The sequence below is a fragment of the Sturnira hondurensis genome, unplaced genomic scaffold, assembly GCF_014824575.4.
Source record: "Sturnira hondurensis isolate 20B ecotype Veracruz unplaced genomic scaffold, ASM1482457v3 Scaffold0001221, whole genome shotgun sequence".
Lineage (NCBI taxonomy): Eukaryota > Metazoa > Chordata > Mammalia > Chiroptera > Phyllostomidae > Sturnira > Sturnira hondurensis.
Window position 1 is genome coordinate 4405460 of NW_028073852.1, and position 105210 is coordinate 4510669.

A 105210-nucleotide genomic window follows, 5' to 3' on the forward strand; every position below is an offset into this window, starting at 1 on the left:
CTTGTTGGTCTTCATATTAACGTCGTTGCAGCCATTTCTGTAAGCGGTGTCCAGGGCACGGGATCCTTTTGTCCTCGTTGGCCCATCGGTTTGTGTACGAAGGCAGTCGCTGCCACCCCTTACCCCAAAACCTCCAAAAGCACGCGGGAAAACTGATGGAGCTGAAACTGTGAAATCCAGACCGCTGGACTTGGCTAATTAAATCGATAGCAGTAATTGGTTTGTTACCTCACCAACGAAAAGCAGGGGCCGGGAGGGGAGGGAGTCCTGGGTCGTGTTTACGGAAAACTTAAGTGTCCTAGTATCATAAAGGAGTTACTTATTTTGTCAGTGCAACATTTACAAATGCATATACAAAGAAGAGAGTAGTATGGGTTGTAAATTCCCGAATAAGCCACTTTTTTTTAACGTACCGAAAATAATTGAAAATGTAATAGTAAGCCTTAAACCCTGGCTGGTGTAGCTGAGTGGATTGAGCGCAGGCCTGCGAACTGAGGGATCGCAGTCTGATTGCCAGTGAGGGCACATGCCTGGGTTCCAGGCCAGTTCCCAGCAGGGGACGCAGGAGAGGCAGTCATATGTAGATATTTCTCTCCGCCCCTTCCCCTCTAAAGAGAAATGAATTAAATATTTTAAAAAAGAGTTAACAGAATTAGAAATCATGCTTGATTTCCTTCAACTGGGGAACAGAATGAGTAGAAGCAAATATAACAGGATAAAAGACCAAAAGGAGTCCTGGCCAGGTAGCTCATCTGGTAAGAGCTTGGACCCAATACGTGAAGGTTGCCGATTCAGTCCCCAGTCAGGGCACATAAAAGGGTCAACCAATGGATGCATGACGGATGGAACAACAATCCTGTCTCTCCCCCCTCCCTCTCTCGCTCTTAATAAAAAAGAAAAACCAAAAAGGAAAATCATCCTCAAGACATCTGAGAAAAAATAATTCGAATGAAAAAGGATCTTAGAAAATTTTAGTATTAGGGTTTCTTGATATTTTCAGATTCACAATGATATTTGAAGACAACAGATGTACTGAACCAGTCTGACCTAGATGTAGATAATATTGGAAAAAGTTTTGGCAATTTTCATTGCTCCAAGACCACTCTTTAACAGCAACTTGACATAGTTGTTTGCATGCATTACGAGTAGATAAAAGAGCAACAGCTAACACAGCTGTTATTAGTCTCTATAGAGATCTTTTACTTCCGGTTCATCTCAATAGACTTCCAAGAAGGGAGTTTCCATGAAATAGTTTATTTATCCTCTTTTTAAAAACAATCCAAAAGGAATAATTTCGAAAAACAAATTGCATAATCGGCCTACAAATCTTTCTCCCTTCCCTCTTCTCCACAATTCCCTCCCCTCCCCGACTCACCCCCTCCTCTCCTAGTTTGGTTGTTTAACTTGGGGTTCCTGTACCTACTCTGGAGAGCCTTCAATTATGCGGGAGACACTTCCACGTGAGATACATCAGAACACTAGGAAGGTTAAAAAATAAAATATTTCTGGAATCAAATAAAAATCACCTAAAACAAGACTTGCCTATTGCTCAACAGTCCAACCAAAAACCACTTCATCACTCCAAAGTCAAACTCACAGTCACTCTCAGACCAAGCCAGAGGAACTGTGCTGGCAATATGACTTCTGTAGGGGGCTGAGGGGATGCATTTAAGGCATCCTAGGAGTGCCCCCTAGCCTACAGAGGGATAAACACATAATCATTTCCAGAAATAATTTTGGAAAACAAGGTAGAAATCAATTATCAAGAGCCACACTGATATTTATGCACTTTGACCCAATAAATCCTCCCTTGAAATTTTATTTCAAATAATCAAAGCACAAAAGGTATGTGAATTTTGTTAAGTGATTTATATCTTAGCAAAATATATATATTATATGTACGTGACAATAACAAAAATTTCTCACCCTCACCCATGCTATTGAAATTTGGGGCCTGATAACTCTATATTGTGGGATCTGGCCTGTGCATTGAAAGATACTTAGCAGAATCCCTGGCCTTTATCCACTAGATGCCAGTCATACCCCTCAAAAACTGTGACAGCCAAAAACGTCTCAGCATATTTCCAATATCCCCTAGGGGGCAAAATCACCTCTGTTAAGAGCTAGTGGCATAGATGTTCAACCACAGAAGAATCGAGGAATGGACAAGTAAATAAACTATCAATGAGATGTTACCCATTTAGAAGAACTATGAAGACTGATGAGCACATAAAATAATCTTTGAAGAAGTTTGAAAATATCCACCTTTTGTACCCATGATTATACTTCCAGAAAATAATCAAAAGGGAAATTTTGAGTAATAACCAAAAAAAGGAAATAAGTGTCCCACAGCAAGAGAAACATATGTCATCATTAAAAGGGTGGCAAAATTTTGTAACATTCAGTAAAATTTTGCTAAAGGTGTCATCTATCAATATTTATGGAGAAAAAAAGACTGGCAGGAATAAGGAGAATTATTCTTCCAAAGATTTTTACTTACTTTTAGAGAGGAGGGAAGGGAGGGAGAGAAACATCAATTTGTGAGAGACACGTGGATTAGTTGTCTCTCACACACCCCCAACGGGGAACAGACCTGCAACCCAGGCCTGTGCCCTGACCAGGAACAGAACCTGTGACTCTTCAGTTCGCAGATTGGTGCTCAGTCCACTGAGCCACACCAGCCAGGGCAGAAGATACTCCTATAATTAGAAAAAGTTATCTTTTAGCATGTTTACTACATGATTTTCAATTGAAGAGTAAGCCAGCTGTATACCTGAGACTAATACAAAATAATGTTGAATGTAAACTGCAATTGAAAAAATTTTTTTATTTAAAGAGTCACCACGAATTATGTATTTCTACAATTATGTGAGGAAGTGTATAACCCTTACTGGTGGTGTTTGGTGGGTACGGCGGCATAGGGCAGACTGAGGGGTTGGTTGCCAATGGTTGCTTTTTGGGTTGGGTCCCCTGCTGGGGACATGCAAAAGGCAAGATCAATGTCTTTCTCTCTCTTCTGCCTTTCCCCTCTCTCTAACAATAAATAAATAACATCTTTTAAAAAAAGATTAGAAATTAAAATTGAGAGATAAGTGTTGTGTTATGGGACTATGAGTTAATTACATTTTAAAATTATTTTTAAATGTTTCGAACAACAAGACAAAACAAAAAATAACGCAAAGGGGGAAAATATTTCACTGATGTTTGAATACAAATATAGATACATACATATGTATGCAAACATGAATAAGATAATGTAGACATGTACACAAACATGGTGAAAACCTACTTTATAGTCCTAGTAATGTATATCTAGCTACATCAAATTTCAAGTTGAAAAGTATAATGTAACAAATTTCTTATTTTTAAAGATTTTATTTCTTTATTTTAGTTTTATTTGTCTTTAGAGAGGAAGGAAAGGAGAGAAGGAGAGAAATATCAATGTATGGTTGCTTCTTGTGAGTCCGCCGCCGGGCACTGGCCTGCAACCCAGGCATGAGGCCTGACTGGGAATTGAACCATGATCGTGTGGTTTGCAAGCCCTTGCTCAATCCACTGAGCCACACTAGCCAGGCCTTATTTCTTTATTTTAGAGAGGTGAAGGGTGGGAGGGAGAGAGGGAGAAAAACATCAATGTGTGTTTGCCTCTTGCATGCCCCGCACTGGGGCCCTGGCTCAAAACCCAAGCATGTGACCTGACTGGGAATCAAACTGGCGACCCTTTAGTTTGCAGGCTGGCACTCAATCCACTGAGCCACACCAGCTGGGGCACAAATTTCTCATTGGAGGGTATAAACTGCTCTAGCCCTGTGGTTCTCAAACTGTAGTGAACTTCAGCCAGGGGTGTCCAACTTGCGGTCTTCAGGCCACACGCAGCCCAGAATGGCTGTGAATGCGGCCTGACATGCAAGATCATAAATTTACATAATGAGATTTTTTTGTAGTTGCGCACCAGGATGGACTCACTATGTAGCCCAAGACAACTCTGTTCCAATGTGGTGCAGAGACAACGAAAGAGTAGGCACCCCCGAGAGTCTATTAAAGCATGGATTGCTCGGCTCCGTCCCCAGAGCTGCTGATTCAGTAGTAGTTTGGGGGTTGCACTGGGTCTTTGTACTTCTCACAAATTTTCAGCTGGACGTGGTATTGTTGCCCAGGGGACCGCCCTGTAAGAACCATCCTTCTAACTCTGTTTTCTCTACCTCAGGGTGAGAGTAATCAGTCACAAACAAGAGCATGAAGAGGACAGTGTCTGCATTTGGCCCAACTGCAAATGTAAACTTTGTTTGATTTGTTTGCATTCATTTAATGAAAAAGAGGGCCTCAATTCACTGGGCCCTACCTGAATCCAGTAATGAATGGAGGAGTAGGATTGAAGGACTAATGGAATTAAAGGAACTTGAAGTTGTCAGACCAATGCAGAGGCTGCATAACTGACAGACACTTGGGAGCCGTAGCTGAGGGGTTTTGTTATTCTCAAGACAACTGCTATGTTACTACTGTATCAGCAAGTCACTGGACTCTTACTGATCTGGCTCTGAGGACTTTGCCATTTGCTGAAACTAAGAGGATGAAAATTAGTAACATCTGCCCCCCAAAAGCTTACAGGACCACTCTCTAAATATGGTTGTGCAATATGTAGATTAATATCAGTGAATGCCTGGTATTGTGAAAAGGAACACTCACTGCCCTACTTACATGCCCAGATGACAATATAAAGTGCAATGTACCAGGTTCTTGGCTTTGGCTGCTGGCAAGATCTTGGGCCCCACCTTTTTTGCCATGACCCAGCGAAAGAAACTGGAAGGTTTCTATATCACCATTCCGCTTCCAGATTTCCTGCAGGATTCAGGAATTCAGCGTTCAGGGTTCCCGCAGTATTTACAGTGAGCTCAAGTATTCACTGATCTTAGGAAGAACTGAAGGAAATTGATGGCATAAATCATGTAGTTTGGTCGTCTGTGTTATAAAATCAGCTATGTGTCTCTCAGGGGTTTGGCAAGGATTTAAAGGTCTAAACAGAATCTATGACTTTCATTTTCCTGAACTTTTTAGGAATGATGTTTCTTTCTTTGGTATCTGACCCCAAGAAATATGTTCTACATAGCTTACCCTATTCTTATCCTCTACTTTGAACACTAGTTTTTTAAAAAAATATTTTATTTATTTATCTTTAGAGGGGAAGGGAAGGAGAGAAGGAGAGAAATATCAATGTATGATTGCCTCTCGTGAGTCCCCTGCTGGGAACTGGCCTGCAACCCAGGCATGTGCCCTGACTGGGAATCGAACCGCGATTGTATGGTTTGCAGGCCTGCACTCAATCCACTGAGCTACACCAGCCAGGGCTATAGTAGTTTTTTTTTTTTTTTAATTAAATTAATTAGTTTGATCTGACCAAAAATAGATATAATTTTGATTCATTCATACCAGATAACTATTGTTGTGTTGGCTGTTGTCATTTTTAATTTAATTTAAGCTTTTAAAGATTTTATTTATTTTTAGAGAGAGGGGAAGGGAAAGAGAAAGAGGGAGAGAAACATCGATGTGTGATTGCCTCTTGCATGCCCCCTACTGGGGACCTGGCCTACAACCTAGGCATGTATCCTGATGGGGAATCGAACCAGTGACCCTTTGCAGGCTGGTGCTCAGTCCACTGAGACACATCAGCCAAGGCTCGGCCATGTTTCTTTGTCTCATCGTTTTGGCAGCCTCCCTGCATTTGTTTCTATGTATTAGGTAGATCTGCTTTCACTCCATGTCTTGGTTGTGTGACCTAATGTAGCAGGTGTCCTATAGGGTCCAGGGGCACAGCCTCCCCTATCACCCAAGCTTGGGTACTCAAGGTGTGTCCTTTGCGTAAGCTGAGTACACCCTCCTCTTGTAGTTGAGCCTTGGTTGCTATTGGCAGATCAATGGGAGGGATTTACCCAGGCCAGTCAGCTGCAAGAACTGGGTGTGACCACTGACCACCAACCTCCACCCTCCTTGGTGGATCAGCTGTGCAGGGGCAGGGTGGTGGTGCTCTGACGTGGTCTGTAGCTGTCTACTGGGTGCGCTGGCCCTGGGGTTTACCAGGTAGTGCAGGCCAAGGTCAGCCCGATCCTCTTTTTTGCCCAGGACATCCTGCCTGAGTTATGAAGCAGTCTGAGGTGGCCACTACTTGTGCTGGCGTTGGAGATTCCTAGGAGAAACCAGGCCATGATTCTAGGCTGGCTGCTGCTGGTGCTGAGCCTGGGGTTCACTGATGCCACCTGTTGCTTGTTTGATAGGATTTAGAAAGTCGTGAAGCAAGAGTCAAGACCAGTCATTCATATGGAAAAACAACTTGGATGGGCCTGTAAATTGGGTGGGGCAGAGGCTCTGGGGATCGTCAAGGTGGATCAAGCAGTGTTAGCAAGGTTGATGGAGTCTCAGATATGGCACCAGTTCACCATATCTGAGTAATGGCTTACCATATCTCAGTGTGTGTAGAGTTTAGCAAAGGGGCAGTGGCCTCTGCTTAGCTTGATGCCACAACCCCTTGAGTGCCAGTGGTACACATCATTTCAAGATGCTACCCCAGTGCTGGAGCTCACAGGGACTGGCTGAGTAGGTGGGTCCTTGTGGATTCTTTAAGAGGAACTGCTTGGAGCTCCAGAAGTTTCTTCTACCAACTCAATCCCCACTGGTCTTTGTAGCCAGAAGTTGTGGAGGACTTATCTTCCTGGCATGGGAACCCTGGGCTGGGGGCCTGGTGTGGGGCCGGGACACCTCACTTCCCAGATACCCCTTCCAAATTTTTATCTACCATTCTTGGGTGAGAGACCAGCTCCTTCCATGTCTCCGCCCCTCCTACTAGTCTGGATGGATCTGGTTTCTTTAATTCTGTAGTTGTCAGACTTCCACTGACCTGGATTTCTAACGGTTCTGAGTGATGGTTGTTCTGTGTTTCTGTTGTAATTTTGATGTGGTTGTATAAGGAGGTGAGCCATGTCTGCTTATGCCACCATCTTGACCAGAAGTCTAGTTTTTATTTTTTATTTATTTTTATTTTTTTAAAAATTTTATTTATTTATTTTTAAAAGGGGGGAAAGCGAGGGAGAGAGGGAAAGAATCATCAATGTGTGGTTGCCTCTCGTGCGCCTGCTACTGGGGACCTGGCTCACAATCCCAGCCTGTGTCCTGACTGGGAATAAAACTGGCGGCCCTTTGCTTCACAGTCTTGCACTAATCCGCTGAGCCGCACCAGCCAGGCCAGAAGTCTAGTTGTTGTTGTTGTTTTTTAAAGATTTTATTTACTTATTTTCAGAGGGAAGGGAAGGGAGGGAAAAAGAGAGGGAGAGAAAACATTGATGTGAGAGAAAAATATCAACCAGTTGCCTCTCTCATGCCCCCAACTGGGGTCCAGGACCACAAACCAAGCATGTGCCCTGAACGGGAATCGAACCAGCAACCTTTTGATTTGTAGGGTGATGCCCAACCACTGAGCCATACCAGTCAGGGCCTAACACTAGTTATTGCTATTTAATTAGCGTTCTAGAAAAGTTAGGCCTTGCTTGCCCAAGTTCCTAGTTAAGCCCTCATGGTGGCAACTGCTCACTGCACACGTCCCTGCTCATTTATCCCTTCATAGGCCCATTAGGATCCAGGACATGATACAAAATGCTGGGAACAAAACTGGAAAAAAGACAAACGTGTCTCTGCTTTCGTGGAACTCCTTCCTGCTGAGCAAGTCAACCAAACGAAAATTCATGTCAAAGCAACTTGACTGGAGCTCCTGGCATCATTCTGGGATGTTTTTCTGCATGTGTTCTCTCGGCGGCCTTTCCACAGGGGCCTAGATGCAGCGCTGCAGTAACCACGCGCCGTGCTCAGAGTCAGCAGCCCTGAGTTCAGTATGATACTGCCTCTGTCGCCCTCAGCTGGGTGAGCAAATTGGCCAGCCTCTCTGTGTCTCATCTGTAGAATGGGATATTAGGAATACAGGCTTCGTGAGGGTTGAGGGCTTGGCACAGAGTCTCCACGTGGCAGTTACCGAATTACTCTCTGCCGCTACTCTTTTTCCCATATGGGAGTCTGTGCACTTTCTTTGTCCAAAGCACCCTTTTCCTGCCCCAGTGAAAATGATGGAGGGAGAATCTTTATGTCGGGAAATTTCTATCTTTTCACATCCCCCCCACCCCTGAAATTGGAAAGAGACTCTCTCGGTATACATACGATTTTGGTAGATCCCCTAGGCTCAGCTCACAGAATCCGTTTGCCATTGGAATACATATTGCTCACACGCCTAAATATGCTTGACTACTTTTTTTTAAAGATTTTATTTATTTATTTATCTTTAGAGGGGAAGGAGAGAGGGAGAGAAACATCAATGTATGGTTGCCTTTTGTGCATCCCCTGCTTGTAGTTAGCCTGCAAGGAACCGGCCGGCAACCCAAGCATGTGCCCTGANTGTGCACTTTCTTTGTCCAAAGCACCCTTTTCCTGCCCCAGTGAAAATGATGGAGGGAGAATCTTTATGTCGGGAAGTTTCTATCTTTTCACATCCCCCCCACCCCTGAAATTGGAAAGAGACTCTCGGTATACATACGATTTTGGTAGATCCCCTAGGCTCAGCTCATAGAATCCGTTTGCCATTGGAATACATATTGCTCACATGCCTAAATATGCTTGACTTTTTTTTAAGATTTTATTTATTTATTTATCTTTAGAGGGGAAGGAGAGAGGGAGAGAAACATCAATGTATGGTTGCCTTTTGTGCATCCCCTGCTTGTAGTTAGCCTGCAAGGAACCGGCCGGCAACCCAAGCATGTGCCCTGACTGGGAATCGAACCGCGATCGTCTGGTTCGCAGGCCCGCGCTCAATCCACTGAGCTACGCCAGCCAGGGCCTGCTTGACTACTTTTTATAGGAACTCTTCCACAATTGCCTGAAGGTAGTTTTGTAATTTAGCAGACATTGGGAGAAGGGGCACTGTAAAACACACTTGTCACTCAGAAGCTCAAGACTAAGTAAGCCTTTGATGACTGGATGTTCCCACGAATTAACGAGGGTAAGTTGGATGTGGCGTAGTCCTCGTTGATGGTTCTGCAGGGCTGGGAAGGTGTGTGACGGCGACAGAAGACCTGGGCTCAGGACAGCAAGGACAGCGTCTCTCCCTCTCTCTTTGGTACCTGGCACAGCGCCCCGCAGGTTCATCCCCTGGCATACAGTAGGAGCTCAATCAACATTACCTGCCAGCTGTGTAATACTTGGCAAGTTACTTCTTCAAGCTTCGGTTGCAAATAAATAGTACATGCGCTTAAAAGGACTTGTGTAAGAAGAAAATGAACTATTATTAACTGCCACTCAGTGCCCAAGGCACAGCAGTTGCTTCTCTTCCCCTTTCACTTCTTGTGCGTCTCCTACCTAACCCACCCCCAACCCCACCAGATTACATCTGAGTCAGGGAGTTCGCTCTTCTTTGTCTCCCCAATGGAGAGGACATTTGCATGTGACAGTTTCAATTTGTTGACACATTCAGTGAATCTCTGAGCACTTGTGATGGACAAAACCTTAGAGTTGAGGGAAAGCAGGCCCATTCAGGAACCCGAGAAACTGAATATGACTGAAGCAGCAGAGGCTTCCAGGACGAAATGATAAGAAAGACCTAGATGGTTAACCTGGATTAACTCTTAAAGGTCTTTATAGGTCTTAAAAATTTTTTTAAATTTGTTTTCAGAGAGAAGGCAGGGAGAAAGAGAGGGAGAGAGACATCAATGTGTGGTTGCCTCTAGGACACCCCCAAAGGGGACCCGGCCTGCAACCCAGGCATGCGCTCCAACTGGGAATTGAACCAGTGACCTTTTGGTTCATAGGCCAGCACTCAATCCACTGAGCCACACCAGCCAGGACAAGGGCTTTGAAGGTCTTATAAGAATTTTGGATTTACATGAGGCAGAGGATTGCTATTGAACACGGAGTGGCAGAAACTTATCTTGTTGTGATTTTACAGTGGTTCATGTCTCAGACTTTAGTGTGCTAAGAATCACCAGGGACGTACTCTCTTTGACAGCATATATACTAAAATTAGAACAATACAGAGAAGATTAGCATGGTCCCTAAGCAAGGATGGCATGCCAAAAAAAAAAAAATCACCAGGGAAGCTTGTTAAAAAGGAGGGAACCCTAGTTCAGTTGGCTAGAGCATCATCCTGATACACCAAAAAGGTTCTAGGTTCAATCCCCAGTCAGGGTACATACAAGAATCAACCAATGAATGATTTAATAAGTAGAGCAAATAGATGTTTCTCTATCTCTATCATCAATCAATAAAAAATTTTAAATGTCATTTAAAAAGGAGGGATCCCCTGGCTGGGTTGCTCAGTTGGTCAAAGCTTTATCCCAGTATGCCAAGATTGTGGGTTTGATTCCCGATCAGGGAGCATATAAGAATCAACCAGCCCTGACTGGTGTAGCTCAGTGGATTGAGTGCAGGCCTGCAAACCAAAGCATTGCTGGTTCGATTCCCAGTCAGGGCACATGCCTGGGTTGCAGGCCATATGCCCAAGTATGGGGTGCACTAGAGGCAACTATACACTGATGTTTCACTCCCTCTCTTTCTTCCTCCCTTCTCCATCACTCTAAAATAAATAAAATCTTTTAATAAAAAAAGAATCAACCAATGAGTACATTAATGAGTAGAACAACAGTTTGACGTTTCTCTCTTTCTCTAAAATCAATCAATGAAAATATTTTTTTAAAAAGGAGGGATACCAATACCCAAGAATATTCATTTATTTTTATTTTAATTTATTATTTATTGTCCATCGAGGCATTTTATTTGCACATATGTATTACATCTCTAAAAAGAATTTCAGGATTTCCCCTTCTGTGTGTTTTTGTCTTTCTTCTTCATGGTCCATGATCCTCGCTGCCAGGATGGAAGCAGGTTATTCTGCCATTTTTCTAGATTTTTGAGTTGCACATCAAACCTGGGGCTGAATACTCCACGCTTGTTCAACCTGTCTGTCAGGTTCACAATGATTTTCCTGGCTCTGTGGCCATTGATAATTTCAAACTCACCAGCATAACCATGCTTCGTCATCACAATCGAAAACCAGACAATAACTTGGGAATGCGGCCTAATAAAATCCCGGTGTTTGCTTCTCTTTTTGGCACTGCTGGTATTCTCGGAGAGCATCAGCCAGGACACTCACGAGTGCCATTATGGTGGCACAGAAAGATGGCGGAAAGAGGAAAAGGAGGGGTGAGCACATGAAGACTGTGCATTTAAATCAGCATCTTAGTTGATTCTTATTCACTTCAGCACAGCCCTGGCCTGGTAGCCCAGTGCTTCGGAGCATTGTCCTAGTACCCCAAGGTTTGGAGTTCAATTCCCCGGTCTGGGCTCATGCAAGAGACAACGAAGGGATTCATGGATGGGCGGAGCAACCGGTCAATGTTCTCTCTCTCTCTCTCTCTCTGTGTAAAGCCAATAAATGATTTTTAAAAAATACCCAGGGTCAAGTGGGACTTACCTTAAAACAAAAAGATCAGTTAGGAGGCAATTGCAGTTGCCTTGGGGAGAGCTGACTTGAACATAGGCTTCCCCTGCCCCCTGATGAATCTTCCTTCTTAACGTCTAAGGCGTTCTGCTGCCAACCCAGAGACTGGACAGAAGCTGAAGAGAAGTATCTGGTAGAAATACCTGGCAGGAGTAGACAAGACTTGGAGGTGGACTGTAGGGGAATGTGCGAAAGAGAGGAGGAGTCAAAGTCAAGGACGCCCCCTGCCGGGCTTGGAGCGATGTGGTAATGGTGTGCCTTCCCTGAATCAGAACGATGGCGGGGGCCGGCTGGAGAACTTTAGTCGAGGTTTGCTGAGTTTGAAGTGGCTTTGGGACACCCAAGTGGAGATGTTCAGAACTCAGTTGGATGTATAGGTTGGAAGCAAGCACGGAGAAGGGTCTGGGCTAGAAATACAGAGTTGAAAATCAGTAACAAAAAGATGGTCATGGAAGTGGGTGAAATCCTCCCAGGAGAGAGAATAGAATGATAAGAGAATGAATGGGTCTAGGAAAAATCCAAGGGACATTTAAGGGAAGGGGGGAGGAGGGGAAAGTGCAAAGGAATCCAAGACAGACCAGAGTCACACAGTCCAAAGTCGCAGGGAGGGAGGTCACGCGCAGCGACGCGCGGCAAGCACAGCGGATCCGCACCCTCTGCGGTGACCTTGCAGAGAGCAGCTTTTGTGGCCATGCAGGGACGGCGCCAGATTGCAGTGGGCTGAGGCGTGAGTGGGAGGTGAGGGAGTGGAGACAGCTGGCATGGACATTTTTTCAAGACGTTTGGCCAAGAATGGAGAGAGATACGGTGGTAACTTATGATGGAAATAGCATTGAGTCTTTTTCTATGCAGACGGAGTGGAAGAACATACAGGGACGGAGAAAATAATAACACCTATTGGGAGGAGCTGGGGGGAACCCACTGCACAGAGGCCAGGACCCGTTCGTAAAACGGCAGGGACCTGGCCGATGGATGGGAAGCTCGCAGCGGGCAGTTCTCTCGCATGGACTCTCTTTCCTCTTGGAGGTTGGGCGCCAGGCCACGAGTTTGTAGAACGCACATTTTTCCTCAGCCGGCCGGAGTACAGGACTACCTGGAGTGCCTTAGTAGCCATCACACTGAGGCAAGGCAGTGGTGGGGAGCGGGTTGAGGCTGAAGGTTTAAAATTCCGAAGACTAGAGGCTGGCTGAGAGGAAGTGTCATGTTCCTCCAACCATGGGGAAACTGCACTCTGCCCAATGGACGAGGGGAATTTTTTCCCCTAGAACCTCACGCTGGGGCTGTACTTTAGGTTCCCCAGGCCTCGTGCAGACAGTCGGCCTTCGCCGGCGTGTGGCTCACGTCCAGGCCTCAAGCCTCCTCGTCCTCAACGAGGACCAGCTGGAAGCCATTTTGATTAAGCTCCACCACAGAAGGACAATACAGCCCCGCCCAGAGCAGGCGCGCCCCCGCGGCGGGCAGGGTGCGCGTGTCCGCGCCTCTTCCCGCCGGCCTGGCGGGCGCCGGGCCCGGGCCCGGCAACGCGGGGCGAGGGGGGGGCGGGGTGGTTATGTAAGCGTTGCGCGCTCCCGCGAGACGGCAGCCAATGGGAAGGTCTGGCGGCTCGTGCTCGCGCACGCAGGGTGGGGGGAGGGAGCGCACAACGTGCGCGCGCCCTCTGCCTCCTCCACCGCTGCCGCCTCCTTCTTCTGCCTCTCCTGGTGCTGCTTGTGTGCTCCCTCGGTGCGGACCTGGTACCTCTTTTGTGAAGCGGCAGCTGAGGAGACTCCGGCGTTCGCCATGGCCGACGAAAAGCCCAAGGTGAGCTCGCCGCTGGCTTCCTCGCCTCGCCGCGCGGTGTGGTCAGGGCACGGGCCGGGGGCTGGCCCAAGCCGCCGAGGGCTCCCCGCGCCTCCCCGGGCCCCCCATGGGCCGGCCGCGGCTCAGGCCCGGGCGTTCCGCGCCATTTTCCTCCCTCCCCTCTTCCTCCCGCGCCGGAGGAGGCCCCGCGGCCCTCCCCCGCCCCCGACCGCCTCGCAGTGCGCGCCGGGCGCGAGTAGGGCGGGCGGGTCGTGGACGCTCGCAGGCCAACCGGCTGCGAGCGGGGCTTCTAGGGCCCGGCCCGGCGGGCGCGCGTGAGGAGGGGCGTTAAGGCGCGCAGCGTCCCCACCCTTCGCGGATCCCGCGCGGAGCTTCGGCGGGTTTTGCCGCCTCCTCGGTGGCGGGGAGTTCCCTCCCTCCAGAACTTCCCCACACGGGGATGAGAGCCGCGGGCATCCTGGGACCCCTGCCCCGGCCGGCGGTGGCCGGGTGAGGGTTCGGGACGAATCGATGGGCTGCAGAGGGGTTGGAAGCCGGATGCCTGTCGGGCGGTCGGAGGGGCCGGGGATTCCCGGGGAGTATTTCCTACTTTAAAGACCTCAGAGTCCCAAGGGGGGATGGGCAGGGGCTTTTCCTTTGGGATTAAAGAACCCCTGATCTGCGGAGACCATGTGGTTTCGAGAAGTTGCAGCAGATGTACAAGCAGAGGCTTAGTACATTTTAGAAACTAAAAAAGGCTTAACTTTTCAACGCGATCTTGTTGCAGCAGGAGGCTTTTTCCTTGCGGACCGGGTGCACGCTTCTACCTGGCACGCGGGACTTTTCTTTGGTTTCTTCTGTGACACCCTCTTCTTCCTTTCTGAAGTGACTTAAGGGCGACAGAACAGAATTCTTCCACCCTTGGTTGTGGTGAACTTCAGATTGGGTCGAAATCTGTAAGGAAGACTTGGAATTAACTGCATTTGACTCATGTCAACAAAGGGGAGGGGAGAATAGGAGCTCTTAACTAAAAATAAACAGAATGAAGCTGCTAGTAGAGACGAACATTAATAGTGGTTCCGACTTTTTGCCGCTGCTTCAGAGAGTACCAGGATATTCTAGGATTTGAGGGGGGGTTTTTCGTGTAGTTTGAGATTTAAGTCATAAAACTGAGTTTAGTGACTTTGACTAGAGAATTGTAATGAGTTTTGAATTTCAAGGTCTAGATCCTGCCCCCACCCCCGCACTGCATTCTGTACTTAAAGGACATTGAAAAGAGAAAGAACGCACGTTTTTAATCTTTTTAAGGAAAATATTTTGAAAGTGACATAAAATAGGCCATTTTGGACAATTCAAGAGAGCGTTGCAGTAAATTGAGTGGGACCCATCATTTAAAATCGATTGTTGCTTCTGAACTTACTGTGTGAGGTTTCTTTTCTGTTTGTGACAGCTATTTAATATTGTTGCTCGAGGATTTCTCATTTTTTCAGATTGATTTCAGCGGCTGAAAACATCTATATGCTCTTTTATCATACAGAATGAGAAACCTGTTGATTTCTGAAGCAACTTGGGCTGAGGCTGCTTTAAAAGGTGTTTGTTTTTCACATTTTCCAAATTACACTTTTATTTTTCTTTCAACAGGAAGGAGTCAAGACTGAGAACAACGATCATATTAATTTGAAGGTGGCGGGGCAGGATGGTTCTGTGGTGCAGTTTAAGATTAAGAGGCATACACCACTTAGTAAACTAATGAAAGCCTATTGTGAACGACAGGTGAGGAACTGACTGTGCACTTTCACTAAATAAAACTCTTTTAAATAAAAAACAAACCTTATTTTCATGAAATAGAACCTAGACTGGCATAATACAATAGACTGACTTTGGCAGAATGAACATGCACCTACGTCCTTTATCATGCATTTGGTGTGCTTATTCTTCATGAAAACCCCTGGGACCATTTGGTTAATGTGTGGTTCTAGTCCTGTGCCACGAGCGCATTATTTCATTCTCAAGATGTGGTTGGTTTCCAAGGGAGTATAAGAAATACGAATGAGTAAGGTAAATGTTCTTGTCAGGCTCTCTTTTGGTCAGGCACGCGCTCTCTCGCTCTCTCTATCTCTATTATCTCTCTGTCCCTCTCTCTCTCTATCCCTCCTGCCCTTACACCCCTCCCTCCATTTTTATTTATTTTTTAATTCACTTAAAATTTGACTTAGGTCACCCTGGCTGGTGTAGCTCAGTGGATTGAGCGCGGGCATGAGAACCACAGGATCGCGGTTCGATTCCCAGTCAGGGCACATGCCTGGGTTGCAGGAACCAGTTCCCAGCAGGGGACTAACGAGAGGCAACCATACATTGATATTTCTCTCCTTCCCTTCCCCTCTAAAGATAAATAAATAAAATCTTTAAAAAAAATTTGACTTAGGTCAAAACCATTTTGAAGCCCTGGCTGGTGTAGCTCAGTAGATTGAGTGCGGGCTGTAAACCAAAGAGTTGTGGTTGGATTCCCAGTCGGGCATATGCCTGGGTTGTGGGCCAGGTCCCCATTGGAGGCGATATGAGAGGCAACCGCACATTGATGTGTCTCCCTCTTTCTCCTTCCCTTCCCCCTCTCTGAAAATAAAAAAAAATATTTAAAGAAAAACCCATTTTGAGTATTTTAAGCAGTTTGGAAACAAATGTGCGCTTAAAGACATCGCCGTTTTCCTGAACCGTGTACAATTTTAATATTTCCTTTTTACACTAATAATAGAGGTCATGAAATTTAACCTGAGCCCCAAGCACATAAACATTTTTACATAGAGACATTTGCATTTTACTCAGACAATAGTAACTAGGCATCAAGAAGAGGAAGTAGTAGTGAACAGGTGCTGGGAGGTAAATGTAAACTTGAAGACAAAGCAGCTTTCCTTTGTGATGAGTCTGTAACAATGTAACTTTAAAAATGAATTTTCCAGCCCTGGCTGGTGTAGTTCAGTGGGTTGAACGTGGGCCTGCGAACCACACAATCGCAGTTTGATTCCCAGTCAGGGCACATGCCTGGGTTGCAGGCCAGTTCCCAGCAGGGGATGCATGAGACGCAACCATACATTGATGTTTCTCTCCTTCTCTCCTTCCCTTCCCCTCTAAAGATTAAAAGAAAAAAAATGGATTTTCCAAGTATAACAAGAACTCTGGTGCCTAGAAAAGTTATCTCAGTAATAACCTGGCAGACGTATTTTTCTTGCTAAACCCTCAATATATAATATACACAAATTGAGAAACTTTTAGACTAAAACAACTTTATATATTGCAAACTTTCCCCCAAATAGAATAAGGCATAAATCTGCAGAAGTTGGGAAGTTGAATTTAAGTTGAAACTTGAGCTTCCTCCGTAATACACAAAAGCACTTAAACTGAAGGTATAAATTCCTTTTTGAATTTGAAGCTTTATGACTCATTTATTTATAACATAATAAGGATACTGTGCTTATAATTCTTCCATCTTTATACGTCAATTTTTTTAAAGATTTTTTTTTTAGAGGGGATGGGAGGGAGAAAGGAGAGAAACATTAATGTGTGGTTGCCTCTCCCACACCCCCTACTAAGAAACTTGGCCTCCAATCCAGGCATGTGCCCTGACTGGGAATCAAACGGACGACCCTTCAGTTCACAGGCTGGCACTCGGTCCACTGAGCCACACTGGCCAGGGCTTCATAAGTAAACATTCTTACAAACCCTTACAAAGATGGGATCTTCAGTATACTCTTACTTTAATTTTGGTAAAATACCCATAATAATTAGTAAATATGTACTTGTTAATTGAGCTAAATTGTTTTCCATGGCATCTTTAATATTTGAACACGAACTCCGCTTCAGGTTACAAGAGAATTTTTTTTAAAATACTATTTATTTTTAGAGAGAGGAAGGGAAGGAGAAAGTGGGAGAGAAATATCAGTGTGTGGTTGCCTCTCATGTGTCCCCTATTGGGGACCTGGCCTGCAACCCAGGCATGGACCCTGACTGGGAATCGAACCTGCAACCCTTTGCTTCATAGGCCCGTGCTCAGTCCACTGAGCTATACCAGCCAGGGCTACATACAGGAGATACTCAAGAGCTAAGCATCTTGTAGAACTCTTAAGTAGGCAAACCTTATCCCAAATAGAAACTTAATCTTGATTGGTGGTTATCAACAAAATTCTTGGCATATCTTACTTGTTTTCTGTAATTCACTAAATTTTACCCTTTAAGTGGTACTTTTTTTCTTTTTTAAAGTATTTATTTATTTATTTTTAGAGGGGAAAGGAAGGGGGGAAAGAGAAATACCAATGTATGGTTGCCTCTGGTGTGTCCCCTGCCGGGAACTGGCCTGCAACCCAGGTATGTGCCCTGACTGGGAATTGAACCGCGATCGTGTGGTTCACAGGCCCGCACTCAATCCACTGAGCTACACCAGCCAGGGCTTTCATTTCTTTTCTTTTCTTTTTTTTTAAGGTTTTATTTATTTTTAGAGAGGGAGAGAAATATCAATGTGTAGTTGCCTCTCACTTGCCCCCTTGCTGGGGACCTGGCGTACCACCCAGGCATGTGCCCTGATTGGGAATCAAATCCGTGACCCCTTGGTTCACATGCCCGTGTTCAATTCACTAAGCTACACCAGCCGGCGCAAATGATCATTTTTTTTCTTTTTTTTTAAAGATTTTATTTATTTATTTATCTTTAGAGGGGAAGGAGAGAGGGAGAGAAACATCAATGTATGGTTGCCTTTTGTGCATCCCCTGCTGGGAGTTGGCCTGCAGGGAACTGGACTACAACCCAGGCATGTGCCCTGACTGGGAATCGAACCGCGATCCTCTGGTTCGCAGGCCTGCGCTCAGTCCACTGAGCTACACCAGCCAGGGCATATTTTTTCAATACTGATGAAAATAAAGACATCTTCCTGGCTGGTGTAGCTCAGTGGATTGAGTGTGGGCCTGTGAACCACACGATCACAGAGGATCGTGCTTCCAGGCCAGTTCCCATCAGGGGATTCACAAGAGGCAACCATTCATTGGTATTTTTCTCCTCCTCTCCTTTCCTCTAAAGATAAATAATTAAAAATTTAAAAAGAAAAGACATTTCTTATAGAGGTCCTAAAGGATCTTTTTTTTAATCTGATAATTACCAGATGCCTACCATGTACTAGGCATACATTATACTATGTGCCATGAAAACAAAAAACACATAGCACACCCTCTATTTCAGACTGTCCCTATGGGCAATCGTCCTATAAGATCATGTTGCTGGGACAGTCAAGAATTTACTGAAGTTTTTCTGCTATGTTAAGGTAAATTTGGTCAATTACCCAGGGCAAATACAATTTTGCTTGAATTTTTTCTGTTAGGATTATAGTTGAATAAACTTGTTTAGTTGCTCTTAATTTGCACTACAGGAAAAAGCACTGGTAATTCATAAAAAGTAATTCCAATGCATATCTGGGAATGCAAATATGATTTGAAGATACGGTTATTTCTCTTTTCCTCTTAAATTGGGAAATATCTTGGAGTTTTGAGTGAGACAAGATCAGTTTTCTGTTTCAAATGGTTCCTCACATTCTGAGGAAGTTGAAGTATATCCCAGTTCTTATTCCCCTCTTGTTAAGTGTACGTACAGGCTATCAAAATGCTAGAATATTTTTAAGATTTTCTTTATTTATCTTTAAAGGGGAAGGGGAGGGGGAGAGAAACATCAATGTGTGGTTGCCTCTTGTGCACCCCCTGCCAGGAACTGGCCCACAGCCCAGGCATGTGCCCTGACCAAGAAGCGAACTGTGATTCTTTGGTTCGTAGGCCTATGCTCAATCCACTGAGCCACAGCAGCCAGGGCAAAACACTAGAATATTTTAACTTAATTTGTATAGAGGTGTTTTGTTTTGTTTTTAAGATTACTGATTTATTATTCTTAGAGGAGAAGGGAGGGAGAAAGAGAGGGGAAGAAACATCAATGTGGTTGCCTCTTGCACACCCCTGTCTGGGGACCAGGCCCGTAACCCAGGCATGTGCCCTGACTGGGAATTGAACCAGCACCTCTTTGGTTTGCAGGCTGGCACTCAATGCACTGAGCCACACCAGCCAGGCCTATATAGCTAGAGTTTTTTTTTATCTCAAATTGAACATGTAACAGAGAACTGATTTTAATCCTAGAAATCTTTTTCTCTGGTGCCCTACCCTCTAGATAGCACCGTTCAGAATCTAGTGCAGTCACAGCCTTGGGGTCATCCTTGATAGTGCTTCCCACTCATAAGCCATCGGCACATTCTGCTCTCTACCTAAGCCTGTGCTGTCCAGTATAGTAGCCACAAAGCACGTGTGAATACTACTTGAAATGTGACTAGTTCAAATTGAGATGTGCTATGAAGTGTAACATGACAGATTTTGAAAATGTTGACTACATACTGGATTATTTTTTTAATTTTTATTTTTAGAGAGGGAGAGAAACATCCATCAGTTGCCTCTTGCACATGCCCAACTGGAGACCTGGCCTACTGCCCAGGCACAAGCCCTGACTGGGAATCTCACCAGCGATCTTTGGGTTCACAGATTGGTCCTCAGTCCGCTAAGCCACACCAGTCGGGGCTGAAATAGGTTTTAAATAGGCTGAATCAGAATATTTTACTAAAATTTTACCTATTTTTAACTTGTAATGTGGCAGGTAGAGAATTTACAATACATACGGCTCACATATTTCTGTTGGATATTATAGCTGAGCCTTCAGCCATTTTATCCCATTCTTGCTAAGTTTTTACCTTGGAGAGGTTTTTGATTAATTCGGAGAGCTCCTGTTCCCATCACACAATTCTCTCATTCTCATTTGTTTATTTTTTTAATTGCTCACTATATTTGTGTCTGCACAACAAAAGAAGCTCCATGGGCACAGGGCCCCGTTCACCGTTTCTCTAGAGCCTAGACCAGAACCTGGCCTATCGAACGTGCCCAGTAAGTGCTTGCAAAGGAATCGGGAACCAGTATCTCTAGATACTGGTTTGCAAATCAGTTTTTAATTCACGTGTAGAATTAGGGTTTGCCTACTTAATATCACCTGCATAGCCTTCAGCTGACTGATTCAGAGCATTTCTATTCTGGTGTGGATTTACTCTAACATTATTTCATGGAGTGTCAGGTGGTTTCAGAGAACACAGATGTATTGGTTGCGTCTGATTTTTGTGAAATGAGAAAATGGACCTAGAGAGACAAGCTCACCCAACTCTTCCAACAAAACTCAAAAGCTTAGGGATGAGATTTAATGAAAGGAGGAGCCCGAGCACTGGTTTAATGTAACTTCTCTGAATTTACATGGTTTATGCAATCTTAAAGACAAGATTTCTGAATTTTGGACGTTTGATCACTAGAAAAAACTTTACTGATGAGGAAAAGCATAAAAACAGGTGTGCTTATACATAAATACAATGTGCTTACATTCTGACACTGCCTCCCCCTCCCACACACTTTGAAAGGCCACGCCATTGGCCTTACAGCCTTACCACTGGTAGTGAAGGACGAACCCAGCATATAGGAGGTGCTTAGTCTTTTCTTGGAACAAGGAGTCTTCAGTGGAGTGCTTATAAATATGATGCATGATAATGAATACTTGGCATTGAACTCTTGGTTGTCTTGTGTAATTGCTAGTTAAAATTGAAAGTCATAGGAATTAAGGTGTGGGTGTCACCTACCTGGTGGGGGATTACTTGTGTTCCTCAAGTCAGGGCTTAGTCTGAAAGTGACGTCAGAGGCTAGAGTTGGCAGGAAAGTAGTATGAGCATGATACAGGTGGTTCTGAAGACAGGTTTAGCAAATCCTTGTTAAGGAAATACAGGTATTATACAAGCATTTGTTCAGCACTTTCAATGTTTTTAGTCCTAGGAACTCAGTTCAGTTTTCTCTTAAATATTCATTTAGGCGCAAGAGTTTGTGTAACAGTAATTATGATTCATAATTAGAGCATGATATAGGAGTAACTTTGTAAGATGCTTTCTAGAAAGCAGTCTTTTAAGGTAAATATTTACAACATACGTCCAAAGGCACTTTCATTTTCCTTATCTTGATTTGGCTGCAGTTACCAGCAGCTTCACGGCTGTGTTCCGTTCCCCTTTTCCCTACCTGTTAGGAAGCTAATGCTTGATAAGTAAAACGTTGGAATCCTCTTTTACAGAAGGTGTGTTTAGGCTCATTTATCTCCTTGATGCATTTAAAAATTCTCCCTCCTTTTATTTTTATTATTTAAAAAGATTTTATTGCCCTGGCTGGTGTAGCTCTGTGGATTGAGCATGGGCCTGCGAACCACAGGATCGCAGTTCGATTCCCAGTCAGGGCACATGCCTGGGTTGCAGGAACCAGTTCCCGGTTCCTGGCGGAGGATGCACAAGAGGCAACCATACATTGATATTTCTCTCTCTCTCCTTCCCTTCTCCTCTAAGATAAATAAATAAAATCTTTTTAAAAAATTTAAAAAAGATTTTATTTATTCATTTTTAGAGGGGGCAGTGAAGGAAAGGAGAGAGAGAGAGAAATATCAATGTATGGTTGCCTCGTGCATTCCATTCCCTGCTGGGAACTGGCCCACAACCCAGGCATGTGCCCTGACTGGGAATTGAACTGTGATCCGTTGGTTCGCAGGCCTGCGCTCAATCCACTGAGCTACACCAGCCAGGCTCCTTTTAAAAGATTTATTTCGTTTTTTGAGAGTGGGGAAAGGGAGGAAAAAAGGGAGAGGGACATCGATTGGTTGCTTCCCATGTGCACCCTGACTGGGGACTGAACCCATAGCCTCAGCATGTGCCCACACCAGGGATCGAACCAGCAACTGTTTGGCAGGATGATGCCCAACCAACTGAGCCACACTGGTCGGGGTTAAAATTCCCTGTTTATAATTTTTCCCACTTTAATGGCGTTAAATTAAGTTACTTTAAATTTTTTTAATTTAATTTTTTGACAGGGGAAGAGGAGAGAAACATCAGTGTGTGGTTGCCTCTCGTGTGCCACCAACTGGGGACCTGGCCTGCAACCCAGGCATGTGCCCTGACTGGGAAAAGAACTGGTGACTCTTTGGTTTGCAGTCAGTTGCTCAATCCACTGAGCCACATCAGCCAGGGATAGATTAATTTTTTAAATAAAAAATGAATGAAGGAGTGTTAGGCGGTTAATGCTTTTTTTCCATTTTACTCCATCAGTACTTACTCCTACTATGTGCAAGGAGTACAAGATGATCAAGACAGTCTGGGTTCCTAGTCATTAAGCTTATTTTCTTTTTTGAAGATGGTCACCTTTTTTTAAATTTCATTTTAGAGAAAGGGAGAGAAACATTGATATGTTGTTCTACTTATTTGTGTATTGATTGATTGCTTCTTATATGTGTCCTGACGGGACAGCAACCCCACAACCTTGGTATATCCGGATGATGCTCTAACCAACGGAGCTACCCGACCAGGCAGGGCCTGAAGTTTATTTTCTAGCCATAGGTTGGCGAGCAAGAAGTGAAGCTTTAGGTAAGCATTGGTACAAAAAAGGAAATTGAAAAGCAGCTGCTTTTGAGCTCATCTGGGAATGTTATGAGTGGATTGTGGTCTTACGGATGCTTTTGGGACAGTTACTAACTTGTGTTCCAGTGGAAATGTCCCGACTTCCCAAGGATAACTTATTAAATAACTCTTGGGCTGCTTAGCATTGTGCTGAGTTGGGGCATAGGTTACTTGTGTGTAGTGGTAGGAACTATTAGGATAAAAGTGAAGCTAAAGTGGCTTTTAGGCAAAATTTTGTTTTAATCATTACACCTTTGTAGCTGACTAGTTTTCGTTATTGTTAAGGGTATTTTATTTTTCTTTTGGAGAGTTTTTTAACATGCATTGAGAAATATTGCTGCATGCATCTTTTTAAATTTCCTTTTAGTATCTTAGATACACTGCTTGACTCAAGGTATGATCTGTTCAAGCTTGGAGTAGCTTTGGTCTCAAAAGCAGTATAGCTTTTTTTAAGAAGACCTTTATTTAAAAAACATCTTTCCAAGAAAAAAATCAAATATAGTTTAAAGATACAGTGGAAGGCACCCGAAATCTTTTTACCCACATTGTTGATCATTTATTTAGGTCTCTCTCAATACATTCATGGCTAAATATGCCTATAGTTTTATTTTTCAGTGTTTCTTTGCATTCTTAATGCTTTTAAACTCTCTCATCCAGGGTTTGTCAATGAGGCAGATCAGATTCCGATTTGATGGGCAGCCAATCAATGAAACAGACACGCCTGCACAGGTAAAAATCTTTATGTGCTAACCAGAAAAACCAATTTTTCCCATAATTTTCTTAACAGCTCTGTTTTATTTGTGAACCTTCAGGTGTTGGAATATAATTCTTTATCTCATTGCAGGCCTATGTAAAATATGGTCAAAGAGGAACAGAAAGAAAAAAATAGAAATAGATTGAGGAAATACCAGTAGTTTGAAAATATCTGGTTATCATTTAGTAAAACTAATAGGTCATTTAATTACTTTAAGCCATTTTTCCAATGTCTGTTTCTTTTGATTTTTTAATTTATTAAATATTTTATTTTTAGAGAGAAGAGAAGGGAAGGGAGGGAGAAGGGAGGGATGAAACATCAGTGTGTGGTTGCTTCTCAGATGCCTTGTACTGGGGACCTGGCCTGCCATGTAGGCATGTGCCCTACACTGGGGATCGAACTGTGACCCTTTGGTTTGCAGGCTGGAGCTCAGTCCACTGAGCCACACCAGCCAAGGTAGAAAAATGATTTTTAACAAGAAACTTAAATTGGAAGTTTGCATTAGAGCCCAAGTATTTTAAAAATTTTTTATCACCCCATAAAAACTAGACAGTGATAAATATGGGTTGAATAAGTAGAACAAGATTCTGGTTTTGCTGATAATCCTAAAAAATTTGAAATGTCTTGAGTTATATTTGATGGGAGAATATTTTGAAGAAATTTCCATTTCTGAGTGTCCGAGAAGCGGTTACAGTCCCTAGCCACAAGGAGGAGCTGAATTCTCTTGAAAGAAAAAGCAGCTTTATCCTTCGAAGGCATTTAAAGTTTCACTGTAAAATTTAACATTCTAGTAGTTTATTTCAGTAAATAGGCTGAAGACCTCTTTTAATTGCTTTAAATAAAAAGAATCCATTATGCTGACAATTAGTATGTATTTTCTTTCTCTTTTTAAACAAAGATTTTATTTTTAGAGCAAGGGGAAGCAGAAGGGAGGGAGAAAGAAAGAGGGAGAGAAACATCTGTATGAGAGAGAAACATGGATTGGTTGCCTCTTACATGCCCCGAACTGGGAACCTGGCCCACAACCAAGGCATGTGCCCTGACCAGGAATTGAACTGGCAACCTTGTGGTTGGCAGGCCAGCACTCAATCCACTGAACCACACTGACCAGGGCTCCTATTTATTTAATTCTTTTTTATTGATTTGAGAGAGAGAAACATAGATTTTTGTTGTTTCACTTATTTATGCATTCACTGGTTGATTTCTTGTATGTACCCTGACCAGGGATCAGACCCCCAACCTTGGTGTGTTGGGATGAAGTTCTAACCAACTGATCTACCCTGGCCAGGGCTAGAAATGTATTTTCTGTCTTACGAAGCCCTCACCCACCAGGATAAAATAATTCTTCAAATACTAAATTGAGTAGGATTTGTTCAGAACTTCACTATAAAATCTTCAAATGAATATGGAATTGAACTCATTTTAGTATTTACAATTTTGGAATGAAATTAATTTGTTAGAATTGTTCTCCCAATTTTACACTGAAGAGTTGTAATAAATTAGTAAATCTAATCAGCCAATTTTAATATCAGTGTAATTATTAGGTGCCCATGATTCTATTACATTCTTCTACTTATTTCTCATAGCTGAATGGTATTCCATTTTACAAAAGAGGGAATTAAGACTCAGTTATTAATATTTTAATGCCTTAGCTCTACTTCAAGTATATTTCAACTTCTTAGAAACAGTTATTTCTTCTTTTTAGGTGCCCAAATTACCTTTACCTACAAAATTAACCAGCTTTTAAAGAAATGCTGTGATTTTTTTTAATAAAGATTTTATTTATTTTAGAGAGAGGGGAAAGGAGGGAGAGAGAAAAAACATCGCTTGGTTGCCTCTCGCACACCCCCAACTGCGGTCCTGGCCAGCAACCCAGGCACGTGCCCTGACAGGGAATCAAACTGGAAACCTTTTGGTCTGGCCAGAGCTCAGTCCACTGAGTCACTATGGCCAGGGCTAGAAAGAAATATTCAAGGGTAATTGTCAGCAAAATAAACCATTACAAAGCTTATATATTTTATAGTGTTGCCATATGTACCAAAACCTTTCTACTGCCAACATGGTTCTATGTATAATGTGAGTAGTGAATCTTGCAAACATTTTGTGAATACCATTTTAAAATTTAAATTAGCTTTTTTAATTAAGTTTTTTAAGATTTTATTTATTTATTTTTAGAGGGGAGGGGAAAGGAAGGAGAGGAGAGAAATATCAATGTATGGTTGCCTCTCATGAGTCCCCTGCTGGGAACTGGCCTGCAACCCAGGCATGTGCCCTGACTGGGAATCGAACCATGATTGTGTGGTTCGCAGGCCCATGCTCAATCCACTGAGCTACGCCAGCCAGGGCTTAAGTTTTCTTTTTAATTTTTATTTTATTTTTAGACAGAGGGGACAGGAAAGAGAGAGAAATATCAATTTGTAGTTGCCTCTCATGCGCCCGCACTGGGGATCTGGCCAGCAACCCAGGCATGTGTCCTGACTAGGAATCTTAACTGGCAACCCTGTGGTTCACAGGCCATAGCTCCATCCAGGGCTAAATTAGGTGTTTTTTAAAAACCAGTGTTTTCTTCTCCACTCCCTTCCCTTACTGCATTTAGGTGACCACTGTGTTGTGCACAGGCAAGGATATACTCATGTCATAGACAGATATATTGAAAAACACAAATGTTGCCTGGTTTTTATATTTTGTCTTTAGCCTAATACTAGTATCCTAGGGATATTTATTTCTACTTGTGTAAATCTAATTTTTTTCCACTTTTCTTTAAAAGTGATACCTGAACATTATTGACAAGGCGTTTCTTTCTTTTTTTTTTTTAAAGATTTTATTTATTTATCTTTGAGGGAAAGTGGAGGGGAGAGAGAGAGAAAAATATCAATGTATGGTTGCCTCTTGTGCGTCCCCTGCCAGGAACTGGGAACTGGCCTGCAGCCCAGGCATGTGCCCTGACTGGGAATCGAACCACGATTGTGTGGTTCGAGAGCCCGGGCTCAATCCACTGAGCTACACCAGCCAGGGCTTCCACTTTTAATTATATTGATTATACTATTACAATTGTCCTGATTTTTTTCCCCTTTGCACCCAGTACTTCCATACCATTGTTCATGTCCATGGGTCATAGGAATTTTCTTTGGCTACTCCATTTCCTGTACTGTACTTAACAGCCCATGGTTATTCTGCAACTACCTATTTGTACCTCATAACCCCCTCACCTCTTCACCCAATCCCCCACACCCCCTCCCATCTGGCAACCATCAAAATGCTCTCCATATCCATGATTCCGTCTCTGTTCTTGTTTGCTTAGTTTGTGTTTTAGATTCAGCTGTTGATAGGTACGTATTTATTGTTCATAGGTTTGATCTTTTTCTTTAAAAAGTCCCTTTCACCTTTCATGTAATAATGGTTTAGTAGCGATGAACTCCTTTAGTTTTTCTGTCCCTTTAGTTTTTCTGTCTGGGAAGTTCTGTATCTGCCCTTTGATTCTAAGTGACAGCTTTGTTGGATAGAGCAATCTTGGCTGTAGGTCCAGGGTCCAGTTGCAGAGCCTCCCCTACCACCCAAGCTGGGTACTTGAGGTGTGCCCTTCATGTGGGCTGACTGCACCCTCCTCTTGTAGTTCTGAGCCTTGGTTGCTGTTGGCAGATCAATGGGAGGGAGTTACCCAGGCCAGTCAGCTGCAAGGACTGGCTGTGACCACTGACCACCAACCTCTGCCCTCTATGGGGGATCCATCTGTACAGGGGCACGATGGTGGTGCTCTGACATAGTCTGTAGCTGGTCCACTGGGTGTGCTGCCCTGGGGTTTCCCAGGTGGTGCAGGTCAAGGTCAGCGCCCACTGGTATTCTGTCTAGGGCCACCCTTCCTGAGCTATAAAGCAGTCAGAAATGGCTGCTACCTGGGCTGGTCTTGGAAATCCCCAGGCAAAGCCTGGCAAATTTAGGCTGGCAACTGCAAATACCGGGCCTGGGGTCACTTAGCAAGAGATATGGTGTGTGCCAGGGTCTCACTGACACTGGCTGTTGCTTGTTTGAGGAGATTTAGGAAATTGGGAAGTATGAGTGAAGACCAGCCATTCACATGGGAATGTGACTATAGCAGGTTATATATTGGGTGGGACTCAGTATCTCCAGGGTAGGGCAAACATTGTTAGCCAGGTTGATGGAGTCTGAGATACAATACCTGCAGGTTGGTTCTGTGGCTCTGGGGGCAAGGCTCAGAAAAGGGACAATAGTCTCTGCCCACCTTTCTGTCTGGGAGAAAAGTGTCCCCCAGGTCCCACCTTGATTCCAGACACTTCAGTTCCTCCCTGCATGCCACTGGTGCCTTTCAAGCTATTAACCTGGTACTGGAGCAGGGAGGGAGGGAGGGAGGGAGGGAGGGAGTCGTGTATACATTCTTTAAGGGGAACTGCTTGGGGCTCTAGGATTTTTTTCCACCAACTAAATCCTACTGGGGTTTGCAGCCAGGAGTTAAGGGAACTTAATCTTCCTGGCACTGGAACCCTGGGCTGGGGAGCCTTGTGCGGCTAGGACTCTTTGCTCCTGAGATACCCTTCCTGAATTTTTATCCACCATACATGGATGTGGGACCAATCCATTCCATGTCTCCTCCCTTTCTACCAGTCTGGTTAGATGTGGTTTCTTTAATTCTGCAGTTGTCAGACTCCATTCAGCTCAGTTTCTGGTGGTTCTATTTTTGTTGTAACTTTGATGTGGTTGTGCGACAAGGTGAGCCATGTTTACCTATGCCACCAACTTGACCCGAAGTCCCTCTGCATATTCAATAAAAGCTATGTGGTATTTCATGTATAATTGTATCACATTTCTTTGGGTTTCTATTGATACTTAGGTTATTTCCTGGTTTTTTGCCCATGTAAACAACATAGCAGTAAGATCCTTTACACGTATAACTCTTTCATTTTCAGTAACTGCAGGAGGTAGCTTAACTCAGACATACTCAGGTGTTTTCAAGATTTTATGTATTTTTTAGAGAGAAGGGAAGGGAGAAAGAGGTAGAGAAAAATCAGTTTGAGAAACAGATCTTCTGCCTCTTGTAAGTGCCTTACGGGGGGCCTTTCACTTTGTAGGATGATGCCCAACCAATTGAGCCGCACCGGTCAGGGCAGACATACTGTTTTTAACTTAAAAACTGAGTTTTCTATAATCTTCACAAAGAAGACCATGTAAAAAGTTACTTAATCCTAAGGCTGATTCTTAATTAGCCTTTGGGATGTCGAAACTAATGAACATTGGAATTGGGTGAAACTTGTACAGCTTTTCAGGATATTTAGGTCTGATAGTTATAAATTATTTAACAATTTTATTTATTTATTTGAGAGAGACATCAATTTGTTGTTCCACTTATTCATTGGTTGCTTTTTTAAAAACTATTTTATTTATTTTTAGACAGGAAGGGAGGGGTAAAGAGAGGGAAAGAAACATCAGTGTGCGGCTGCCTCCCACAAGCCCGAACTGGGGACCTGGCTTACAACCCAGGCATGTGCTCTGCTTGGGAATAGAACTGGCAATCCTTTGGTTTGCAGGCTGGAGCCCAGTCCACTTAGCCACACCAGCCAGGGCTCATTGGTTGCTTCTTGTATATACCTTGGTTGGGGATCAAACTCTCAGCCTTGGTGTATCAGGAAAATGTTCTAACCAGCTGAGCTACCTGGCCAGGTCGATAGTTATAACCTGTTTTTTAAAAAAAATATTTTATTTATTTTAGTTTTAGAGAAGGGAAGGGAGAAATAGTGGGAGAGAAACATCAGTGTGTGGTTGCCTCTCACATGCACCCCCCTGGGGACCTGGCCCTCCACCCAGGTATGTGCCCTGACTGGGAATCGAACTGGTGACTCCCTGGTTCACATGTTCAATCACTGAGCCACACACTAGCCAGGACTATAATGATAACTTTAAGAGCTGAATAATCAATGGTTTTTTATTTTTTTCCCTTTAATGTTAGTTGGAAATGGAGGATGAAGATACAATTGATGTGTTCCAGCAGCAGACAGGAGGTGTCTACTAAAAGGGAGCCTGCTACTTCAGAACTCTGTTCCTCCAGACCAAGAAGACATTCTCAATTAGAAGCCGCAATTTGGTTCCATCACATCCTGACTACTACAGTATAGTTTTCTCTATTCTTTCATTTCCCTTTCCCCATTCCTTTATTGTACATAAAGTAACTGATGTATGTGCACAAGCATTTGCATTTTTTTTAAAAAACTAAATGGCCAATGGTATGTTTCGATTGACATCACATGGAGATGGGATGGGGAAAAATACTGGTTCTGTGAAGATACCCCCTTTCTCCATTAGTGGCATGCTCATTCAGCTCTTATCTTTATATTCCAGTAAGTTATTTTGCTCTCGCTCTTTAACAAAAAAAGAACAACATAAAAATTCTTGCATACCTTGTTTGATTGGAGAATTTTAATGTTTTTCATTTATCATTGTAAAACCAAGGACAATTTTATAACTTTTTTGTACGTAGCTGTTACATGTAGGGCAATCTGTCTTTAAGTAGGGATAAATTACTCTAAAAGAAATGAATCCTAGGTAGTTTTCCCTTCAAGTCAAGCGTCTCGTTGTTTAAATAAACTTCTTGTTTAAAATGAGCTGTTTTGTTTATTCTGAGGAATATTAAATAGAAAATGAAGTTTAGAAAAGATGTGACAATAATAGGCCTGCTAGAAGTAACATTTCAAGGGAGAAATAAAGCTCCTTTTTCTGACTAGCAAAACAAAGAGTGACAACACTGTAGAGATGTTTTAGCTTCCTCTTTATTCAAAAAGCTTAGGCATTTCCGAATATGCAACTTACCTACCCAGAAAGGGGGGGGGCAGTTCATAATGTGTGGGTTTACTCCCAAGCATTCTTTTCTGTAATGCCTCCCGGAGACAGCGCAAGAGTAGTTGCAGCCAGGTAAACGTTCTGGTTTAGCTGGTTATGCTGGTAAATCACTTATGCTCCCTAACCTGAAATAATCTGTATTTCTTACAGCTTTATTTATTTTTAAGATTTTATATATTGTTAGGGGAAGGGAAGGAGAAAGGGAGAGAAACATCAGTGTGTGGTTGCCTCTCATGTGCTCCCAACTGGGGACCTGGCCAGCAACCCAGACATGTGCCCTGACTGGGAAAAGAACAGGTGACAGTTTGTTTCGCAGACCAGCACTCAATCTACTGAGCCACACCAGCCAGGGCTGTTTCTTACAGATGTAGATGGGCAGGTAACTGTTGTCTTTAAATTCACACATATGGGGAAAGGTCACGGCTGTAGAACCAGTAAACAGAACCTTACAGCAGGAAAGATACAAAAAGATGAGCTAATTCTGACGTGTTTTAGAGATGAGGAAATTGGAATAAGGAGTGTTTTTGTCTCACAGGTAAATGGTTAGAAACCTGGGAATGGAGATCGGTTTCCTGATGCTTACTAATTTCAGCTGAGTCCAATACTGGTTCTCAAGGGACCGGATGCCCACCCCTACTACCTACCTACTAACCAGCGTGGCCTTTCTGGATTAAGTGTCCGTGTGCTCTTGTGCCCTGGCAGCCTTGTCGTTCACTGAATCCACTCTCACCCAGTTGCAACATAGTCTTGTTTTACATTAGCTGTGCCTATAGGATGAGCTTCCCCAGAAACGAATTCTGTAGGTACTTTGGCTCTGTCATGTATGAGTTACTCTTGAGTCAGCTGAACTTTCACTTTGCTGCCAACCTAGTCTTGCAATCCCTATTGAAGCCTGCCCCCCCGAGAATTCTCAGAAGGGATCAGGTAGGTACATTCTCTTGACTTACTGCTCCAGGTACTATGAAGTAGTGGACTTCTGTGGTACTCTGAAGTTAGCGGTTAAGTTCTGGTCTGAACTTTCTTATGGAAAGGCTCTCGAATTGGGTTCTCTAGTCAGGAATGTGTTAGTACTGTGAGTTTGTGCCTTGTTGAGGGAGGTAAACTTGAAAGGTTTGATCTAGAGAGGGGCGGGGAAACATCACTGCAGTTGCCTCTCTTGGGCCCTCAACCAGGGACCTGGCCCACAACCTGCTGGGAGTCCAACTGACGACCCTGGTTCACAGGCCAGCCCTCAGTCCACTGAGCTACACCAGCCAGGGCTTGGGAGGATAAACTTTAAATAAATTCCTTATGGTAGAAAAACTTCTGGTAGTACTAAAAAGCCAAAGGGCAATGTATAGAAAGGCTGCTGTGTGATAATGTAGGATTTTGTGCCTTTGAAGAACTCTTGCCCATTTCACATAAGTTGCTACTAAGACAAATATTCTGTGGGAAAAAATTTATGGAGTACTTTTTAAAAAATCACTGAAAATACATGAAATTGTTACCTTTGTTGAAAATACTAAAAATCATTTTTTGCATTTTAATTTTCTGGCTTGAGGGAACATACAAATCACAGGAGTTAGGCTGCCATTTTTTGGTGAATTGTTCCAACAGTTTTGCTCAACTCTTCTGGCTGCCTTCACATTAATGAGACTGAATGGAAGATGGGAAGGAGTGATATTTGGAAAAATGGAAGACTTGGGTGAAAGTCTATAATTAGATCAGGGATCTTGACAGCAGATCCTGGATTCCCAGGATTTGAGAGAGACTTGGGAGGAGCATTTTTCCAAGGTCTTGTGTGTCAGGGGGCTGGGGAATGGGCAGTGTATCAGAGAGGGCCAGCTGTGCTGCCAAGGGTTATTTTTGAGTTAGGATGCTGCTGCTTTTAAATAGAACTAACGGTCATTCTGGATCGTGGTTTTGCATTAAAATGCCTGGATGAGTTTTTCAGAAATACCACTGTTTCTGCCCTACCTCCAGAAATAAATCTATTTTGAAAGAAATATGGAATTGAGAAGCAGTTCTGGGAGGAATCCTCTCAACTCTTAAAAAGAGTTAATCACTTTATGGTAAAGATTAAATGAGGTATTGTGTGTGTATGTTTAATTGATTTTGAAGGAGAGAAACATCAGTTTCTTTCACTTATTTGTGTGTTCATTTGTTGATTCTTGTATGGGCAGTGACTGGGGATCAAACCTATGCAAGTATATCAGGTCAGTGCTCTTAACTACCTGAGCCACTCAGCCAGGGCCTGTGAAACAGTTTTAAAAGTCCCTGGCTGGTGTGGCTCAGTGGATTGAGTGCTGGCCTGTGAACCAAAGGGTCACCTGTTCAATTCCCAGTTAGGGCACATGCCTGGGTAGTGGGCCTTTGGAGAGGCAACCACACATTGATCTTTCCCTATCCCTCCCTCCCCCTCTCTCTAAAAATAAACAACAAAAAAGTAAAATTAGCATTATTTTTGCTTAGGAGGTGAAGTTCATCTTTAGAAGAGTGGGACAGAATTGTTGGGTTGGAGTTTTTGCTTGTTTATTAAATAAACCTGGAATTGGGGAAGGAACAAACGTAAACCACATACTCTTAGTTCAGTCTGAAAGGAGGATATAGGGAGACACAAATTGCGCTGTCCCTCTACAATCCAGTGATTGAAAAAGGACCTGAGAGAGCTATGTCAGACCTTAGTAGAGTGTATGTACCATTTTGTTTATCTTAGCTTTGAATAAAGAGAAGGCAAGAACATGACCAAGCTATTTCCATACTTGCGACCTCTCCGTGCATTGGTTTAATGGCAAATGAGTTTAAAGGGAACTTGGGTGTCTCAGTGAGCATTGATCTTGCCCTGCCCCCTTTTTGGTGAGGAAATGGCTAAGAAAAGAATGGACAGATGGACACTAAATTTGCCTGTAAGAGTGATGGAGGCAGAATTTATGTGTATTGGATGCAGTTAAGTCATACTTACGGGTATACTTATGAGGCACGTCCACATTAAAGGAAAGTATTAGGGCTTTAAACATTTTTTGACAGAAATAAATCTTGTTAGAAATACCATTCATTAATTGTCATTAAATCAAGTTCAAAAGCACATGGCCAGCATTTTTTAATACTAAAATAGGATAAACTGTATTAAACTGGTTGAACATAAGCAATTGCTATTCTTGTGATTAAAAAAAAAAAGTGCAGTTTCATGTGCTTTGACGTAGTGTGTATATGGGATCTCAGTGAAAGGCACCGATCTAAGACACTGGTTCAAACCCAGTTGCAGAATCTAGGGAGGGTAAATTCCAATCCTGAGGCCAGTTACAGTGCTCATTTCCTCCGACGTTCTGGCGTAAACTGCGGCAGGTTGAACTTTTGGGGGATTCAGAACACTACCTTGTAGTGGGAAAGCTGGTAACCTTTAAGGCAAAAACAGATGCTCGAGGGCTCAGAGGTGCTGAGTTGGTGCGTGTTTTATGTCTGGTTAACAGTTACTACCTTAGTAGGCACGAGTGGTGAGAAACAACTTCCGGATTCTAGTTGGAGTAGGTTGTGCACTGCGTTCTCCAGGAAAGCTCTCCACATACCCAGCCACAAAATTAAAAACCAACGGGATGCCTGTCGATATAAAAGGAAAAGTATTAGGACTTTAAACACTTTCTGACATATTTTAAAAAGTAGATTTCTTGCCAACTGCTTCAGAACAATAGTTTTCGTGTTTTGAGCAAATTCTGAGAACGTTGGGTTTACACAAAACTGTTGGGTAAGCTGTTTACTAGCCTTTCTGAATGGAATTGCCTGGGGGTGCCCAGTACTCTCAGTATAACAGGGAGGGGGCAGCATGGCACTCAGGTAAATAGAAGAGCATAATTGCCGAAAGACATGGAAAGTGGGCACCCGCTCATTCTGATTCCCTTGACTAGATTTAAAAAGCAGGCAGTGGTTTTAAAACTGCACCTATTGGAACCCCAGAGTCGGACAAAAAGGTGGATAGACTGGAAGGAAAGGCCAGCAAAGGACCAGAGGCAGTGCGGGTCCCGGTTTGAGACCTGCTCAGCTTCAATCAACTGCTCTGTTGTTAGTTGACCTATTTTACACATTTTCATTCCCCTTCATAAAGGTCTGAATACATTGCTCTTGGTCAGGAAATGACCATTTCTGTTAGACCATTCTTGTCGTGAGATTTCGTGTCTTCTATTTTAGGTTTTGGGTTAACCCCAGAATTTGGGAAAACCTGTATTGATATGTATATCTAGGATCATAATGACGGGCCGCCTGACTCTGAAGGCAGGTGTTCACATTGCCCTCTCCTTTTGCATCGTTTGATCCTGATCTGTGTTGATCTTTTGGACAAAATGCAGTTTTAGTCATGTCCCATTTTCAACAGAGTCACCTGGAGCAAAGGTTATGGCAGAACTACGGATTACATCTGTTTTACCCCAAATCTCTAGCTTACTTAAAAGCAGCAAGTGGAGTGTGATTTTAGAACCATTATAGCACATGAACACATAAATAGGAGGGCTGGTTATTGCAGACATTTCTGGCAGTTTTTTCTTTAAAATACAATGAATAATGCCAAATAGGCCTACCTAAAATGGCCTTAATCTGACGTCTGTTTTACATGAATTTATTCTTCATAAATCAGAGTAGATGAGTGAGAAGCATTCTCCTGGGTCTGATTTCTTACCTTTGAAGCAGAGGTTCTCAGCCCAAGCTATATGTGAGAATGACCTGTTTGACTTTTTGAAGATATCCATGACGGAACCCTACACCCGGAAATTCCAATTTAGGAGATGTTGGGCGGGGCCTGGCATTCATTTGTATTCCTTAAAAGCTCATAGGTTGTTCTGAGAGGCAGCCAGGATGGGGCACCTCTAGTAGAAAGTTTTCATTTACTAAGTACAACATTTGTATAATTCTTAACCCCATTTTACAGATGAAACTGGGCTCAAAGGCATAACTGTACTTGGAAGTGTTACATTGAGAGAAAGCTGACCCTGAACCCAGGCTTTTTGATTTCCAGTCCAGCGGTGTATTGCCATGGCAACCTGTCTTCTACTAGACTGCAGGGGATGGAGGAAGTAAGGCAAGTCAGGGACAAATGCAAAAATTTAGGCCAAAAGGGATCCTAAAGAGGCGGGTGCAAACCCCTCATTTAACAAAATTTCAGATTGTTAGAGTGTAATTATTTTCCAAGTAGGTCTTCAGAACAAAAACGGCTATCACTTTGATGACTACTTATGCCAAGCGGTTTATGCGTATTATCCAACTCAGTCCTCGCAAGTCCATGGAGTCTGGATACTATTTTATCCTAACTTTACAAATGAAAAAATGTGCTCAGATTAAAACCCAGATGTCTCCCGGGAGAACCTGAGCCAACAACTACGACACTTCTCTACCTCCTGGTCTAGAATTACGTGATTTTTGAGGAGGGCTTGTGAGCTTACTAGCTAGATGGGTCTGAAGGTTTTTTGTTTGTTTTTAAAGCTTTGGAAATTTAGGCCCAGCCTTTAAGAATAGAAAGATTTTAAGAATAAAACTGAATTTCGTGCTTTTGTGGCAAGCACATAAAGACATGATCCATGCCTTCCAGAAGAGAACTTACCTTTGGCTTGTCACGAAAGCCCAGAAGGGTGGTTAACCAACGATGTAAACTTCCAACTGCCTGGAAGGAGGAGGCCATGTAAAGAGGAATGGAGTTCAATCTTTGTGGAAATACTGAAAAAGATCTGCCTTGAGGAAACACGCATGACATGAAAAGGCCTCCACTCTTTTTTGCCGAAGGCTTTCCTGTTGTGATTTTGCAAATAGTCATTCCTGAGCCCTCCCAGGGTGTCGCATCTGTTGCAGGGATAGGTTTACCCAGACAGGTGGGAGAGTCATGACTTAAGGGTTGTAAACAGCTGCAGAGCTCTGGCATGGTCTTGGTAGCAAGGGATGTGGCCATTTCCAGCCGCCAGGCATTAACCAGCCTTAGAACAGGCCCTCAAATCGGAACGACTGTAATTTTGGTCTAGTGTACGCACCGCCCATGACAGCTAAATAGTAACAAAATGTAAAGAATTTCCAGTCGTTTTAAAAGGGATCATCTTGGCGTGCTTTCGGTCGCTAACTCAAAATGCTGCTGCTTTGGGACTGTCAGGTTTCCACACGGGACACAGTAGGTATTCAATAAATGTCAATTTGTAGCAGTCATTTTCATGCCTTATTAAGGAGTGTGCCCTTGCTATCCCACCATAAGTAAGGCAAATAAGTGTATCAGATTAAAACCCAGATTTCTCCCGGGAGAAATCTGAGCCAACAACCACGACACTTCTCTACCTCCTAGTCTAGAATTCGTGATTTTTGAGAAAGGCTTGTGAGCTTACTAGCTGGAAGGGTCTGAAGGTTTTTCAGACAAACCCGCCCTGCACTGTGGGTTCCAACTTGCCCAGAGCAAGCTTTCCCCTCTGACGGGTAACTTTTTTCAAGGGAAAGCAGGCTTAACTCGTACCTAGCGCAGGGCAGGTTTGGCCTTTGTCCAATCACCTCCGAGATATTGAGGTGGGGGAGGGGGAACTTCCCCAGATTTTCCCCGACCAGGAAGCGGGCGGGTTTTGGCTGAGCAATGCCACAGCCAGTCTTAATGCAGCACGGTGGTTGGCACTCCGGAGAGCCAATAGCTACCAAGAGAGCTATTTAAATTGGCCAATGCCGGCATGCCGGGGGCGGAGCTATTCCAGCCTTATAAAGGCGGCCGCAGGCCAAGCAGGCGGTGGCGGAGGCTCCCGCAGCGGTCGCCGTCAGTGGGGTAGGGACCTGCCCTTCGCCCCTCGGACCTGACCTGATCCTTTCAGCCCTTTGCTACCGCGCCAGCCTACCTCGCTCCTCAGCGCTATGACCACCACCACCACCTTCAAGGGCGTCGACCCGAACAGCAGGAATAGCTCCCGGTGAGGCAAGGGGGCCACGCCTGAGCGGCGCAGGGCTTGGGGTCGGGAGGGACTCGGCCCCGCGGGGCCACGCGGGCCGAAGGGTCGATCGTTGGTAGTAACGTGCCCGAGGCGCCACGCTTGCGTCCGGCCGGGCGGCGCTGCTCGGCTGCCGGCCCCGCCTTTGTGCCACCCCTCGACCTCAGCTCGGCGACCCCGCCCGATTCCTGCTTGTCTCTCATTCATATCTGCCCCGGAGCGAGTGGACAGGATGGCCCGGGCCGCTTGCCTTTACAGTGCGGCAGGTTGTAAGTTGGGACGTGCCGAGCGGGTTCGGGCCCTCCTCTTTTTGGAGTGGCCTGCCCGGCTCCAGGACAGTGGTCTTGGCCCCGGGTGTCCGGGCAGCCTAAGGGGCTCCTCGATCAGGCCCCATTGTCCCACCCTAGGGCCACGCGCTCCTGTCACTAGTTCGGGGCAGGTGGCAGCCGTACGATAGGTGTGGAGATCAGATCCTGCGGCCACAGCGGTCGGTTCCTGCGGGCTCCTATCCACTGGGGCTGGTCTGGCAGGTGGCATTTGTGGTCAGGCGGGGATGGTCATCGTGACCTCGCACCCCTTTCTGGGACCTAGCCGTCAGCCCTTCTCGAAGTGCCTCCGCTCTGATAACAAAGGAAAGACCCCTGCTCCTTCTCTTTCCGCTCCCACCTCCGATCCGGAGGGGGGAGTGCCACAGTTCGAGTGGGTGTTCTGTGCTCAGACCTTCGGACCTTGGTCTTTGTATCCTACCTCTCTGCCTCCCGCTTTGACGTTTGTCGAATGAGTTCATCCCTGGCCCTGGTTCCCTAGCTGGAGGAGGTTTCCTGTTCTTGGGCGGGGCCGGAGACATCCATTGTCTCTTCCGTATTCTGTCTCCACCTGGGAAGCCGGGGCCTTTCTGGCCACTTGCGCCACTACATTTGGGGAAGGGGACACTGGGCACGGAGTTTGGATGCGGCCCCTTTTCCAAGAGGTTGCCTAACTTGGTGGAAGGGTTCGGATCTGGTGCAACATGTTCACATTGTCTTGGCCAATGGCACACGGCTCTTTAAGGTGGGATACAGGCTTCTCTGGGATCCTTGCTGGAGGCCTGGAGGAAGCTTAGACTCCACTTCTTCTGGGCATCTGTTCGTCATTGATGGTGACATGCAGTCATGTATGGCCAGCCTTGGGGTCCTGAGCAAGTGGCACAAAGGGAGCCATTTTGTGGGGCTAAGAAGACAGCTGTGAAATAGTGTCTCACAGGGGTTGGAGAACTTGAGGACAAAAGCAGGCCTCACCAGTGAGTGCCGGGAGGGAGCTTTGGATATGACATTTCTTTTTTAAACTAATTCCTTTCCCTTTCACAATGCAGAAAAAAACGGGAAAGATTTCTGAAAACTAAATCTGTGGCTCCTGGGAGGCCGGGGGAGCTTGTGTGGTACAGACCTACGAGAATGCTGGAGAGGGTCACTCCCTCTTCTCTTGTCACCCTTCCAATGAGATCATTTTTTTCAGAGGACACTGGGACAATTGAACCTTGGTTTTTCATTTTGTGCGGGGGCGGGGGGGGGATGGTGGTGGTGGTGGTGAACTTTCTGCAGCTCAGAATGTAGTGGTTGGAGTGTGAATGTGTAAAAAAATCTGAGGTTTATCCTCTGGGGTCGAGTACAGTTTAGTACTTCATAAAGGATTTCAGTAACCTGGTCAAATGAACCCGCACATGGGTTCACTGATGTGTATATTTGACATGTGAGACAAGTGAGTTTTGGTTCTGAAAAGTAAGTGTCTTGACTCACCGTCTGTCATCAGTTTCTCTCCAGTATTGTGACCTCAGGACTGTAGCTTTGCCCTCTTGTTGACTTCCCACCTTTCCTTCTGCGGTCTCCCCTCCATGCTCCTGGATTTCTTTTCTCCAGGAATGTTCTCCTGGCTCCATAAATACCTTATCAGCGTCGTCTGTTAGGAAATGATCTGCAAAGACCATATGGGAACTCTGGGATTGAAAGAGCGAAGAAAGGAGTAATTTTTTCAAAATTGCTATCTGCGGTGCATGGAGAGGTTGTTGTTGAATCTCACATATGTGATCCTGGTTTTGTTATGGTGTGTGTAGCCGAGAAGGAATGGTAGGGACTTAAAGCAGGAAATTGACATAATTTCTGTCTCATGATTCAAATCCTTTGTTTGGGGATGTCTGGCTGTTACAAATGGGCTCCACACACTGACGTCATCGGAATGGGTTCTACCTGCTGTTACTAGAGGGACACAGACCTTTAAAAAGTTGGGCTGGTCACAGTTTTGACTTTTTTAAAGCTGGTGTTTGGGTACTAGCGTCTTTTTTTCTTTCTTCTTCTTTTTTAAGGCCAAAAAGATATTTCCTAGCCCATTAGGGTTCTGAAGATTTTCCATCTGGCTAAAAATTCATGATGGTTTAATTATGATGGTAAGGGGGGAAAAACACTCTCATCTCCTTAGAGTGAAGGGGAAGACAATGAAGCAAATTAACTGTGATGATGGTATTTCAAGTATCTTTGTTGACTTGGGGTGCATGTGTTAAAAACCTAGTCACGTCAAACTTGAAAATGAGAGAAAACTTATTGGATTTATAACATTCCTTTAATTATGATTTAATAATTTCAGCTAACCTAAAATTATCATCTTTATAAAATACATGCCTGAATACATTTATCATCATATAATGAATTTAATCTAAGTGGATATTTAATGTCTGAGACTTTAAAAACAATTGCAACAGTGGGGTTTTAAATCTTTGACATGTTATAAAAGAATACAGTAGCTCTCCTCCCCCCCTCGGGGGAAGAATGATGACATTTTTATTGAGTGTAAACTGAGTACTGAATTCCCCTATGGGCAGACACAGGGATGTGTGAGTCTTGAAGGTTAGATTCAGGAGGGACACTGGAGGACCTATTTAAGACATATAAGGCAGTCTAAGATTAGAAAACAAGCAAAGTAATCAAAGCACCGACTCTGACGGTTTGTAGTTTAAAGAGAAAAATGACCTTGTGTCAACACACTTTGGGCCCATGTCGTATGCCCGCTGGGAGCGGGGGTCCGGGCTTTCACTCCCTTTCCGTCAGCTAACGTTGGGCAACTGATTTGGAACTTCTCAGGGTGTGACTCGGCTCTCTTAAAAGTGGGGCCATTGGGCGGAATAGAGCAGTGATTTTCAACCTTTTTCATCTCATGGCACACAAACTAATTACTAAAATTCTGCAGCAAACCAAAAAGTATATTTTTTGCTGATCTGACCAAATATAGGTATATAATTTTTATTCATTCACACCAGATAACTATTGTTGTGTTGGTGGTTATCATTTTTAATTTAAGCTTTTAAAGATTTTTATTTATTCATTTTTGGAGAGAGGGGAAGAGAAGGAGAGAAACATCAGAGTGAGGTTGCCTCTCGCCTGCCCCCTACTGGGGACCTGGCCTGCAGCCCAGGCATGTGCCCTTACTGGAAATTGAACTGGAGACACTGGTTTGTAGCCTGAGTTCAATCCACTGAGCTACACCAGCCAGAACCATTGTCATTTTTTTATTTGATGGTCTAAGGGAAAGAGGTCAGTGGCCCTGACTAAAGAGTGGCCACTGTATAAAAAATTCTTGTGGTGCAGCAGGTTGCTAATCGCTGGGCTACAGCAGAGTCCAGCAAACTACAGCCCGAGGGCCAAACCCAGCTGGCGTCACATCTTGACATTTATAAGTGGTTGATTAAAAAAAAACAAGAAGAATATTTTGTGACTTGTGAAAATGACATGAAGATCAAATTTCAGTGTCCATAAATGAAGTCTGATTGGAACACAGCCTTTCGCGTTCATTCCCATCTTGTCCGTGGCTGCCTTTGTGCTGGGAAGCAGAGTTAGATTGCTGTGCAAGGCTGTATGACCCACAAACCAAAAACATTTACTTGCCATCCCTTCACGCAAAACGTTGGTAACCAGGAGAGGATCTCTGGATTTCCACCTCTCCGGTTCCACCCGTTGCTCTTTGAGATCTCGAAGGGCTCTCCTGGTCGGCTTCCTGGCGGAGGTGCAGCCGTGAGAGGCACGGAGGGAAGAGTGGGGGTGAGCTCCAGGCGGGAGGAAGTATGAGAGTGAGTGGCCCGCAGTGGAGTCCAGCCAGAACCGTGTGGAACAGTGAAGTGGCCCGACTGGATTGGTGACGAGGACAGTGAGAACGAGAGGAGGCTGCGTTAATGGTTGGCAAAGTCCGCCTGGCTTCCTTGGGTCCTGCCGAGGCTTCACCAGGCCTTGCATCTTCAGGCTTGTGGGCAGCTGGGGTAAGACAGGACAGGCAGATCACCGCCCCTAAGGCAGGAAGGGGTGGTGTTAGGGAGCTGAGCCCAGTGTGTCCACCCACACCCAAGGGAGCAGAGATGCTGGGGTTTCTGTCTAGAGACCCAAGTGGACACAGGTGTGGACGCTGGTACTCAGGAAAGGTTGCCCATGGTGGCCAGTGTGGGGAAAGCAGTATTGTCGACGGAAAGTCAGGGAATCCTGGGACCCAGAGGTGGTCCTTTTAAAAGAATTGTAGATTAATAGCAATACAGAAAAATACGAAGTATAAGAAAGACATTGAAACCCACCAGAAATCTGTGTTATGATTATTATCATAGCCAGGGCATGTGACATGTGGCATGTCACTGTTCTAAGCAGTCTGTGTGATGTCCTTACAGTCGCCTCATGGGTCAGCCAGTGTTTTCTTTTCATAGGAGAGAAAACCGAAGTGTGGAAGGTTCAGCAACTTACTCAAAGTCACACAGCTAGATAAGTGTTTATCTCTGGACACATCGTTTTCTATAACATAATTGGGCTTATTTTTGTTCTCTAACTTTTTTTATTCACTGGGTTTTGGGTAACTTTTTGCATCTACTAATAAAGGTAAATCTCACCCGGACGTATATAGCTTTTTTAAAGAAAGTTATTACTGACTCGAGAGACAGAGGGAGAGGGAGACAGGCTGGCTTGTTGCATGCATTGATGTATTCATTGCGTGCTTCTCGTGTGCACCCTGACCGGGGATCGAACCTGCAACCTGGATTAATTGGGATGGCACTGGAACCAGCTAAGCTACCCAGCCAGGGCCTTGGGTATACAGCTTTCTGTTGTATGGACAGACTTCGATAACTGACCCCTTACTATTGGGTAGCAAGGGTTTCCCAACTTTTTACAGTTAACCTATTCCTTAGGGGTCTCCTTGTACAGATGCCTGGGTATCTACTTAGGGTAGTTTCTGGGAGTGGAAATGCTGAGTCATATAAAAGGCAAACTTAAACACTTGATATATATTATCAAAATGTTATTTAGAAAGTTCGTACAACTTTATTCTCTCACACTTCAATTAATGCTGGGAATTGGCATTATTTTCATCTTTGCCTCATAATCAGAACATAAAAACAAAAAGTTGTCACTTTGTTTTACACTCGATCTTAGCCAAAAGACCAAGAGGCAATTATCACCTTGTTTTAAATTTCATTTATTTGCTAGTGAGGTTCAAGTTTTAGTATTTAGAGACTATCCATGTTTTTACATTTCCTGTTAGTAACTTTTGTCCATTTTTTTCTCTTGCTATTTTTTTTAAGTATTTGTAAGAACATTCCATATACTAGCAATATTATCCTTTGTCAAATGTTGTGTTTGTTTTTGCCAAGTTTAGTTTGTTCATCTTATGATTTCTGGCTTTCATATTGTCCTTGGAAAGAAAGCCCTTGTCTTCAAGACTAGGACACAGTGATACATAACTTCTCCCAGCACTTTTGTTTTAGTCTTTAAATTGAAATATTTGACCTAGATGGAACTTTTTGGTAACTGAAGTGAATTAGGGATGTATATTTTGTTTGTTTAATCAAATGACTAGCCAGTTAATCCAATGCAGTTTGCCCCACTGATCTAAAATCCTCCAGTGGCAAGCTTTTTGAGGGAGAACGCTTTATCTTTACCGAAGTCTGAGGAGAGACTGAGAAACCCCCATTGTAGTGGAAGTTGTTGACAGATTCTCTCAGTAAGGGAAAGAACATTTAATTAGATTTGAACAGCTTGATTAACAAGCTTGATCTACTGGGTATATAGAATATCGACAAATACACATTCTTTTTTAAGCACATGTAGTAGATTTACAAAATTGGCCACATACTAGATCACAAGGCACATCTCATCAAATTTCAAAGGATTTATATCATAAAACTTTTATCTATGTTATAATTAAAAGCTAGAAATCAACAAACTAGATGACCCCTATATTTGGAAACTTAAAATGCACTCCTAAATAATTTATGTGTCAAAGAAGATAGTAATGAAAATACAAAAATATTTAAAATGGAACCATAATTTTAAAAAATCAAAACTTGAGACTGCCTTTAGTATATGGTACTTAGAAGAGAATTTATGCTTTAAGTGTTTAATTTTTTCTTTGTTTTCTAACATAAGAAGCTGAGTTTACAACCGACAACTGTATTTATTTGGAAACTTGGCTGAAATGAACATGTTCCTGGGAAAATGTTTCTTATTCAAACTGACTTCAGAAGAAATAGAAACCAGACTGCTCCTATCCCTCATAAAGGAAACGGATCAGCCCTGGCTAGTGTATTGAGCGGTGGATTGAGCAGTCGGGGCACATGCCTGGGTCATGGGCCAGGTCCCCAGTAGGGGGCGAGTGAGAGGCAACCACACATTGATGTTTCTCTCCCTCTCTCCTTCCCCTCTCTCATTCCCCTTCTCCTCTAAAAATAAATAAATAAATAATCTTTTTTAAAAAGGGGAATTAAGTCAGTAGATAGAAAACTTTCCTGTAAAACCATCTCCATTTTCCATGCTTTGAGAGGTGCCAGGACAAGTTAGATTGAATTTTTCCGCGGAGGGGACAGATTAGTTAGCCTGCGGCAGGAAGATTTGAAAACATGAAAGTACTAGATTCCTTGTTGGACAAAAAGCTGTAAGTGGCGTCCAAAGGTGCGTGTAGAACGTGCTATGGGTCTCACTCGCTTTCTCTTGTTGACCTTCTGCCTGTGGCAAGTCACTCACGTTTACTGGCAACAGTGCGGTACAACTGGGTGAATCAGGGCTTGTCTGCGACGTGGAGTTAGAAGAGAGACACTGTGTTATCGCCTTTGCCTGGGCTCCTAAATTGGGCTAATTAACCTTTATATGAATATTCTTCTATTTTATATTTCATTGATAGTAAAAATGGAAAAATAAATAACAATACGTGCATCTAAACTTCTTCGCACATACAGGGTGGGGCGAAAGTGGGTTTACAGTTGTTCATATGGAAAATAATACAATAAAAACATGCAGGAATCAACTGTTTCCAGTACTCACATTGCAAACCTCCTTGTACCCACCTCCCTGTACCTCCAGCTGAGCCCAGGAGGCTCGGTCCACAGGTCCTTGGCCCTTCACCGAAAGGGGGAGCCCGGCAGCAGGTGTCTGTGCTGGCCGTCGGGCAGCCTCACTGCAAATGCTGTGAGACCGCAGCATCCAGCGCTGCGTCTGGGCCCCGTGGCGTCGGTGGGTTCCCCCTTCCCCGTTGGCAGTGCTCTTTTGTGGGAGGGAAGGGGGAGGGATGGGCGAGGGGAGTGGAGTGAAAGGTGTTTGACCACATGTTTGCCCAGAAATGTTTTGGAGTGAAATCCATGTCTTGTCGTTACTCTAGGGTTTTGCGGCCTCCAGGTGGCGGGTCCAACTTTTCATTAGGCTTTGATGAGCCAACGGAACAACCCGTGAGGAAGAACAAAATGGCCTCCAGCATCTTTGGGACACCTGAGGAAAACCCCCCCTCGTGGGCCAAGTCGGCAGGTATGGGCTGTGTCTGCGGCCACTGGCCAAGGTGGGGCCCAGTGGGAACGCCCACGGCTGGTTTAGGGCCCGCGAGCCACATCCGGCTTTATCATCGTGAGATGAACAACAGCGAAGGCTTCTTGTTGGTGGAAAGACGGGCTAAATACGGGGAGGTGGGGAGGCCGTGGGGTGCATCGGAGTTGGGCGTGACCTCAGACTGTGTGTTCAGTGCCTCTGTCCGTTTCTGGAGCCAACACTGCTTGCTCATCTGGTGTTAGGAGACCGACGTACAATATCAGGCACGGAAGAAGCGTTTGCTGTGGGTCTTCCTGTTACGGTCCTCAGGAAAGTGTGTTTTGATTCAGGTGCCAAGGCCAGTGGTGGCAGAGAAGAGTCTGAGTCGTCTGGACCCCAGAGAAGGGACCCTTCCGAAGCAAACTCTGGAGACTTCTTCGATCTGAAGGTCGGTGTGACAACACGGGAAGCAGACAGGCTTTGAGGTCAATTCAGCTTCGAAATCAGATCCCCCTGTTGTACTAAGAGCTTCAGTTCAGCCACTAGCCTTGTCCCTCGGGGTTATTAGGGAAGGGACTGGGGCGTATTGGTGACGGGAAGACTGAAGGGAGGGAACTCAGAAAGCCACTCAGCGTGATCTTGGTCTGTTCTTGTTGTTTAAGATTTTATGTATTTATTTTTAGAGAAAGGGGAAGGGAGGGAGAAAGAGAGGGAGAGAAACATCCATTGGCTGCCTCTCACACACCCCCAACGGGGGGCTGGCCTGTGCCCTGACGGGAAGTCGAACTGGTGACCTTCCACTTTGCAGGACAGTGCTCAGCCAGCTGAGCCACGCCGGTCAGGACGATCTGGGTCCATTCTGATGTCTCTTCAACCATCAGATTGGCCTCTGCAGTACTGATTTTTTGAACTTCTGGATCACACTCACTTCTGTGTATCCTGTATGCATGTATGGCGGCATTTCTGAGTTCGGGCACTGTTTGAATTGTTGGCAGATGTTGCGCATTTGTCTTGCGCTGAACTCCAGGGGACTGCAGCAGCGCCCCAAAGCCCCCAGCCGAGTGTCTGGAAAGCCTGGGAGGGTCCTGCCGAGCAGGGGTCTCAGAGCACATGGAGGCGCCAGCCCCCTGAGTGCGGGAGACGAGCAGAGGGCTTTGGGGTTGTCAGATGCCCTTCTGCCCTCAGGGAAGGGGAAAGGGGGGGAATGGAGGGACAGACTCGCCACTTTCCCAGGCTGATAAAAGAGCCTCTGAAATGCTAATTGTTACAAGTCATCAGTGTAGATGTTAAGATTTTTTAAAAATTGCTTAATTAAATTTGCCCTGATTGGTGTGGCTCAGTGGGTTGAGTGTCGACCTGCAAAATGAAAGGTCACTGGTTCACTTCCCAGTCAGGGCACAGGCCTGGGTTGCAAGCCACGTCACCGGTTAGGGGTGTGTAAGCGGCAACCAACTGATGTTTCTCTCCCTCTCTTTCTCCCTCCCTCCCCACTCTCTAAAAATAAATGAATAAAATCTTTTTAAAAATTAAATTTATTGGGGTGATATCGGGCAGGTGTTAATTTTCGTTTTTGAATTCTGTGTGTGTTCCTGGCACTGGGCAGTCAGTCCAGTGGCATTTTTGTGCAGCATTGTCCCCCAGTTGAATAAAGGTTGCTTATTGTAATGTGGCCTGACCCTGACCTTGACTGAGTCAAAACGAAAACACTTGGCTTCAGAGAGATAGTAGACTCTCTGAACTGTGATTGCTTTGTGTGTTGTGAACTTAAAGTCTGAAGTAAGTTTTTAATGTCTTTTCTTTTCTAGGGAGAAGGTGACATTCATGGTGAGTACTTCTGAAGCCCAAATTTCTGGTCCTGTAAACGGTCTTAGAATGGATCCAGTCTGGCTCTGCCCGAGGGCCAGCGTACTTGGGGGCGGGGGGTGGGGGGGTGCGGACACACGACAAAAAGCTGGAACAGGTAGGTTAGCAAATTCAGCCACATCTGGTATCAGCCAGCAGTGAGAGCGATGCTAGAAATGTACAAAGAGCGGGGGAAGCCAAAATTCGTTAGCAGGACATTGACCAGGTCGGTGTTGGTTGTGCTTAATGGCAGCTTTTCAATAAAGGGCTCTGCAGTTCAACTTCACCCAGCGCATTTTGTTTGATTTTTATAGAGGTGCTTATTCATCGAGACAGTGGGAACCCTGTGATCTTCTGTGATCTTATAAATCATGATTTAGGGAGGCAGATGTGAATTTCTAGTTAGCATCCATGTGGATATGAGCTGTTATCATTTACTTAATTAATTACTTTAAATCTTTGAAGTGTTTATTAATGCTTCCTTAACAAGTGCGGAAGGACTGCTGGCACGGGTAACGCATACTGGGTACATGCCGAGCAGCAGCCGCCGGATTAAAACGGACTCGGTGAGACTCGGCCTCTGGGGGCCTTTTCCTGTGTGTGTGTGGGCGGGGGGCAAACGTCTAAGAACCACATTCCTCTTCTGTTCCGTCAAATGCTCTTTCTTTTCTTCTTCTTTTGAATCTTCACCTGAGGATGTGTTTACTGGTTTTCGAGAGAGAGACAAACATCAGTGTGAGAGAGAAATATCCCTTGGTTGCCTCTCATACTTGCCCAAACCAGGGATCGAACCCGAAACCTTTGGTGTATGGACGATGCTCCAACCAACTGAGCCACCCAGTCGGGGCTAAAGGTCCTTCTTGATGGAAATGGGGGAGGAGGTTCTTCTGAACCTTTGTGAGTGTAACCTGGGCTTGTCTTGAGCAGACAAATCACTTTTTCACTGGACTGAAGCTAGATTTGTTTTTTTCATGTCCAATTTGTTCCATTGAGAAGACTGCTCTGGAGGTAAACTGTCTTATAGACTTTTCATATTCTGAACTATTTCTCCTGTATGACCTTATTTAGCCACAATCTTTATTCCTAATTTTGGCCAATGATTAGGAATATAATTAGGAATTTGGGGAACCCTGAGAAGTATGTGAGAATCCTGGCGAAAATGAAAAAATGTGTCATTTGTCCTGCTGAATAATAATCCCCCCAGCTCAGTTTGTTACAGATTCTTCAGGAAAATAGCACATTGAGTTGTGTAGTATGACAGCTCCGTCCTCTTTTTGGTTTTCTTTTTTTTTTTTTTAAGGATTTTATTTATTTTTAAAGAGAGGGGAAGGGAGAGAGAAAGAGGAGAGAAACATCAGTGCGTGGTTGCCTCTCACGTGGCACCCACTGGGGACCTGCCCTGCAACCCAGGTGTGTGCCCCGACCAGAAATCGAACCAGCAACCCTTTGGTTCACAGCCCACGCCCAATCCACTGAGCTACACCAGGCCGGGCCTCTTTGTTTTTCAATGGCCATCAATGTTGCTACCTGATCATTTTGTGTCCCTGACTGCTGCTACTTTTAGTTTATTTGTCCCAAAATGAGAAGGGGCCTTGTGATTCAAGATACATCTGGTGGAGTAGAGTTCAACCTGCATTCTGTTGCCGAGTTTACTTCAAAGCCAAGCTACTCTGCTCAGTGTAAATAAAACAGATTTGTAAATAAAACAGATTTGTTTAGATATAAGGAAGGCTGTCTTTTGGGTAAATATAGGAATGGCCACAGGGAGGACTTTGGAAATCTATTGTGTTGGCCAAAAAGTCCATTTGTTTTTTTCTGTACGATAGCTCTAGTAGCGCTTAGTTGTCCTTGACGTCATTCAATACATTTTGTTAGGTTGTATTGTGAACCCTGTCGTGTCAATGTACATTAAGAAAATCAAAATTGGTGAATTTTTAAATATGTTTTATTGATTATGCCATTACAGTTGTCCCATCCCCCCCTTTATTTCCCTCTGCCCTGCACACCCCCTCCCATCCACATTCCCCCCCTTTACTTATGGCCATGGGCCGTACATATAAGTTCTTTGGCTTCTCCATTTCCTATACTATTCTTACCGCCCGCCCCCCCCCATCTATTTTCTACCTACCATTTATGCTACTTATTCTCTGTACCTTCCCCCTTCTCCTCTTCCCACTCCCCTCCCACAGAAATGCGATCTTCATTTCTGTAGTTCTGTTCCTGTTCTAGTTGTTTGCTTAGTTTGCTTTTGGTTTTGTTTTAAATGTGATTATTAATAACTCAGTTTGCTGTCATTTTACTGTTCATATTTTTAATGTGCTTTTTCTTAGATGAGTCCCTTTAACATTTCATACACTAAGGACTTGGTGATGATGAGCTCCTGTATTTTTTATTTTTTTATGTTTAACTTTTTTTTTAATATTCTATTTATTTATCTTTAGAGAGGAAGGGAAGGAGAGAAGGAGAGAAATATCAATGTATGGTTGCTTCTCATGCATCCCCTGCTGGGAACTGGCCCCTGCTGGGAACTTGCCTGCAACCCAGGCATGTGCCCTGACTGGGAATTGAACCGCGATCGTGGGGTTCGCAGGCCTGCGCTCAATCCACTGAGCTACACCAGCCAGGGCTATGTTGAACTTTTTTAAAAAACATATTTTATTGATTATACCATTACAGCTGTTGTATTCCCCCCTTCATACCCCTCTACCCTGCATACCCCGTCCCCCCCTTTAGTTTATGTCCACATGTCTCAAGTTCTTTAGATTCTGTATTTCCCATACTATTCTTGCCCTTCCCCCTGTCTATTTTCTACCTACCGTCTATGCTACTTATTTTCTGTATCTTCTTCCCCCTTCTTCTCCTCCTACTCCCCTGTTGCTAACCCTCCATGTGTTCTTCATTTCTATGGTTCTACTCCTGATCTAGCTGTCCTCATGGTTTGCTTTTGTTTTAGGTGTGGTTGTTAGTAACTGTGAGTTTGCTGTCCTTTCACTGTTCATATTTTTAATCTTCTTTTTCTTAGATAAGTCCCTTTAACATTTCATAGAATAAGGGCTTGGTGATGATGAACTCCTTGAACTTGATCTTATCTGAGAAGCACTTTATCTGCCCTTCCATTCTAAATGAAAGCTTTGCTGGATAGAGCAATCTTGGCTGTAGGTCTTTGGATTTCATGACTTGGAATACTTTTTTCCAGCCCCTTCTTGCCTGTAAGGTCTCTTTTGAGAAATCAGCTGATGGTCTTATGGGAACTCCTTTATAGGTGACTGTCTCCTTTTGTCTTGCTGCTTCTAGGATTCTCTCCTTATTTTTTTTAATTTTTTTAAAGGCTGTTGGCTTTTTAAAATTTTTTTATTTATTTCTCTTTGGAAGGGAAGGAGAGAAATATCAATGTATGGTTGCTTCTGGTGCATCCCCTGCTGGGAACTGGGAACTGGCCTGCAACCCAGGCATGTGCCCTGATGGGGAATCGAACCATAATCTTTTGGTTTGCAGGCCCGTGCTCAGTCCCCTGAGCTACACCAGCCAGGGCCTCTCCTTATTTTTAATCTTGGAAAATGTAATGATGATGTGCCTTGGTGTTTTCCTCCTTGGGTCCAATTTCTTTGGGACTCTCTGAGCTTCCTGGACTTCCTGGAAGTCTATTTCCTTTGCCAGAATGAGGGAGTTCTCCTTTATTATTTGTTCAAATAAAAATTTCTATTTCTTGCTCTTCCTCTTCTTCTGGTACCCCTATGATTCTGATGTTGGAACGTTTTTTTTTTAAAGATTTTATTTATTTATCTTTACAGGGGAAGGGAAGGAGGGAGGGAGGGAAATATCAATGTATGGTTGCCTCTCGTGTGTCCCCTGCTGGGAACTGGCCTGCAACCCAGGCATGTGACCCGACTGGGAATCGAACCACGATCCTCTGGTTCGCAGGCCTATGCTCAATCAACTGAGCTATGCCAGCCAGGGCTCTTTCTTCCTTCTTGTCCACACCGTTGATTAGAGTCCCAGTTTCCTTTTCATCACTATTGGTTCTGTGTGATTTCCTTTATTTAGAGTAGCCTTCATTTTTTCATGTAATTTGCGACCAAATGCAACCAATTCTGTGAGCATCCTGATCACCATTGTTTTGAACTGTGCATCTCATAGGTTGGCTGTCTCTTCATCGTTTAGTTGTACTTTTTCTGGAGCTTTGATCTGTTCTTTCATTTGGGCCATTTTTTTTTTTGTCTTGGTGCACCTGTTACATAGTGAGGGGTGGAGCCCTAGGTGTTCACCAGGGCGGGGCAACCCAGTTGCCCGGTTATGACGCTGTATGTGGGGGCGGGGTTTAAGAGGGAACAGTGGCGCTTGCTCTGCTCTCTGCCAACTCTCAGTCCCTTCCGCCGTTTGGCCCAAGCAGACTGGGTCCTTCTGGTGCTGGTTCCTGGGTGGATGGGTTTGTGCGCTCTAGGACCCTGTGGGTCTCTCCAACGACCTCTCCTGTGAGGCTGGGAGACTCTCCTGGCACCTCAACCCCCAGGTGTTCTCAGTCAGTGGTCTGAGGCTTTATTTCCCTGTGCTGCAGCCCTGGGTTGTGCGGTCTTTTCCGCTCCCTAGTTGTTCCTCCCAGTTTATCTGCATGGAAATGTGGTCCGCAAACCACCCCAATTGGTCCACCAGCTCTGCCTTGCTGGGAGTCCACTCCACTCTGCCCGTCTCTGCCCCTCCGTCTGGTCTGGGTGAGTGTTTCTTCTTTAACTCCTTGGCTGTCGACTTCCATACAGTTGGATTTTCTGTCAGTTCTGGTTGTTTTTTGTTTTTAAATTGTTATCCTTCTTTTGGTTGTACAAGGAGGCACAGTGTGTCTGCCTATGCCTCCATCTTGGCCAGAAGTCCAAAACTGGTGAATTTTTGTGCAGCCATTTTAATATTGAAGATGGTAGAAAATAAACAACATTTTTTTGCATATTATGCTTTATTATTTCAAGAAAGGTAAATATGCAACTGAAAGACACAAAAAATATATACAAATACAGTGTATGGAGAAGGTGCTGTGACTGATGGAATGTGTCAAAAGTGGTTTGTGAAGTTTTGTGCTGGAGTTTTCTCGTGGAGGACGCTCCATGGCCAGGTGGACCAGCTGAAGTTGATAGCGATCAAATCAAGACATTAATTGAGAACAGTCAATGTTATACCACACAGGAGACAGCTGGCATACTCAAAATAGCCAAATCAATAAGGTTATTGGTGAAAATGAAAAATGTGTTTTTTATTTTACGGAAAAAACTAAAGAGATTTTTTAAAAATATTTTTATTTATTTATCTTTAGAGAGGAAGGGAAGGGGAGAGAGAGAGAAATATCAATGTATGGTTGCTTCTCATGTGTCCCCCCGCTGGGAACTGACCTGCAACCCAGGCATGTGCCCTGACTGGGAATAGAACTGCGATCCTTTGGTTCGCAGGCCCGTGCTCAGTCCACAGTGGCTACACCAGCCAGGGCCTAAAGAGACTTTTTGGCCATCCCATTCTAAGAAAGAGGGAGACAGTCCAGGATGTTTAGGGCCCAAGTCTTCCCCTGCCTTCAGGTGGGGTATATGGTCCACTGCATTTCCTTAGGGTCTAACTCTTTGATCCTTATAGCGAGTCCCTTTTTCCTGTTCTGACAGAGAGGTCTGTCCACTTACTGATGCACCAAAGAAGAAAGACAAGTCAGGAGTTTATAAGACGGATATTATAATAGAGGTATTTTTGCTTAAAGCACTTTAAAAAAATTACTAGGTTCAACAGACAGAAGCTTTGCGAAGTTGCTGTAGAAGTTTCCAAGTCCTCACTCTTGGTCCCTTATCTCCTGACAGACTGAATGAGTTGCAGACTGAATGAGTTCAGGAGACAAAGAGGCCTCCGTCTTTTTTGGCGGGAGTATCTATTCCTGACCAATGAGCAATTAAGTTGGGGCCTGTTGTGTTCTTAGTCTCCATATGTACATTTTGTTGTGCTTTTTTAAAATATATATTTTATTGATTATGCCATTATAGTAGTTCTAATTCCCCCTTCATTCCCCTCCACCCTGTACACCCCTCCCCCACCATTCCCCCCTTTAGTTTATGTCCACATGTCTCAAGTTCTTTAGATTCTGTATTTCCCATACTATTCCTGCCCTCCCCCTGTCTATTTTCTACCTACTGTCTATGCTACCTATTTTCTGTACCTTCTCCCCCCTTCTCCTCCTCCCACTCCCCTGTTGCTAACCCTCCATGTGATCTTCATTTCTATGGTTCCACTCCTGACCTAGCTGTCCTCTTAGTTTGCTTTTGTTTTAGGTGTGGTTGTTAATAACTGTGAGTTTGCTGTCCTTTCACTGTTCATATTTTTAATCTTCTTTTTCTTAGATAAGTCCCTTTAACATTTCATAGAATAAGGGCTTGGTGATGATGAACTCCTTGAACTTGATCTTATCTGAGAAGCACTTTATCTGCCCTTCCATTCTAAATGAAAGCTTTGCTGGATAGAGCAGTCTTGAATGTAGGTCTTTGGATTTCATGACTTGGAATACTTTTTTCCAGCCCCTTCTTGCCTGTAAGGTCTCTTTTGAGAAATCAGCTGACAGTCTGATGGGAACTCCTTTGTAGGTGACTGTCCCGTTATCTCTTGCTGCTTCTAGAATTCTCTCCTTTATTTTAATCTTGGCGAATGTAATTATGATGTGCCTTGGTGTGTTCTTCCTTGGGTCCACCTTCTTTGGGACTCTCTGAGCTTCCTGGACTTCCTGGAAGTCTATTGCCTTGGCCATGTTGGGGAAGTTCTCCTTTATTATTTGTTCAAATAAGTTTTCCACTTGCTCTTTCTCTTCCCCTTCTGGTAACCCTATAATTCAGATGTTGGAGCATTTAAAGATGTCCTGAAGGTTCCTAAGCCTCTCCTCATTTTTTTGAATTCTTGTTTCTTCATATTTTTCTGTTTGGTCATTTTCTTTCTTCCTTCTGGTCCACTCCCTTGATTTGGGTCCCAATTTCATTTCCATCACTATTGATTTCCTGTGCATTTCCCTTCATTTCAATTAGTTTAGCCTTCATTTGTTCTTCTAATATGTGACTAAGATCGACCAGTTCTGTGAGCATCCTGATCACCAGTGTTTTGAACTGTGCATCTGATAGGTTGGCTATCTCTTGGTCGCTTACAGTTACAGGCTCTGGGGCTTTGAGTTCTTCTTGAGCCATGTTTTGGTCTGTTCATGCCTGTTATGTGTGAGGGACAGAACCCTAGGTGTTCACCAGGGCGGGGCAACCCAGTTGCCAGGTTGTGATGCTGTATATGGGGGCCGGGTCAGAGAGGGGCAATGGTGGCCCCCTCTGCTCCTTCCCGCTGCTGGGGCCTGGGCGGTCCGTCTCACTGCTCGCTCCTTCGCTGGTTTATCTGCATGCAAATGTGTAACCGTGGTCAGCCGGCTGCCTTGCGCCCTCACTGGGTCCGCCTGTTGCTACCCTACACCTGGGATCTGCCCACAGCTGCCTGTGCATCTGGGTGGGGAGATCTTTCCTGCCTAACCGGGGTCCACTGTTGGCTCCGCCCCTGTTACTGGTCTGGCTGAACGGTTCATTGTTATTGGACTTCCATGTAGTTCAATTTTCTGTGTTTTGGCTGTGTTTTTGATACTGAAACTTTGTTGACTTTAAACTTGGTTGTGTGAGGAGGTACATTGTTTCTACCTACGCCTCCATCTTGGCGGATGTCAGCTATTACTGTCAATTACTTTAATTCTTTTTTTTAAAGATTTTATTTATTTACCTTTAGAGGGGAAGGGAAGGAGAGAAGGAGAGAAATATCAATGTATGGTTGCCTCTGGTGTGTCCCCTGCCGAGAACTGGCCTGCAACCCAGGCATGTGCCCTGACTGGGAATCGAACCGCGATCATGTGGTTCGTAGGCCCATGCTCAATCCACTGAGCTACACCAGCCAGGGCTACTTTAATTCTTTATATTATTTAAAGGCTGCAGGGCCCATGCCCTAGTACTGGGCAGGAGAACCGGTGTTGTTCTTTTTTGGCACGTTACCTCCTTGTGAAAGACAGAACAGTTCCATTAATAATAAAACACAAGTACATTGTTGGAAATGAGCTTGATTTCCCTAAAAGTCACTTTCAGGAAATGAACTACAATGACAGAGCATTAACTGCTTGGTGCAGACAGACAGCGGCGGGGTCTTGTCCCAGCAGCAGGAAGACGGCTCACGCGAGCTGGCTGGCTCAGCCCAAGTTCCTGGTTTGTGTGGCTCTGTTTCGGATTGTTTTAATATGTGTTTTTTGGGGGAGGGGGGTTGTTTGTATGTGGAGCACGTCTGACATATCTTCCCAGGTTTCGTGAAGGGCACTCACTGTAGGGCTTGGGCACTCGGTGTTGGTGCGCGTGACCCTCTCTTGTGCAACAGGAGTGTGACGATGGGAACCTGAAGGCGACCCTCCCCCTGAGGTTCAGGCTGCGGCCACGAGGGCTGTCCTCTTGGAAGGCGTCCTCGTGGGTGTTTGCTGCCAGTTCAACACTGTAGAACATGGCGTATGGCGTGTTATGTTGCGTCTGTAGGCTGTTCCCAAAACGCGCCGAATGCGGGGTTGAAAGCAGCGGCAGCGCGTTTCTGGGATGTGTGTCGTGTTCTGATCTGGAACCCCTTCCCCCGTGGACTCGCCGTTTCTGTCGGCTAAGTCAGAACTTGGTACAAATGGTTTTAGGAACATGAACTTTTAATGTTTAGTTTTTGAGGAACTTAGAGAAACTACATTTTTCCCAAGTCGGAACTTTGCACTGGTGCCCAGTGGGAGTCCGTACAGAGGTCCGACCCTGGACGCATCATAGCCTGAGGTTCGGCTCCACCCCTTCCAGGGTTTTGGAACTCCCCAACGAGGGACGGGGTCAATGTCATCAACCTCTATGCTCGTCTTCTCCCAAGTCTTCTCCCAAAGGTGTGTGTGTGTTTTCCCAAGGCAGGTGTTGGAATATTGGAATATGGCACCCGAATGTGGTTTAACAACACCATGAGACCTGGCCGTTTTTAAAAATGAAAAATTAATCTAATGTGCTTTAAAACTATTGCACTCTTCATAGAAATTGTTTCCACAGAAAACTGAGTTTTCTCTTTTGTAGTTACTCTTGACTTTGAATACAAGAGTTCTCTGATTTTGGAAACTACCTGGTTAGGAATGTAGGCTTATTGGGGGTTTCCCAAATCAGCCGTCGAGTCAGTCGATCAGTATCCAGGATATTGGATAATAAATAGTACACAGTTGCTAAAGACTGGGATGTGGACGGTGCCCCTTTAAGAAGAGATGGGAGTGACCTGGTTAATGGAGATGCTGTTACCAGTCCGTGGGGGCACGCAGACTCTTTAACACACATGGACGGCTCACTGGCAGTCTGCGCAGTTCAGGTCAGCCCACGTGGCCGTGGGCATGTAACAGAAAACAGGACCACAGCAGCATTTGTCACCTGTCAGTCTGGCAGGTATTAAAGCGAGGTGGTTATCAAGTGGGGGCTGTGCAAAGGTGCAAAGGGGGTGTTCTCCAACGTGGGCTGTGGGCGGAGCCGGCGTGGCCACCTGGGAGGGCGGCGAGTCGTGTCTGCCCGCGTCGAGGACAGGCGCTCATCCCGTGGACGTGCCGCACAGGCTCCGCTGGAGTGGGTGGGTGGGTTCCAGCTCATTGCTGCGGCTGGAAGATTGCACAGATGTATACCGCGTATGCACGCCCACACTATGAAGCAGTTTATTTAAGCAACGTGAATTATGACCATGTGTATAAATATGGGTAAATTTGCTAAAGAGTGAAAAAAAGCAAGCTGATGTTGTTTATGTTAAACACAACACAACGGTATTATGTTACCTGTTGGACATAAAATATACACAAGATACGCACGAAACAGGGCGACCCGCGTGGATGTGGGTCAGGGTGAGGGATCTAGAGCTCGTCTGTAAGGCTTAGCTAATTTAAAGTAGCCATGCCTTCATGTGTGTGTCATTGAGAAAGGACATGTGCAGAAAAAGGCCCAGGACAGATGTGGCCAGTCGTGAGCAGTGGTTAATTCTGGGTGGTGGGAACACGGCTGGTGATTGTGGGTGTCTTCTTGACGTCTCCAGCCAGGTATGTTTAGGACCTTCCTCCCAAAAAGTATCTTAGATTCTTCATCCTCACTGGAAACAGTTAGTAGCCTTAATGTCATTCTATTTTCCTAGAAAACGTGGACACAGACTTGCAGGCCAGCCTGGGGCAGAGCGAGGAGAAGCCCGTGCCCGCCGCCCCTGTGCCCAGCCCCGTGGCGCCGGCCCCGGTGCCATCCCGAAGGAACCCCCCCGGGGGCAAGTCCAGCCTGGTCCTGGGTTAGCTCTGGCCGCCCGGGCGCCGTCCTTCTGTCTGTTTCCTCCATGTGTGAACTGCACAACTCGAGCCTGACTACGTCTGTTGGATTTGTTTCATTAAAAAAGAAGCACTTTATGTACTGCTGTCTTTTTTTTTTTTCCTTTTCCTTTTGAAGAACAGGTTCTCTTGATCTGTCCTAACTCCTCTGGGTCTGTAGGCCACGGCATGGTGTTTTCTAGTAGTAGATTGGAGGGAAGCTTTGTGACCCCAGTGTTGTGTTTCTAAGAACGAATAATTTGGTTCCAAACCTGTCAGAGGATCTTTTGTACCGAGGTTTTTAACCCCCCCTTTCTTGGCAGCTGTACCTGGGTTTGCCAGGCCTGTGGACAGGCCAGTAAACAGCCCGCAGGCACCGTCCCTTCAGGCCCCCAACACAGGGCTGTCCTCGCGCCGCACCTTCTCGGTGTTGCCCTGCCTGTCAGTGCCCTTTGCCAAAAGCATCTTCCTGTGCCAAGCGGAACCAGAGAGGCCTGCGCCTCATGCCGTGCTGCCTGCAAAGCAAAGAAACTGCCTTTTCTTTCTGAATCTTAAGAAGTAAGCCAGATAGTAACGTGACCGGCCAAGGAGCAAAGCCTCCTGCTCTCGCACGGAGCTGACCAATTCCAGGTGGTGACGCCAGCGCAGGTGGTGACCACGCGGGGCGGGGGAGGGGTCTTCATCCCCACCAGACCCCGCTGGGCAGCAGTGCTCGTAGGTGACTTGAAGCTGTGTGCATGACGCTGGTGCTTGACCGTGAAACGAAAATTCTCATCCCCAGAACATGTGTTGTACTCCACAATCCTGGACTGTCGCTTAAAGTAAATGATGTACAAATTTTGAAATAGTGTGTCCTGTGTCATCTTTTGGAGACTGTGTTCTGCCTGTTTGGGCGCCTTTTTTCCTCCTTACGGTAAGTCCTGTTGCTCGGTGCTGTGAAGAGTCACTCAAGGTGAACTAGTGAAGAAGGCTTGGAGACAGCGGGCTCCTCTCCACCTGAAGCTGCAGTGACAGGGGTTTAGACTCGCCGAGTGAGTTCCAAGTGCCAAAGCCACGACTCACTTTGACATCCGTGGTAATGAAATTCGGGCATAAGACGACGAATTGACAGTCAAAATAATTATTAGCCAAAGTATTTTGGGCGCAAATCCTCACGCCTGCAAGGTGCTCCTCAATGGTGGGTGGGCAAAGGAGCGCCCCAGAGGAAGGAAGGACCCACAAGGTTAGAAGGGTGGGGGAGGGGAGGGGAGGCCCCTTGAGTGACGCGGGACTGCTGGGTTCTACGGAGAAAGTTCCAGGTCAACATGTTAAGTGTCTAAACTGAGCATTATTAAGACCTGACTTCCAGCAACAACAGTGCTACTGACCAGCTGTATTCTGTTGGCTTGTCCTTTGGGACTTGAATTCCGAACATACCAAGTGTCACCCCTTTGAAGTAGGTCACCTCTAAACCCCTTTCAGGACTGAGATGAGTGTGCTGTGTGACCACAGGCTCATTGGGACCATTGGGCATCTCTGTGGGAAGAGTAAGGGTATTCACAGGCTGTGCGTGTCGAGTTTTTCTTGCTTTTGGGATCTAGTGTAACTTTGGAAGCAGGGGCTCCTGGGAAAGAGGTGTCCTTGATTTGTGTATGGCTTGTGATTTGAAGTTAATTCTGTGGAGAGAAATGCCTCATCAAAAGGGGTTCTGGAGGCGGATCCTAATTTTTTACAGCAGAAAATAACTGCTACAAGTTAAAGGTGTTCTGAGGGAAGGACGGGCAGTTCTGCCTGTCATTTTACTATCAACATTACATAAAGTTTTCAGAAATCATGTAAACATGTTTGCTAAAGGTTTGTGTTAACTTTTCCAGTTAGAAAGCTTAGGGTCTAGAAAGGAGTTGAATAATCTTTTTTAACATTTTTTAATTTTTAGAGGGGAAAGGGAGAAACATCAATGTGTGGTTGCCTCTCTCACGCTCCCTACTGGAGACCCTGCCCACAACCCAGGCATGTGCCCTAACTGGGAATTGAACTGGTGACCCTTTGGTTCTCAGGCCTGGCTCAACCCACCGAGCTATACCAGTCAGGGTTGAATAAATTTTTTTAAAATTTTAATTGTTACTCAAGTACAGTTTTCTGCCTTTTACTCCCACCCCAGCCCACCCCCAGGCCTCCCCACCTCCCTCCCGCCGCCCCCCCCCCAAGTTGAATAACCTCAAAATAATGACTGGCATGGATATTTTGGACTTTTACCCAGTTCATGTGACTTAAGTGGTTTAGTGTGAAGGAGGAAAAACAGCCAAGTTCTCAGTATTTACTGCTTATGCAATAAGGTCTACTTCTTTTTTTCCTTTATGTTTTATTGTTTAGACTGTTACAGTTGTCCCTTCTATTTACTCCTTTGCCACCTCCACCCGGCAGCCCCCCCACCCCCCAGGCTATCACCACACTGATGTCCTCGTCCAAGGGTCACGCCATACGAGTAAGCGGTTTGGCTAATCCCTTCACCTCGCTTCCTCCACCTCTTAAACGCTTCTTCAATTCGGTCCCCACAGAATGAGACGCTCCTCTTTGTAACGCTTCTGCTGCATTGGTTTGGCAGTATCGGGCGCTCTTGGGGACTATACAGTGAACTATACAGTGAACTATACAGTGAACGTAGTCAGGAAATTGCTTGAAATCTACAAAAGGGGGAGTTAACAAAAGTTAGCAATATCCAGCATTTTTTAAACCGGGGGATCTAATTGCCGGTTCTAGAGGCGCCAGTTTCACAGAGAAGGGCAGTCCCGGTGACGTGAGCTTGACGGAAATCGTCTGCAACGTGGGGTTGTGTGTTTTAAGTAGAAGCTCCCGCGTTCCAAATCGGCAGGTCCGAACCTTCCTTTCTCCGGAGCTCGGTTCCGGGTCCGAGGCGTCTCCACGCTCTGCAAGCAAGGACTGGCGGCGTGGATCCTAGGAAAGGGGGAGCCAGCCGCCCCGGTCTAAGCAGCCTCTGCTCCACGTTAGAAGAGGATTCTCAGTATTTTGCATCCCGGGGACGCCTGCGGCAGCTGAAGACCGGAAAGGCAATCTCCCAGCCTTCCCGCGCATAGACCTCCCCTGCTGCGGGTGGGCGGGGCACAGGGGAATCCACGGGAGTTGCCACCGCCCTTCCGGAAGTGGCGCCGCGGCGGCCAGTTCCTCTTCGCTTTCGCGGTTCCTGCCCTCCCGCGATGGCGACGGCGACGCAGCACGGACGGCCCGTGCGGGTGCTGGTGGACATGGACGGTGTGCTGGCCGACTTCGAGGCTGGTCTCCTGCGGGCGTTCTGCCGCCGCTTCCCCGGGGAGCCGCACGTGCCCCTGGCCGAGCGCCGCGGCTTCTTCGCTGGGGAGCAGTACGGAGCCCTGCGACCGGACCTGGCGGTAGGGCGTGGAGGTGGCGGGTGCAGAGCGGGGCACCCTGGGAGGCCCGCCCCCCCCATAGGATCCTGGAAGAGGGATCCTCGACCCCCGTCTCCGGGAGGGGAGCTCCGACCCCGCAGGACACTTAGGAGTAAGAAGGCCCACCCTGGGGCAGTAGGTCTCTGATTCACTTACCGAGACACTGTCTTCCCGTTTCAAGTGAACAAAGCTTAAGAATACACAGTTAATCCCAGGATAAGAAGAGCCCGCCCCCCACCTTTGAGATCCTCGCTGGGGTAGATCTGCCGAGGCAGAAGTCAGGATGAGAACGCTCTCTTTCAGGACAAAGTCGCCAGTGTGTATGAAGCTCCTGGCTTTTTCCTAGACTTGGAACCCATCCCTGGAGCTGTGGAAGCCATGCAGCAGATGAACGCCCTGAAGGAGTGAGGAGGGGAGAGAGGGCGGGGAGCAGGGGCCAGCACCTCCCTGTCTAACTAGCCCCTTCCCTGCAGCACCGAGGTCTTCATCTGCACCAGCCCTCTGCTGAAGTTTGACCACTGTGTGGGAGAGAAGGTGCGGCCGCCCCAGCATGTCCTAGACACACCTAGCTTCCTAAGTTATGATCTTAAAATAAACCAGCGGAAACGCAGGGCGTGTGGGGTGGGGAGAGGGGAGCTGCATCTGTCATGGGCCACAGACCCCACCCACCTACTTTCTCATCGACCCTGAGTTCAGGGGCCCGTCAGGCCCTACTGACAGACCTGTGCTCTCTCCACAGTACCACTGGGTGGAGAGGCACCTGGGGCCCCAGTTTGTGGAGCGCATTATCATGACTAGGGACAAGACGGTGGTCTTGGGGGACCTGCTCATTGATGACAAGGACACCATTCAAGGTTGGATCTCTTCCTTGGCAACAGCCAGGCATCTGACCTTCCTGGGTTTAGGGAGAGGGAGCAAATATAACCAGATTGCAGACTACATGCTCACTGCCTTTCTCCATGTCCCAGGCCAAGAGGAGACCCCAAGCTGGGAGCACATCTTGTTCACCTGTTACCACAACCAGCACCTGGCCCTGCCCCCCACGAGGAGACGTCTGCTCTCCTGGAGTGACAACTGGAGGGAGATCATAGACAGCAAACGGCAGCCAGGGCCCAGGGCTGTGGACAGGAGCTGAAGGAGGGAAGGCTGGCCAACTGGTGGGAACTGGCTGTTCTCTGCTGGGAACCCCAGCAGAGCGGAGTGAGTGACGGCGCATGTGACGTGGCAGTGAACCCAGCACTGGGGAGCAGGGAGACACAGTGACCTCTCCTCTCAGGCCAGCCACCTGGCACCTCCTGAGATGGCTGGCCTGGAAGCACGGTGGGAGGTCAGTCAGGAACCTTGGAATAAAACACTTGGCTCGCTGCTCTGTTCAGACCCTTTATTTGGGAAAGTAAAGGGGCAGGAGCCCAAGGGCTGGTGTTGGAATGGAGGTTGGTGGAAGAGGCCTTCCCCTTCCTGTCTCCAGTGGTCCTAGGTTCTGCCACCTCCACACCCCCTGGATGCCTTTCCTTCGTCATGTAGGTGGTCAGTCTTAGGGATTGCAAATGACCAGGGCTCCCCATTACTCCTGAACCCCAGCCTTCCATGGCTATCCCTCACCCCTTCCCCTGTGCTGATCAGCATACACCGTGGACTACAAGCCAGACTGTCAGGGCCTGGTCCTCTGTCTCCTAAGCACCCCTCTTGTATCCCTGAAGCCCTCGAGCCTGAGACACACTTTCAGGGGCAGGGACTCCCTTTTACTTAACCCTGATGGCAGAGTGGGGGCCCGGGCATGGGGGAGAAGATGCTGCTCCAAGAGTCTGTGCCTGTGTCCTGATGTCATCACCTGCGTGGCCTTGGTCTGAACGCCTGATGCCATGTTAAATAACAGTCACTGGGCTGTATTGCTCAACAGCAGGGACCACTTGCTTGTCTGTGAAGCCCTCCCATAGTGCCTGGCAGATAGGCCTGTGTGGATAATTGGTTAATCCTGGGCTATGGAGTTCTCCAGGCCCGCATCCACCATGCCCGACGCCCAACCCGGACAGCTTGTGAGGCAGGCACCCAGCCTCCAAGACCCTGGAGGTAGTTTTAATAATGAGGCTGCTCATTCCCATTCTTCAGAATTGCCCCAGACACTCCTGTTAGGAACTGTGCCTCCCTCCTCAAGCTTGGGCAGTGTTTCTAAGCCCCAGCCCAGCTTCTCTCGGGAGAACCACCTGCAAAAGCGTCTGGATGGAGGGAGCGGTTGCTTCCACACGAGGGTGAGGGCCTGGCAGTGGGGTGGAGCAGGAGGCAGGGCCTTCGCCTCCCCCTGGTGAGCGTGCCTACCTATGAAAATGGCACTGCTTTTGGTTTCCTTCTCATGTGTCTCAATATCTGTCTTCCTCAACTCATCTCCTAATGCCTTTCATCACAGTGTAAACACCTGTCAGGCTGAGAAAACTCACCTTTAAAATGGCCGAAAAGGCACCATTTAGGGAGAAAGTGCTCACTGGGAGCTGTCGGCCTCTGCTTCCTAAGCCCCACCAGGATGTCGGGCTGGTCTCTGGCAGTAAGAGAACCACAGTCTCAGGGTCTCCTTGCATCAGGACTGCTGTGGGGCCTCAGTCCTTGGCAGGGGGATACCCAGGGCAGAGTGGGCTGGCCGGCGGCGTGCTTCGGCCACCAGGCTTGGGGAGCAGAAGTCTTCCAGGAAGATCTGTGCCAGGTTCCGGAGCCTCGCGTTGGCTGAGAGAGAGAAGCGCAGCATGCACTGGACCACGGGCAACGCCGTCAGGTCGGGGTGGGCGCCGGAGCCCGGCGAGCTTAGGTACATGAGCGTGGTGACGGCGGACAGCACAGTCTCCTCGCTGGGACTGGACAGGCAGTTGGTGATGAGAGGGATGCCCCCCGCCTGCAGGATGTGCTCCCTGTTGGCCTTGTCGGAGCACAGGTTGCAGAGGCCTCCTGCGGGGAGAGCAGGGTAAGCCTGGGCCGCCCCCTCCTTCCTCCCCCTCTGCCCAGAGTCCAGGGGAGGGCCCAGGCCTGGGACGAGGTGCCCCAGGGACAAGGGATGCAAAGTCCTTCTAGTCTCCAGCGCGCCCTTACAGGGTTCCAGCAAGGCCTGCCTGCCTGCCTGCCTGTCGCAGCCTAGCCTTCTGGAAGTGGGCACCCTTTTGGTCTGGCCAGTTCGGTGGTTGATGTACTTCCCCCACTCCCCTTTTTAAGAGTAAACACAAAAACAAAACCCATAATATATCTTTAAAAGAATTTTAGCCCTGGCTGGTGTAGCTCAGTGGATTGAGCTCGGGACTGGGAACCAGATGATCGCGGTTCGATTCGCAGTCAGGGCACATGCCTGGGTTGCAGGCCAGTTCCCAGTTCCTGGCAGGGGACGCACGAGAGGCAACCATACATTGATATTTCTCTCTCTCTCTCTCCTTCCCTTCCCCTCTAAGATAAATAAATAAAATCTTTAAAAAAAAATAAAATAAAAATAAAAGAATTTTAAAGTATAGGTAAGATGATGGTTTCACGGGTATATATAGGTCAAGACTTACTAAAGTGTACCCTGTTAAGTATGTACAGTTTACTGTGTGTCAATTTTACTTCAGTAAAGCTAAAAACATTAGCCCTGGCCAGGTACCCTAGCTGGTAAGAGCGTCATTCCAACACTGAGGTGGTGAGTTGGATCCCCAGTCAGGGCACATACGGGAAGCAACCAACGAATGCATAAATACGTGGAATAGCAAATCAATGTCTCTCTCTCTCTCTCTCTTAAAAAAAAATACAATTTTCTTAAAAAGCCAGAAATATTGTAAGTCAACGTATAAACCATTTTAATCCCCTCACCCAGACCTTTAGCATTTCTTTTCATTCCATAATTTTAAGTGTGTAAATACCTCCTTCATAAAAACCCGGCACTTCCCTTTTTCCTAAGCCAACTGTGTTCACTTTACAAAGTACTGCGCACCCCTTTCTGTGCTGACCGACCGGTACGGCACCACTCGCGGCTCGGCCACACACCACACCAGGGACACAGTGTAACTTACTGAGCGGGTAGAGGGTTTCAGTGTCATTTTCACATCACTGTTACCAGGGCGCTGGAGGCAAAAAAGGAGGCCAGAGTGAGAACTGTGGTTCTGGGTCCAGGCAGCCATGGCCCAGGCAGTGTGGCCAGACCCGGCTCTGGCACCAGGTCCACGAGCTCTGCCCCCTTCGTTTGGCAGCCCTTCTGCCCGGCGGACAGCGCCGCCCTGCCCTGGTGCAGTGCCCTGCGTGGCTCCTCTGGCCGGCAGCCGACTTCCTCTGCGTGGATGGGGCTTCCCGCCATCATGGCACCGCCACCTTGTGTTAACCCTGCTGCGATTTTAAAAATGGCGACCAAGCAAAAAGGAGAACAAGTCCCGACTGGCTGGTCAACATGCCCTGGACAAACCAGACAGGCCAGAGAACAAGAGGCAAAAGGGTGCTCTAGACACAGGGAGCCACGGAACCTTCCCCCCCCCCCACCCCCAAGGCAAAAGAGGAACCCCAAGAGCACCCTGGGACGAGAAGGCTGGAGGCTCCGAGAGATCAGGGAGGGGACCTTGGGCTACACAGCAGGTAGGGCACTGCTGCAGGTAGGGACAGGGGGCCTATGGGCTGTCCCAGGGATTAGATGAGGTCATGGGGACAAAGGCTTGGCCAGCACCTGGCGCCTGGGGGCTGGGTGGACCCCTGGAGGGAAGGGCCCAAGACATCACTATGTCTGAGGACGCAGCCACCCAGGGGCTCGGGGCTGTCCGCAACCCGTCCTGAGACGGCACCTTCATCTGGGACTCTGTGCTCTTGGGTTTCACTTCAGCTTCTCGAGAATGGTTCTTGCTGGAATTTCAAGTTTGAGGGACAGAACAGTGCCTCAGGAGAGCTACCCCTATGCAGAAGGAGGGGCGGGGGTACGTGTGCTCACATTCCCTGGTTCTCTGTGGGGGGAGGACTGGGGGGGAGACAGGAACGCAAGGGGACTGCCTTAAACACCTTGTAATACAGTTTCGACCTCAACTGATGAATTCCACTTCTGGAAATTCATCCTCTGGACACAGTCCCACAAGTGAGAAACGACACAAAAACAAGGTCATCCACTGAAACGCTGCTTGGGAGAGCAAAATGGAAACCAGCTGAACCCGCATCCCTAAGGGGCTGGCTAACCCTCGGCCCCTCCTGGCCACGGACTACCACGCCGCTCTGTGCACGTACACAGCATGAGGCAGCTCCTTATGGATTGACACTGCAGGTGTGTCGAGATATGTTGCTGAGTTAAAAAAAAAAAAGCAGAATACTGATATAGCACCCTGGCCAGAGTATCCTAGTGGATTGAGTGGCAGCCTGCAAACCAAAGGGTTGCCAGTTTGATTCCCAGTCAGGGCACATGCCTGGGCTGCGGGCCAGGTCCTTGGTAGGGGGTGTGCAAGATGCAACTACACACTGATGTCTCTCTCCCTCTCTCCCTCCCTTCTCTGTAAAATAAATACAATCTTTAAAAAAAGAAAAAAGAATACTGATACAGCATACTACCACATATGTAGAACAGGAGAAAAAGGATTCACATATGATTTAAACGCTTGTAAATCCCAACAGGGAGGGATGGAGGAGGTGGCCCTTGTCCAGGCAAGGGCAGCTGCTGACCTAGTGAGGGAGGAGCAGTGGGGGAAAACCTGGGCATCATCTCATTCTTGTAAGGGGAATCCTGCCACGGGCACACAGCTGAGGAGTTTCCTCTGAAGCAGAGAGATGGATGCCCGGAGCCTGGAGCCGGGGCTCTGTGGCGGGCGGATCCGGTCAGAACCCCAGGACCGCACTGAGGACTCGGGACCAGAGCAGCAACTCGACTTCTCTAAGCCTCGGTTTCATCGGTCAACTGGGTAGAGAGGATTAGGTAACGCGATGGAGGCCCTTTCCTGGCACACAGTGGCTGTGGACAAAGAATGTACCTGTTCGCGGTCCCAGATGCTGGCGAAAAGGGCTGACACACACAGCAGAGGTGAACAATGACAGAGCACACGCCTGCGTGACCAGCACTGAGGTCAGGAACAAAAACATTGTCGGCGATCCAGAAGCCTTCCTGTGTCCCTCCCTGATCCAATTCTCTCCCTCGGAGGGAAACATCTTCCTGGTTTGGAAGAATTTAACAACAGAGGGGTTTTCGTAAGCAGAACTTTTTATATTTTTAATTAAAAAATCATTTTTACACATACATCCCTACACACTATAGTTCATGTCTGCCTGTTTTGGACTTTGCAGAAATGGAATCACACTGTGGTGTTGTGTCTAGTATCAATATCCCACAATGTTGGTATCCATTCTACTGTCTACTGTTTCTAGTTTGGGGCTGCGGCAGACAGTGTTGCCATGGCATTTCTGCACACGTGTCTGGATATACATTCGCCCTAACCTTATGAACGTAACTGCCAGCTCGTGGGATACGCCTATCTTCAATTTTACTAAATACTGTTTTCCCAAGAGGGGCCCTGAAACCCTGCTTTGCACTTCTGGTCAGGATGCCAGCATGGGCGAGCACAGCTCACCTCCTGGCACAATTGCATCAAAATTACAACTAAAATATAGAACCACCATCACCCAAAACCACCAGAAACCGTGCTGAATCGAAGTCAGGTGCCAAACCTGAGACTCCATCAACCTGGCTAACACTTTGCCTTGCCCTGGAGATCCCCTGAGACTCTGTCCCACCCAACTTACAGGCCCGCCCAAACAGTTAAGAGACTTTTCCACATGAGTGGCTTCTCTTGGCTCATGCTTCACAACTTCCTAAATCCTAGTAAACAAGGAAAAGCTCACCACAGTGAGCTCCCAGCCCCCCAGGCCCCAGCCCCCACACGGTATTGACCCCAGGCCTGGCACCAGCAAGAGCCAGCCTAGATTCACAGCTTGGCTTATCCTGTAAACCTCCGAGCCCAGCACAAATAGCAGCCATCTCAGACTGCTTCACAGCTCAGGCAGGGTGGCCCTGGGCAGAACACGGGCGGGGCTGACCTTGGCCTGAACCACCCCGGAAACTCTAGAGCCTGCACACCCAGCGGACAGCTACAGACAATGTTGGAGCAACATCACCCTGCTGCCCCTGCACAGCTGAACCACCACAGAAGGTGGAGGTTGGTGGTCGGTGGTCACAGCCAGTCCTTGCAGCTGACTGGCCTGGGTGAATCCCTCCCACTGACCTGCCAACAGCAACCAAGGCTCAGCTACAAGAGGAGGGTGTACTTAGCCCACATGAAGGGCACACTTCCAGTACCCAGCTAGGGTTATAGGGGTGCCATGGACCTTACAGAACACCCACTACCTTAGGCCATACAACCAAGCGATGGAGTTGAAGCAGCTCTACCTAATACATAGAAACAAACACAGGGAGGCTGCCAAAATGATAAGACAAAGAAACATGACCAAAGTGAAAGAACAGATCAAAACTCCAGAAAGAGCCAAATGAAATGGAGATAATCAGTCCTGGCTGGAGTAGCTCAGTGGATTGAGCACGGGCCTGCAAACCATATGATCGTGGTTCGATTCCCAGTCGGGGCACATGACTGGGTTGCAGGCCAGTTCCGGGCAGGGGACTCAAGAAAGGCAACCATACATTGATACTTCTCTCCCTCTCTCCTTCCCTTCCCCTCTAAATTTAAATAAATAAAATATTTAAAAAAAAAGAAATGATGGAGATAATGAACCTATCAGATGCAGAGTTCAACACACGGGTTATAAGGATGCTCAGGGAGCTTAGTGAGGACCCCAGCAGCATAAAATAGATCGAGTCAGAAATGAAAGATACATTAATGGAAATAAAGAACAGCCCTGGCTGGTGTAGCTCAGTGGATTGAGTGCGGGCCTGCGAACCACACGATCACGGTTCAATTCCCAGTCAGGGCACATGCCTGGGTTGCAGGCCAGTTCCCAGCAGGGGCCTCATGAGAGGCAACCATATATTGGTATTTCTTTCCTTCTCTCCTTTCCTTCCCCTCTAAAGATAAATAAATAAAATCTTAAAAAAATAAAATAAAGAACTTACAGGGAACAACAGTAGAGTGGATGAAGCCAAAGAATCAAATCAAAGGTTTGGAACATAAGGAAGCAAAAACAACCAACAGAAAAGCAAGAAGAAAAAAGAAACCAATAAAGCAAGGATAGTGTAAGGAGCCTCTGGGACAACTTCAAGCAACCCAACACTCACGTCACAGGGGCGCCAGAAGGAGAAGGGAAAGAGCAAGACATTGGAAAGGGACCCAAAATGCTGATTCGAAAGAACATAAGCACCCCGAGGTTCACTGCAGTGTTATTTGCGATCGCGAAGATGTGGAAGCAGCCCAGGTGCCCACCAGCAGGTGAGTGGCTCAAACGAGGACGGGACTTTACCCAGTGGAATACTACCCGGCTGTAAAAAAGCAGAAAATTTTACCTCTGTTACAACATGGATGGACCTGGAGAACATTATGTTAAGTGAGATAAGCCAGTCAGAGAAAGACAAATCCTGTAGGATCTCATTCATATGTGGAATCTCATGAACATACTGAACAAGGAAAATGGGGGCAGGCTCACGGATGGAGGGCAGATGACAGAGGGGGGTGGAGGGGCTGGGCAAAAACGAAAAGGACTTGTGGATATGGACAGCAGTGAGGAGACTGCTGGGCAGAAGTGGGGTATAAGAGGACTAAATGTCAATGGGAAAAACACCATAAAAAGATGAAGTAAAACAACCAAAGGGAGGCCCCTGAGGATCTACCAACCTTTTTCTGCACGCCACCACCACCTGGTGGCAGCTACGTGTATTGAAGAAAACAGCATACAAGGAAAGGGCTTTTAATCTGCATTCTGGGAGGCAACCTACTTGAACTCAGTTTTAGTACCAAGACTGCCAAGTATTCTGTGATATCCTAGGATTAACCAGTTTTCACAGAAGTAGAGAATGCTCTTCTGGTCCCTGCATGTCCGCATACAGCATCTAGGATGGTGGAGGTGTGCACACGCCGCACACAGGACGTCTGAGAGTGAGCCAGTGGTGCTTTGGGCAAGCATTTCCAACTTAATGCCGAAGGCTGCCAGAGTTTTTATTGGGGGCACAAGCTTGGAACACTCACTCAAGTATTTGCAGAGCTCCTGGCTTCATATGTGGCTCTCATAACACACCCACTTCCCACCCCCCATCCTGGCGTAAGCAGGACCATCTCCTGGTGGCAGTTCCTCGTAAACACCTGCGCCAGGGGTGACTTGCCCCAGAACCGTCTCCGGGATACTCTGGGACGCACCGGACACAAAGATTCAGGGATGAGCATTCGCTGGACTTTGCGCCTGGCTCTGGCAGCTGAGTCCCCTGGGCACAGAGTTTGGATCCAGAAGACTGGGGTCAACTTTGAGCCTCAGACAATGGACAGAACCTCAGCGAGGTGTTGTCTCTTCACATGTGAAGAGGGCCCAGTTCTGCACACCTTGCAGTCGGTGACAAATTCAGAGACCTTGCAGGCAGTCAGGAGGGCACACAGTGGGCATGGGGTCGGCATCCAGGAAAGGTGGCAGGAAAGTGGCCACGGGAGCAGCTTCTGGAACCTGACAGCCTTGGGTCTAAGACCCAGGTCCGGTGCTCTTTTAACCTCTGAGCTTTAAACCTCTGAGCAACCCTCCTCTGAAGCCTCAGATTCACTGTTGGAAAATGCCTGCTATGAGCCCACCTGCTCTTGGCGCTGTTTCAGGGTCCACAGGATAAAGCGCAGGAGACCAGTGCATGGCACACAGAAGGGGCTCCACTGGTGCAGCTATCATCACAGGTCCTAGCCAGTGGGACAGCGCCAGTGTCGCAGCTGAGAGGCTGAGCATGGCGTTAGTGTCACGGCCAGGCTCACTCTGCCTGAACCTGCTCCAGATCAACTTTCCTAGCTTTCCCTACCACCGGATGGTGTTTTCCCAGAAGGGAAGACTCCCCGGAGCACAGAGACGGTTCCCTTGAGAGGTGGCGATCCCACCCACCACACCTCTCCAGGACACGAGGGAACTGTTTATCCCCAAGGGGGCTCCGAGGACCTGGGGGGCCTGCAGCTACAGACACTCCAAGTCACTTACCTCCCATCCCTCTTCGAGGTGGGCACTCATACTGCCCCTTGAGCAGACAGTGGGAGGAGGGAAATCACACGCCAGGACTTAAGTAGAGCAGCCAAGACTCAAGCCCAAGCCTGCCCGATCCCAAAGCCTAGCTCTGACCAAATTCATTCATGTTCCTTGCCAATAAACAACCATCGGCCCTGGCTGGTGTAGTTGAGTGGATTGAGTGCAGGCCTGTGAACCAAACAACCGCAGTTTGATTCCCAGTGGGGGAGCATGTCTGGGTTGCAGGCCAGTTCCCAACAGGGAACACGTGAGAGGCAACCATACATTGGTATTTCTCTCCCTCTCTCCTTCCCTTTCCCTCTAAAGATAAATAAAATAAGTAAATAATAAATAAATAAAATAAATATTTATTAAAAGTAAATAAATGAAATCTTTATAAAACAAAACAACCATTAGGTATTGGTTCTGTAAGCCACGGTCATGGGCAATCTAACCCTACCCAGCCCTCCTCTCTGCCAGCTGTTGCAGAGTCAAGCCCACTCCGGGCTGCGGAGCCACGTCACAGCCAGGACCCTGCGCCTTTTGGGACCTTCTGTCCAGACCAAAAGGCCAGGGCATTCAGGACACAACAGATAAGCAACGCTGCGCAACGCTGCACTCCGCCCTCACCGCGATCACCATCTCTGGCCTGCCACCAGAGACGAAAGACTCAAAACTCACAAGGGCAGCACACGGCCCTTCAACACAGAATCAGCGCCAGGCACAGTAAGAGAAAACGACAGCAGTGACAAAATCCGCTTCTAAGTACCACTGGGCCTCTCCTTTTAAGTTACACACAATAAATGAGAGAAATGTAATCCGAGAGGATCCTATGAAGGGATAGCTGAGAAAGCTACTGCTCCTGGGACTGAGGACCTTGCTCTGGTCCTCAGTCTGGGAACAAGGAGGAAGAAAAAAGGAGAAAAAGGCATCTGGGAGAAGTAAGGCTGGGAAGCCGCCCAGGAGGGCAGGTGCTCAGGCCCAGCTCAGTGCGCCAGGGTCTCAGAACGCTCCTGCCTGGGGAAAGTCGCCTCTTGTCCTGTAAAAACTTTTCCTGGGTGACTGCTCTTTTTAGGCAAGATTTTTCCGGGGTCAAAAGCTTGAGTTGGAGGAGCTCCGTCACTGCCGGGTGAGGTCTGGCCGCATGGTACCGCAGGGGCCACTGTCACCATGCAGACATCAGAAGCTATGGAGCTGAGTTATAAAAAGGGAGGGGGTGGAGAACTTACACTGGCGAACATCTTAAAGTACCAATTTTTTAGAATATTTATTTAGCATAATAACCTTCCAGACAGTCAGGGACGGAGCTAGCACTGCTCTATCAGACCTGGGTGCTGCTGTGCCTGCCCGGCCCTGCTGGAGGGGCTCACTCCGGTCTCCTCGACAGGTTGGAAAATCCCAGGAACCCGCCCAAAGGCCGGCGTTCCCACACCCGGGGCTCCAGGGCCTGCGCCTCCGCCCATGGCTGCATGGGCCTCTTCCCTAGATCCTGACTCCCAGGGGGAACCCGAGGAGGGTGTGCACACTCCAAAGTCCAAGGAGAGGCTGCAAGCAGGTGTGTGTGGGGTGTGAACAGAGCTGGGATGTCCACACACAGGTGCGAGGCCCGCTGTGGTGAGAGGCGGAGGGGCGACCCCCACCTGTGCCCTAGCCCCTGTACTGCAAACATTAGGGGCAGACCTAGGTGGTCTTCCAAAATTTCAAATTACACTCACCTCCGATGTGTTCAGAAAGTAAAGTATTTCTTGACTCTGTTAAGGCTTTCGATCTCATTTCTAGGTTACAGGAAATTCAAGGGGACAGAGGAACAAACGAACACCATGAAGAGGCAGCCAGACAATCTGGAAGGTGGGCGTTATACAAAACTGGTCTGGGCCCTTTGACAATGAGTAAATCGAACTGCGGTTGTTTGGTTCACAGGCCTGCGCTCAATCCACTCAACTACACCAGCCAGGGCCGATGGTTGTTTATTGGCAAGGAACATGAAAAAAAAAAAAGAAGCCTAAAAGAGAGACAATTTACTCAATGTACCCTCCTTTCAGAAGGTACAACAGGGAAGGGGGGTAAAACAGCGACTTTAGGTGGACACTCCTGACAAACTCTTCCTCCGCCAGGACATCAAAGCTGTCAGCAAAAGTGGTCAGCCATGCCAGGAGCACGGCCCCGCTCTGACGGGCTGCGCAGGGCGCTTCAGCTCTGTGGCCGTCCTCCCCAAACCAGTCCAATCGTGAGAAAAGTACCACCTTCCCATTGAGGGGCAGTCTACAAAATACCTGCCCAGCACTGCTCAAAACTATCAAAAAACGAAAACTAAGAATGTAAGAGGAGGAACCTAGGGAGATGTGACAAGTAAAAGTAATGCAGTGTCCTGGATGGGACCCTGAACAGGACAGAGACCTTAGGTTAGAACTAAGACAATCTGAATAAAGTATGGTCTTCAGGTAATAATAATAATAATAACAATAATAATAATGTATTAAGATCAGTTTATTAAATGTAACAAATGCACAGCACTAATGTCAGATGTTAATAATAGGGAAACTGAGTGTGGCATAAATGGCAACTGTCTGTATTACCTTTGCAATTTTTCTAAAACTCTTCTAAAATGCAAAATTTATTTTAAAAGAGAGAGAGACACTGAGATCTAAGGCACGTAACAACCAGATTGAATTGCATGGATCCTGGTTTACACAAACCAACCCCCCAAAATGTCCCTTTGGGAACTATGAGAAAAATTTGCATAAGTAGGTATTAGGTGACAACGGAATTATTATTAAAGGCTTCTTTCCCTACACAGATAAAATTACTTTCACTATACAGAGAAATGTTATTTTTTATTTATTTAACATTAAAAAAATATTATTTATCTTTAGAAGGGAGGGAGAAAGAAAGGCAGGGAAACATGGATGAGCGAGAGAAGCAGCAATGGGTTCCTCTCACCTGCACTCCGACCCCCGGGCTGAACCCACAACCTGCTCATGTGCCCAGAGCCGGAACCGAACCAAAGACCTTGCGCTTTACAGGACGACACCCAACCAATGGGGCAACACCAGTCAGGGAAGAAATGGTATTTTTCTAAAGACGCATGCTGGAAAAGAATTTTCGTTTTCCTCTCAGAATAAATTCCAAACTCTCCCGTGGCCGAGATCCGAGCCCCTGGAAGCCCTGGTGCTGCCGCCTCGCTAGCCTCACCGTGTCCCTCTCTGCTTCGCTCACCACAATCTGGACGCGTTGGCCTTCCCGGGGGCTCCTACTGCCCTACGGCCTCCCGCCCGTGTCGTGCCTCTGCCTCGGATGCCTGTCCGGCGTGGCCCAAACGGAAGCAGCCCCCGTCTCCCATTGCTCTACTCATCATCCTCTATTTCCTCCCGAGTCTCCCCTTTTTGGTTTGTTTGCTCACCCACCATCTGTCTGCCCCTCCTAGAATCGAAGCTCCTTGAGGGTGAAGACCTTTCCCGACTTTTGGCCATCTCTCTGGTACTCAGAGCCCTCGCTCACACTTATTCACGCCCAATAAATGTCTGCCCAGTGAACGACTTAATGGATCTTAGGCCGTAACAACCACAGGAACGACAAGCCATTCCAAATGGCTTAATATTGACACATTAAAATAAAGCTGTTTAAAAGAGCACTAAATTTTTCCCCCTCCAAGTGGCTTCAACCCATTACCTCAGCTACGATCTCATCTCTCAACAGGAGGGACGGCGGGCCTGCGGGGAGAGTCCTGGGCGGGAGTCGCAGGCCTGACCCCAGCTGGCTCTGGCCTGGACATTGTGACCGGCGAAGCCTGCCACTGCCGCTGAGCGGCGGCCTGCCCGGGATCCCTTCCCCGAGGAATCACCTTGCGCTCACTTCTCTAGCCACAGCCCGCCACCGGGCGCCTGGAAGACCGGCCCCGTCCTTACCGATAGCGAACTCCACCAGGTTCTCGTTCTCCTCCGACAGCGAATCTAGGAATAAGTCCAGGACCTGCAGCTGTCGCAGATACTGGTAGTTGCTGGGGTCATAGGCGAAGTTAGCGAGGTTGGCGAGGACTTGCTCCTTGGCGTCTGCAGCGGAAAAGCGGCACTGGAGCAAGGTCCGGGGCGACGGTCTACGGCGGACCGCTGCCCCGCCCCCTGACCCTCACCCTGTCGCTCTCACCTTGGCTCTCCGTCTCCTGGAATTCCGTGACCAGCGCCTGCAGGTATCCCAGCCGTCCAATGTGGGGGTCTACCTTCGGCTTCTGGGCCATGTTCGGGGTGGAAGAGGGTCCCCGAGGTCAGGCAGGGGAGTGTGGCAGACGAGGCCGGAACAGTGTGCCAGAACCTCACAGGGCCTCGCTGGGCAGGGGCGGACCCGGACGGGATACGGGTCCGTTTCCCGGCCTCGGGCCCTGCGGTATTTGCAGCTGTAATTGGGACGAGGTGCGGTATCAGGACCTTGTAGGAGATGGGCGTGAAACCTGAGGCGCAGGAGACTCGGAAACAACTGCGAGATGGAGGAGGAAGTAGCACCACCGAAGCCCTAGCTAGTAGGTAAGGTTTTCCGCTTGGTTCCAGGCTTTCGCCGGAAGCTGCACTTAGCTCCGCCCCAGAGGGCGGTAGGGGGCGGGCAGAGGTGGACCAGAGGCGGAGCTATCGCTGAGCTTGGCGCGCGTGCGCAATTCGCTTCACGCCTTAGCGCGGGCCGGCAGCGGAAGGCTGCGAATGCTTTGAGGGACTTTTCCAGGGTCCTTGGGAGCGTAAAGGCGCCGGAGGGCTTACGTGTGGGTAGCTGTGGAGACAGAACCACCTCCAGATCCTCTAGCATCTGACGCCCCTCTGGAGCGTACAAACACGGCTCCCCACCCCCGCCCTGGGTCCTTTGACAATGCTTTCCGGTCGGCTTTTCCAAAAAGCCGTGCAAGCCTGGTGCTCCCTGCTCCCCAGCCCCGAGCCGAGTCTTCCACCTCTGGCCAGAAATCTCGTGAACTGGGTAAAGCTCTGGCAGCCAGGTAGACGGGGAGCGCTGGGCAGCACCGACAAGTGGTAGGAACATGCATTCACCTAAATGTACCTGTTTTGGCAGCTTTTTGAGTTGGGCAGCAGCCCTGGATGTGGAAGCCCTTCGTTCCTGTTCTTTCTTGGTGCTTCTCAGGAAGGTGATATGCGAAGGAGACCTCGTAGGTGCAGGGACTAAAGCCCCAGGACAGGAGGTGGTTCTGCCGCCCTACCATCTGATTGAAAACGTGAGGGTAAAGGAGGCTTGGGCGGTGAGCTTCTTGAGGGCGAGGACCATGTGCCTTTGGTCCTGGGCCATCCTCCATCCTACCACCGTCCCATTGGGAACAAGCCCCGCATGGCGTGGGCTCAGGTCCCTGTGGTCTGACCCTGCCCTATGCACACCCCCTGGGGCAGGAGTTACGCTTGGGTACCGTGGCTGCTCTGTGATAGTGCTGGCCCCAGGACCCGTAACGGGCCCTTCAGCTTCTCTGGGGCAGCGATGTGGCCGGGGGATGTACATCTCAGCCGAGGGTGGCCAGGGGGCTTCTCTCCCTCTAGCTGGACAGCAGCAAAGGCTTGGGGACCAGAAGGTCAGGGCTTGCGGCAGGATGGAAGAGAGCTCCAACCTGTGCTCCCCAGAAACGGTGCCAGACCCTGTCTAGAGGGTTCTCAGGAAATCAGCTAAGTGGTTTCTGGAATCAGACAGGCCACCTATCTTCCCTCATTTGTCTCCTCCCAAGGCCTCAGCAGCCTTCCTCCTTGGGGAGAAAGCCCCAGTCCTTGGTTTTGTGCTGAGGGTAGCAACCACTTCTCACTCCTATCTGCCCAGTTCCTGGCACACAGTAGATGCTTAAATATTTGTTGAGGAGAGCCTAGCAACTATTGCTACAGTAGACAGAGGGCCAAGTTCTCTATGCTGAATGTTGATGAGTAATCATATTTTTTCCTTAAAAGAAATCTGTTTTGTCCTGACCAGTGTGGCTCAGTTGGTTGGGTGTCAAGGCAAAGGGTCACTGGTTTGATTCCCGGTCAAGGCACAGGCCTGAGTTTCAGGTTCTGTCTCGGTCAGGGCACATATGAAAGGCAGTCTACCAACGTTTCTCTCTCACATCGATGTTTCTCTGTCTTCCTCCCTCCCCCTCTTTTTAAAATTATATATATATATATATATATATATATATATATATATATATATTTTTTTTTTTTTTTATNATATATATATATATATATATATATATTTTTTTTTTTTCCAGAGAGAGGGGAAAGGAGGAAAGAAACATCCATGTGTGGTTGTTTCTCGTGCGCCCCCTACTGGGAACCTGGCCTGCAACTCAGGCATGTGTCCTAGCTGGGAATTGAACCAGAGTCCCCTTGGTTCACAGTCCAGCACTCAATCCACTGAGCCACCCACCAGGGCTAAATAATATGTTTTTTAAATCTGTTTTAAGGAAGTGGGCCTATTAGGGGATACAATTTCAAAGCCTGGTGGCTACTAGTACCAAAAGCATGTACCTGCTTACCAGCCCCAACTCCCTCCTTTTCTACTACATTAGGATGGAGGACAAAGGACTTGGTAAAATGTGTCCAACCTTCTCCCCTTCAGTTCACACTCTGGATGGTAGCCAAACAGGACAGGACAGGGAGCAGGGAGGCAGTGGGGTTCTTCAGGATCAGACTTTTCAAAATGGAAGAGACTTTAGCTTATCCTGGCCAGCTTCTTCCTTTTTAAAATCCCAGTGGTGGGGAACAACTTTCCCAAAGTCACACAGTAAATTATGGCAGAGTCCAACATGAATTCAGGTCCCCATGATCCCAGCCAAGAACCCTTTTCTTTGCCTCTGCACTACCTTCTTTGGCCATAAGGGGGCACCCGTCACAGGGTCCTGAAGAACACAGGGACATTCTGAAGGATGCTTACTCATGCCAGCTGGACATGTGGAAGAAGAAGGCTAAAGTTGGGTCATGAAAATAAAATCAATCTCCTGATAAGGTTTTCTTGTTGGAGCCTGGTTGAACCTGAATCAACAAACAAGGTCTTGGGTGTGAGCGGCCCCAGCCAAGCTCACAGGAAGCGGAGGAGAAAGACTTACTCCAGGCCCAGTTTTCTGCTTCATTAGTTCACAGGTTTTATATCTGCTGCAGGAGATGTTTTCTCTGTGTAATTCAAACAAACTGGTTTTCTGTTCCCTGGGTTGGTACCCTGTTGGGACAAGCCTGTCCAGATGACAATAAGCAACCGCCCCCCATGAATGACCTCAAGGGCACCAGCAAAGAGAGTGTGTGTGTGTTGGGGGGAAGGGATGTGGGAGGAGGTCTGACCTCTAGGCCAACAACACAGGTCAACAGGGAGCAGGGGTGGACTGGCAGCTGGCCCAGCCAGCTACTTGCCCCAGGGCAGAGGTCTCTGACACAGCAGGGAGCACAAAGGAGAAGGGCTTCTGTTACACAAGTAGCTCTATTTTCAAAGAGGTCGTTGGGCCCTGCCTGAGGAGCCTCATCCTCCCTGGTCAGTCAAATGTTGGTTTCCTCAACTCCAGCCAAAACACCAGGCAAAGGAGGCAGGGAGGCCCCCGGAGCAGGCTCTGCAGAATGTGCAGGGGGCCCCTCAGACTTCACTGACTCTGGGACGCAAGTGAGGGGCTCCCCTCTGATTCTCTGTGTGGACGCCAGGAAAGGGGCTCCGGCTGGCATCTAATCCGCCCAAACCCCGCAGCCAGGCTGAGTTCTCGGCGTGGCCATCCCCTGCTGCAGGCCAAACTCATGCTCTCACGGGGTCCTTCTTTCCAAGGTTCCGAGCAGTTGGAGGCCAGCAACGTGATGGGGGCAGCCCTGAGGGCAAAGGTGGAGTCCCTGAGAGGGAGCAGGCAGGGGGGCCCAGGAGGACGGGCGGGCTCTTTGGAACTGTGTGGGATGTCAGAGAAGGACAAAGAGGTAACATCAGAGGCGTCCAGCTGGACTGGACGGCCTGCTGTGTTGAACTGTAGCAGCAGCAGCAGCAGCGGGCAGCCAGCTGAGCGGAGTCGGGCATGACAGACCCACCTTCCTGGGCCCAAGTACCCTGGTGCCCAGAGGAAAGAAAAGGAGGAGGACCTGCTCCTTCATTCTGCTCATTGGAAGGAACCCTGAGTCTTCAGAGGCCAGCCTCCAAGGTCGCAACACCCGGCTGAGTCCTAACAGGCAGAGTCTGGACAGTCTTTGGTTCTGGCATTCTGGGCAGCACTTCACCCAGTGAAACGGCTGGACATCCTGTTCGTGAGCTGAGGTGGCGGTCACTCACTGACCTCAGGGCTCAGACGCTGGTCACGTACATGGTTTCGGTCCACAGCCGCTTCCCAGAACTATCTGTGCCCTCCCCAGGGAGGGCCCGCTCCGAGGCGGCCTCCTCCCTGGCCTGCAAAGCCTGCTTCTCCTTTTTCCGAAGGGCACAGAAGCCACCAACCATGAAGAGGGCTGCCGAGATGAGGAAGAAGCTTGACATGCAGAAAACGTAGCTGAAGTGGTTGTCCGTGCTGTCCAGGAGAAACCCTGAAGGACGGAGAGCAAGTTAGGCCACCGCCCAGGGCTTCCAGCCGCCCACCAGCCCTGTGCTCTGCAAGGGCGAGGACTTCACTTGTATCACTGTTGTAGCCCCAGTACCAGGAATTGTGGCTGGCGCCTAGTAGGCACTCGATAAATAGCTATTCAATGAAAGGGGAAGAGGAAACACTAAACCTACTCTGGCCCATGCCAGGAACACTCCCCAGGCTGAAGAGCACTTAAGGGCATGCCTTTCTGACCCTGGTGGCAGGAAGCCAAACAGACAAGGGCCATTGGAGTCTGGGACATCTGCTTGGCCATGCCCAGCACCCTTCCTCCCCCCATTCCCTCAGATCTTCCTCCCAGAGAGCTCTCTCTACTTGCTGGCTTGGGGAAATCCCTGGGGCCCTCAAACGGCACACTCGGGAGAAGACACCCCATCATCTTGGTGTAATGGCCGCAGCCACGTGCTGTCTGTTGACTGGCCCCCAGCACTGAAGGCCTCACAAACCTTCCCTTTTGCTCTGAATGGCACACTCTCGGCTGCTCAGCAAGCCCTCTCTCATGTGGGGCTCTGCTTCCACATCTGTGCCTTCCCCGACCCCCGCTGCACAGACCACCGTTGGGACCACAAATATGTCACTTTGCTTCCACCAGAAGGGAAGTCTGCACACCCAGTCACGCGCACCCAGTGACTGGCACAGGTCCCTATTGCAAGGGTTGTAGCAGGTGCCCTTTGCTGCATCTTGCAGGTGACATTGTGGTAAATGACTTGGCAGGTTCCCACAGGCAGGAAGTGGAAGAATCAGAATGTTAGTAACAGCACATCCTTGCCCTCTGCCAGCTTCCCTACTGAGTCCTTGACTGTGCAACCTGTGACCCTCACAATAAGCCTACCAGGTAGACTCTATTATCTCCCTCACTTTGCTGATAAGAAAACAGGTACAGAGAGAAACCTGACAGAGTCAGGTAAGTCTGATAAGCAAACCCCTATTTTTAAGTGTTTCCACCCTGAGTGACAGCTAGGGAACAAGCTGGAGCTAGTCCCTTGGGGCTCTTGGGAAAATGACAGATTCCAAGTCCCTGCCACTGGGGTGCTGGACAGGGCCCAGAGCTGTCCAGACTGTTCCCTTTGCCTCACTCCCTTACCCTCATCTCCCAGGCCACACCGTCAACCCCCAGCGGCCCCCCTCCCTCTGTCCTTCCCCTCCCGGGCCTCACCAGCTATGGGGGGAGAGATGAGGATGGAGATGCTCTCCAGGATGGTGCAGAGGCCCAGGGCCCTGGAGAACTGATCCATGGGGACAATGTCCATGAGGACCTGGAAGAAGAGGGCGCCGATCACGCTCATGGACACGCTGTACACCAGGCAGTAGCCCACCAGCACTCGGAAGTCGGCTGACATGACGCAAACCAGGTTGGTGAGCCCGTTGAGCAGGATGGCTAGGCTGAACAGGTACTTGCGGTAGCTGGCGAAGCCCTGCCGCCCTGCCAGCAGCCCAGACATGGGCCGCAGGAAAATGTTGCTAAAGCCGATAATGGAGATAAGCAGGGCTGCTTTGTGCTCGTCCACCCCATGCTGCATGGCGTAGGGCACCAGGAAGACGTGAGGCAGCGGGAACCCGAGGATCATCCATGTGACACCCAGCGTGAAGACTCGGTAGCCTGCGTTGTGCCACAGGATGTCTAAGGCCAGGGAGCGTAGGGTGCCCCAGCCACATGACGTGGAGCAGCCAGGGGCGGGTCTCTTGGTAGTTGGAGAAGGGCCTTTTCTGGCTTCGGGAGCGGTGCTGGTGGCCACTGGTCTCAGGATGGCCCCACAGACACAGCAGTGGAGAAAAACCCCACCGAAGATGAGGAAGGTGCCCCTCCAGCCCAGGTCCTCCAGGAGGTAGCGGGCGAGCAGCGGCCAGAGTGTGATGCCCAAGGAGACGCCCACTGAGGCCAGTGCGTTGGCCAGCACCCTCCGGTGGGTGAAATAGAAGCCCAGTACAGTGATGGTCGACTGGAAGCTGAAGCACAAGCCCAGGCCTATGGTGGAAGAGTGGAGACCAGCTCGAGAGTGTTCTGGGGCCTCCCACGGCACCCACAGTGGGGTCGTGGGGTCCAGCCCCATGGCTGCTCTCCTTCCCTCCTAGCCCAGACCCACCTCCAGGTCTCCAGGGACTCAAGGTAGACTCAGCGTATCTCGCCTCCTCCCCAGAAGCATCCCCAGCCCTCAGATCTGCCGTCCCAAAGGCTCCCAGGGACACATCTGTCCCCTTAGCAAAGCACCCAAGTGATCTTTAAAAACTAAAATTAGCCCCGGCTCGTGTGGCTCAGTGGACTGAGTGCTGGCCTGCAAACCAAGGGGTCGCTGGTTCAATTCCCAGTCAGGGCACATGCCTGGGTTGCGAGCTGGGTCCCTGGCAGTCAGTGCATGAGAGGCAAAAACACATTGATGTTTCTCTCCCTCTCTTTCTCCCTCCCTTCCCCTCTCTAAAAATAAAATAAATAAATAAAATCTTTAAAAAAAAAAAAACCAACCCTGGCATCAAATTCAGTCTCTCCCCTGCTTAACACCTTCCGGAAACTTCCCATCACATGTAAGAAGAAAGTGTTTACTCTGCCCCAGAGGGCTCCCCATGATCTGTCTCCTGGCCACTCTCCCTGCCAGTGACAATACAGTCACATCAGCACATCAGCGCCTTTCCTCTGGACCCTAAGCTGCTCCCTACCTCAGGACATTTGTTCTTTCGGTTCCTCCTGCCAGGAACATGTACCTCTCCTGACTTCTCTCTCCCAACTCAGCTCAGAGGCCACCTCCCCATCCAACTCGGTGCCTGCCTCAGCACAGCTGAGCATTCGAGGGAGAAAACTCACAACTACCCATGCCCACGGGCCTCAGGAGGGCTCTGGTTGCCCAGGATGCCAATATGTGCCCCTCGTCTGTTTACTCCTTCCTCCTGGATGACCCCCGGGCTTTCTTCCTCTTTATCCTCCACACCTCCCCACTCCCAGCTGACAGCCTGCCTTCCCGCCTGGCCCCTCCACCCTTCTGGCCACCTCATTGCTCCTTGACACCTCAGGGCCTTTGCACTTGCTGTTCCCTCTGCCTGGAACGCTCTTCCCCACAGAGCCTGGTGGCACACTCCTTCCATTAGCTCTCTGCCCAAACAGCACCTTCTCTGGAAGGCCTTCGCTGCCAGCCTTGTTGAAAACAGCGCCCTCCCCACAACCCTGCCTTTCACACTGGGTGTGCTGGACATTCTCCCTTTTCACTCATTTCACCTCCACCCACCTTCACTCTCAGCCAGGACACTGTCACATCAGCTGTCCTGTCTTCTCGTGCCCTTGTCACGATCAGACACAGTCCTTCTTGCGTATCTGTCCACCCCCCCCCTTCTCTCACAGGCTCCCTTACTTTGCCCTGCCTGCCCCTTGAGCCTGGTGCTCTTAGCAGGCATCCAGCAGTTCTCCAGATGGGATGACAATCACCTGTGAAGAATCCTGCTGTGACGTAGAGCTGGCTGAGGGTGTGGCTGAAGGAGCTGGCCACCATGCTCAGGCAGGCCAGCACGCCCCCGGCCATTGCTGTCACTCGGCAGCCAAAGCGTCCCACCAAGATGCTGCACAGGGGTCCTGTGGAGTGGAGGCAGGTGCAGGGGTGAGCAGCCAGCCAGCAGGTGGCAGCTGCCTGAGCAGGTCTGGAGGGAGCGGCAGAGTGAGGCTGGGAGGGGGTTCCCACGAGAACTGGCCAGGAGGCTTAAAGGACGTCAGCCAGCCCTGGCTGGTGTGGCTCAGTGGATTGGGCGCAGGCCTGTGAGCCACACGGTTGCGGTTCGATTCCCGGTCAGTGCACATGCCTGGGTTGCAGGCCAGTTCCCATCCCAGCAGGGGACTCACAAGAGACAACCGTACATTGATGTTTCTCTCCTTCTCTCCTTCCCTTCCTCTCTAAAGATAAATAAATAAAGAAATCTAAAAAAAATTAGTCAATGTTTAAAAACAAAAAGGACATCAGCCACTCCTGGTGCCTACTCTGCCACAGATGGCCATGTGGCCTGGGCGAGGCTCTCCCTCTCTCTGCCTCTGTCTCTGCCTCTGTCTGAGGATGAGGAATCAGACTGGGCAATGGCTGACCAGATGTGAGGCGAGGAGCTACAAGCAGTCAGTCTGACCCAGACAAGGGTCCCAGAGGCACAGGCCGAGGACTTTACTGCACTGACCTGAGGCTGCTTCTGGCTCATGACCTAGGTGATCGTTCCTCACTGGGGGGGTCTGTCTCAGAGGGCGGGGGTCCTGGGCATCTAAATCGTGGTGAGCATTCCCAGGCCCTGCTCCGACCCCATCCTCAAGAAGACTGGCTTCAGCCCTCCTTCCACCCTCCCACCTACGCAGGGGGCACAGGGGGCCCCAGACCACTCTGTAGGCCCCACACCAGCCTCTGGAGAAAATCAGATGGGGTATCTCCCCCTCCCCCATCACCTCCAGCCACCACCTGTCTTGCACCCAGATGTTTGGCTTCTGTCGGAAGAGGGGCCTGCTTTCCTCCACCCCGCTCCCACCTTGAGCAGCTTTCTTCAGGCCCAGACCCAGAGGAGTAGAAATAAGCCGGTCCTGGCTGGCTGCTCAACACCTTGCAAGGCCCCACTCACTCAGTGCCCTGCCCCCATGTACAAGTGATGGAGTTTCCGGGAGAGTGAGTGCATACACAATGGGTGTGTGTGTGTGTGCATGAGCCTGGGGTGAAGGGGGGATTTGTGGGTGTGAACTGGCATGAATTTGGGAGTGAAGAGGAAGTGAGCAGCGCATCCTCAGAGATAATCAAGCAGAGGCGGCTGTAGAGGCGAGGCTTCAGAGTGGACATAACCGCTGACCCGCACATTTCCCCACCACCACAGTCTGACCTGACTTAGGAAAGGTGATAGTGGGGAAAACTCTGAGTCATGAGTTGGGGGTGGGGCTGGGACCTGTGCCAGCTTATCTGAGGTGCCAGGGCGAGGCACTGGGTGTTTCTTTGGCAGGGGCGCTGCTTCTGCCCCGAAGTGGCTCTGCAACCTTGGGCAGGCCCTGTACCTTGTATTTCCTTGCTTTTCTCCTCTTTAAAATGTGTCAGTACCAGGGACACTTAGGATCAATGAGCCTTTCACATTTAAAATTTCTGTTCTACTTTGAATGAGCGTGGGCTAAAGGTGTGTGTGTGAGAGACAGGCAGGCCAGACATACAGGGCTCCCAAGCCAACTGAGATGTTGGATACTGCTGGGGGGTGGCGAGTAAAACTAGCTGGGGAGTCGGGTCCCCACCGGATGCCCAGCTCCCAGAGCCTGGCCCACAGGCCTCTCCAGCTGCATGGAAGGAGCCCCCTGTGGTTCCCACTTGGCACTAGCCTGGCAGGTAAAGAAGACATGCGGTCAGGGTCAGGCCTGGCTTTTCCCCTTGCCCTGAGCCCATGCCCTGAGTACAAGGTTTAGGAGTCACTCCAGCAAAGGCAGCACCTATCACAGCTTGACATCCCTTCCAGTTGGTGGGAAGGAACTGGAAGGAAAAGCAAGTGCCAGGTGGAGGGAGTGGCAGGAGGTGAGCAGGGAGAGGAGGACAACAGAGGCAAGCACACCTCTGCGTGGGGAGCCCTGCACCCCATCAGCCCTCACTCCCGTTGGCCCGGACCCCTGGAGGCCGCTGTCTGTGGGGTCTCCCCAGGGAGCAGCCAGAACTGAGCCCAAAACTGTGGTGGAGAACACTCCTGGGTGGCTCCTGACCTTGAGCTAGGGCTGGGATCAGGGTGAGGCTGTCACAGTCCTGAAGGAGCCAACAAGGAAATGAGGGGGCTGCCTTCCCTCCATCTCCCCAGCTCTCACAACTCCCCCTCTGCTTCCTGGTGTAAGATGGGGCTCTTGCCCTTTCCCCGTCTGGTTCCTGGTGTCCGCAAAGGGCCAGCTTTCCCCTCTCGAAGCCTGTGAAGGTCCCCAGAATACGAGCCATTCACGAAACTCAGGTCTCTGCCCTCCGCATTGCTGAGTGTGTGTGCCCTTCCCTACCATCCCATGTGGGAGGTGGGTGGAGTGCTGGGTGCTGCTCCCACAAGGCCGAGTGGAAACTAAGGTTCAGAGTGACCTCCCAGCCGCTCCCCAGGATGTTCCTCCTCCAGGGGCCCCTCAGAGGACTATGTACCCTAGGCACCTCCCTGCCTTCACCCCTCCACAGCCTGGCCTAGCCCCGCAGGATTCCAGCCAGGGGAGTGGGCCCCACTGAAATCAGGTGAAATCTTAGGAATTCTTCTGGAAAGGTGAAGCCCGTGGCCTCCGGAGGGGGACCTAGGAGGCCAGGGAGGTCACAGTTCTTTCCCACTGCTCCCAGGGCCCCTCCTCAGGCTGCTTACCGCCGGCGTGGAGCATGGCTATCATAATGGAGGGGAACCAGGAGGTCTCGCTGTTGCTGGCCCGGAACTCATGCTGCAGCTCGGTGAAGAAGATGCCGAGGCAGGTGGGGAAGCCCAGGGTGAGGCCTTGGACCAGCATGGAGGCCAGCAGGACGACCCAGGCCCAGGAGCCCTCTGCAAGTTCCAGCGCCTGGGGCATCCTTTGCTGGAAACGCCGCCACAGCCTCAACACCACGGCTGTCAGGGCCTGGGCTGCCTGCGGAGGGGACAGGATAAAGCTACCAGCCCTCCTCCCCTGGCTCACCTGCCACCTGTCCTCAGCGACTGAAACCGCCCCTTCCTCTTGCCTCAGCATCTGGTATTAGAGGAGCACCACCCCTCTGGGAGGTGGCCAAGGGCCCACAAGTTGGCCTTGGCACCTCCTTTCACCCACTTCCCAGATCCAGCCTGGCGGCAGGGGCAGGCAGGTCAGTGGAATTCCTTCCAGTCTAACATCACTCAGTGGTCAGCAGGGGCCACTTCCTGGCCCAGCCTTGGGCCCCCCCCCCACAGCAAGCACTCAGTAACTGGTTGTGGAATGGAGCAGGTCTCTAGGACCAGTGTGGTCCCACGGACCCCAAAGACAGATAGACACACACACACACACACACACACACACACACACACATGTCCACCGAGAGCCAGGCTTCCTGCACACAAACACAGACTGTGGCAATGCCATGTCAACAGCAAAGTTCACTGTCAGTGCTCTTGCGAAGGCCAGGGCGAGCGAGCTGGTGCTGGGTGCAGCCAAGGAGTGAGTGCACACAAAGCAGCTTGACAAGGACACCGGATGAGCAGTGTCCTGGGGGAGGCAGGGCCTCGCCGGAAGCTCTCCGATGGCACCCTGCAGCGCTCCTTGCACAGAGAGCGGCGGTCCGGAGTCAAGTTCCACGGGCGTGCTGAAGAGGGAGCAGCCCCCAGCAAGGGCTTCCTAAGCGCCCCTCACACACATAACACACACAGACTTGCAGACGGGTACACAGTCACAGGTGGACACAGTTCAAGACACGGGCTCACACACATGCACAAGTGTAGACACCCACTTACAGACACACACAGGGAAGCCCAAAGGCACACAGACACATACCCCTCACACCCTTAGCTCAGCACTTAGTTCCTTGCCACCACCAGGCCAGTCCCTCTCACCCCAGAAGCCACCATAACCAGACCTAGAAGCCCCAGGCTCCCTCCCCAGAGGCAGAGCCCTTTTCCAGCCCCTGCCCCATCCTGGCTCTCCCCAGTGCCCTCTCACCTCACCCACACACAGGGCTCCAGGGCCAGCAGGCGATGGGAGCTATTTCTGCTGCCTTCAAGCCAAGGGGCCCATGAGCAACTGTCCCACGGCCTCCCTCCTTTCAGCCCCGGTCCAGGGAAAATCCACGGAAAATCCACGGAGACCCAGGACACTCTCGGAAACACAAAACCCCCTCTGCCTGCAAGCCCGGTGGCCCACACCTTGTCCCAGGCCCAGCAGCTGTAAATTGGTGCTTTAGCTGGGTCTGCCCTGAAGTGAGTCCTTCCCTTGCTCCAACTCCTCCTTGGGTACAGCCCTGCCAAAGCAAATGTCACATTCATCCCTGTTCTCAGGCTGTGTGTGTGTGGCCTTGTGTGGCCTCCTAGCTCCTGCCCAGGAGTTGGATTTAAAAGCTATATGTGCGGCTTGGGAGTTGCTGGGAGTGTGGGAGGGGAAGGCCCTCTCCTTCCCCAGCCTGAAGCTGGGTCTGTCTAGGAGCTCCCAGAGGGTCCCCAGGGGTCTCCAAACCTGGGAGGCCACAGCAAAGGCAGGACAAAAGTGCTCAGCGGTTCCTAGATGCTGATTGTCCTGGGAGGCCCCAGGGAGGAGGAGCTTTTCCCCACCCCTAGCTTTTCCACTATGAGCATCTGTTTAGGAGCTCCTGCCCAGAGGGGCACAGCCAGTCATGGGCAGGAGCCAGGAGGCTGGGAGGTGCTCCTGGCCTCCTGGCTCCTGCCCATGACTCTGGCCCTAGAGACCCCCTAGAGATCCCCTAGAGACCCTCCCTGCCGGGCTTCAGGCTGGGGCAACCTCAGATGCCGCTCCTCTAGCAAACTGACTTTCGTCCCTTCCACGATTTCTGTTCCCTCAGCAAATGGAAAGGCCACAAGTGCCACCTGATCCTCTCTACGGTGACGTGAATGTCAGTCTCCACACCCTTCTCCATAGCTTGCCCCTCCTCCCTGACACATCCTGGCCCGGCACCCTTCTGAACCTGCCACTTTCCAGTCTTCCTCCCAGAAGGGCGACCAGCCTTGCTCTGCAGCCCTCACCTCCCCCTGCTCTTCCCCCCCTGCTGCCCAGCACTCCTGAGCTCCATTTCCCTTCAGAGAAGCAGCACACTGTCCCCGAGCAAGAGGTGGCAGGGAGGAGAGGAGACTGGAGAAGAAACAAGTGGGGGGGGGCTTGGTGGCTGGACCCCAGCCACCAGCTCCTCCTTCCCAGCTTGTCTCTTCTTGTTCATTCTTGTCTTGCCCCTCCTCGGTGAGGTCCCTCTAGTGCCCTGCTCGGCAGCCACTTCTCTGGGCAGGACCTTTGGGGACTCTAGTCCAGGATTCTGACTTTCACTGCACCTACCTTCCCTCCAGAAATGAGCGGTGTGGCCAGCTCTTCACAGCTCCTCCTCCCTGGGGCCTCCCAGGACAATCAGCATCTAGGAACCGCTGAGCACTTTTGTCCTGCCTTTGCTGTGGCCTCCCAGGTTTGGAGACCCCTGGGGACCCTCTGGGAGCTCCTAGACAGACCCAGCTTCAGGCTGGGGAAGGAGAGGGCCTTCCCCTCCCACACTCCCAGCAACTCCCAAGCCGCACATATAGCTTTTAACCCCAACCCCCCCCCCCCCCCCCGCAAGCTGCCCCCCCCCCCCGCCCCGCACACACACATCGCCACCAGCTTGGCTACAGTGGTGGCTCCTCCAAAATCCTTAGCCTCAGAGACATCTGACTGGTCCTTCAAGATCCAGCCCTGAGGGCACTCCTGTGAAGCTACTCTGACCCCCACCACCAGCTGGGTAGACCTCCTTCATGTTTTCTCTCCTTAATAGCGGTTGTCAGCCCCAGCTGGTGTGGCTCAGCGGATTGAGTGCTGGCCTGCAGACCAAAGGGCTGCTGGTTCCGTTCCCAGTCTGGGCATGTGCCCGGGTTGCAGGCTGGGGACACTCGAGAGGCAGCCACACATTGATGTTTCTCTCCCTGTCTTTCCCCCTGGCTCTAAAAATGAATAAATAACATCTTTTTAAAAAACAGTGGTTTTCAAACCACGTTGCAGTGGTTCAATTCTTTGTTTATCGTGTCCCCTCACCTGTAACCCCACCCCTAGCTTTTCCACTATGAGCATCTGTTTAGGAGCTCCTGCCCAGAGGGGCACAGCCTCTGTCAGAGCACAGAAGTAATACTGACCTGACGCACCTGTGCTCCCTGCACCGCAGGCAAGTCCTGGGGGAGGGGTGACCCGGCTTTCCGGCAGGCAGGCTCATTCCAGAAGAGTCCAGCAGAGTAGGGATGAGATGGGGCTGGGGACTCTGGCTCCCCCTCTGCCCCAGCAGGGAGGTGATCTTGCCTTTATATATAGAACCATAAGTCACCATGGCCGCCCTGCTGTGTGGTTGGGACAAGGAGGGAGGTGTGGCTGGAGACACCACGCTCTCACTTCCTGGGGCGGGAGGTGAGCCACTTCCCCCCCACCTCAGCCCTCAGGGACACCCCCCCCCATGCCCCTACCCAGAGGAGACCAGCTTCACACCCAGGTGACAATGCCAACATGACATTTCTTGTCCTCCCATCATCCCACAGCCTCGGGCCTGTTTTGAGGCCTCCTCATCAGAGGGCAGGCGCCTTGCTAGGTCCTCGGAACCCTTCCCCGCCCATCTGAGTTTGCAAGCAGGGTCAGAAGCATGAGCGTATGCTCTCAGGCAGGCGCTTGGGGTTCCTATGCAAAGTGCAGAGGTCACTTTGTCTTCCGTTCCGTTCCAGCTTTCTTCCCACCGTCAGGGGGAAAAGGGCAGCTACGGGTCCCAGAGCGGCAAAAGGATGGGCAGCCCCCCGAAGCCCCTGGAGACCCCTTCCGTCACCAGACCACACACACGTGTCAGGCAGGAATCCACGCCTGGAGCCTGGGACACAGGATGGGAGCCGCAAGAGTAGCTTGAACTTGGGGCTACCAGCCCCCAAACCCGTGCACCCGGCAAGGGCCCCGGAAAGAAGGAGGCAACTCCAGAGGTCGGCGAGCTGGGAAAAGTCGTCGTCGTCCCCCCCACCCCCACCCCCGTCCCTTCTGGATCCCGGAAGGTGTCCCGCCTCTCCCACAGGGGCCGGCTGACCACAGCCGGGAGGGGGATGGGATGGGCAACAGAAACCCATGACCTCGCGTCACCCCGGGCCGCGTCCCTGCCCTCGGGGTCTAGTTTCCACAGGGCTTCCCACCCCCCACCCTCGGCTGGACGGCGCCGCTCCGGGTGGGGCTTCGCGCCCGGGTGCCCCTTTCAGGCCAGGCCTCGGGGCTGCCCGTCCCCTCGCTCCCCAGGCCGCGAAGGGCAAGGAGTCGCTTTGGAGAGACCCCCTCTGGGGGGAGTCCCCAGCCACCCGGGACAGTGGGAGCCCGGGACCCGCGACGAGAAGGCTTTTCCGGATCCTCACCCTCGACAGGCGGGAAGGGGCCCGGGAGGCCCGGCGCGCGGCGGGTGTGCCCCGCGCGGACGGAGACCCCGGCGGGGGACGCCTTGCGGGCCGTGGGGGGCCCGGGAGCCCGCTTACCGGCTCGCACCGGCAGCTCCCGCTCAGCGCGGCTTCCTGCGGCCCGGCCCTCCCGCGGGGACCGGCCAGGGGGAGGCGGGCCGCGAGGCGCCGGTGGGTGGGACCGCCTGCAGCTCCGGGAGCAGGGCGGGACGCGGGCCCTTGAGTTGGGAGGGCGGGTCCCCTCCCCTGCGGGCCGTCCGGCCGCCGGGGCCTGACCCGGCTCGGCGGGTTCGTCGGCACGTCGTTAGCACGGAATTTGCGTGGACCGAAGGCTCGCTCTCCAGCCTCCGGGTTTAAGAGTCCGGGTTCCAGGACCGCAGGGGCGGGGGCGGGTGGGGGGGCGGGGCAGCGGGTGATGAACCTGATTAACAGGCGCCGTCTGCCAGCAGGAGGGCAGTGGAAGGCCACGGCGAGGGTTCCTTCTTGGGGGGCTTTAGGTGCCCAGGGGTCCTTCCAATGAAAGCCTAGAGCTTGGAGGGCCACACCGAGGGGAACCCGGGCGGGCAGCTGAGGGGGAGCAGAAAAGAAAGCAAACCCCTCAGGCCTGGCGGCCGCTCAGAAGACGCCCATCAGGTCCGAATGCGCCTTCAGAACCACGAGCCCCTCCATCTTCTCCCTGAGCTGGCCAGCCCTTGATACGCACTGTTCGAAATGTACTCAACTAAGACAAAGCTACAGTAATTAACGCTGCGGCACCGGCCTACGGGTAGAAATGTGGATCAGTGGGACAGAGCTGAGAATAGACCCTTACATTTACGGTCAACTGATTTTCCCTGGGAGCGCTGAGACCGTCCAATGTGGGGACAATGGGCTCTTCACCAACCGGTGCTGGAACCACTGGACTCCCACAGGCGAGAGAATGAGGCCGGACTTCTCCCTCGCACCACGGGAAGGAAAAAAAATACCGCAGAAGGAAACGTGAGCATTAAAACTCTTAGGAGAGCCCTGGCTGGTGTAGCTCAGTGGATTGAGCACGGGCCTGTGAACCACACGATCGCAGTTCAATTCCCAGTCAGGGCACATGCCTGGGTTGCAGGCCAGTTCCCTGCAGGCCAACTCCCAGCAGGGAACGCACGACGCACGAAAGGCAGCCATACATTGATGTTTCTCTCCCTCTCTCCCCTCTAAATATAAATAAATAAATTCTTTAAAAAAAAAAAAACTCTTAGGAGAAAACAGGAGTAAATTTTCATGATCTTGGAGGCAATGGGTTCTTCAAAGCGACACCAAAAGTACAAGGAACAAAGGAAAAAACATACAAAGGGCGGACATCGACCAAGGGGAAAACTGGTGTGCGGGAAGGACACCACCATGAAGTGCGAAGGTGACTCTCACAATGGGCGACCGTGTCTGCAAGCCATGCACCGGAGAGGGGACTTGCGTTGAGAGCCGTTAGGACTCAGTGATGAAAACACAGCCTCATTGAAAGTGGGCAAAGGGCCTGAGTGGGTAGTTCCCCGAGGAAGATACACAGTTGGCCAGAAAGCACACGAAAAAAGATGCTCTGGTGTTTATTCAGCAGGGAAATGCAAATCAGCCCACAAGGAGATACCAGGGGCCACCCGCCAGGATGGCTTAACCTCCGGGTGTCTCATGCTGGAGATACCTGGGTCAGGTGCTAAGGCATGCCTTACACGTCACAAGTCACCCATCTGCCCTGCGGCTCATTTTTTCCCCAGCTGTCTCCATGCTGGTATTGGCTCTGACGTGGGCAGATGTTCAGTTTTAACTTGAAGATCTCTGGGTGTAGACCTTGGGCAGAAGGGATGGGATCTATTAAGATTTATTTTGTGATCCTAGGGGACTCAATGGTAATGGGAAAAGTATAATAAAGGTTATATATATATAAAGATTTATCTTATGATCCTATAGAGATGAGCCCTGTGTGGGGGACAGAGAGGATAAACTTGGGGGTCTGCGTCATCTTGGCACTCCTTACCTCAGCCTGGCCGGGTGCTGCGAGCGGCAGGACCCACCCTGGGTACCGAAAACAGGCCGGACACAGCCTCCCACCCCCTCCCTGCGTCCTCTGGCAGGACCCAGGGACTTCCTGCAGTATCTTACCCTTTCTGAAAACATCAAACAGGGAGGTTTCCCAGGGACCCCACAGTCTTCTCTGGAGCCCCACTTAATCTTCAACCTCATCAAAATAAAATGGATGGATTTGTGGGGACACCCCCACCACCATGGACTCTGGGTGCTTCTCCAGTGTGAGGTTCCCAGCAGGTTGGGCCACGGGCGCTGTGGCTGCGGCACTCCGAGCCAGGGCCTTGGGTGCCCACAGGCAGTCCCCAGCCTTCCCCAGCTTCCCTCTGTGACTCTGTCCCCAGAGAGAAGTCTCGGCACATAGCCTAGTCACCAGACCCAGTTTTGTTAGGGCCTCTGGCAGTTGTTGGTGAGGGGTGAGTGACCAGAGACCCAGACTGGAAGAGGTCATCGTGCTGTAGATAAGGGAACTGGGGCCCTTCCTCAGGGAGAAAGGGAGGCACTTGCTCCATGTCATAAATCTTTAGAAATTAACAGTAAACAATTGGTCCTTAATAGCATGATTGCCGTACACCAGCAATAACCATGCCCATCACACCCTGTGTGACATGGAGGCCCCCCCGAGAGCTTTGCCTGTGTGTGGTTGTGCTTTCCTGGAACACTTTGTCCTGCTGATCCTTGGTTTTTTTTTTAATATTTTTATTTTTATTTATCTTTGGAGGGGAAGGAAAGGAGAGAGGGAGAGAACATCAATGTATGGTTGCCTCCTGTGAGTCCCCCGCCGGGAACTGGCCCGCAACCCAGGCATGTGCCCAGACTGGGAGTCGAACCACGATCGTGTGGTTCGCAGGCCCGGGCTCAATCCACGGAGCCACACCAGCCAGGGCATGCTGATCCTCCTTTACCTGGTTGGCCTGCAGGTGTCAGCTTATAAGCCCCTTCCTCCAGGAAGGCCCCCCAGACCTCCCGCTGAGCATTATGTGTCTCCCCCACTAAAGCTCCCTAAGACTTGCCCTGCTGATCGATGCTTCCCCAGCACTTATCACAGTGAGCAGCACAGGATAATAATTACTCTAATAATAAGGGAGCCACGTACACAGCATGGTTCTCAGTGCTGTATGGGTACTGACTCATTGGCTGAATGAAGGAATTGAGTGTCACTCACTCAAGTCACTCCCCCACTCCTGGGTCTTTTTTTTTTTTACAGTATGCAAAGTATTCCATTTATTTTTATGAATAACTCATTTGTACACCAGCAACTGACATTATTATAAAAGATGCAAAAAAAAATAAAAGAATGTTAGCATTCAATAGAACTAAAACCTGAGCTGAAGGCTGCTGATCAGAAATCTGACACATAGCACTGTTCTGATGATAGCTGAGAAATATGTTTGCTAGACTGTAAATCAGGGGTGTCAAACGCATCTTCACCAGGGGCCACATCAGCCTCAAGGTTGCCTTCAAAGGGCCAAATGTAATTTTAGGACTGTATAAATGTAATTACTTCTTAACAGTTAAGTGAGAGCTTGTCACTACTGCTGGGTAGAAACAAGGCGGAGGGCTGGATTTGGCCCATGGGCCTTGTTTTTGCTACCTGTGCTGTAAATAATTCATATAACTCAGAAAAGTTTAACCAGATTTCAAGATCTACACATTAAACTACAATGCACTGACATTTTCGTTAAATAACTTTTGCTGTTGACAAACATTTGTTTAGGTATACTTAAAGTTTTCAAAAGGGAAAGGAAAGCAGGAAGGCGCGTGAATTACAGATTTTTTAAAAGTAGCAAGTTGAGATTGCTTTGGTAAAATATGGTTTAATTATTTATTCTTGGAGGTCTAAAATGCTGCCTCAGTTTGTCAGAGCACACAAAAATGCCCAAGGAAGTCAAAAGGCATAGGAATGTATCAATATAAATCCATCCCAACTTCAGAAAACTAACACATGTAAAGCCATCTCAAAGAATAGTGCTAGCAAGAATAAGAAACTTGTCATCTATGTTTTCACTTTGACTTCTAGTGTATCTCCTACTAAGAATGTGGAGAAAAATAGGGAAATTCTATTCCTTTAACAACTGTCTATAAGAAGGAAAGAAACAAAAGAAAGTTAACATAGAGTGATGGGCCTTGTTAATTAAGAATCTATGAACATGAATATATTTTAATATAGTAAATATTAAATCACACTTACAACCTGATGATTAATATACTACAAAACTTTATAATCATCAAATCTCCTCATCTATTATGGAACTTCAAAACCAATGGGATTAACTTCTTTTCCCTTTTAATTACTCCTTCAACAGAAAGTCTTAAAACTGAGTAGTCATTGAAATTTCTACATTTTTACAGGTCATAAAAACATGATTGTTTTTGTCAAAATTACGCAGAAAGCACTTTCGAGTGAGGTCAAGGGTCTTATAGACTCTCAAAACATATTTTTAGCCCTGGCTGGTGTAGCTCAGTGGATTGAGCGTGGGCCTGCGAACCACACGATCGCGGTTCGATTCCCAGTCAGGGCACATGCCTGGGTTGCAGGCCAGTTTCATACATTGATGTTTCTCTCCTTCTCTCTCTAAAGATAAATAAATGAAATATTTAAAAAAACATATTTTCAGTTCTTTGTACTCCAGGTTACATAAAAGAAATGAGAGGACAGTTTGACTCGTGTAATTTCTTTCCACCCAATGTCATCAAACTCCTAGTGTTTCCATTCTAGGAAAGGATACAGTATTTAAGTGCTCTATTACAAAGGATCTCTAGTCCTAAAACAGATATTTTTTTTTCTCTTTAACAAGGCTGAAACAGTGTCTCTTACTTAGCGAATACCAGTCACTGACTTCCTTCTTGTACCAGTTTTCCAAGATAATACAAAGTGAGTTTTTGACCTAATATTTTTGCCTGGAGTTTTGCCAGGCTTTTCTTTGTGCACCTTCGTGTGCTGCCTAAGATGAGAGCTCTGGCTGAAGCATTTGCACATTCACTGCACTGGTAGGGCTTCTCCCCTGTATGGGTTCTCTGGTGCTGAATAAGGTGGGAACTCTGGCTGAAACATCGGCCACATTCATCACACTGATAGGGTTTTTCTCCAGTATGAATTCTCTGGTGTTGAATGAGGTTTGAGCTCTGTTTAAACCTTTCTCCACACTCATCACATTTATAGGGCTTTTCCCCAGTATGGATCCAACGGTGCTGAATGAGATTAGAACTCTGAAAGAAACTTTTCCCACAATCAGCACACTTATGGGATTTCTTTCCAGTATGGATCTTCTGATGCTGAAAGAGAGTTGAGCTCTGACTGAAACTTTTTTCACATTCAGTACATTTATAGGGCTTCTCATCCAAGCTTCTTCGTAGTCTACTCAAGCTTGAGTCAAACCGAACAGTCATTCTCCATTTCTGCCCTTGCTGGCCTATTTTGCGCTGGTTCTCAGAAGTCTTTCCTTGGCTTGAGCTCCAAGAAATACTTCCCTTAAGTTTTCCTAACCGCATGGCGAAGAGCCAAATGTACTCTTAACAAAGTCTACTCTCTTCTTCTGAACTACGGTTTCTCTTCCTAGAGCTACATAGCTCAAATTTTCGTTCCCAGCCGGCCACCGCCCTCACTGCCTCACTTGGCGTCCCAGCCCTGAGTCACCGGATGTCCCACTCCTGGGTCTTGACACTCCAATCTTTGAGACTGGGGTCCTCAAAAAATATTTAATTACTTGAAAGCTCTGGGATGGGCTCCTGGTCCCTTGACCTCTCCCCACCTCATGGCCTCTGCTGGGACCCTCTGGAATGCCTGGCGTGGCCAAGGTGCCCTCTGCTGGAGGAGTGGGAACAAGGCCTGTTCCAGCTTTGGATGCTGCAGGTGGCTGGGCGGCTTCGTGCCTGCACCCACCTCTTCAACAGCCCCTTCTTCCCCAGCTCCAGGGCAGCTTCTGAGTCCTTTCTCCATGTCACCCCCTCCGCCTATCTGCACAGCGCAGGTGGAAGCTTGTCAGCAGGCCCCCGAGGGCTAGGCTGTGCCTCCCCGCTGGCTATTTACCCCAAGACCCCCTGAAGTCAGATCCGATAAGCACAGTATGTCCCAGGGCTGGCCATAGAGGCTGGCTGTGGTGTTGGGGGACGCACTCGTCCACTCCACTGTACTCCAGGTCCACCCCCTGGGGAAGACGGGGATGTTCTGATCTCTCCCACTCAGGGGCAGCAGAATGCCTACTACTGAGACTAGGCAGGGGAAACCACAGGGCGGCCTCATACCTCCTGACCTGGGACTGTCCCCGTGTGGAGCCCTGCCCCAATGTCAGCTGTGTGGCGAGGGGCAGTGGTCCTAAATCAGGCAAACAGGGCCACCTGGGAACCGCAAGTCCAGGCACAGCCCACATTCCAAAGGCCCCAGTCAAGGGAGAGGCTGTTGGGGTGGTGCTCTGGGGCTCAGGGGCTGCCCTTGGACCTGAGGCCCTCCCTTCCCCACCTCCTCCTTCCCCTCTCTTCCCCAGACTCTCCTCCAGCCCACAGCCTCTCTCTGAAGTTCCGCCCTCTGCCAACCCATCTGAAGACCTTCTCACGGTCAGGTCACTCTGACTCAGACTGTCCCCAAGCCACCTTCCCCAAGCCAGGCCCTATCTCTACTCTTTGACTCGGTCAGGGGCCTCACCTCCCAGTCAGTTCTCCCCTCTGCAGCCTCACTCAAGTCTTATCTCTTTCTGACACTGGGCCACTCGGGGTCCCCACTGCCTGGATGCTGAGCCTCCATAGGGTCTCCCACCTCGGCCTCCCTCTCTGGACTCATCTTCCAAAAGCATCTCTGGACTCATCTTCCAAAAGCATCTGTCTTCAGGAGCAGCACCAGAAAGCCTCGCTTCGCCCACGCCTCGGCGGGCGGGCACTGGTCTGCACGCCGGGTGCTCAGCTCTCTCAGCCCGTGAGCCGAACAGCTCTCCCACCAGACTCGTCTCCCCCCCCCCTCAGCACCACCTTGACTCCCGCCTGGTGCCCTCCTGCCCTCGCCTGGCTGCCAGCACCCTCGCTCTCGCTCAACCTGACCCCGGCTGCCCAAAGCCCTCCAGATTGTCCTCAAACAAACCGGACCACGCTGCTCCACTGAGGGCCTCGCCCCGAGGTGTGAATGCAGTTCGCATTCCTCCCGTGCCCTCACCACCTTCCTCCTGGTCTCTGCCCTTCCTCTGCTTGGCCCGGACCCAAGTTTTGTCACCTCTGCTCCCACTCAGGGGCGGCCCCACTGCCCTGCATAATCCCCACTGTTTGCAAGGACAAAGGACAAATGCCACCTCCTCTGGGGAGTCCTCCCTGACAGCCCCTGATATCCCAGCTTCCTGAGAGCCAGGACCACTCAGGGGACTATCCGCTCTGGGATCTCCAGGGCCTGGGAGGACCATACACCAGGAATGGGGGGGGGGACGACAGCTATTCATTCTGCCACGATTCCAGAGGCCTGACGTCCAAGACCAAAGTGTCGGCAGAACAGGTTCCCTCTGGAGACTCTGACGGAGAATCCATGCCTGTCCCCTAGCTTCTGGTGACGACACACCATCCTCGGCCTTCCTCGGTTATTAGGCACATCATGCCAGTCTCCACTCTGTCTCCTCTCTGTCTGTGTGTCTTCGTTGTCGTATAAGGGCACGGGTCACTGGATTAGGGTCCACCCTACTCCAATAGCACATCTTACTCGCATCTCCAAAGGCCCTGCTTCCAAGCAAGGTCACGTTCTGAGGTTCGAGGTGGACATGAGTTTGAGGAGGACACTATGTATTAGCTGGCGAGCTGTACGAAAGGAGGTACTAGGCCCCAGTTCGAGGACCCCTGATTTAAACGGTTCTGCGATTGGTCCTCGGGTCCCGCTGTCACTAGAGCATACGCTTCCTGAGGGCAGGGGCTGCGTCAGTCTCAGTCCCCCGGTGATGTCCCTTTTCTACCACCCCCACCCCAGCTCAATGAATATTTGTTGAATAAATTAAAATAGCCAGGCACCTAGGTCAGTTGACTAAGGAGGTGGACACTATTACTACTACTTGACCTCTTTCCAGATGAACAATCTAAGGCACAGGGAGGTTAGGTACATTGTTCAAGGTCACGGATTTGTAAGTGGCAGAGCCAGGCTTTGAACCCAGGCAGTCTGGCTTTGGAGTCTGTGTGCTTAACCACAACGTACTGTTTGTTGAGGGCTGTCGTGGAGGCAGAGTCAGTAGGAGGTGGCCCAACAACCTGTCCCCAGCCCAGCTAGACCGCACCCTCCCGTCCCTCCGGGTCACCCTCCACATGCTGCCAAGTCAGCTCCGCTTCACCAGAAGCACCTGCTCAGGACGGCTTCTCGGTCACCTCTTCCCTGAAGAGGCTTTACCAGGGCGTGGCTAGAAGTCTGCCCCCCCTCCCCAGCTCCTATCTTGCTTCCCACCCTATACCTGGCCCACAGAAGCCACCTGGGGACATTGCTGGAACATCGGAGCAACCTGGGCAGAACCCTGACCATCTGCGTCTCCAGTGCGTGTGAAACACGAAAGTCCCGAAACAGGTGTCCTCCAGGCGGGGAAAACCTAGCTGTAAGCGAGGAGGATTCAGCTTCCAACAGTGTTTGGCAAGGCACCCAAGCCTTTAAATGGGTGCTCCTGGGTTTTGTCCCTTTGTGATTTATTTTGGCAACAGTGAGTGGCCAAACAGCTATCATTCACTTCTGACTTGAAGTGTGAGTGTGCGTGAACATCGGTAACAACAGGGACATTTGGGCCTGACTGTTCTGAGCACTGCAGGACATTTGGTGTCCCTGACACCTCCCCCTAGTCCGGGTATAAATTCCAGTAATGCCTTCCAGGCATAGGACACCCTTGACCAAGGTGAGGCCGGTGAGGCCTACGGGGCTGATGACTGGAGCTCACAATTTACAGAGGTGTCAATGAAACTCCGTGACCAAGGCAACGTGATGTAACGGTTTTTCAAGAAAACGAGATCAAACAAGCCACGGCCAAAGGAGCAGCCACCTGGTTTTACGAATAAAACCGTGTTGGGCGAGGGGCCCTCATCGGGCGAGGGGCCTGGGGCAGGCAGTGCAAGGGCCAGGGCTGGCCTTCAGCTGTAACTCTGAGATGCCGTCCATCGTGTGTCTGGCATTAATTTTGATTTTGTAAAAGACTGCATTAAAATATTCTCTATCTCGAATCCTGAGATTTTTGGCACCGCCCCGTGAGTTTTGTGCCTGAGGCGAGAGCCTGGCTTTGCCACGCCGTGTGTCCCGGCCTCCTGGCCTGAGAAGCCCAGGGAGTACGTTTTCCCCGGCGGCGCATGTGAAGGGTTATCTCTGCTCCAGCCCCCTCACAGCTCAGGGAACAGGTGGAGAGAGGCGTGGGTCTGTCTCCTCCCGCACCTGCTGCACGGTCCTCAGCCTCCCAGAATCTTCAGGGTGCGGGGGAAGCCGAGGTAGAAACAGAGGAGGGATGGGGGGTCCTCTGCACTGACCTGGGCGCAGTGGGCACTTGGGCTGAGCTGCGGGAGGGAGCAAAGGGACGACCCTGGGAGAAGGACGGCGGTGGGCGGTCACGCTCAGGCCTCTGGCAGCCAGCCTGACCTGTCCCAGGAAAGGACCTGGGTGGGCCCCGCACTGCGGCCTCTGGAGGGGTGCCTTCTGTCCTCCGGTCCGTGTTTGTGCAGCGCCTGCTCTGCGGCAGGGATGGAGACCGAGATGAATTAGCCGGACGGCCCCCAGCCTCACGGAGAATTCCCACACAGAAATACGGAGGTGCACCAGGAGGGACAGATGCGGAGGGCGTTAGGGGAGCGCAGAGACGGGGACCCTGCCTGGCTTTGGGAGACTTCTCCCCCGGCTTCCTGGAACACAGCCCGTCTAGCTGTGTCTCCAGGACAGCGGAGGAGAAAGTAATGACTAAGTGGGCAGGAGTAAGAAAGGGGATGAGAGTGGAGAGAGCTCTGGGCAGAGGGGACAGCAGGGGCAAAGGCCAGGGGGCAAGAGGACCTGGGAGGCAGAATGGAGTGGGGGCTGGCGACGACGAAGCCCAGGAGAGCAGCTGGGGACTGCCTGTGGCAAGGAGCTGGGGGTGGGAGTGGGCGGGATAGGGCCAGCAGGGTGGCTGGAGATGGTCCACCTCCCTTTAGCTGGCGGGACCGGTCCAGGTCACTCCCAGGTGGCTTCCTCACAGGAGAAGTGCCAAGTGGAGCTGGAGTCATTCTTAGGTGAGAGGCCCTGCTGGGTGCCAGGCAAGGGCCCTACCCCAGGCTCCCACAGGCATCCTCTCTCTTTCACCCCCTCCTGCGAACAGCGTCACTGGGGTGAGGGATGGGTTAAGGCTCCTCCCCTAGGCAGCTCCCTTCTGGTCCTGCTTCCTGCTCTCCCCAACCTGTGGGATGAGACCAGACGGCTGGACACCACGGAGCCAGCGTCCTCTGGCCCCTTCTGTGACTGTCCTGGCTTTGGGAGAAACTGGGGCGTGACACCAAGGAAGCAATGCCTGCGGCTTCGGCTGGCTCACCACCTGCCACCCACTTCTAGGGGAAGGCAGAGAAGGGGTTCAGACAAAACAAAGCTGTAGGCCAGATTCGCAGGATGTAACATAGGGCGGCCAGGGAACAAGTGGCTCTGCATTTTGAAAGTAACTTTGGAAAACGTGCACAGAGTGAGGTGGATGGAAAATGCACGTGGGAGTTACAGGCCGTCTGCAGTGGTCTTCGTCTCCGCTCGCCCCCGCTGCGCCCCCCCCCCGCCCCCGCTGCGCCCCCCCCGCCCCGCCCCGCCTGGGAGCACTGTCTGCACAAGAGCATGAGAAGGAGAAGGAGAGGTGGTCTCAGGGAGGGCGGGATTACGGGCAGTTTTATTTTCTTCTTTGTTTGCGGTGTTGCATACATTCTCTATAACAAATGCGTTACAGGCGAGCTGACGCAGCACAATGGTTAAGAAAACCAGACTGCCCTGCATTTAAGCTCTGGCTCCCCAAAGCAGGCACCCTCATGATCTTGGGGAAGTCCTCTAACCTCCCATCCTCAGTTTCCTCGTCCATCAAGGGGAGAATTACTGACACCAGCTGATCCGGTCGCTGTGAGGGCCCAGTGAGTTCATCTTTGCCACAAACATTTCATTTGCCATGGCCAGGGGCTGGCACGGAGGAGGTGCTAAGCATTTGTTGAATAGAAGCAAAATTACTTTGCTAGCCAATGCAAAAAAGACATTTAAAAATTACCCGATACAGGAACACAATCTTTTTGTAAGGAATAACACGAAACATGTTAAAGAGAAACAGTCCGTGGGGACAGATTCATTTACAGCCTGTTTGGATTCACATGAAACCAAATTTTCTTTGTGTGCTAAGGCAGGAGCAGGAAGGCGTGAGAAGTGTGTGGGTGGCATTCCAGGGACAGTCCCCTCCTCCCTGGTCCCCTGGCTGTAGGGGAAAGGGGAGGGGGAGGTTCCCTTATGTGGACTTTCAGAGCCCTGGCTGGTCTTGCTCCAGAAGCGCTCCTTTCACGTTTTCCCTTGTGAAGCGCATGCTGAGTTATGAGCAAAGAACCCTGATATTTTGGTTTGCTGGCCAGCCTCACTGACGTGCAGCTGGCTTGCTGTTTGGCTTTTTGAAACACCAGAACTTATTTGAGGACCCCGGGGACTATCCCTGTGGACCCGGATGGGTCTAGCGACTCCAAATGAGGAACTGCTGTTGAAGAAAGCGAATGACATCCCTCTTACATTTGGACCTGGTTTCCCACCACGTGACTGAGTGGGTTACAGTTCCAGGATCACGCCCTGCTCCGCCCTGGAACTGCATGTCCCTCAGAGCCAGACGGGGAGGGTAGCATCCCCTCATTGTCAGCTGCCCAAGGGGAAGGACGCTGAGGTCCACGCGGCTAGCAGAGCAGGCCCCAGTCCCCTCGGGTCTCACATTCGTGCTCTCAGCTGTCATATTTCTGCCCGCCTGGTGACACAGAAGCCTGCAGCCCCTTGAACCAGGAAGAATAAAGACTTGGGGGTGGAGAGGCAAGGTTAAGGCATTTTGGTGAGAAAGGTGTCTCCCGAACGTCATGGAAAGGTTTAGGCTGGGCTCCGACCCATCGCCACAGGCGGCTGCCCACAGGGACCAGTGGTCGGCATCAGTGCAGACACTGCAGAGAGGAGGGTCAGCAGGAGCCCCCAGCCAGGCTGCTCAGAGGAGCTGAAGGGCACCCCCCCAATACCTCAGAGCACCCCACTCCCCTGCATCCTGCTGCAGCCAGCTCCTGAGGACCACCTCCTACTGAGAAACGGGGGTCACTAACCTCTCTGAGAACAGTCCCCCCACTGTGGAATTCAGGCTCAGCCTGTGGGGCCCTAAGGGTTTTCTCCTGTGACTGGTCTCATTTCCTCTTCAGAGTCAATCATTACCTTTATCGAGAGCCACGTGTGAGAAGCCACAGGCGCCAGTGGCCGGTTGTGGCTGGACGTGCAGAAGCAGCTTCCCCAGGGGGTCCAAAAACACACGAGGAGACTTGCTCACAATTATCCTCACAGGGAAGCTGAGAAATACAAATTCTCAATCTTTTTTTCAAAGATTTGTATTTATTTATCTTTAGAGGGGAAGGGAAGGAGAGGACAGAAATATCAATGTATGGTCGCCTCTTGTGCATCCCCTGCTGGGAACTGGCCTGCAACCCAGGCATGTGCCCTGACTGGGAATCGAACCATGGTTGTCTGGTTCACAGGCCCACACTCAATCCACTGAGCTATACCAGCCAGGGCAAATTCTCAATCTTTTTATCTATTTGGTGTTTCCCTGGAAACAGAAAACTGCCATTAGTGAAAAATAGGCAAATGTAGATCCATGAGACTTAAATCCACAAGACTCGGGGGCAATAACCACGTTGGAGGTCATACATCAAAATAAACGCTAAAATTGGTTAAACACACTAGAGTTCCACCATAAAAATGTCATGGAAGACAACGATCTTGATGAAAATATTTTTAGGTAAAAATGAAAATAGAAAACTTGGAAACAAAAATTTAAGTGCCCTGTAAGGAAATAGACCAAGGAATTAAATGGGCTTTAATGGAGTAACTCCGGGGGAGGGCTTTACTGATAAAGATGCATCTGGTGTGATTCTTATTTTATTTATTTGTTTTTAGAGAGAGGGGAAGGGAGAGAAAGAGAGGGAGAGAAACATCAATGTGTGGTTGCCCCTCATGTGCCCCCTACTGGGGATCTGGTCCATAACCCAGGCATATGCCCTGACTGGGAATTGAACCAGCAACCCTTTGCTTTGCAGTTGGGCACTCAGTCCACTGAGCCACACCAGCCAGGGCTGATTCTTGTTAAAAGCTGAGCTCAGGGCTGTCACCTGGGCTTGGTGACGCAGCTGATTCAGCAGTACTCAAATGATTCATTCCAAAGGCTGTCGCTGCTTGGAGCCTCCGGCAAGCCCTGGCTGGAGAACCAGTGCGCAGAATTCCAGGGTTTGTGAAGGGATCCATGCCTTCTTTTGCAAATGAACTCTTCTCTTTTTGAAATCAACCCCTGCCATCTAACCATGGGTCCTCAAGCAGCCGTAGGGCGAGCTGCGTGCTCATCTCGAACCAGGTACTGTCTAACCTACCTAGCCAATTTGGAGAGTAATTAACATAGCCCCAAAATAGATGTGGATCTTTCAGACCTAAAGATTTTATTTTTTTTAGAGAGCAAGTTAGAGAGGGACAAAGAGAGGAATCGAAACATCAACGTGCTAGAGATACATCGATCAGTTACCTCTCACACGCCCCCTACTGGGGACCAGCCTGCAACCCAGGCCTGTGCCCCAGCTGGGAATCGAACTGCTGACCTTTCAGTTCACGGACCAGCATTTGGTCCACTGAGCCACACCAGCCAGGGTATGCCTTCACATTAAAAAAATCCTAACCTCTTCTCCTGGCTCCTGGGTCCTGGGAGCAGCTGTGTCCTTCAATCCCTACACCTTGAGCCCTCGAAACCCCCAGGCCCTTCCCTTTCCCCACCACCTGTTAACTGCTGGGGGCTCTGTCTCTGGGTGGACCCTGGCCGATACAACCTTGTGCCTTGTTCTTGACCTTTCTGTACAGTTGTCTCCTGTTTCGGGGTGGGGGTGCTTTCTAAGGCCTCTTGAGGGTCCCACACCCTGCCTGGTTGGTGCCTTAAGTGATGGATTCTTCACCTGGTTACTGAATTTTCACGTATCTTACCCTCAATCTTACAGAGAAAATGGGCAACCTAGTCACTTATTCTCTTCCAAGAAAGCTTTTCCCCCCTTAAAAACCATCTCACCCGCCCCCCCTCCCTTTCCTGTCCAGCTCTCTGGTGGGTAGCCCATCTGTCCCACCTGCTGTTTCTCAGCACTCTCCAGTCCTTCCGGATTCAGTACGACGGCGGTGGGAGGAAGAAGGCAGTTTCAGCAGCGGGCGACATCAGGGCTTGGTGCAAAGCCTGCTGGGAAAGGCGCAATTCTCCTCCAAGGAGCAGTATGAGAATCATGAGCGGTGACAGGGGAAACCAAGGAGCATGTGGTGTAGAAAATGCATAAAGGCCTCAAGAGTCAGAAGTTTAATGTCTTTATTGACCAAGAAAAAAAAAGGCAACATTTCAGACTTTCCAAACACACCAACAGTAACGAAGGGCATCCACAAGGGACGGGCACGGTCCCCAACCCCTGGGCCCCAGGCTGTGCCGGAGGCTGGAGGCGTCCTCCTGGCCCTCCTCCCTCAGCGTCTCTGCCCCGCCCTCCCTGACACCATGCTGCACCCCCGAGATCAGTTAAAACTGTGCAGGAGCGAAGTCACCCTGCGGGGGCTTGG

At 49.1% G+C, this 105210-nt stretch overlaps 5 protein-coding genes and 1 pseudogene across 10 annotated transcripts; 4 read left to right on the top strand and 2 right to left on the bottom strand.

Annotated features, from left to right (window-relative positions):
* Positions 1 to 10017: 10017 nt before the first annotated feature.
* LOC119003357 (uncharacterized) lies at positions 10018 to 10130 on the top strand (annotated as a pseudogene).
* Positions 10131 to 13211: 3081 nt separating this feature from the next.
* On the top strand, positions 13212 to 30197 carry SUMO2 (small ubiquitin like modifier 2). Its single transcript, XM_037065971.1, has 3 exons — positions 13212 to 13324; positions 14945 to 15076; positions 29549 to 30197. Exons 1-3 carry the CDS (start codon positions 13304 to 13306, stop codon positions 29609 to 29611), a joined length of 216 nt encoding a protein of 71 aa, XP_036921866.1. The 5' UTR covers positions 13212 to 13303; the 3' UTR covers positions 29612 to 30197.
* Positions 30198 to 37129: 6932 nt separating this feature from the next.
* JPT1 (Jupiter microtubule associated homolog 1) lies at positions 37130 to 57426 on the top strand. The gene is made up of 5 exons (XM_037065961.1): positions 37130 to 37325; positions 44994 to 45136; positions 45484 to 45581; positions 46939 to 46957; positions 57164 to 57426. The coding sequence occupies exons 1-5, from the start codon at positions 37270 to 37272 to the stop codon at positions 57310 to 57312; spliced, it is 465 nt and encodes a 154-aa protein (XP_036921856.1). The 5' UTR covers positions 37130 to 37269; the 3' UTR covers positions 57313 to 57426.
* A 3033-nt stretch (positions 57427 to 60459) lies between these two features.
* Positions 60460 to 62096, top strand: NT5C (5', 3'-nucleotidase, cytosolic). Its single transcript, XM_037065891.1, has 5 exons — positions 60460 to 60709; positions 61031 to 61131; positions 61201 to 61261; positions 61467 to 61581; positions 61696 to 62096. The coding sequence occupies exons 1-5, from the start codon at positions 60518 to 60520 to the stop codon at positions 61860 to 61862; spliced, it is 636 nt and encodes a 211-aa protein (XP_036921786.1). The 5' UTR covers positions 60460 to 60517; the 3' UTR covers positions 61863 to 62096.
* A 744-nt stretch (positions 62097 to 62840) lies between these two features.
* On the bottom strand, positions 62841 to 76749 carry ARMC7 (armadillo repeat containing 7). Of its 3 annotated transcripts, XM_037065916.1 has the most exons (4): positions 74963 to 76749; positions 74725 to 74868; positions 64341 to 64460; positions 63574 to 63661 (listed from the first exon to the last, which is right to left on the bottom strand). In XM_037065916.1, exons 1-3 carry the CDS (start codon positions 75051 to 75053, stop codon positions 64342 to 64344), a joined length of 354 nt encoding a protein of 117 aa, XP_036921811.1. In that variant the 5' UTR covers positions 75054 to 76749; the 3' UTR covers positions 63574 to 63661; position 64341. The 3 variants fall into 3 exon arrangements, with proteins under 3 accessions (XP_036921801.1, XP_036921820.1, XP_036921811.1); XM_037065906.1 differs by lacking the exon at positions 64341 to 64460 and having other exon boundaries at positions 62841 to 63661; XM_037065925.1 differs by lacking the exon at positions 64341 to 64460 and having other exon boundaries at positions 63521 to 63661; positions 74789 to 74868.
* A 1462-nt stretch (positions 76750 to 78211) lies between these two features.
* SLC16A5 (solute carrier family 16 member 5) lies at positions 78212 to 89952 on the bottom strand. 4 transcript variants are annotated; one of them, XM_037065775.1, is made up of 6 exons: positions 89458 to 89952; positions 89124 to 89132; positions 85662 to 85917; positions 82777 to 82920; positions 80521 to 81330; positions 78212 to 79308 (listed from the first exon to the last, which is right to left on the bottom strand). In XM_037065775.1, exons 3-6 carry the CDS (start codon positions 85858 to 85860, stop codon positions 79073 to 79075), a joined length of 1389 nt encoding a protein of 462 aa, XP_036921670.1. In that variant the 5' UTR covers positions 85861 to 85917; positions 89124 to 89132; positions 89458 to 89952; the 3' UTR covers positions 78212 to 79072. The 4 variants fall into 4 exon arrangements, with proteins under 4 accessions (XP_036921670.1, XP_036921667.1, XP_036921661.1 ...); XM_037065772.1 differs by lacking the exons at positions 89124 to 89132; positions 89458 to 89952 and adding exons at positions 87159 to 87253; positions 88294 to 88359; XM_037065766.1 differs by having other exon boundaries at positions 89124 to 89952.
* Positions 89953 to 105210: the final 15258 nt, after the last annotated feature.

Coding starts and splice junctions, on each gene's coding strand:
- SUMO2 (XM_037065971.1), top strand. CDS start 13,304: ATGGCCGACGAAAAGCCCAAG. Junction 13,325..14,944: donor TGGCCGACGAAAAGCCCAAG/GTGAGCTCGCCG, acceptor TTCTTTCAACAG/GAAGGAGTCAAGACTGAGAA. Junction 15,077..29,548: donor AAGCCTATTGTGAACGACAG/GTGAGGAACTGA, acceptor CTTTAATGTTAG/TTGGAAATGGAGGATGAAGA.
- JPT1 (XM_037065961.1), top strand. CDS start 37,270: ATGACCACCACCACCACCTTCAAGGGCGTCGACCCGAACAGCAGGAAT. Junction 37,326..44,993: donor AACAGCAGGAATAGCTCCCG/GTGAGGCAAGGG, acceptor TCGTTACTCTAG/GGTTTTGCGGCCTCCAGGTG. Junction 45,137..45,483: donor CTCGTGGGCCAAGTCGGCAG/GTATGGGCTGTG, acceptor GTTTTGATTCAG/GTGCCAAGGCCAGTGGTGGC.
- NT5C (XM_037065891.1), top strand. CDS start 60,518: ATGGCGACGGCGACGCAGCACGGACGGCCCGTGCGGGTGCTGGTGGAC. Junction 61,132..61,200: donor CAGATGAACGCCCTGAAGGA/GTGAGGAGGGGA, acceptor CCTTCCCTGCAG/CACCGAGGTCTTCATCTGCA. Junction 61,262..61,466: donor ACCACTGTGTGGGAGAGAAG/GTGCGGCCGCCC, acceptor CTCTCTCCACAG/TACCACTGGGTGGAGAGGCA.
- ARMC7 (XM_037065906.1), bottom strand. CDS start 75,053: ATGGCCCAGAAGCCGAAGGTAGACCCCCACATTGGACGGCTGGGATAC. Junction 74,869..74,962: donor CCAGGAGACGGAGAGCCAAG/GTGAGAGCGACA, acceptor TTTCCGCTGCAG/ACGCCAAGGAGCAAGTCCTC. Junction 63,662..74,724: donor CCTGGTGGAGTTCGCTATCG/GTAAGGACGGGG, acceptor CTCTCCCCGCAG/GAGGCCTCTGCAACCTGTGC.
- SLC16A5 (XM_037065760.1), bottom strand. CDS start 87,278: ATGAATGTGACATTTGCTTTGGCAGGGCTGTACCCAAGGAGGAGTTGG. Junction 85,918..87,158: donor GCTGCTGGGCCTGGGACAAG/GTGTGGGCCACC, acceptor TCCCCTCCGCAG/GCAGCCCAGGCCCTGACAGC. Junction 82,921..85,661: donor AGCCATGCTCCACGCCGGCG/GTAAGCAGCCTG, acceptor TCCACTCCACAG/GACCCCTGTGCAGCATCTTG.